The sequence below is a fragment of the Rhinolophus sinicus genome, chromosome 16 (genome assembly GCF_057876585.1).
Source record: "Rhinolophus sinicus isolate RSI-liver-muscle chromosome 16, RSI-T2T, whole genome shotgun sequence".
Lineage (NCBI taxonomy): Eukaryota > Metazoa > Chordata > Mammalia > Chiroptera > Rhinolophidae > Rhinolophus > Rhinolophus sinicus.
Window position 1 is genome coordinate 109,586,792 of NC_142516.1, and position 144,179 is coordinate 109,730,970.

A 144,179-nucleotide genomic window follows, 5' to 3' on the forward strand; every position below is an offset into this window, starting at 1 on the left:
AGTATCTAGTCCAATATAATGCCAAACATAGATGAGTATGTGTTTCTTTGCTGGAACAAAAACACAGCCTTGAATGACTTATATGGAGCTATCAATCTGGTAAATGCATTTCTCTCTCTTTTTTCCCCAATAAGCAGAGAATGCCAGAAGTTTGCTTTTACACTGAAGTATTTTGGCTATCTTGCCTCAGGGCATCAATGTTGTGTTTTCTGCTATAATTTAGGCAGCAGGAAGCCTAATTATATCACCACCCCATAAGATCTAGTTCTGATTTAGGACTTTGGTGACATCGTGTTGATAGAATTCTGTGAGCTGGGTAGCCTATTAACGTACACGTGTATCAGAGGGTCGGAGCTCTTTCCCACAAATTTCCGGGAACTGCCACTCCTGTGACATGTCTAGGGGTTCAGAACTCTGGGTCATGATAGTATCACTTTTAAAGTGAAAGGCATGTGGCATCCCCTTGTGCCCGCTACCACTGTGAAAGCGACTTTTCCCCTCAGTCCTCTTGGGTTTAGATGGCACTATATAACATATTTTGGTGCCCTGCTCCAATCTGAAGACTGAATAACACAATAATTCAAAGGTGGATAGCTTTGAATGTGGCCCAGAATAAAAGAAGATCCTTCGGTTTGTCCAGTTTGCTATGCAAGCCATTCTACCCGTGTCCTGGGAGATCCGCGGTGCTTCAAGACTCTGTGCTTGTTGGGCTGCTGTGTGGAGCCTGTGTTGGGTTCTGACAGGTGAATCCGAGGGAATACCCTCAGGGTTTAGAGCCGAGCCACGCTCTGTTCAGAAAATATACTCGTATGTTGAGAATGATTCTTGGCTCACCATCGGCTCTTGAAATGCCAGGTAACCATGAAACTTGAGAGGCATATTATAAAATAAGTTTTGTCTGCTCCTGTAAGCCTCAAATCATTACAGTTCTCCACTATTAAATTGAAGGGATTATATGGGATCAGACAAGCCCTAAATGAGCTAGTAAGCTCATTGCCATCCATTCCCTTTTCAGCCCACATCTGTGGCCTTCTATGGAGTTACCTGAGGAAGAAAACAATTCGAGTCTGATTTACAGATGGCTCTGCATGACATTCTCCATTAGAAGGAGTGACGTGCTCTAGTTTTATAGTACTCAGAGATGGCCTTTGAGATAGTCAAGAAGGAAGTGTCAGTGTGACCTGATATTTAAGTTGTATGTCTCATGATCTACTTTACCTGGAAAGAGAGATTGTAAGAGGTGTGGATCTACACTAATTCTTATTTATTTTTTTTTTTTAAGGAGGGCACAGCTCACAGTGGCCCATTGGGGATTGAACCGGCAACCTTGGTATTATTAGCACCAGGCTCTAACCAACTGAGCTAACCGGCCACCCCATATACTAATTCTTAAGGACTTGCTTCTAGTTTGTGTAGATGATCAGCACTTGGAGGAAGTAAAATTGGAGAATTGGTGACTAGTAAGTTCGGGAAACAGTATATGAAAGGATATCCAAGGATGGGTCCAGAATGTGAGGACATTAGTGAGTCAAGTAAATACTCACTAGAGGGCTGTCACTGAAGAGGAAGCTCTTAATAACCACGTGGAAAGATGACTTGCCCGGCAGGTGTTCAATGCTGTCTTTACCTTCTCCAGTTCTTGGGCTCAGGACTAAGTGGCCATGTTAGCAGGGATGACAGTTTTTCACGGGCTCAACCACAAAGATCCCCTTGCTCAGGACTAAGTGGCCATGTTAGCAGGGATGACAGTTTTTCACGGGCTCAACCACAAAGATCCCCTTGCTTGTAAAATTAGAGGTGGCTACTACCACTGCTGGGGACTCAGTCTGCCAGCAGCAATGATGGTTCCCAATATGGCATCTTATTTAGAATGGGACAGAAGGCCATCCTTTCACCTAGGGGTCCAGTGGTTATGTTGGATCACTTCTAATATGAAGAAAGCAGGGATTTCCATCACTGGAATGGATCTTTATTGTCAATATAGATTTGTGTTTCGGTGCTATCTGTGAGCTTTCTGAATGTCTCATTCATGGTATTAGTATCCTTTATAACACTGTTTATGAACAAGGAAATTATTTTGGGGCAAAAGAAGTACGGCCTATTTTTATGGAATCATTGCTCTTACCCCATTATCCAGATTAAGCTGGCCTTTAGAATGGTGGAATGGCTAATTTATAGCGCCACCTGAAATGTAACACCTTGCAAGTTGGTGGCACTTTCCAATAGGATGTAGTGTATACTTAGACCCAACAAGTAATGCTGTTTTCTCATTGCCATCTTCTGCATTTACACCTAATGATCCATTACCAATTTTTATCCCTCTCATTTGTGTTCTTATGACTCAGGCTAAGCTACTCTAAAGGTTTTACTTTCCAGGGGAGGAGTGCTATCCCCCAAGAGAAACAAAAAATGGTTCAGTTGAACTGAAAGTTGAAACAGCAGCCTGGGCCCTTTGAGATCCGGTCATTGGACACACAAGCTTAGAGGAGGTTCATATGGTTACAGATACTTGATGAAGTAAGCGAAGAATCCAAGGTCAAAGAGGTTAAGTGTCCATTGACTCTGGAGCCTTTGTTCAATTCACAAGTCACATGTAACACACAATATGTACAGTATCTTCAAAAAAAGTGGGAATTCCACAATGAGAGAGACTGGGTAATACCTTCCATACTTGCTTTCAGCATATTAAAATGTATTTGTATTTACTCAGTACTGTGTATTTATTTATTCTACATTTAACTAACCCTTTGTATCCATAACAATTGCCTGGGTTATGCTGCAAATACAAAGAATCCCAACATATCAGTGGCATAATAATACATTTATTTTTGTACTCATGATCCAAGAGGGTCTAAGAGGGTGGGTTTTGAAATCAGAGTCCCTGAGCGAGGCTGCTGCCAGCACATGCTGCCTAGGCAACACCAGCATATGCTTCTAGGATCCCTGAGCTGGAAAATAAATTTAAAAAAAAAAAAAAAAAGAAAAGAAAAAAAGAAAGAACATGGTGAGTCATGTTATGCCGGTCTTTCAGACCATCTTGAAGAGGGAAAATTATTTGTAACCTATATGCAGAGGACAATACAAACTCATCAGCTATTTTTTGGTTCCGAAACCCCCATGGACCTGTATTCTCTTTTCTCTGGATTGTGGTTGCTGTCGGGGATAAAGAACAAGTCTGTTTGCTCCTGGAGGAGACTTGTTTGTTCCTTTCTTGTCTGTTCCTGTTTGTTCTTTCTGGTGGCGTTTATCAACAAGCCAGTTATTTACCTTCACTAAGTTGGTCTTAACCACTACTCAGGATTAGTTTAGAAGAGAATTTCAGAACTGCCCTGCATAAGAAGGGACATCTTTTTAATACAGCAGCAAGAATGGAACGATGTGGAAGTGAGTGCAGCATGAGCCAGGTAGCCTGGGTATTTCAGGAAGCGACAGCAATATCAATAGCAAGAAGGAGAAAGGGGGGTGGTGTCATTGGGGTTCAGTTTAGTACCAGCCCCAGAAGATTAAGCCGAGTACAAGAGTTTATGCAAGACTGCTGTGGATAAACACAGCAGCAGAAACAGAAAATAAATTATAAATTAAGAATGGTTGTTAATAAGTGAGTGATTTATATACATATATTTTAATATATATACACACATAAAATTTAACCCCTTACAATAACATTTATCAACATCTTCTATGATGAGAGATTGGTTGTTAAGAATAAGCCCATTTATAATTTTTTAAATAATATTCAATCGAGTTGTTCAGTAAGTTCCACAAGTGAGTTTAAGTTATTCTCAAACAAATAGCGTTTTTGTTGCAAAGAAACACTTACTGAGCGAGGTTCTCACCAGTCTTTTGACCAAGGGGGTGGTTATTGGAGGCACTGGCAGAAATCGCGAAAGAAAACCAGCATTTCCGGTTTTCCACTAGATGGCACTATTGAGTTCAAGAGTCAACGTGCTGTATATTTTAATGCAGGAATTGACTAACTGTAGAAAACATATATTGTGTTACTTTTCCCCTTCTAATTTAATATTGAAAACAATATTCAGACCACTTTTACTCATTTTGGAAGTAAAATAATCTAAATTTGTAACCTCTGCAAATTTGAAAACACTGTTAACTTCTTCAGGAGCTGGTGTTACCTGATACTTTTTTTCGTAATTCATAGAAATGATTTTTTTCTTCATAAAACAGGTTTTTCGTTTGTTTGTTTTTGTCATTTTAACATGGTTGTAAGTTTTGATCATAGCTATTTTCCTTTTCAGGTGAAATAAAGATTTCATTTTCAGACCACTGAAAGAATAGGGGCTACAAATTTTCAAATTTTTTATCAGGCGAGAAAACATTTTAAGTGACTATGTTTGTGTGTAAAAATAGACCACCTTTCAGTACAGAGTTTCACTTCAATTTCTATGAGACATTATTAATAAAAACAAAATTTCTAAAAAAAGAACAATTTCAATTACTGGATGAAGAGTACTGTCATGCAGGGTGTCATGCAAGGTCTCAGCTCCCGCTGCCATGGAGCCATAGATAGGGGAGTCATACCACTCTATTCTCGCTGGTGGCTGGGTTGGAGACACAGAAGCAGGAGCCACATGATCCTCAACCCGCTGTCTGCTTTTCTGCCAACCAACCTCACTTGCCAACTGCAATCCGCCGTGCTAACTGCAATCCACGCCTCTCTGCAATCCGCGCTTGCTAGCTTAGCCACGGCAGTTATATCAGTGGCTAATGGCTAACTGGTTACAGCTGATGGCCATCCAATCACAGTTGATGGCCATTTGCTACCCGAGCCAGCATCTTTCCAGGTGAGGCCGAGAGCCTAGAAACTGCACTCCTGGCTCTGTCCCCACCGTACAATATGTACTGATTCTGTGACTGTGTTATTGCCAAGTAACAACAAACCCAACGACTCAGTCCGTTTCTCTTTTCTGTGAATTCACAGCTGGAAGAGATCCTAAAATGACCTAATCTGTCTTCATGATTTTACAAACAAAGAAACTGAGGACTGGACCACAGGGCAATTCCTATTATCTTTAATCACAATTGTAGTTAAAAAGCGGCAAGAAATGGTACCGGCACCAGAAGACACATGTTCCTAGTCTCAACTTGTATAGTGAAAAAGCACAGACTAGGTAGAGTGAACTGTGAAGTTCAGCTCCTTCACTTACAACCTGGGTACCTGGACAAGCCACTGCATCTCTCTGACATTCAGCTTATCTATAAAACGGAGTTGAAAATACCTACCTCGTGGACATAAGGTCATGAAACCTAAATGAAATAACATGGTAGGCTCTCAATAAATAGTTATCCCCTTACCTCATTAAGAAATGGTTTAAAAAATAAAGTTAAAAAAGCCCAATTTAAGGATGAATAAGCCATGTCTGATGTCATGGATCTGTCCATTTGGGGGCTAAGGTGTGTTTTGACCCTTCTAATGATCGATTCTGATGGATTTCTTGGTCCGAAATTTGCAAAGCTCGTTTGAGTGATGGCACAGACCTAGCCAGAGTTACACTGATGGAGACGCACAGGTTACTGAAATCAATAAGATGCAGGAAGCACAGTCCACAGCAGCACAGTATTTATAGAGATTATATAACTGCTCTGTGGCTGAACCCACCTTGATTGGATGGACTGTAACTAACAGCTCACATTTACACATGTACCCCCTCCCGTTACACCCGATTACCTTTTATTCCCGAGGATTTATACCAACATTGTTACATTACCGATTATAGACATTGACGGGTTCTAGAATGGCTGTCAGCATTTATGCACTTGGTTTTTACTTTTCATTTCTCTTATAATCCAGCAGATGTCAGTCATTCTCTTTAGTCTGTGTTTATTCTCACCTGCCAAGGACCAGCTGAGGAGAAATTACCTTTAGTTATTATGTCAAAGTGACATGTTTGTTGAACTGTAACAATAATAATCCTCCCCATTAGCCTACCAGGGACTCGGGGCATTTTGTATTCAAGCAATGATGAAATTTTAGTTTCTCATTTAATTTTTTTTTTTTAAATCTCCATCTCAGTTTCCAAAATGTATAACTGGGAAATAAATGGGGAAACAGGGAAGACATGCAGGGAATTTCAATTTGCATTTGTGGTAAAATAATTTGTACCTTCATGAGAGAGAACACGTCCCTCCTTGATGTCAATGTAAGGTTAGGACTTACTCTATAGTTTAGAGCAGAAATATGTCATGCCGCTTGTGGTGTATATTTGTGCGGATGTATGTGAAGCAATATGCTTTTTACTCATTCCTACTACAATAGCAGATAGTCTTTCTATCCAGCCACTGGTGCCGGCACAGGGCTTGTTGGCAAAGGGCAGATTTCATAAAACCAGCTTAATTTATACAAGGCAAATTTTCTTTTGTTTCTAAAAGTGAGGAAGTGCCTCTTTAAAAGAAAATATACTGCATGCAAAAGTCCGTGTATCCTTAGATGTTTCTAAAACTCTCTTTGTGTGTTAAATCTACTTTCTCCTTTTAATGGGGATTAGTAGTTTATCCTAAAGAGTGTGTTCATTAAAGGGAGCAATATTGTCCGTGTTTCTTTCTCAGCAAATCCTGAATTTATTACGGGAAAATTGATAATCTCTCTGCAAGCCTGTTCCTGACTCTTGTGCTTCAAATTAATTTGTTGAAACAGTTGGACTGAGTGCTGTATTTCAATACAGGTGTTTCTGTTTCTACCTGATGGCTTTTCCTGATGGAGAGCACAAGCTGGGGACCTCCCAGGGTAGCTCAGCCTGCTTCTGCCTCTTCTTAAGTCCTTGTCGTCTACAGGCCATTGGCAACCAGTAAAATGAAAATAGGCTAATTTCTCTTCATGTTGCATATTGAGGATCTTTTAGCTTCTGTTATAATTTATGAAGGTTTTAAATACAAAAACCCAGTTTTAAAGTGTCTATATTAAACAGTAGCTATTCATCAGGAAATGATCAGTGATGAAAAAGATACCCAGCTAATAAAATTAGGGAAAGAAAAACAAAGTTTGACACCAAACAACTATGTAATAGCTTTATGAAAAATAATAGTTTAATAGTTTGAGTAGGAACATATGCTATTATTAAAATTTGGAAATCGTGTATACAAAGAGTTTTGTGACCTAACAGTAGTATCTAGAGTAGATTTTAAACAACTTTCCTATGCTACATCTTTCCCTAAAAGACTCTGTGATACCCTAAGTGTTGTATTATTAATGCACATATCGGAATTTACAAGGTAAAAGAAGAGACCAAAGACAAGACAACACTCTTGCCCTTCCTTCACTCATATTTTGTCCACTTTAGAAGTGACCGAGCACTCAGTTCCCTAAATGACCAGGTACTCAATTTTCTAACCCTTAGGCCACGTGTGAAAGTGAGCAGATGACAACAAAGGGAGATACGTGCTCCTGGGAAGAGGCTGTACTAATGAGCTGCCCCATTTGAGAAATACTGATTGATGAGTTCCTTTGACAATTACTATACAGCAATATTCCCATTAAAAAGTCACAACAGTTATCATAGAATCAATGCACTGCTCTTTGTGTGAACTTGAATATTCAATGCCAGAGATGGGTACAATGCAGGTACATAAACTTCTCATTTCCATTTTCCCACACTCCTCCTTTTAAAGAGCTGTCAGGTATCAATCAGGTATCACTCATTGTCCTAGTCGAGACTTTGGGCCCCATAGTTTAGTATTTTTCAGCCACATTTTTGAAATGCAATAATTTAGAGATGTCTTGACTTATTCATGTACATTACAAATGCTAGTGACATGAAACTTTTGTTCAAATTAGTCCACACCATGAAATACAGGTTTTTAGTATATTGTATATAAATTTGAAATTTATATGTTATTTGAAATACAGCAGCGATTATTATTTAAAAACATAAAATTTTAAAAATTAATTTTTATATTAATACGCTTCCTCCAAATATTTTGCAAATATAGTTTATATTTTTGGTGACCACAAATGTAGGAAATTTGCTCAAAACAAGAATGGCTATCAAAAGTAGGGTCTCTTCCAGGTTCCACATTTGTTTCATTCCCTCTGTCACTCTCAAGGGCTGAGTTGCCAGGTGTTGGAGCAGTCGGTTAAGACAAGAAGCCAAATGAGAGTGACAGGCAAGCCTAGAGCCACTGTCTGACTGACGTAGTAGGGAAGAGAGCTCCAGGTTCCTCAGTGTCCCCCTTTCCGCACAGAAGAGCACTGGGCAGATCAGATGTGTCCTCACAGATGGGAACAAAAGGCTCCTGCCTGTTTATGGACCCGGAATGGGAGGGGCACCTGGAGAAGGAAGGTCTTGGGGTGGGAAGGTACTGAATACTGAGTCAAGGTGGGAAAAAAATGTCTCCAGCGTTTCTCCCCCCAAGATGCTGCCAGAGGAGGGCTTCAATGGAAGGCTGTGGACAAAGAGATGTCTCAGTGCAGGCGCCTGGGCTAGCCATGCAGATGCCCAGAAAGCAAGGCCGGCCATGGGCTGAGTCCCTTCCAAGGCTTCAGTGCCCTGCTGTGCCCTGATACTGGGGTGGGGAGGTTGGTTTTTCCTTGTGAGGCCACGAGGTAAAGCCTTTGTCATCGCCTGTGTTTGGGCCTGAGGGCACACTCAGGATTTGAGCTGGAAGCTGGATTCCTCACCACCATCCTATTTCAGGCCCACCTCACATCGTCTGGGGATATTGGAATTGCCCTTATCCGTGGTCTCTACTCCCTTCAAGATTTTTTTCATAACATAATCCCTTACACCATGATTGCCAGATGGTTTGTTCCTAAATCACTAGTTTTACCTCACTAGTCCACAGCGTGGGAATCTAGTACACATTGTTGTATGTCTCGAGGAGGAACCACTGAGGTTAGCACTCTGGCCCTTGACTTGGCTTCCGTGTCTTTATGCAATTCCAGATGTTACTGCTCTCCAGAATGTCTCCTCTGTTTTTCCAAGGCCTAAGATGCTTGTATATCTTTTGTACATGACTGTTCCTTCTCAGCTCTAGTCTTTCATTCATGCTTAGAACATCTTTGCCTGTCAACTCCATCAACCGACTTACTCCATTTCTTTTCAAACCCAGGTAGAGACATCTTCTCCACGAGGCTCTTGCTTCATTCTCACCTCATGGATTCTTCCTGTTGTTGCTGTTGCTCTATAAATTCTTCAATGCCTATTTGCAGCGTTTTTTTCTACCACCCTACTAAAATATAAACCCTTGTGTAACACACAGTTTTGAATTTTTCTCTAATTGTTCATTTATTTTTAAACGTTATATTAAATCCCTATTTAAACATCAGGTATTATATCCCCCTCGTTAGGTCTTATATATGACTATCTCTTAGGTGGCAGGCAGAGTGCTTGGTATGTCCATGAATTTAAGTTTGAAAAAGATCTGCAAGTCATGTGATTTTTGACATAATTATAGATAGGATAAGATGGAATCTCAGAAAGTTTACATAATTTTGTCATGTGTAAACGACTGGTAAATTGACCTTAGTGAGATCTTTCTTGCTCCAAAGTCCATGCATTTATTTCTTCTCCAGGATGCTGCCTCTATACTGGGAACCCAGTAGTGAAAAATGTATAAGATGTAATGCTAGTTTATGTTTATACATTCTCTGCCTTAAGAAAAAGTGTTTCTATTCAGCATCATTAATAACGTTATTCATTTTAAAGTTTTATCATTAAAAAAATGGATACTTAATGGAGATGTTAACATTAAAGACAGTGGGGCACAGAGGCATGGGCTTTGCATTTACTATCCAGTCTGAGGTATCATCTGAGCCGTGACCTTTGGGTGCAATACTCGTAAAGTTGTTGAAACCTTTGGGCCTCGGTTTCCTCAGTTGTCACATGAGAAGATCAGATGAGTGATTTCTGAAGTCCATTTTGGGAGTAAGATTCTATACTAGTCTTTATTACTGCAGTCTGACTTTGTCTTAAAAATGAGTACAATCCTCCCTCTCCAATATAACTTTGATATATCTATATCCCATCAGGCTGTTATCTGTTTGTTAAAGAGATTTTGATCTGGTAACTAGAATATGACATTTCCCCCCCTTTTTTCTATCATATGACTTAAAGTGCCATATCTTTGTCCTTGAATTTCTCTTAAAAGGTGCCATTAAAGTATTGGTATCTGTATTTACAAAGTTAACTTAAGCATGATCGTTTGTTTATTGATCATTCTTAAAGTCATAGCTGTCATAATTTGTGGAGTCAAATGAACAAGTTGGAAGAGTCTTCCCATCTCTTCAAGTTCTGGACATATTTTTAACTGTATCATGACTATCATTGCCATTGTTATTCAAAATATATTAAGACACTATCTTCATAGGAAATATGCACGGAGACTCAAGGATCTACATTCAGTAGAAGCAGAAATTAAAAAAAAAAAATCTATAGCTCTCTTGCCCTAGCCCTACAAAATGGGAAAAAGAAGCAGAAATTTACTATTGATGGTTACTTAATTATGTCATATAATTCTGTACTTGAACATGAGTTGTGTATGGATTTCAAAATATGTGCCAGGGGAAAGGCAAAGAAACATTAGTGAATTTATGTTAGTATATTTCCACTAGGTGTTCAGTGTATGTTTAAAAACATTGATTTTTCTCATTACTGTTTTTTATTTGTGAGAAAAGGGAAATGATGCAGGAGGAGATGGTGAGAAAAGTTAAAGGAAACAATAGTAATGAGTCACAATGTGAGTCTGGGTTTCATAGATTCCCATGTTTAGCAAAAGTGCTTGTTGAGGGAGATGTGAGGGGAAAAAAAAAAACAGCTGTTTTAAAAATATTATACTAGTCCAGAAGAAAGTTCAAATTTTAAAAAGCAAAATGAATGTCCACGTCATTACATACCGCCCCGTTTCCTTGAATTATGGCCGTGTGAACTTGATTTCTGTGTAGATTGGATTCACGGGCAGTTTCCTTTCCTACAAGGTCCCACAGTTCCTTTTCCTTTTTTTAAAGAGCCAAAGTACCCGTCCAATTTATTATAAATCATAATGTCCATCCTTATAACATGAACCGAACTGATATGGCCTGTGTTTGCTGAACAGAGGTGGGCTTTGGTGACCTCCCACTTTCATTTTTAGCTTGTCCATTTCTGATAAGAGAGACTGCCACTGCTTTGAAACAATGTAGCTTGCGTTTACACTGGCAAGTGACTTTTCCTCACTGGTGTGGTTCTCCACCAGGAATCTCTGAAATTGCAACCTGGTTAACAAGCATTTCTACTGATGTAAAGGGAAAACGTCCCTGTGCTACAAAATGAAAACAGGCTTCCTCCTTGGGAACCTGGGCCTTGGCAAAATAGATTCTCTGTGGCTAAACTTCTTTCCTTTCTACATATGGATCTCATTAGGAAAAAGCATAGCATTGGAGACATTTGTTTTCTAATAACTATGGTAGCCGTCATGCTAAAAAGTATAGTTTGAAAACATTATTTTTCTCATGTTAGTCATTTCACAGTGATTACAAAGATGAATGGGCAAGGCTGCCTATCTACATGGGTTAAATCTACCATCAAGAAGGATAGAGACAGGCCCAGCCATTTTCATAGTACTGCTTCACGTCTTTCTCTGTCTTACTAAAGTCCTTAATTCTTTTAAGAAGAGAGACATGACTTTCTCTTCTTTAGCTGTAGGCATATTATTGCTTGCCGGCCTGCCCTTGACATTAGCAGGGTAAATGTCTGGGGCAAAAGTACACAGGTAAGCCCAAAATATTTGGCTAATTATCTAGAAATTTTAAATCAAGCTAATGGCATGTAAATTCAAATATGTTCTATTTTCCTATCTTAGCAAATTTACCTTTCACGATGACTTGGACATGCAGGTTTGAACTTCAACTTCTCGGACCACTCCAAGCTCTGGGACGGAAAGCGATGGCAGGGTTTGCAGCTGGCTTCTGGCTTGTGACTTGGCCTTTTCTCTTCCCGTTCTCAGGTCTGTCTCCCCACGTGAGAGGCCTCCCATGAACAGGTGTGGACATTTTAGCCCAGATGCATTTCTAAGCTCCATCTGTACCTTCCCCATCCACCAAACAGATGCCTCTTGAGCAACCCCAAGGTCTAGGAGTGTAGATACTAATGGCACATTGACGCTTGTGGGCAAGAGGACCAAACAAACCTGCGAAGCAGGCTTGGGGCCATTAGGACAGGGTTTTGGAAATGGTGTATCTGGAGCATTGTCTTGAAGGGTTAGCGTGGGCTCAGTTGGAGGAGATGGTGTCCCCTGGGTCACATATACTCCTCAAGCCTTATTAGGGCACAGCTAGGGAAACCCAGCGTCCAGGACAAAGTACTGGTTACTGGAATCTTTGTTCAACAAATTGTATATTAAGAATAGTTGATGATATACAATGACCGTAAGATAAGGATACTGATTAAATTTATTTTGAATTTGGGGATCTAACTGGAATAGATAAGTAGCTATCCACATTGTTATATAAGAGCAAGATACCCTGTCCCAAATGACAATCCTATCTCTCTGACATATTCAGCTTTCTAATCAATACTATTTTTGAGGCTCTGGTATACAACGAAGAGAATCTTTTTAGATATTGCCTCTGTATCTATAATAACCATTTAGTCATTTGCTCAACACAATGATGGAACTTCTATATTGTGCAGACATTGTGCTTGGATGTGGGAGGGAAATCTAAGTACTACTGCCCACATGTCCATAATGAAACACGGACCCTGTTCTCAAGGGGCTCAGTATTTAAGTAGGATATTATGATGGCATGGGGTAAGGGCTAGTGTCGTGCAGGGTGCCAGGCGGGGTCTCTGCTCCCGCTCCCCTCATAAGAACGCAGGATATGGCCAGGCCCAAAAGGAACACCCACGGAGCCATAGATAGGGGAGTCATACTAGTATATTCTTGCTGGTGGCACTATACTCTCACTGGAGGCTGGATCCACACTGTCCGCAACCCGCCATCCTAACTGCAATCTGCTCTTGCTAGCTCAGCCACCATCTTCTTGCTAGCCCCCCATTTTCTGCTAGTGTGGCCATGGCAATTATATTAGTGGCCAATGGCTCACTGGTTACAGCTGACGGCCAACTACCCACAGCTGATGGCCATGCAATCACAGTTGATGGCCATTTACTACCTGAGCCAGCACCTTTCCATGTGAGGCCGGGAGCCTGGAAACTGCTTTCTGGGGCTCTGCCCCCACAGCTAGTAAAGACATGGTACCTATAAGGATTTCAATAATTCCTGGAGGCAGTGTAACGCAATGGATAAGTGCATAAGTTTTGGGTTTAAGGAGCTAAACCCAAAACAATCCCATTTAGAGATGGGATTGTTTAATTCCCATCTCTACCACTTACCAGCTTGTTAAGTTACTTATTATAAGCCTTAATTTATCTGTGAACTTGTATGAGAAATCACACGCACACATAGTCACAGACACACACACTCCCTACTATGTCACTAAGCACTTAGAATGTATCACAACAATCTTACGAGGTAGATACTATTATTATCATTTTGTAGAAGAAGAAACTGAAATATGGAGAGATTACTTAAGGTACCAAAGGTTACACAGCTAGTAAATACTGGAGCCATGATGACAACTCAAGTAGTTTGACTCCAGTCTCTTATTGTGATCCCAACCCTATTCTTCCTTCTAAGGAAAATATTTTCTGACACATGGTAAGAGCTTAGTCCATTAGATTATAATTATTGTTATTGACTATGCTTAGACAAAGGGGAGGCAGGAAAGGTTTTTACATCAAAAGTAATGGGTAAATTGAACTTGAAGGAGGCTTGGATAGACCAAGCAATTTCAAACCAAGGAAACTAAATAAATGCAAAGGGTCAGAGGAAGGAACAAGTAGTACTGAAAGGATACTGGGATCAGAGTGAATGTTGGAGCAGCGGGAAATGGAGGCTGAACTGTGGAGGACCATATATACTAAAGAATTTGGTCTTTATTGTGTAGGAGATGGAGGAAGGGATAGACTGACAAACTTTAAACAGGGAAATGATATTATCAAGTGACTTCCTGACTAATATGATAATTTTTCATTAATAATAATATATAATTTAAATGATCTGTAACTCGTGTATTGGGACCCATTTAATTCTAAAAGTTAAGTGTAGTGGTTGTAGTCCAGAAGCCAACCTTCCACTAGCGGCAAAGCAAAGACTCTAGCTGATGTGAAGATTGCACCTCCTTCGATCAACTGCCTATACAGAATGTGTGCCATGTTTTTCTGTCTGAGTAATTGCCTTCTGAATGCACTGCTTCTTTTTATAGGAGTCCCCCAATTCAAATGGTATCCTGAGGATGAATTTCCATGGTTAGGTCTATTTGGATTGATATCTTTTTTTCATATTAAAATACATCAAAATAAATTCCATATAATTCTCACAGTGGATTTACTCTAAGTATAACAAGAATGCAATTCTTGATATAATATCTTCCTCAAATATTTTTGAGGGGAGGGAAGTACAAGTTAGTGTGCTACATATTCTGGAGGGAAAAACATAAATATAAAAACCAGTAAATTAACTAAACATTTCATGTAATTACACCATCTTTATAATTCAAATTGGTCCTGTATATTGTATTTTCTCTTTAACTCAGGCTATTTCTTGTCGTAATAATCCTGAAAAATAATTTTCCAGTCTCTCCAAGTATCTATTACTTCCTCCATCTCCCATGTCGAATGTAAAGCTACGTTGTTTATTTAACAATTATGAGTGGATTCAATGGATTAGTTTAACGCTGTAAGGCTGGTCCAGCTAGTTCCCTAAGGATGTGTATCACAACATGAACATTTTGGCAGAGTGAGCGTAGTGCTACTGTTTTTACAGACCACGTTTTGATTTTTAGAATATTATATTTCAGAAATCTTGGTATATCATAGAACAATTTTTAAAGATTTCTACATGTTAGATTTCTCACTGAAATGAACTTAATTAAAAGTCTAAATTTATGTGCTGCAAATATTAAACATGTAATTCTAATACATATGTACACTATGCATTTACATGTGTGACTACAGTAGTACTGAGGTAGAAAAGTTGGTTTAACCATTTCGACTGTATTGTCCTGTTAAATAATTGGATTAGACTTCTTTGTATTATTCTTTTACTGAATTAATTGTACTGACTAATATTGTGGTGCTGTGAAAAACAGTTGCAGTATATTTTTGTATTTCATGTTCAGAGTAGAAACCATGAAAGCCCTGTTACAACCATCCTAACATCTAGGTGCTATTACCCTTCCATGACTTTCCATCTGCCAGACAGTCTTCTGAGTATCTTTATTCTTGTCAGTGCCCTATTTGGTCATTAGAGGATGTAATTTCTTAGTTCTTAGTAATCCCCTTAGTAATCTTATCTCCAACTTCGTAGGGTTTTGTTTTCAGGTACAGTTTACAAAGTCTTATGGGTATGTGACTTAACTAAGACCTAAGGAAGTCTTAACCCGTATAGAGCTTAGAAATATCCAGCGGTTGTAAAGTTAAATGCAGTTTATCATGCAGATGACTTCTTTCTGATGCTTTGGTAATAACGATGATACTACTATTACCATTACTATTATTTACTGAGAATGCATTTTACTCCAAGTACCATGAGGAAAATGAGGCCTACGGAGATTAAATGTCACGGTCAAGGTCACATAGCCAGTAAATGGCAGAATCAACATTCAAACCTATGACTGTTTTACAGAAGGGCAATTGCTCCTACCAATGAAGCTCAAATCCCATGCTTGTAATGTGATATATTTTTCTTGTGCCTCTGTCATTTGTTTTGGCTAACGTTTATAAAGCATTTATAAAAGCATTTTCTATATGCCAGGTAGGATCTTAACACTTTACAATATATTAACTCAAATCCTCATATCAATTTATAATCTAGATACAATTTTACGTAAAAGGAAACTTAGATACAGAGGGGATAATTAATTTGACTGATATTCACTTAGTCACATGAAAGATGCCCACATGCTATACTATCTCTGTTGTTTATAAGCCCCTGTGAAGGCAAATTGATTAATCATGACTCTAGAGACCTAATTTCACATTATTTCCACAGAGCAAAAATAAGCTATATCTTCACCTTGGATTCTGTAACATTGTATAAAACCCAAAGATCAAATGCAGATTACCTTAAGCATACATAAAAGGCAATGCATGGCTTACAGGGAGTCACATCTGAATTTTGATGATTTAATTGAAGAAGAAAAAGTGATAGTTTGATAAAAACCGTGCTGAAAACTGTTATTGCTGAGGCTTTAAAGGTTAGATTATATTTTGTTTTAAGCTGTTTACAAAATTCAGCAGTCTTGAGGTTTTATAATCCTCAAATCAGCTTTAATTAATTTATCAAATCCTTTTAGCAGAATTTGTTTTAGTGTTTTTGTGCACCTACTGAAAACACAGCCATATTAGTTTGCTGTAATCTTTAAATTAGGTTTGCTCATATGACCTAATACTTTGTATGAATAATCTAATTTACAGTACTCCTACCCAAAAGGGGAAATCCTCAATTCTTTATTTTAATTTCCAAAGTGATCTGTCCCTTCTGGAATAGTTATATTCATACACATTTTCTCCCATTGGAAAAACAAAAAAACAAACAAACAAAAATAATGATGCCATAGATTTATATGAATAACATAAGATATAACCTATAAATATGTCAACATTAAGATTTGATTGCTGTGCTTCACCTAAGGACATATTCAATGAACATTAATGAAAGCTGGCACTTTTGCTTTAAAATGGATTCTACTCAGTGTTTTAATTCTAATATCCCAGGTAGTTCACTCATCCAGGGGTGAGGGGTGAGGGGAGTAAGTTTCTTATCATGCCTTAAAAATTTCTCTGATTTTAGTACTGTATTATTCTGATCAACTTTTTCATTATAAGAATGGAGAATGCTAGACTACATTTACAATCAAATATGTTACATTACTCTTAAAAAATTCTCAAAAAAGATTAAAAGAAAGAAAGTAAAAAGGCAACACATATTTTATTTTAGCCTTTTCTTCTGACATATGAAATTCATTCACCAAATTTTAGTTAGAACTAAGCTTTTAAAAGCTTATAGTCACATAATACTTTTCATGACTTGGATAAACTTCAAAGATAAGCGGTGTTTGCCAAATGAAGAAGAAAGATATTTCATTCACATAAATAATATGATGACGTGTTTTTTGATCATGCCAAAAGACTGGCTCATTCAAGAGCTATTTGTGTGTATACTTGAAATAATGGGCTATGGTTTCTAGACTGAATAAAGAATGTTGAGAAGACTAGAAATGATCTCATGAGGGAACAGGGAAGCATGGAAGAGTTTAAGATCATGAGGTTCAAGAACAACTTTAGTGGGAGCAAGGGGTGCAAGAACTGAATTCTGTGATTAATTCTAACAGATTTCTTTTTGTGTGGAGTATTATTTGTTTTTCACATGCAAGATCATATCATCTGAAAACAGAGACACGTTTACTTCTTCCTCTCACATTTGAATGCCTTTTTATTTCTTTTTCTTGCCTAATTGTTCTGGCTAGGACTTCCAACACTATGTTGAATAGAATTGGTGAGAATGGGCATCTGTGTGTTGTTACTGACCTTAGAGGAAAAACTTTCAACTGTTCACGGTTCAGTATGTTAGCTGTAAGTTTGTCGTATATGGTCTTTATTGTGTTGAGGTATATTTCTTCTATACCTTATTTGTTGAGAGTTTTTTGTTTTTCAATCATGAAAGAATGCTGAATTTTTTCAAATACATTTTCTGTCTTGATTGAAAATAATCGTATGATTTTTATATTTCATTTTGTCAATGTGGTGTATCATATTTATTGATTTGCATATCTTGAACTGCCTTTGCATCCCAAGGATAAATCCCACTTGATCATGATGCATGATACACTTAATGTGCTGTTGAATTCGGTTTGCTAGTATTTTGTTGAGGTTTTTGCATCGATGTTTACCAGGGATATTGGCCTGTTATTTTCATTGCTTGTAGTGTCCTTTCCTAGCTTTGATATTGGGGTAATTCTTGTTTTGTAAAATGAGTTTGGTAGTATTCCCTCCTCTTTAATTTTTGGAAGATTAATTCTTCTTTAAATGTTTTGTAGAATTCATCCATGAAGCCAACTCTTCCTGGGCTTTTCTTTGCTGGGAGGTTTATGATTACTGATTCAATCTCTTTACTCATCATTAGTCTGTTCAGATGTTCTGTGTTTCATGATCTAGTCTTCGTAGGTTGCATGTTTCTAGGAATTTATCCATTTCTTCTAAGTTATCCAGTTTGTTGGCATGTGATTGTTTACAGTAGTGTCTTACGAGCCTTTATATATTTCTGTGGTTGATATCAGTTGTAATGTCTCCTCTTTCATTTATAATTTTATTGATTTGGGTCCTCTCTTTTTTTATTCTTGATTAGTCTAGCTATAGGTTTGTCAATTTTGTTTATCTTTTCATAAAACTAACTTTAGTTTCATTGATTTTTCTATTGTTTTCTATTGTCTATTTGATTTATTTCTGCTCTAATCTTTATTATTTTCTTCCTTCTGCTAACTTTGGGTTTACTTTACTTTTCCTTTCTCTAGTTCCTGGTGGTAGAATTGAAACAATATCTAAATAAAGTTTATGTATTACTTTAGTTTATTTATTTTTTAAATCTAGAATGATTTTCCCACACTTTTAAATTCCTTTATAACATTGATTTTGGGGAATATCAGGATTTTTGGGGGGCAAAATATCCTAAATTCGGAGTATATACGATTGGTTTTTCTAATTCTAGCATATTCTGTTAATTGGAAATTAGGTTTAAAAAACTCATTTATATTCAGGTTAAACATTTTTGACATATAGTGAATCATAACAACAAACACATAATTTAAGGATGTCCCACAATGCAAAGATTGACCTATTTGTTAAAATGCGACCCCTAGATTTCTCCTATATAAAGGTTATTTCCCCTTTTACAGTTAGTAAGTAATCTTTGGGTGACACTTAGCAAATATTCTGTTCCCTGACATTCTTCAACCTAGTGGTTTTAACATGCATTGTTTGAATAAACTATTTATTTATTTTTTACTATTTTTTTTAAATTATTTTTACAGTCTGAATATCATTTTAAAGTTGAGAGAACAACCCAATAAAATAAAAATCTAGCAGGTGTTTATGATTTCTTTCCATTAACCATTAACATTCTGATAGCCATCTCAAGTAGAATCTATCCCTATCTTTTTTTTGTTAAACTTAGCATTCAATAGGATAAGCCTTTAACTGTCTTGAGGATTTCGTCTTCTTGATTTGTCCAAGCCACAAGCTGACATTTGTCCTTGCCTATGTGCTTCATCCTCCTGCTGTTGTTCACATCTATTATGACCTTAATTTACTGAGAACAGCCTGTTGGAACTCATATATTTTTTCATTTACTTGTCACTTTTCTACTTCAATGGAATAATTAGTTATGTCTAGATAATTACACTTGTAGAATTTTCAAACTCTCTTAATCCATCTTAAGAAAGATCCAGAACATAGAATCAAATCCCTCCCCTGCCCTTATTTTATATTTGAGGTCTGCCTCAAGAATTATACATAGGAAGCTTTCTTCATTCCTTTGAAATGACTTACCTATTTTTTTTTCTCATGATAATTTTTCCATTGTAATGTATTTCTCCCTGTTGGTTGGAATTAATTCTGACGTGACAGTCTTCCCCTATACTTCTTCTAACTTCAGAACGATGACAATGTCAGCAAGGTCAGACCTTGACAGGTGTTCTACTTTGAGCTAATGAGTTACTGTCAGCAATCTGAATGGATGAAGTTTCCCATCATTGCTACATATTAATTCTGTGTCATCTTTATTGTCTGCTTCTCTCTTCTTTTTGCTTTACCCAAATATACTTGAATAATTTCTTTCTCCCCTAAGTTTATCACTTTCTAATGAGTATATAATTGTTCACATCATTTATCTTCTCTTAATGCAACTTATCTTTTTGTTAAAAAATTATTTACTCTTAAAACCATTCCTTAATGAATAGAGTACAAGTTTTGCTCAGCAGTTCAGTTCCCACTTCTTTTTTATCCACATTTCTCCCTAGCTCTGTTTGGAGTTTTGCAAATGAGGGCCTACAGAACTGAAGGAATATTCAAACCCATTTTATTTTCTAAAGAGGACAAGGGAAGTGACCTATCAGGACGTAGAATAGACAGTTAACCCTCTTCTGACATTATTATGTGTCCTTAATGACTACAATGCATACCATAGTTCTTCCTTGAAAAAGACCACTAAATGAGTCAGAGTAGGTAAATTTTGGACCATCTTAGGAGTACAAATTGCCATATAACTAGGATACAACACATTTTTCTGATTTTACTATAAATTTACTCCCACTATCATAGTTTCCTGTAGGTTGCCATGGGATTCCATGTGTCTGAATATGACACTGACATGACAAAGAGGAAAACCCACAGAGTTATGCCTGCTCCCCTAACAACGTTCTCTGCATGTCCTCACACAATTAGGACAGTCAAAGGATTCGACAGATTTCTCTTGATCTTGGTGTCATCTCCACCCTGCTAGCCTCAGCACTGCCCTAGGTATAAATGAAGAGAAATGGACTCTCATTACCTTGATTTCCAGCAATCTGTTTCTCTATTTTTTCTCAATCACCCACTTTTATGATCATACTGGAGAATTTATTACCAACGTCTCTGTCACCCGCCATAATTTTAACTTTAAGTTTCTCATTCTCTGAAAACTACATCTTATCTTCCCCTTTTATTTTCCAAACTTTCTAAGACACCAACAACTCACTGACCTCACAGGGAACTCTAATTCATTGACCCTACCACCTTCATAGTGTTTTCCCAGAAAACCCTCAGTCTTCCTTTAAATCTTACTCTGAATGTTCTGCTCTTGTAACTAGGAAGCTGACCAAGGCTGGAGAAAAGAACACAGTCATGACAACTTAAAAAAAAAAATTAATGACCATTAATCTTATGTGGACTCAGTGTTTGTCAGGAAATATATTTTCCTAATTCCTTCATTCTCCCATGATATTAGGCCATTATTTCATAACTTTTCCCAAACCTCCTCAATTTTTCTCAACTGATGATCTGGCTACCTATTTCCTTGAGGAATCTGAGGCAGTTAAAAGAGATCGTCTATATGTTCTCACCACCATATCTACCAACCTACCTCTATCTGTACCATATTACCTTTCTTCTTATTATCATCATAATTGTACTGTCTGTCATCTTGACTAAGTCAACCCTTCATCTTATGTACTGTACCCCATCCCTTACTATCTGCTCTAGGATCACTCTCTTGAAATCACACCCCTTGCTCCTGCATTAACATTTTTTTTCTGTACAACCATATTATAATAACTCCCATCTTGAAAGAAACTTTGCTTGATACCACAGTCCTTCCACCTACTACACTAATTCTCTGCTCTCTTTCCAACAAATCTCTTTAAAACTGTATATATATATATATATATATATATATATATATATATATATATATATATATATGGACTCTACTTCCTTTACTCGCCTTCTCTCCTAAACTAACTCGAGTCAGGTTCTTGCCTTTTTAGTAGATTGAAACAACTTGTATTAGGGTTAACAGAGACTTTTGAATTGCCAAACCAACGGTGAAATGTTTAGTTCTCATCCTACTCAAACTTTAAGCAGTATTTAAAATAGCTCATGCCCTTTTTAAAATATCTTCTTTACCTGGCTCCCAGAACATTGCTTTCTCTCACTTCTTCTCCTGCCTCCTTGACTGCTTCTTTTCAAGTTTTTTTTTTTTTTTTTTTTTCCTGACCTCAATATCTGTGGACTCCACAGGAGTTAAATCATATCTTTTCTCTAGCTACCTCTTCTTTCTAGATGAACTCATTTTCCGGGGACCTCTGCTGAACTCAAATCTCACATAATCAACTGCCTAACTGACATCTCCATCTGGATATGTAATAAGTTTCCAAAATTTAACATGTTCAAAATTGAACTCTTGATTTGCACACTCCCCACCCTACTAACCCAATACATTCCCATCTTCCCATCTTTTTGAAACGCGTATCATCTTCTAGTTTCTCAGGCCAAAATTCTGAGTTATTTTTGACTCTCCTCACTGATAGCCAAACCGTCAGTAAATTCTGACAGCTCTTCCTTTGATATTTGACTAGAACAAGCTCACCACCACATATAACTTCAGTTTCTTGTTATCCCTATATCTGACCTTGCCCGTTTGTAGTATATACTTCACACATGATCAAAAGATCTTTTTTTGAAACGTAAGTCAAACATAAGTTTGAAATTACTCTGCAAAGAGGGCTTTAAGGATCTCCATCACAAGCAGAGTGAATCTGTCCTCATTTCCTATCACTTGCTTCTGTGCTCTTTACTCCAGTATGTGGGCCTCTTGTCTGTGCCTTGAACCAGCTGAGCATACGAGATCTGACAATTACATTTGTGAACTCATCCTAGAAAAAGTGCTACATGCCTCATTGCTGAATATCACTACAGTCACCTTCGAAGTACTCCCCCTGGGAAGCTATGCACCGACGCCAGCGCCTAGTCCACCCTTCAAAGCAGTTTTAGAACTCTTTTTCTGGAATGGCCATCAGAGCTGTCATCGTATTACCCTTGATGTCCCTGAATGTCATCAAAATGTCTTCCTTTCAATATTTCCTTTATCTTCAGGTAAAGAAAGAAGTCACTGGGGGCCAGATCAGGTGATTGGGGAGGGTGTTCCAATGCAGTTATTTGTTTACTGGCTAAAAACTCCCTCACAGACAGTGTCATGTAAGCTGGTGCATTGTGATACACGAGCCATGAATTGTTGGCGGAACGTTCAGGTCATCTAACTTTTTCCCACAGCCTTTTCAGCACTTCCAAGTAGTAAACTTGGTTAACTGTTTGTCCGGTTGGTACAAATTTAAATGAATAATCCCTCTGATGTCAAAAAAGTTAAGCAACATCGCCACAACACATTGGCAACATTAAGTGTCTCATTTCCTACCACACTTTTATTTGTGCTGTTCTTTCTGCCTGGCCTCTCTGTCCTACATCCATTCATCAGTTTTTCCCTTCTTATCTTACATTGTTTTCCCCATAGTCCTTAGTAACACCTAGAAAATCATATAGTCATTTGTTTATTTGTTTTTCTTCCTCTCCCAACAAAATATAAGCTTCCTGGGGAAGAAGTTGTGTTTTGTTCATTGTTGAATCCCTATGGCCTAGAACTATACTTGGCACATGATAGTACTTCAAAATAATTTCTGAATTAATGTATGTAATTCATACAAATTAAATTATCCATACTTCAGGTCAGAAAATTAAGACATTATTGACTAATTTCCCTTGAATTTATTCTAAATTCTCACCCCAAATAATTATAAACACTTTATAAATTTCTTTTAATTATAGGTTCTGGTGGCTAAACCAAGGCCCACAGAATATTTGTGACTTTTTGAAGGTCAAGTAATTGGTCAAAGATGGTGAAAAGCCTTAAAGACTTTTCTTTAGTCAACCCAGTACAAAATTCTTAGAGATTTGATATTTGTGTTTAGTGATGATACTATCTCTACATAAAAAATATAACTCATCATGTTGACAGGCAAAATGCAAATAGGCATTGCATTTACGAAGGTATAAAATTAAATGTAATGCTTATTACTTTGAAATGTAAGTGTCAGCTACTAGTGTTTCAATTTTACAAGCTATGTAGAAGATACACAGATGTTCTATTACCTATTCCAGTTAATTTCCCCTGTTTTTGTTTAGACATCATTAGGTGCTGCTCAGAATTATAGCTTGTATTTTAGGAAAGAGAAGTGTAATAATTTTGACTGAAGGCTTTTCAATTACTTTCCCAAGGTGATTAAAATATTGAAAACATGAGCGTTAAATAATTTAAAGAGTTATTTTTAAGGAAAATATTCTCAAAGTATTAGAAATGTGAGGAGAACTTAACATGGTCTGATAAGATGGGTTCAAGATGAGAGTTTGTTATTGCTAGGTGTATGACCTTAGGAATACTTCTTAAACACTCAGTTTCCTTATCTATGAAGTTTGTAAAATTATACCATCTCACAGGGAAATATGAGGATAAAATAGGATAAGACACAAACACACTTTGCAATCTACAAAACACCATTACATATTTTATTAGTAATAGCTATTAAAATATCAACTATGGGGTGATGATCTCACTAAAATCCTTAGATGTTAAATCTGAAAGGGACTTCTCAACTCTCTCATTTTATAAATGAGGAAGTCAAGGCCCAGTGAGATAATCTCAGTCAGAAATAGAGGGAAGAGTTCAAACTCAGAGGTGTGGTTTGGTTTACTGAATGTTCTTTGCACTGTCCCAGGCCTGAAGCTTCTTTGTATGTAATCTGTTAGCTAAGAATAGCTATTCATTTTTAAATTAGAAAAAAATGTAGAAATAATATTTCATCATATGTGAAAATTGTTTGAAATTCAAATTTTAGTGTCCGTAAGCAAAATTTATTGGAAAACAGCTATACTCATTGGTGATATATTACCTGTGGCAGCTTTTGGGTGACCCTGGCAGAGGAGAGCTCTTGTGAGAGAGCACATATGGTCTCACAAAACTGAATGAGTTCCTGCATGTTCTTACTTGGGAAAACTATACTAACCTCTGTAGTACACCATTCAATCTTTACGTTGATATGTGCTAACCACTCCCAATCACTACTCTATTAACCAAAAAGTTTAAAATAAGAAGATGACACCAATAAGAAGTCTTGCACCAATCTTTTGAAATAAATGGTAATAATTAAATCTATTTCAGACCAAATCCTCAGCAGATTAAATTGTTTTGTTAGACTAAAAACTAAAACCAGAAATCATTAGTCTAAAGTTTTATTTACACTATTTCTTTCTTGCCCATTTATTTCCTTGCCTTTTCTCTGTATGTATGTACACACACACACACACACACACACACACACACACACACTCAGGAACCATAGTCTTAATTCTGACTACAATGTATCTAGCACAGTCTCAGCAAAAAAACAAAACAAAACAAAACAAAACTGGGACAAATATACAAAAAATGCTCTTTAACTTCAAAAGAAGAGAAAGGGAGAAACATCAGATTTTGTGCTGACATTGCCAGAAAATATTTGTTTCTGCCATAATTTTAGAAATGAATCAATCTAATGTTTCACAAGTTAAGTGTGATACTATAAAATTACTTTTAAAAAGTCTTTCCTCTATATGGTTCCCATGCAAAGGAATTTTTGCATGGGACTACATTGCATATGAATGCAATTGATTTAGTGCATTGAAATTGCTAATATTGTAAGGATGGTAAGGACATCATTTGTTTTTTTTGAAGACAGTGTTTCCCATAAACCAATTATTTTTAACTTTCCATATGTGCCTAGGTTATAACATTAGGGTGATAAGACAAAGTTTTCTCTATGAAAATCTCCATTGTTAAATTTCTTTTTTTTAAAACATTTTTACTTTCAGGTGCACAAAACAATGTAATAGTTAGACATTTATCATTTATATCCCTCACACAGTAACAACCCCCGCCCCCTCCCCCATCCACTACCCCTCTGACATCACACATAGCCATTACATTTTCACTGTCTCTATTCCTAATGCTGTACTCCGCTTCTTATAACTATAACTATAACAACTATAACTATAACTATAACTATAACTAACTATAACAACTATAACTATAACAACAACTATAAAACTATAACTATAACTATAACTAATGTATATATGTGTATATATATATATACACACACACACACACATATATATATATACAAGCCCCATGTATAAAATTGTAGTTGACATTCATTATTGTTCAGCTTCAGCTTCAGGTGTACACTGCAGTGATCAGGCATCTACGTCATCCCTGAGGTGGTCTCCCTATTGAGACAAGTGTTCATCGGATATTAAATTTCTTAATTTGCATTTCTCTAATGAATAGTGATGTTGAGCCTTTTTTCATGTCTGTTGGCCATCTGTATGTTCTCTTTAGAGAAATGTCTCTTCATGTCCTCTGCCCATTTTGTAATTGGGTTGTTTATTTTTTTGGTGACTATTACATTGTTTTGTACACCTGAAAGTAATAAAAAAAATTCATAAATTGTGGACGGAAATATGGAAGCACGTAGCACTAACACTGTTTGCTCTCTGATGGCCTATTATTGCAATTGAATGTAACTGGTATTTTTAAAGAACTGGTAAACAATTAATCCATGAAGTCTCTGACAGTTTTAAAGATTTGGAAATTAGAAATTGCGAGGCATTGCCCCCAAAGGAGCCAGCTTTAATACTTGTGGGCCTGCCATGTCAAGTTAGTGCTTGGAAGGGTCAGTCAGCATTCACAAGGCTACACAAAGAAACTCAACCCTTGAAATCCCAAATCAGCTTTTGAAATCCAAAAATGGATGTTTGCTGTTTGTGCAAGTGTTAAGTACAATAAAAGAATCTGTTTATCTGGTTAAATTTCCCATTTATGGTATGATTTATCAGCTATTCTCAGATAATGAATGCTGCCATTGTGGCCATAATACACGAAGTTGGCAAAAAAAGAGGAAAAAATTAAATTTATCTAAGACTTCTTTAGCAGTGCTCCAGATCATAGTGTGTCTGCTTGTTTTTCCTGAAATGGCCCTTACATTATTTTATATTTAGTGTTTTTTTGTACCTAACAACATTAAATGGTAACCCATTAAGATTGAATAATATTTTTCAGATCTGAAGTCTCTTTCTTCTGGTATTGTTTATCAGATGGATATACTATAATATCTAAGAGTAAATAAGAAATTCACGTTTAGCTAAACTTTGCTTTATTTTGAAATTATTTCTCTTGGTTTAACAATTAAAAGAGCTTGGTAAAGAGTGGCTTGTATACACATAACTGTTTTACTTGGTTTTTACTAAAAAACAAAGATTAAATCAAATATGTAGAAGGTTTATGTACTAGATGACAAATAATTTGCTTGATTGGGTATTTGGATAGAAATCTACTTGGAATGAAATAATACCAGAGCTTTTCCAGCATATGTAAACGTTTATAAGAATTTTCTAGCAATTTAAAAGTACTGTGATTATTGGCAACCTTGAAGAGTATGTAGTTAAAGATATTTTAGATGAGGTCTGTGAACATGCTATAAAGGAGTGGCCCTAAGACCTTAATTTTTTTTTTTAGAAATAATTTTTTTTTAACTTGCAAAAGTGATTTTCCAAACAATTTAAAGTGATTGGCTTATAGTGACATTTAATCTGAAAAATAAAGATGTGAAATTTAGCTATTCATCTATTTACGAAGAACTAGTTCTTCAAGATTTGAAGCTCTACTGGTGTTTTTCTCCTACTGGTGAAGGTTATACTCTTCAGTTACGACATTAGAGGTTGCATTCTATTTCCTCCAGAAGAAATTTTCTCTGGGACTGTATCAATAGTCATTAGCCATTTTTCCATTAGCCTGAAAAAAACTAAAAGAGTTAAAATAATCTATGTGGATAAAGGACAGGCAAATTGACAACCAAATTTAATGAATACTTCTGCTGATAGCCACTTACTGCGGAAATTTCAGAAGGTCTTTCCAAGAGATCCTGTTCTTTTTAGCTGTAGAGTAAGATTTCAGGGGAAGACAGTGAGTGTCAGCATATGATCTGTCAGTAAGACCAGTGGCATAAATAGGACCAGGTGTCTAATTACCACAGTTGATAAATATTTGTTGATTTAAGTGTCCTAAGAGTTTATTGAAAATTCCTTTTAATAGATAAGTTGTAGTCAAAGCAAGCTCTGCTTTTTCATGTCTTCCTGAAACAATCTTTTGAGGCTTTGAGTATTGAATGAAATATTTAAGTACTGATACAAATGGGCTGCTCCTTCTCCTGGAATATGTCAATCTTTTTCAAGAACAGAACTTTAATAGATTGTCCGTAGTGTAGAAATTGTCACAATTTAATTGAAGGAAGATCCAGGAGGGAGGAATGTCTAAGTGAAGAAAGTATTTTAGAATTTAGACATGGAAAAATTAATAATTAAAAAAAGCTTTTTCTTTTTAAGGTTTCTTCTCTTCTAAGTTGGGGAAGCTGAATAACTCAACTCTGCAATCTCTTTTAGGAAGCATAGAATTTTCCAAATTACATTTAATTTAGATTGGCAAAGCAGATATCAGGGCCTTAGATTGGATCTTCTTTGGTCAAGATGGTACACATTCAGTATTTATGCTCAAAAGGAACAGCAAAAATTAAAATAATGAACGATTAAAAACAACTACTAAAAGTGAGGCAATACATCATAGTAAAAACCAAACCAAACCAAAGGTTGGAAGATAGAAGCTTCCAGTCCTGGTCTTGTGACTCACCTTCTGATGACTCATTTTCTCAACTATAAAATGGGATTAAACCAAGAGCTTCACATTCTTCACACTGTTAAGTCAAAGAGGATTATTCCCCCTCCCCAAGTCCTTTCCAGCCTGTGGAATATGACAGGGTTTCCACGGTAAATTAATGAACTATTCTGTCTAGCTCAATTCCAACCTGCAAAATTTCTAGATGCCTTCCTCATACTTCTCCAAACTTGTCCAGGGAAATCTCCCAGGACTCGCACTCATCTTCCTATATGTCACCACTCTCCCATTCAGTCTTGTGATTGTGTGAGTCACTGATGACATCTACAGCTACTCCTGACAGATGCAGTGCCCAGGTGGGTGGCTGTAGAAACCTTTATAAACACAAACTTGGAAAGAGATGCCAACACTACAGCAAAACATTACCTACTGCTTCGTTTCTCTCTTCAACTCTCTTCCCATTATCAAAGATGACTTTTCAAGTCATCTTCCCTCTTTTGAAACCCTCTCCACCTCCTATTGTCTCATCGAATGGTCTCCTTTCATTCTTCCTTGGTGTTAGAAAACAGAAAGTGTTAGAAAGAGAAACATTTAGAAAACAGAAACCATCAGGCAGCAACTCCGTCTTCTTTCCTGCCACCAAATCTGCAAACCTTTCTGAAACAGAATCCTTCTTTTTCTTCCCTTCAATTAAAGGCATCAATCCCTCATATTAAAGACCAATCCTCCCACTTGTGTTCTACATTGTAGGCATTTCCACCTACAGGTGACCATGTTCTCTGTTCTTTCTCCTCACTGTATAATTAACTTGACTTTCTCTATTTGATCATTTCATGGATACAGATACATGCTTTCTTGGTTTCATATCCTTTTGTTTCCCCCATGACCAGCCCCGCTCCAACTGCCACACCATTTGTCTGCTCCCAGTTTATAACCACGTATCTTGAGATCTTCGTCTTTACCCACTAGTTCTACTTCTGCACCACTCCTTCACTCTGTTTAAATCTGAAGTTTAATCGATATAATCTGTGTGTGAAGTTTAAATAATTCTACAGAAGTGTAAGTTTTCTAATGAAAAACAGCAGTCCCCTGTTTCACTCCTAACCACTTCTAGTTCCACTCTCCAGAGAAAAGCACTTTAAAGTCTCTTAAACTGTTTCTTACTGTATTCTGCAGCACATGTGGCGAGCTATAAATGAGTTCTGAAACCATTTGGTCCCAGTGCCTTTTTCAATGGTAGGTCTTTAATCATGCTCCAATCTCTTCTTTGGTAATTAGTATTAACAGAGTATGCTAGTATTGGTATTAAAGCTTTGCATTTTTTGAAATCAATTCAGATAAATTACATTTTGTTAGCAATTCCCTCTGGGATTTTAAATTTGTGCCATATGCCTTCTATCAGTGACTCCCAAATTTCTATCTTTTATCTGTATAATTGACTACTTAACGTCTCCACTTCTTGGGTAGCAAATGGTCTTTCAGAATTAACATGCTCAAAACCCAACCCCTGATATCTATACCCAAACCCGTTCCTCCCACAGTGTTCCTCAACTCAATAAATGGCAATTCTGTCCTTCAATTGCTCAAGCCAAAGTCTTGGAGCCCACCTTTATTCACTCTTCTCTTTCTTTCATATCCCGTATCCCATTCTTCTAAAAACCCTCTTGGCAGTCCATTAACAATATATGCAGAATATGAACACTTCTTATCACCTCTACTGCTATAACATGATCTATGCAACAGTCATTTTTCATCTTCTCTTAGACCTTTTACCAAAAGCTGGAGCAGCCCCCCCCCCCCCCTTTTGCTGTTGCTTTGCGGTAGTTCATTCTCCCCATATAGCAGTGTATGTTGAAAATAGAAGTCAGGTTCTCAAACTAATTTATTTAAAACCGTTAATTACCTTCCTATCTCACTGAGATCTTATCATGGCTTAAAAGGCCTTTGGATTTTGGCTACCTAGTACTCAACCTTTGTACTCTTCTCTCTTTGGATTCCTGCCGCACAAGCCTGTTTGCTTCTCCTTGACCATGCCATGCCCACTCTTGCACTAGAGCCTTTGCTGCCTGGAATACTGTTCCTTTAGGATGTCCTGATCTTTTGCTTCCTTCGGACCTACTCAAATATCATGTCAAACAGTTACCTATTGCTATGATAATGCCTCATAGCAAATTACAAAACATCAGTGGCATTCTAATAGCAAAGATTTATTATTATGAGTTTCAGTGAGTCTGGGCCAGACTTAGCTGATCATACTTGGGTTCACCTATGTATCTGCCATCAGCCGCAGGTCAGCAAGGCGCCTCTAGCTGATTTTGGATGGGAAGGCTCATATGTCTGGGGGTTAGCTGGTTATACTGGCTGATCTAGCATGGCCTCAACTAGGAGGACTGAGACTACCATTTCTTTCATTGCAGGCTGGCTCCGGCATATTCTCATAGTTGTGACCAAGGGACAAGGGGCATGTGACAGGATTTTGTCACAGAATCTCCATGAGGTAGCTGCACTCCCTTATTCATTGCAGCATTATTCACAATAACCAGCAAGATATAGAAATAACCTCTGAGTGTTTGTCAATGGATGAATAGACAAGATGTAGTCTATATATGAAATATTATTCAACCATGAGAAAGAGGAAAATGCTACCATTTGTGACAACATGGATGAAACTTGAGGGTGTTATGGTAAGTGAGATAAGTCAGTCAGACGAATATAAATACTGTATGACACCATTTATATACGGAACCTAAAAATGCCAAACTCATAGAAACAAAAGGTAGTTATCAGGAGCAGGTATGAACTGGGGAGATGTTGGTCAAAAGACACAAAGTTTCAGTTATGCAGGATGAAAAAGTTCTGGGCATCTAATGCGCAGCATGGTGATTATATTAATAACACTCTTATATACTTGAAATTTGTTATGATAGTCTATTTTAAATGTTCTCATCACAAAAAAAGAAATGGCAATTATGTGACATGACAGAGGTGTTAGCTAATGCTATAGTGGTAATCATTTTGCAATATGTAAGAATTAAATCAACACACTTAACACCTTAAAGTTACACAGTATTATATATGTGAATTACAAGTTCTGACAATTAAGTTCACGAACTTGTTGCAACGATGTTGCTAACTTTTTTGATATTAGAGGGATTATTCATTATGAATTTGTAACCAATTGAACTAACAGTTAACCAAGTTTACTATTTAGAAGTGCTAAAAAGGCTGTGTGCAGGAGTTAGATGACCTGAACTTTTCGCCAACGATTCATGGCTCTTGCACCACAACAGTGCACCAGCTCACACAGCCCTGTCTGTGAGGGAGTTTTTAGCCAGTAAACAAATAACTGTATTATAACATGCTCCCTACTCACCTGATCTGGCCTCCAATGACTTCTTTCTTTATCTGAAGATAAAGGAAATATTGGAAGGCAGCTATGCTCACCACTATACCACCAACGCCTAATAAAGGAAATATTGAAAGGAAGACATTTTGATGACATTCAGTACATCAAGGGTAATAGGACAACAGCTCTAATGGCCATTCCAGAAGAAGAGTTCCAAAATTGCTTTGAAGAGTGGAGTAGGCACTGATGTCAGTGCATAGCTTTCCAAGGGGAGTACTTTGAAGGTGACCGCAGTGATATTCAGCAATCAGGTATGTAGCACTTTTTCAATGATGAGTTTGCAAACTTAATCAAGTGACCTTGTATATCTCAGTAAAGATAAGGGGAAAAAAGAACTTTCTCAAACTTCTGCTTTAGCCCTTCCTCTGTTAATATCTCAATTGTGAAAAAAAAAAAAGTCATAAAAACAGTCCAAATTCAATGGTTATAAAAATAGTTCCTGTCTTTAGTGAAAAATACTGCAAATTTCCATGGCAACAGCCTGGATAAGGGAGGGAAGAAGAATTTGACCATTGATACAATCAGTCAACCACATCATCTTATCAGTGAGCTTTTCCTGACCACTCTATATAAAATATCAACATCTTCCCCTCACACACATTCTCTGTCATTCCTCTCCAGTTTCGTTTTTATTGGTATCCGGCATCCTATGTGTATCAGTTATGGTTCAATCAGAGAAACAGAACCACTAGGAGATATACATTAAGACATGTATTGCAAAAATTTGGCTTATGTGATTGTGGGGGCTGGCTAGGCAAGGCAGAAACCCATAGGATAAGCAAGCAACAGGAGAGCAGGTTGGAACTCTTAGACAGGAGCTAAGGTTCACAGGGAGAATGTTTTTCCCCTCAGGGCCACCTCAGTGTTGCTCTTAAGGCCTTTTACTGATTGAGTCAAGTCCATGCAGATTACTTAGGTAACATCTCTTACCTGAAGTCAACTAACTGTGTACTTTTATCCACCTACAAAACACCTTTAGAGCAATACGCAGATTATTGTTTGATTTAATAATTTAGGACGGTAGCTTAGCCAAGTTGACACTTGGCCACCATGCTTTTAATTTTTGTTTATTTATTGCCTGTCTTCCCTCATAAGAAAGTTAACTCTATGTGGTCAGGGACTTTTCCTCTTTTATTTGCTATTCCAGGGTTTGGAATAGTGCACAGAAGTCGACCCTAAAGAAGTATATGTAAGGAAGTACTTAATTTAGTTCCTAAGTACTATGCTTAAACTACTGTTCCTTTTTAAAATCAACGCTAAACATCATGTTGGTTTTCTATTGTGGAAATGATATAGCCAACTCTCTGCCATGTGTACATTTTCTACCTCCTTTCATATTCTTATTTTAGTTATGGCCCAGTTTATATTTAGTGAATATTCCATTTTTACATTATCATGACTCTGTAAATAGTATTCATAACAGATTTATAGAGTATACTATGATCACATTTTTAATCATAATCGTATTTTCATATATATATGTGTATACATATATATACACACATATATATTTACACTTTAAAATTTTTTCTTCTGAAATTAGTTGCCTAATTTTTTCACATGTGAACTTTTCTATGTATCCCAAAATATTTTGAAATAAATTTCATTTAAATATGATCACATATATTGGGTTAGAGATCAGTTTCATGTTTTTTTGTTTTTTTTTCCCATGGAGCCACACTTCTCATAGCCTTCTTACTCAGTCTTGTCTGCTTATCTAAATCTGTGGCACCTTTATCACCTGGGACATTATTCCAGCATCATCCGGGCAATCCCCTCCTTTTCGCTTCTGGATTTGATTCCCTATTTCTTGAATACCAAATTTTCTTTTTATTGGTTTATCCCCACATTTGATTATATTACTATTGTGAGTTATAGCCTTTAACATTAAACTATGTACTTCCTCACTTGTTTAGTACTATATAACTTTTATTTGCATTCACCTGATATATTTTTGACTCTCCTTTTATTTTTAGCCTTTCTGAATCTGTTTTGAGGGTCTATTTTGTAACAACACAGGGCTGGAATTTGCATTGGTAGCTAATCTAAAATTCCTTTTCGTGTAGTAGATGGGTGAAAACCATGCCATTATTTATATAGCTGGTCAGATGATTGGGAAAATGATCATATAATCACAGTACTTATATGTGTGATCTTTGTTCTATACATTAGTTACAAAAACACACTTACATATAAAGTTTTTCACCATGAGGTTTGTTTTCTTTGGGCTTTCTCTTTTTTGTATTTATTTTGGAGTTTATGAAGGTTTCTATTTTTTTTCTAATGGTTACCTTAACACTAATACCTTTATATAATATCCCTTAGTCACACTTTTTTAAAAGATACTCTTTATTGGTTTCCTATAATGATCAATAGTGAAGTTAGTTAGTGACTTTTAGCCTTCATCTTTTTCTCTCTCCCAATATCTGATTTATACATGATTCTTAAACTTTATTTTTCATGTAGAACTCTCCTAGTTTTATTTTTGTTAGTTTTACCTTATGTACATTATTAAATCACGTACAATTTTGTAATAATTTGCTCTATTATGAGTCATATATATACATATATATATATATATATATATATATATATATATATATATATATATGTATATCTGTTCCCTTTGGCTTATGTCTTTGTATGATGAATCTTTTATAATTATTTATAACATGTCTGAGGCTTATTTTCTACAGATGTCTTCAGAAGACCATAAACAGCAATGATCCCTGAGTTCTTGTATATTTATAACTATTCGTATCTGTCATTTACATTTGAAGTTCAGTTAGATATATATGAAATCCTAGGCTCATATTTTTTTCCTTTGAGAATTTAAAAATGTTTACTGTCATTTGGCACAAAGTATTGATGTGAAGAATTCTGAGGCTATTCCGATTTTCTTTCTTTTACAGGTTATATGCTATTTTTGTTTGGATGGCCATAGAGGGTTTTTTTTTTTTTTTTTTTAATCTCTTTCTCTAAATTACAATTAATTTACTTGGATATGTCTTGGTGTTGACTATACTGAGTTGATCTCCCCAATACAGAGTCTCTTCCTTGTCTTATTGCACTGTTTTGTTTTTATTCTCCTAAGTTTCCATTTACACATATGTTGTATTTTCATGGCCTGTCTTCAATATTTACCCTTTTCCCACAAACACTTTTCTATATCTTTCCATATACTTTTGATTTTTTAAAAAATGTCCTCCTTTTTAACCTCCATTTTTCTTCCTGTATTCTCTGTAGTCTTTCTCTGTTTTTGTGTTTCTTCTACTTTAGTTTTTATTTCTAAGTTTTCCCTTTTCCTGATCTCTCTCTGCTATACTTTAACATCTTCCTGGTGTTGTCCAGACATGTAATTTTTAGAATTTTCTTTTTGTGATTTATACTGCTTATTCGTAATAACTTCTGTTATTTTCTTAATTCCCTTTAGCTAATTTTGAAATGTTGTTCATGTTTTCTAGTGTTAACTTTTTGAATATTTTTTTTCTTTCAGTCTCTTTGAATAGCAATCAATCACAGCCCTTTCCTGTTGCTCATATTTAAATGAGACAGTTTACCTATATTTTGGAAAAGAGGTTCCAGTGTGATGGCTGTGTGTGGGGCAGGATGGCATTTTACTTTCAGTGTTTGGTAGTTCCCTCATCTAGAGGTCCTGTGAAGTATGAAAAATAGTATCTGTCATTGCCATTACCTCAAAACAGCACTTTCTGATATCAGGTTCCTCAGCATCCCTCCTCACTAGTATGTGAACCTTCTCTCTTCCGTATCACCAGTGTTCTTGCCTGCTCAACTTGGATTCTATTTTCAGCAATAGTTCCTCAGAGTGGGTTCTGTCTTAATGAAAGGGCAGCTTTTTTTGTGTGCGTTTTTAGTTATTGAAAGTTTGGGCTGACTCATTATCCTCTGATTTCCTTGCAGCCTTTAGAGTTTGGGCAAATTTCTACCTTTTCACCATTTGTCCTCAGAACATGCTTGCTGACATTTCTACTCAGATTATGGTCCTCCTCTTTAAGAGAAGAATATTTTTATGCAATTTCTGAAATCTAATTCATAGGATCACCAGAACTCCTCTTTCTTTTATTTTTCCTACCTTGGCACAACTGCTGACCCCTGTCTACGTCTACGCCTATGTACATGTCTGTATCTAAACCAACATCCATGTCTATATTTATATCACACACAAGCCTGGGATCTGGTCCCATGTACTCAACTTCTGGTTTTGGGGGATATCTTGTCACGTAGTTTTGTGGAAGATATTGTCCCCTGAGATATTTTTTTTTCCCTATTTCATTTTCCCTCTCTGTAAGGGAATTTTGTGTTTCTTAAGAACTATGAACTAAACTGCTGCCATTATTTTATTGATTTGACATTCTTTAAACATGGCTGTAGACCAAGAAACTCATTTCTCATGAACTCTTTGTATGATTCATTTATTTTCAGCTGAAGTTAAATATGTCCATTTGACTACTGGTCAAAATCACTGGAAAATCCTCAAAACACTGTGCTTCTCTGTTCATCTGCTAATTGGGCTTGCTTTCCTTACAGTCTGTCAGCTCTTCACATCCGGTCCTTATATGGTTCCCATGGATTAGAATGGTTCTCTGTATGGTCCTCTCTGTAATACCTGCTTACCAGCTTGATTTTGAGAAATGCAGACTCCAACAATACAAAATGAGTGTGAGCAAAGGAGTCACAGAGTGGTATAAAAACATAGATGTATTTTCCCCCAAAGATATAAAGATATCCAATTGGATAGTCATATTCACTTCATTGTCATCTGCAGAAGGTTCTGTGCAGGCACAATTAAGATTTAAGGCAATGTTATGGAGGTAAACTGGAGAACTTTTGGTACTTCATATTTTCTTCCAAATAGAAAATATCAGTGGTAACAAGATTAAAAGAATTGAGAAAATAAATTAAGCAAGTGAAAAAAAGATAATGAGAATATTTATGTACTCTTACATAGACAAAAAACGAAAGGAAATAAAAATTATGATAACTTAGATTTTTCGACTCGTGTGTCTCAAAATTAAATAACCTATATATTTGGAAGTGATAAGGAAGTTTTGATATCCTTAGAATATCTTTATTACACTCATTAAAAATTGACCTGAACACACTCCTCCAGGATATAGTGGACAGACAGCAATGAAACCCAGTAGCTTGCAGGGAGTGACTTCCCAATCAAGAATCAGTATATTCAGAGTCAAGGAGTCCACAAATGTTAGGTCCCAAATTGAGATTGGTCCTTATTCATTGAAGAGAAAATATAGTCATCTTAATGGTAAACTGTTTTTATCTTAAAACATAAGGTCCTATTTCATACTTTGTGTTCTTTTGCTAGCTGTGGAAATGATAAACAAGCAATAATGAATTTTACACACATTGGAAAATATGTAGTGATACCATCAATTTTACTTATTATCCTGTAATAAACTCTAATAATAGAACATTTTAAACTTATTTCCTGAGATATATTTAACTTTTTTAGGCAAGTATGGAAACCTGTTCAAACATCTGTCAGGAAGTGAAGGGGAAGATGATTGTGTCTACAAAGGTTTCCTTGACCTACCCATTTTCCCCAAAAGTATGACCTAGCCAGACAATTGGCTCTAATGCGTCTTTTGGAGCAAAAATTAATATAAGACCCGGTATCATATCATATCATATCATATCATATCATATCATATCATATCATATCATATCATATCATATCATATCATACCTGGTTTTATACTATAGTAAAATAAGACTGGGTCTTATATTAATTGTTGATCCAAAAGATGCATTAGAGCTGATTGTCCGACTAGGTCTTATTTTCAGGGAAACATGGTAGCATGAGTTTCTGTGATGAGAGATTTCTAAGCATAAGTTATTGTTGCTGTAGTTTTTATGATAAAATGGAAAAAGTGTACCCAGTCAATGATTTTTTTTTTTTTTTTTTTTTTTTTTTTTTGGTTGTTTTGGTTTGAAAATTAGGTTGTTTTGGTTTGGACAGAATGGGAAACTGTAATTTGCTATTGCTTAATTTAGCAATATTTTAAAACTAGTGTTAAGTGAAAAAAAAACGTATACAAAGTACAGAGAATGTCTGCTTGATTGACAAAGTTACATGAAGATATACAACTGAACACGTAGTTCCTATTCAGTATTTTTTCAATGTAGTAACAATTAATTAAATTATAGCTAAATTTTTTTTCATTAATGATTTTTACTCTAAAAACTAGGATTTTGTGTTCCAATTTTTCCACTATTGCTAAAACCAGATTGGTCACTATTTTTATGTGTTCATATTATATTGATAAAAAAAACAACTTGCTATAAATAGTGAGTTGGTGGCAAATTATTTCTGAGCAACTAATACTATATTAAAATCACAAATGATGGTCTTTTAAAAAATTTTGGCCCAGATCAATTTAACAAAAAAATGAAGGTGAATAATTTTAAAATTATTGAATCCAAGCAGGCTAGTATATAATGTGTTGTTGAGATGGTATTTAATCATTATTTTAACTTCTGCTTTTAAATTATACTCCCATTTAATACTTCCAAGTTTCACTTAAGCAATAATTTTCATTTTAATTGAAAAATGTCATATATATTCATGATTAAGTTGTATAAAATAAAACAAATTTAATTCTATAGATCATTTTTCTTTGTTCTTAAAAGCTTGATGTCAGATGTATTATTTAAACAAAAAATAGCATATTTGCAAAGAACCTCATGCAGGAAGTTTTAGGTACTAGGAATAAAGGAGAAGACTCTTGCTTCAAAGGCAATGAGATTATAGACAAAGGAAAGAATCTGCTGCATGACATAAATATATGAAATAACAAGAATTAGAAGAGGTATAAAAAGTCAGAGGTAGGCTGGGTATAACACCTAAACTTTATAATGTTTTTGAGGTTCTTACCAGCAGTTTGTAACAGTAGTTTGTTCCTTTCAGTCATTGAATGGTTTTCCCTTGTGTGATGTACCACATTTCATTTATCCATTCACCAGTTAATCATACATTTGGAATCTTTCCAGTTTTTTCTCTGTTATGAATAATGCTCCAATCAATATTCACATGTTCAGTATTTATGTAGACATATGTTAGCATTTTTGCTGAATAAATAGGAGTAGAATTTCTGAGTCACGTGGCATAGGTGTAAAATTTTGAGCAACTGCCAAAACTCTTTTCCAAAGTGCCTGTACCTTTTTACATTCCTGACAGCAACCTGGAGAGGTTTCCAAATTCTCCACGTACTTGCCAACACTCGTTATTGTCCATCCTTTTCCATTCTAGAGAGAGTGTAGTGGCATGTAATTGTTGTTTTAATTTACGTTTCTCTGATGAATAAAGCTGCTGAGCATTTTTGTGTGTGTGCTTATTGGCCACTTGTACATGCTGTTTGATGGAATGTTCACATCTTTAGCCCATTTAAAATTTTTTTTTTGTCTTCTTATTATTGTTGTATTTTTGTATATCTTACATACTGGTCCCTTATCAGATATATAACTTGCAAATATTTTCTCCCAGTCTGAGGCTTACCTTTCTTACTAGTGTCATTGACACTATTTTGAGTGTCTTAAAAATTTTGATGAAGTCCAATTTATCAAGTTTTGTTTTAAAAAATGGTTGTGCTCTTGGTGTCTTGTCTAAGAACTCTTTGCTCAACCGAAGACCATAGAGATTTTCTCTTATGTTTTATTCTAGAAATTTTATATTTTCACTCTCACATTTAGGTGTATGATTCATTTAAAGGTAATTTTTGTGTATGGTGTGAGGGAACGACATAAGTCCTGTTTTTCTGTTGTTGTTGTTGATGTCACAAAGTTCTACTATTTTTCCTGAAGTTCATGGGTTTTGCAAGCAAAAATGCTTCTCTGATTGTTGTATGCCTTTGGTCAATTTCCAGAGTAGTGAAATACTTATTTTGTCAGTTTTGTCTAGCTTTATTGTTGCTTTTTTGAAGAAAGGATTTGCTTATCACCTTACTTGGCCATTTACTCGCACCTACTTTTAGTATGTAAGAAGAAAAAAGAAAAACTAATAGCCATTGAGATAATCCCATAAGCATTTAGTAGCATCTTCTTTCTTCAAGTCTTTGAAAAATTTTATGTGTGTGCATGTGTCTATTTTGTGTCTGTGTAACTAAAGAGTGATATAATTTTGTAGTAAGATATTTATTACTTTATTAAAATGAAATACCTGATGCTCTATCAGAATCTGCAATAGAATTCTGTTCTCACTTGGGTTCTTTAACACAAACCAACAAAAACATGGTCTGAATAAAAAATATGAGGTGGCTCTTATTGCTTTGCTTGTCCCTTATCAGATATGTTTCCCTCCCAGCATATCATAGACCTCATTTGTACACTTCAAATAATTGTTTATAAGATATATGTACACACACACACACACACACACACACACACACACACACACACACCATATACAGATGGACATTTATTACTTTATAAATTAGGATTCTGAACCCAATTTTAATGTGAGTGGCATGTGTCTATCGAGGGTTTCCCCATACCACCAAAGAATTCTCCACTATACCAGCTGAGTGTCCTGCCATTCAATTCAATTCTAACACTAGAGATAGTGTCAGATTCCACAGGTTAAGGGCTCAATCCTACAATACTGCCCCTCTCCCCACCTTTACCCCAACTTCACAGCCAATCAAAAGTCCAGCTTTTTATCCGTGCTACTGATTGACTGGCTTTAAATATGATGTTCCCACCACTACCTCCTCGGGTTTGATTAATTTGCTAGAGCAGTTCACAGAACTCTAAGAAATATTTTACTTATTGGATCACCAGTTTAGTATAAAAGTCTATAACCAAGGAACAGCCAGATGGAAGAGATGCATAGGACAAGGTATGAGGAAAGGACGAAGAGCTTTCATGTCCTCGCCAGTGTGCCACTTTCCCTGAATTTACACATGTTCACCAACTCAGATGCTCTCAGAGCCTAATCCTTTCGAGTTCTTATGAAGGCTTCAGTACAAAGGCATGACTGATGAAGTCACTTGCCATTGGCAATTGAACTCAATCTTTAGCCCCTCGCCCCTTCCTGGACATTGGGGTGGAGGAAGCTGGAAGTTTCAACCCTCTGATAACATGGCTGGCTCCACTGGCAACCAGCCCCATTCTTACCTGCTTTCTCAAAGTCATGTCATTAACACAACAAAAGACACCTTTATTACTCTCATCACAGGAAATTCCAAGGATTTTAGGAGGTCTGTGCCAGAAACAGGATACGAAAACCTAACATATATATTTTTTATTACAAATTGTAATGTTTGACATATATGTGTGCTTGAATATACAACTGGTAGATTGTTTGCAAAGATGAATGTGACAATTCCTCTCATCCCTGGATGAATACCCCTTTGCAATGTAATATTGCCTCTCCTCGGGGTCAAGAAGTAAAATCTGTTTCCCCATCGTTTGAATCTGTGCTGGCCTGTGACTTGCTCTGATCAAGAGAATGAAGCAGAAGTGGTTTTGTGTCACTTCCAAGTTTAGGCTTCAGGAGACCTTGTAACTTATATTCTTGCCCTCTTAGAATCCTGAGAAGAACCATATGAAGAAGCCTAGATTAGTTTTCTTGAGGGCGAGATACCGTGTGGAGTAATAGGCCCAGCTAACAGATACCATCAACCACCAGAAATGTAAAGGAGGCCATCTTAGACCCAGCTGAGCAGCCAGATCACAGCAGCTATAAGTGAGAACCTCGCTGAGACCAGCAGAAAAACTAAAAGAAGATATAATAATGACCAACAGGTACATGAAAAGATGCTCAACATCACAATTATTAGGGAAATACAAATCAAAACTACAATGAGCTATCACCTCATGCTTGTTAGAATGGGTAGCATCAAAATTACAAGCGATAAGTGTTGATGAGGATGTGGAAAAAAGGGAACACTTGTGCACTGTCAATGAAACTGAAAAGTGGTACAGCCACTGTAGAAAACAGTATGGAGTTTCCTCAAAAAATTAAAAATATGATTGAGCAATTCCACTTCTGGGAATATATCCGAAAGAAATGAAAACACTGTGTTGAAGAGATAGGTATACCCCATGTTCTTAACAGCATTGTTTACAATAGCCAAGACATGAAAACATCTTAAGTGTCCATAGATGTATAAATGGATAATGAAAATGTTAATACACAATGCAATATTATTTAGCTATAAATAAGGAGGAAGTTGTACCATTTATGACAACTTGGATGGTGGACTTTGAGGGCATTATGCTGTATGAAATAAGTCAGACCGAGAAAGAAAAAAACTATATAATCTAAGAGTTCTCATTATAAGGAAAAAATATTTTTTCTTTTTTCTTTTTGTATCTATATGAAATAATGGATGTTAACTAAATGTATGGTAGTAATCATTTCATGATATATGTAAGTGAAATCACTATGCTGAATACCTTAAACTTATACAATGCTAAATGTCAATTATATCCCAATAAGACTGGAAAAAAACAAACCCTGCCACATAATGCTGAGCAAATAAAGCAATTCTTGCTTTAAGTCACTTAATTTGTGGTGGTTTATTATGCAGCAATTATTAACTGAGACAATATATGATATGCGTGTTCATTTTATGTTTTCTTTCTATATAGTTATGTCTACACAGAACATCTTAAAAGAGACACTGGTAATTTTTAGTCAACTTTAAATTTTTTGGACATATCTGATATCAAAAGTATAGGTCTTTTGGTGAATATTTTGTATAGATATATATCTTTGTATATTTTTGTGCAGATTTTTCAAATTTGTGCTTATCAAGTTTGACATTTAGGTCAAAGTTAATGGAAACAGTATTGTTTTTATGGGGTTGAATGTGACTTTTAAAGCTGTTGGCTGTAAATATATCAGATTCATGTCTCAAGTTAGTCTACCAGTGGCATTCTTTGCCCTTGTTGCCTGCAGTATCTCTTTGCAATGAATGCTACTTTTTGAAAGGAGGGGGAAAATACTTTTTATTATGGATGTGTCAACCAACAGCAATCAACTATTTGCCTTTTATTACCACTTGCAAAAAAATGATTTTTAATTTCCCATTTCTGAAATGTCCTAATGTGATAGACTACTAATGACTTAATTGAAAAAGCAAATACCTTCTAATGTTTGCTCAGACATTAAGTTACATAGGAGTGATTACCAAATGTGTGTGGTTTTCTAGACACCAAATGCTAAATCTATTAGGATTTCCGGCTGTTCTTCTGAATTTTGAATATTGTTCAGTAAATTGAAAAGCCCCAATATATAGAGACATTTATGGTATTCACCATGTTAAAAATATAGACTTGATAATATAATGTAACAATAATAAATTTTTTCATAAAATGTATGCACAGTTTAAATCTGTAATGTCTTTTTACACCAAATATAATTTTTTGCTATAATTATTTAAATAAAAGTATTCCCATATAACTGTTAATAGAACATCAGATTTTTATCTTGTTTGAGGAAATAGACATATTTTGTTAATCCAAAATTAAAGTATTTAACTTCTTGCTTTACTATATAGCCACTTAGATTCTAGGAACCCAACACTGGCAGATATAAGCTTGAAGAAGATTTGACAATTGATTTTATGAACACAGTTAAAGAATAATGTAGCCTAATAGATATTATTTTGTATTTAAAATAATAAGAATCTGAAAATGCCATACAATGGAAAATGTTTGAATTAAATATTTCTTGGAAACAGCTATGGGGAAGGATCTATTTAGTTATAACTATGTATTATTTTAGCAAGTTCCATATGGGAGTAAATTTTTAATCTTGACAGATAATAGAATAGAAAAAATTCCTTTGTAGATAATGCAAATATTAGACACTTAGGAAAGGGGATACAGGAGTGTTCAGGCTCGAACTTTCTTCATAATACTCCTCCCAATAGACTATATAAATTTGAGGAGATTAAGTCTAAATCTGATGTGCAATCTTATTTTTCCTTCTCAAAGTTTTGATGGTTATATTTAACAGGCAGATATATACATACATATATATATATATATATATATATATATATATATATATATATATATATATATTTAATTTTTATTTTTCAATTACTGTTGCCATACAATATTATATTAGTTTCAGGTGTATAACATAGTAATTATAACTTACAAAGTAATCATGCCAGTAAATCTAGTACTCATATAACACCATACATAGTTTTTACAATATTATTGACTATATTCCCTATGCCATACTTTGCATCCCTATTTTGTAACTACCAATTTGTACTTCTTAATCCCTTGCTGTTTTTCCCCTATCCCCCAACTCCCCTCCCATCTGGCAATCATCAAAATGTTCTCTGTATCTGAGTGTTTCCGCTTTGTTCATTTATTTTGTTTTTAAGAGTCCACATATAAGTGAAATCATATGGTATTTGTCTTTCTCGGTCAGACTTATGTCACTTAGCATAATAACCTCTAGGTCTAGCCATGTTGTTGCAGATGGCAAGATTTAATTCTTTTTTATGGCTGAATAATATTCCATTGTATATATATGCTACCTCTTTATCCAATCATCTATAGATGGGCACTTTGGTTCTTCTATAACTTGACGATTGTAAATAATGCTGCGATAAACATATTAATGCACATATATCCCTTTGAAGTAATGTTTTGAATTTCTTCAGATAAATAGAAGTAGAATTACTGGGTTCTTTTTGTCACTTGTTATAGCCTTTATTTGAAGTCTATTTGTCTGGTATAAGTATTGCTATGCTATTTATTTTATTTTATTTTGTTTAAATTTCCATTTTCAGGAAATATCTTTTTCCATCCCTTTATTTTCAGTCTCTGTGTGTCTTTTAATCTGAACTGAGTCTCTTGTAGGCAGCATATGTAAGGGTTGTGTTTTCTTATACATTCAGCCAGCCTATGTCTTTTGATTGGAACATTTAATCTATTTACATTTAAAGTAATTGTTGATATGTAGTTATTGCCATTTTATTATTTGTAATTTTGATCTTTTTTAAAAAAATCTTCTTAAAGAAATCCCTTTAGCATTTCTTGTAATGTTGGTTTAGTGGTAATGAACTCCTTTATCTTTTTCTTGTCTGGAAAGCTCTTTATCTGTCCTTTGATTCCAAATGATAGCTTGGCAGTGTAGAGAAATCTTGGTTGTAAATGCTTACTTTTCATCACTTTGAATATTTCCTGTCACTCCCTTCTGGCCTGCAAAGTTTCTGTTGAGAAATAAGCTGACAGTCTTGTGGGGGCTTCTTGTAGGTAACTGACTGCTTTTCCTCTGCTGCTTAAGATTCTTTCTTTGTCTTTAACCTTTGGCATTTTAATTATGATGTGTCTTGGTGTGGGCCACTTTGGGTTCATTTTTTGGGGGACTCTCTGTGCTCCCTGGGCTTGTATGTCTATTTCCTTTGCCAGGTTAAGGAAGTTTTTCATTATTATTTTTTCAAATAGATTTTCAATTCCTTGCTCTCCCTCTTCTCCTTCTGGTAACCCTACGATGTGAATGGTGATACACTTGATATTGTTCCAGAGGCCCTTAAACTATCCTCACTTTTTTTTGGGGGGGATTCTTTTTGCTGTTGTGATTGGGTGTTTTTTTCTACCTTATCTCTTCAATCATTGATTTAAACCTCTGCTTCATCTCATTTACTGTTGATTCCTTCCAATATAGTCTTTATTTCAGTTATTGGATTCTTAATTTCTGACTGACTCTTTTTTATGTTTTCTATCTCAATGTTTATATTTCCTGTCTCTTTGTTGAAGTTCTCACTGAGATCATTGTGCAGCTTTATAACGAATGATTTGAACTCAGCATCTCCATTTTGTTTAGTTCTTCTTTTTCTGGAGCTTTGCTCTGTTCTTTCATTTGTGACATATTTTTTTGTCTACCCATTTTGGCTGCCTCCCAGTGTTTGATTTTATGTATTAGGTAGAGCTACTCTGTTTCCCAGTCTTGGAAGAGTGTCCTAATATAGTAGGTGTCCTGTAGGACCCAGTATTGCAGTCTCTTCAGTCACTTGAGCTCGGTGCTCCAGGTATGACACTTGTGTGGATTGTATGTGCACTTCAGTTGTAATCACGCCTTGGTTACTGTTGGCACCTCAATGGTAGAGTTTGACCCTCAGGCTGACTGGCTGTGAGGACTGGCTGTGACTACAGTGGAGGAGCTGTTTTGCAGGAGCTGACCCTAGGGATCAGGATTTGCTTTAATTGGACTCTGGTGTCTGCCCAGTCTGCCCTTTGGATGTGTCAATTGTGAAGGTGGTTGTGTAGTGCTCTTGTGTGGTCTGAAGCTGGCTACCAAGTATGCTGGTCCTGGGTCCTCTTGGAAGGGAGTGCTTTGCAGGCCAAGATCAGACACTGTCTGTATCCTGCCTGGGGCCACTGGTATGAGCTACAAAATTATTTGCAGATGGTTACCACTTCTGGGCTTGGAGGTGCCTGGGAAGGACTAAGCTGTAAACTGAAGCCAGCTGCCACTAGTTCCTGGCTTTGGGCTGCTTAGCAAGAGGTATGGGGCATGCTGAGGCCAGATGCTACTTGTTTGGTGTTTGTGAACCTTTGAGAGATTTTAGGAAAGTTCACAGCATGAGCCAAAACAAACCATTTGTATGGAAAAGCCACTGGAAGTGGCTTGGGTGGGCCCACAAGTTGGGTGGGGCAAGGTCTCATGGAATCACCAGGGTAGGGCAAATGGTGTTATCCAGGTTGATGAAGACTCAGATATGGCAGCCACCTGATTCTGCATACTGGGTGTGGAAAGAACTCAGAAAAGGAAAAATGGCTTCTTTCAGCACTTCTGTCTGGGAAATAGCTGCCCCTCCAGCTCTCACCTTGAAGCCAAACAATTCAGTTCCTTCCTGTATGTCCCTGGTGGCTCGGCAGACAATTTACTGGAAAGGTTGACTGTCACTTTATTTTAGTCCCAATTAGTGTGATTCTTCTTCTCCTTTTTTTCTTAATAAACATTTATTCACCTTTTAACAATCCCTTTGAAGTCAATCTAATTCCTCTTTTTCAATGGTTTTTCTGTGTTCAAGCTGTTATGAAGTTGTGCCTTTATAACTTGCTTCCCTGAGGTAAGGAACTGGAGATTTGAAGGAGACTTGTGAAAGAGGGGATAATTTCTCTTTCCATTCACCTACAACCTGTTCCTTAAAGTGTGTTTCACAGATCTGGACATCTGCATGATTTGGGAGCAGGCCGTACCCCTGCCTTACTGAATTCTGCATAATGACTAGATCCCCCATGTGATTCTTAGACTTGGTCAAATTTGACATGGACTGCCCTGGCAGAAAGCACTGTATAAAATCTGCCCGCCTTTCATCTCCAGTGGCCCTCAGAATGTTCTCCCCCTCTCTGGGTTACTCCTACAGAAAAAAGAAACAGGCGAGAAGCTCTGAAGATTTGTTTCCAATAGGTATGGCGTTGGGGAAATAGCTTAATTTCCAGGTTTCTGTTTGCTGTTTGTCAAATGATGTTCTAATATTTTGTCACAAATCTCTTGTGGTAACCCATGTTATCACTCATTCTTATCTGTTGACATTGAGACCAAATCATTACATAGGAAGAGAAAGTTTCCTTCTTCACACCTGAGACATATTTTTACTTCCCTAGCACATACTTATCCCAGCCTAACTCACCAACTAAATTAATTTAATGTGTTTCAATTTAAGCTACCATAAACTAGATTGATATGAATACAGTTGCCACTGAAATATATTCTTAGGTAAAACAATCAATCATTAATATATTAGTTGATTTACATATATTTTTTTCCAAAGGAAAAGTTATAGTGAACTAGTATTCATTTTAGTTAAAATATATTATGAGTTTAATGAGCTTTTAGAATACCACTTGAAATTATAATATACTATAAATTTATTTCTGCTGCAGATATATAAAAGTATACACACAAATTTATTTTTAAAACTCAAAGAAGAATGTTAAAAATAACTAAAATATACTTTGATTTACAATTTATGGAGCTCTACACTCACATGATTTCATTAAAATATGAAGAGTCTATGCAACTTTCAATATAAAAATGCTATGCATGGTGAACTAGATTTATACATTTTTTTGGAAATCCTTATTTTTAAGCATCATACAAGTGGGTTCATTGTCATTTATTACACTGTAGATATGTCTATGTTAATTGTTTCATGATTGCTACTGTATTTTGGTGTTCTAAAGGTTTAGGTTCAGGAAATTGCTATGTCTCCCTAGAATTCCTTCTTACCACATATGTTAAGTGTAATATGTTCAGCCTGAGTTGACAAAAGGTGTAGACAATGATGCACCAATTTCTGGGCCCAACAATACTTAAGGCTAATACTTTTATTTGATATCTCATTTTCAAGCTATATGGAAGCTTAGGCTTTAACATGTGAGAGCCAGATTAGCACTCATGTAACATGATTTTAAATATTTTAGTGGCCAAAGGTGATAAAGGATTGAGGCTAAGCATTGTAAAACCATTAAAAATGGTCCTGGAAATAATGCGAAAGGCATTTAGATACTATGAACTATCATTCCTTCAGAGTAAAATAAGAGAAAACAGAACATCATTTGAATCCTTTTATTTGATTGTGAGACACGTCAGCATTTTTTTTTCATAATCTCTGAGCACACCCATTTTTTCCCCTTCAAATACATGTTGATAGTTAAGAACCTACTGCAAGCAAAAGCTTAGTTGGTCATTATTAAACATTATTTTTAGTGATTGAGTTTTTAATAATCAATAAACCACTGAAATTAAAAAAATATATTTTTTCTAATAATATGCCCTTATTAAATGGAGTACATAAAAACCTTCACAGGTTTCTTTCTTTTCTTCTCTTTCTAATAAATATTTTTTGCATACCTATTATACGTCACATATTGTGTCAAGCTTTGAAAAGATGAGGACAAATAAAATGCAGTATATGCCACTGAAGATCCTACAGTGCAAGACAATTGAAGGGAAAAAACCCTTAGGAACTATGAATTTGTTGTTCAGTTGAAAATAGAGCTGGGTTATTAGTGAGAGTATCACATTATATTATAAGAAGTTGAAAGCATAGTGATGAATGTGGAATAATCATGATTCCACATGAAAGAATGTCAAATTTTTATTTTAAGGTCAAAATCCAATGAGATTTTTTTTTCCCCCCAAGAAATACATATGTTACTAAATGCTACACTCTGTGCTAAGTTTCAGGGATACAGGAGGAACAAGATAGAATTGGTTCCTGTTCTTATCGATCTTATATTCTAGTAATAGAGTCAGATTAAAATCAAGAAAATAGAAAAATAAACACAGTAATTACAGTTGGCAATAAGGATGAATACCGTCAACAAGGGGCCATAATATTGGAGTAAGTCTAGGAAAGATTCACTGAGGATTTGAAATTTTAGGTGGGATTTACTTTTTAAAAAATGTTTACTAGTTTCAGGTATACAAAAAACGTAATAGACATTTACACCCTTCACAAAGTGATAATGCCCCTCCCTCAGGTGGGATTTACTCTTAAGTTTACATTCCCCTCCTACCTGTGGACTAATTTTACGAGATCAGAAATGTGGTTGGGTCTCACTATTATCAACTGAACTGACTTTTTAATAAACATAGGAATCATGTTTGTTCTTTTCCTTATCTTACTCTTTGGAGGCAATGCTTTGTTCCTTACCAAACATTCTGTGTATAGATTCTTCATATATATATATATATATATATATATATATATATATATATATATAATATATATATGTGTGTATTATATATGTGTAAATATATATATATATATATATATATATATATATATATATATATATATATAATTTCCTACTGTGAGTGGCAGTGTTCCCATAAAGAGATAGTTCCTTCCTCTCTCATTTCATAACATGGGTATTATATATCACTATAATCTGTAGGCACTTAAAAATCTTCTAACTTGCACTATATGTGTGTGTGTATGTATATGTATATATATATGTGTGTATATATATATAAAACATATATACAATTAAGTCTGACAATTAACTTCACAAACTTGTTGCAACTGAATAGTACTGAAATCTATGTGGTAGCCCAGGAAATATTATGAAGCATTATCCTTGAATCTTTTTTATTACCCCTATGTCCAGCTAATCTAAAATTCTGTTGATTACATCTATCCTTAGCCTATTTTGAATGGGCCTGTTAATATCTCCCTTTATCAATACCTTACTTTAATTGAATCATTCTCTCTCTCCTAGCTGTTTCCTAAAGGGCTTCTCAGCCAAGACAAATCTTTCTTTATACTTCCTCGAGAAATACCTTTCTAAATGCAGATGTGGATATCCTTTACTATGTTCGTTCTTTCAGTAAGCTCATTGTCTTAAATACAAAGTTCAGACTCTCCCTTGGTAACATCCAAGGCTCTCAGCGATGTGGGTTCTTGATTTCCACTCCAGCATTGTCACCGCCCGTCCTCCAGCTTTGGTTCCCTCCCCCTACTCTACCTGAAGTTATAGCACACTTTCAACTCTATTCTTCTTACCCTTAGGCCTTCTCTAATCCTGTTACTTTCTTTGGAATGCTCCACTCCTTGCTCCCATTTACCCATCCCTTTCCCTAGAACTGGAACTAGATAACTTGTTTCTTTTATCGGAACTACCTATTTACTGTTAAGTTTACATCCCGCTTCTCAAAGGCTTATTTCATCCACACATGGGCTGTCTGAAGATTGTGCTCTGCCTTCTTCATCATTATATCCACAACACTTATCAGAAGGCTTGTTTGGTGAATGATTAGTTAATATTAGAAACCTCACTGCAGATGGATTTAGAATTCCTCCAATACACAAGTCCTGTGAAAACCAAGCAAAGTGTGTGTGTGTGTGTGTGTGTGTGTGTGTGTGAGGAGGGAGGCACTGTTGGTGCTGGGGAGGTAAAGTATATAAATTTGCAGTGAGGTAAGTGTCCTGACTTTCACACAGTCTGCTTTGCATCGAGATTGCTTGAGGACCTGGGTTGTTCTTGTTATTCTAGCTAACAGCAGTGATTATGTTTGAAGTTCTGTCTCATATTGTTGCACTTTTGTTGATATTTAATAAAAACTCAGAGAACAGCCTGCAAAAGGCAATACTCACTCCTGCTGAGAAAAAAACAAAAAAGAGAAACAAGTGAATCCTCTGCTAAGCAATTTCAAATGTTTCTGCTGGAACCTTAATAGAATAATTTTAACTTCTTGGCACTAGGTTAGGTCAACATTGGTGTGCTTTGTACTAAAGCATTATACTGGAAAATTGGATCCAGAGGTAAAGAGGAGTTTCCTTTTCTCAAAAGTTGTCTAGCCAAGATACACAATCCATGAACAAGAGTAATTTGGTGAGAACACTAGTGAAGTGTATACCTGGATAGTTACTCGCTTTCCCATGTTCTAAACTACCAAAACTTACTTCCTTTAGGTTCACATTTATGCTTACTATTATTTTTATTTCATATTATTTTCACATAATTTTAACTGCAGACTGGGCTAATTCATTTTACTGGAAAAAAATTAATCTCATTGGATTTTGATATTAAAATAAAGTTTTGCTATTGTTTTATGTGGAATCATGATCATTCCACATTCATCACTACGTTTTCAATTTCTTATAAATTAATGTGATATTCTCACTAATGAGGCAGTTCCATATTAGAATATTTAAGAATCGAGGAAGCACTATTTAAAACTAGTATTTCTTGCATGAATAAACTTTTTCAAAAATGACATTTGATTGTGATGAAATATGGGTGCATTTAAAGCTTCTAGCATCTAAAAAAACATGCTTAATGTCTAGCTTTAAGAAAGTCATGACAAGTGTTTCTTTTTCATACTTACAGATTTCCCAAGAGTCATTCAAGTCAATTGTTTGCTAATAATTGCATTAGCATTATGATAACTTGAAGCATAACTAAGGATAAACATGTTCAATATAGATTACTAATTATACTATTAGCAACTTAGGCAAATTGGTATAATGATAATCACTTTCAGATCATTCAATAAGAACTAATTCTCAATAAAGACAAGGATACATTTAAAGAAAAAATGGTACTAAAGAATGAAAGATCCAGTACTTACAGCAAATAGCTTTCAACTGAAATCCAAATATTAGCAACAGACTACTTTGAAAGGGATTCATTTGGGTAAACCCCTATAATTTAACATTATTTTTCTTTTGAATATTACCCAACACATGTTAATCTGTGGGGTATGTAGCCTGGGTTAGAAATCTCTCAGGAATCAGTTCCTTCATGATCGTTGTGGTATTTCCTGTTTGAGTCAGAATGGAAAAATCCCTACAGGCTCTGCTCTGTTTTAGGGGATTTAGCCGTGTGTTTCCACAACTAAGAGAACAAAGGGATAAAAGAAGCTGAAACAAGGAAAAGGCAGTCAAACCATGATTTTGATATTTCAGAACCTCCTGCTCCGTTTAAACTGAAAGATTTATGGATTATGGTCCTCAACCAGACATTATGTGTAAAACTGTATTTAGATACTTTCTTTGCCTACTAATGTAATGCATCACTGACTGTATATTCCATTACAAAGTCAAGGTTTAGAAGATTTAGATAGAAGCAAATCTGGAGCTTCTTTAACAGAACAAAGGTGACATAGCATCCCAATTACATGGGCTATAAACCTGTGAAGAGAAGATGAAGGTCAGCTGAGTGTGCCATGAAGAACTGACGATCAGGGGGTTGGGATCTAGGCATCGACCATAACGTCTTGTACCCCTTGGGCAAGATATTTCACTCCTCAGGGTGTTTCAAATTTATTTATTTTCTCCTCTCTTCCCTTTTTTTCCTTTTAATCAGTGGTCCTTTATATTTGTGATCTTAAGCAGAATTTCAATTTCAACAAATATCAATTTATTCTGTTATTCAACAAATATTTATTGAGTACCAGCTATGTGCTGGGCACTGTCGAAAGGGCTGGTGCATGAAACATAAAACAGATCAAAGTAGAGATGATACGGTGAAGACACTGCTGAGGACCGGGGACCTGTCTACTTGGACTAACCCTGAGCCTGGCACTGACCCAGAACATTCTCCTCACGATCCTGGTTTTACTAGAGCACAGCTAGAAATCTCCTTATCTCTTCAATAATCTATCATTCCACAAACAGAGGGTGCACGTTAATTATCCATTGTGGTTGCCATCACAAATGTACCCAGAATTGTCACAGTCGGGACCTTGGTGTATAGGATCATCTTATTACAACAGACACTTATTTGCTTTCTACATGGTACCCCACTTTACAAAGAAAGAGTCAAATGAATCACATTTTTATTTTAAAGAGATTTTTGCCTTTCTTGGTCTCAATATTTTTTTCTTGGTATTGAGGTATTTTTATTTCCCTGGAGAGGGCATTGATGGCCCAAGAGCCACCTTTATTTTGCACAACTGTTAAAAGAACTCAACCATTCATTGCAATTTTATTTAATAAGTAATGGTGCTGTGTCAAGGAGACATTATACATTCTATTTGATATCTGAGCAAGTTAAGCTGGAACTGAAATATATCCTAATTTCTCATCTTGGCTTAAAGAGAGGGAAGGAGAGAGAGGGAGAGAGAGAGAGAGACAGAGAGAGACAGAGAGAGACAGAGAGAGAGAGAGAGATGCAAGAGAGAGAGGGAGAGAGAGAGACAGAGAGATTGAGAGAGAGAGAGAGAGAGAGAGAGAGAGAGAGAGAGAGAGAGAGAGAGAGAATGAGAGAATACTAGAGAAGAGAGAAGACAGGGAGAAAAGAGCAATTGCCATTCAGGCTTTACGTGGAATAGTTACTTTTGACAGTTAAAATATACAACTACGTATCCCTGCTGCTAGTCAAAGATAGTTTCCTCTGGTTCTTATTATTTGAATTCACAAATAATGTACCAGGTGTTTTTCTTTCTCTTAAGGAAAAAAAAGAGAGTCTCTGAAATTATATGAAGTTTAAATGATTTAAGTCCTGGTTAAAAAATTTAGCTTGAAATCTAATGGTTAGCATCACCTTACATTTCAATAATATTTCATTTCCCACACCTGCCTTCTAGTGCCATTTCAATCATGGATAACAGTGGGGGAGAAACACGATAAACATTCTGTGTGCAGCAAAGGTCTGAGTAGTTATGAGCCTAGTTGGAAAGGAGAATAACTGTTACTATAGAGCTGAGCCTGGCAGGGAGTCTGGAGTTCAGCCTTGACAATACCCAGCTTCGCAACTTGTTTTTCTTTGGAGCTTTCAAGACTTGATCTTTCTAATATTACATTCTGAAAGGCAACTTAATAGGTACTCTATATTTCTGGAGAGCTTTGTAGCCAGAATTATAGAAAATTCTGTGGTTGAAATGGGTTTTGATGAAGGAACAAAATGCAACATAAATTTGGCTGATTTGCATGAAATTTGAATATTTACTGACAGTGATCCCTGGATGGAACCTTCTTTATGCTGTAGGAGAAGAGAAGTGTTATTGCTAACAGCTGGAGGCAGCTCAGGGATTCAAGATACTACTTGGGGTTTTGCCACTATACTTGGCATGAACCTGGGAAAGTGCCGAGTTTTGGTGAATGAGGTAGTCAGAACTAGCACTTTATCGTTGAAGCAGGTGTTGGCTTATGTGATATGAAGTGAGAAGTATAGCGAGACGTCACATCCCACGTTTCCATTGTCCTTCACATTATAGTCATTCCTCTGAGATAAGATCTTTTGTGTGCTCTTATTAAAATGAAAATAGGTTACCTGGGAAGCATATTAATCATTGCTTCCTTGGCAATAATCAGTTGTTCAGATAAACCAGGAGAAACTGGGATCTTGGATGAATGGTACTCACAGAGGTCAGTTTGGGTTGAGAGAACAAGATGGACCCAGGATGCAGACTAAGTTGGGAAGATCCAGTAGAAATAAGGACGTGAGCCTGGGTGAGGACCAGCTGGAGGATAGGAGGATGGATTCAGCTCTGATTCAGTCCCTGCTCCCCCAGCTCTGATTCACCCCTGCAGTGGTGAGTGTCTAAAACCATCTTGCCACCTGAGTGTTTCCGTCTCCTAAAAACTCCCCGAATATTAAACACATCCTGTTATCTTTGATTCTCCTTCAAATCACTACTTATATGCGATGTTTATCATAGAGTTGGGGGTGGAAAGTCTTCTTTCTTTACATCCCCAACATTCCTTCATCCCAACCTAATTCTCATTTTATTTTGCAGAAAAAAAAATCACCCCTCCTGCTTTTGATTCCAGTGCTACCTTTGTACGGCTGTGGGCTCATGAATTATCTGCTGCCCAAAGAGCTGTCAACCATAGTTTCTGCCTTTAGAGGCACAGAAGGTGGAGGATTTGAAAGTTAATTCTATTTTCTTTTCCCACGCAATTCAGGTAGTTGCTGAGAGGAGTCTAGCGACTTGTACCCCTAAAGGAATATTTCTTCCTCAGCAACCCCAACCAAAGCAGGCAGCCACTATGGTCAGCTGGGCCCTAAATAATCTCCTCATCCTCTTTGTTAAGAAGAGTGTTCTTTAACATGATTCACTTCATCAAATATGAGCCATCATGTGTTGTGGAGTGGCTGTGACAAGGGTCTCTGCTAGTAAGTGTTCCCTCAGGTTGAGCCCCTGCCTCTCATGAGCTTACAGCCAACCCAGAAAGGTTAGGGAGACCTATTAGAAACAAGGACACATACTCGTGTTAGCCACAGAAAGTAATGAAGTGTTGAATGCTAAGTGATGACTTATTGACAGACTATGGAGCTGTGCTTTCCTAGTATCCTGCAATTCTTCTTAGTCGGTATCACAGTTGTCAGGAAAGTAGTTATTCGTGTATTATTTGTTTAATGTCTTGATTTCACCTTATTTTCTTTCACGTTTCCCTTTACATGCCCTTGGTGCAAGGTCTTTGCTTGATTTTGTTTACTGATGTGTTCCCAGGGGAGGAGCATGGACCCAGAGAATCACACAGTGAGCAGTTGCTGTCAGTTATACCAATCACGAGCCATGCCATTAAAAGAAGGCTTCCCAGAGAGGCTTCAAATTAGCAGAAGGAAAGTCCAAAGATTGTTATGGATTAGTCATGTCATCCTAATCCTCTGTGTATACCACAAGACTATAAAGACATATTTCTTTATCTGGGAATCCCCGAGCTGTTAGTATCAGGAAGTAGTGGATGCCTCACATCCATGTGGCTTGGACAGACTGCCAATATAGCTGGCTTGACCCATTCCTATGCGTGGCCAAGATTAATTTACCACAGAAGCATATCCAGTGTCCATGGGTTTGGCATGATGGCGGCCTGGACTCTCAGGCAGCCCCCAAACCCTGGTTGTCATTGTTATTTCCGTTTTGAAATAAGCTCGGTGCAGCACCATTCCTCACTGAAACTCCTTACTGTCTTCAATGTAATAGTTCTCTGTCTTCCATTCTTGTTTCCAACTCTCCCAGGAGTCAAAAGAATATAAAAAAGGAAACTGCAGCCAAACTTTCTATGGGATTCATAACTACATGTGGGATGCAGTATGAATAGGAAGAGATCTTTCGACTAGAAACAGATTTTTTAAAACTTCTCTGCTGCTTCTGGTGAGGAAAGGCAGGCAGCTGGTAGAACATTACTGTGCTGTTCTCGATTAACTTTCCCTTGTTCCCCTCAGTGAGAAGAGAATGAGCCATCTCCATCCAACTGTGCTGTGACTAGAGTGCATTAAGATGCACAAATAACAGCCTCGCCTTGGAATCATTCTTTTCATATGTTTTTGTTCAGACAGCTTCAGTCCAAATAAGATTCTTATTCCTCCTGAGATAATTCCTAACGTCTCTAAATGGGTTTCAAGTATCACACCAAGTCCACCATCAGTAACGAGCACCACATTCCACAAATGGGCCACTTGATTGTGCCGACACATGTTTTATAACTGTATTTGGTTTCATTTGTAATATTTTTAGGAACTATGGAAAAGGAATGGCTTATTTAGAAATTGGGGCAGGGGATAAAAACAACCTTAAAATTATGATGTGAGGAAGGGGGATTAAGATAAACTAAAATAAAAACATCACTGCTCACAGCATTCTAGAGTTATTTCACCCTCCCTCCCCGTCTTGAAATAGTATGCATAATTGCTCCACTCAGATGATTTTGTGCTCCATTTTAAAAATCACTGTTAGAGTCTTTTGAATATTTTTTGTGGTGATAGAAATTTATTCTTTGAGGATAGGCTATAACTTACAGAGGGAACTGCCCCAAACACAGAACTAGCCCAATGAATAAGGTGGGTGATCATGGCAGGTGGGACCAATTTAGTTTAAAAAATAAAAGGAAATGGAAAAGATTTTCGCCGTATGATTTTTTTTACACTATAGCTTCTGTGGGCTAGTATTGTAGCCTTACCAAATGCCTCTCTTAAGAGGTTGACTCTAGACTAGTATATTTTTTTCTCTTCTCATACAGGTTTTATGGATTGTGGTTTCAGTTCCGCTCCAGTTTGCATGAAATTTATGGACCCAAACAATGCAGCTGGAGCTGGGTCTTACCAGCTTCCTGGAATTCCAGTCCACTTCAAACAAATATTTAATACATCAAGTTAAGATAATTAAATTGTGCCTTTGTTTTGCAGAATATTAAAAGCAAAATAGCCCCTATGTTAATAATAAAAAAAAACAACCACAACACTTAAAATGCTTTTGGAAATGTTAAATTATCTGTAGATGTGCAAACTAGATTGTAAATTCAAGCCCAGGTAGTACCTTACATTTTGGGGGTCTCTCCTAGAACATGGGTTCAGTTAAAGTTGCCTGATGGAAAAATCAACATATTGCAAATACGCAGGCAAAGTTTTCCTCTGCAGGACAGAAGAATTGCTCTGCCTCTTGGCCTCAGTCATTGCTTTGTTTTCACTTTTTTTTTTTTTTTTCCAGGTTCACACTTAAGGCACATTTTAATGCTTGTGTGACCACCACCTATTTCCTGTTATTGTGTTTCTTATTATAGGCTGCCCTCCTTAGAACTCTTATCTTTTCGTCATCTCCTAGTCCTTTTCTTTGAGATGAATTTGCCAGGGGCAGGGAAAGACTGAATGGACTCTGTTCATATCTGAAAGAGAACCACACCATAATCTATTAAAAGAAAGGATGAATGTCCAATGTGCTTACCACTTGTTTTGTGGTTTTATTATTGTTTGAACTGCAGGCCAGAATGGAACTTTTTAAAATTTCAAATACTTTTATTTCTTTTCTCCAAGTCTTTTTTTTTTTTTTTTTACTCTAAGTTTGGACCTTAATGTGTTGACAGGTCTCTTTTACATTATTTTTGGCTAAGGCTAGAAACAAAGTGTGTTGAAAAATATTATGAAAGCACCTCTCCTTCTAAGATTTCTACCCGAATATAGTAGACTCCAGAGGTTTGGATTATTGAGATAAGCCTTAGAAAAACATCCACTGTTTCAGATTATCTGCTTCACCAAATCCCAAAGCTGAACTGCTTGAGGTATTCTTATCTAGAATGCACTAACTGTATATTACCAAGTGACCTGACAGCATAGCCAAATGAGCTACTACTTATATACGAAGGGAATCTAAACCCCATGATTATGCTTTTAATAACATGGCTAAGGAAAAGTCATGTTCATGTACATTTCTAAGGCCCATATATATTTGGCAAGATGCCTATCTTTGACATAATTAAACATGAAATACAAGAGTGAATTAATTTGATTATTCCATAATAAAAGGCAAAAAACAAAAGATTTTTATCGAACTCTAGTCATTTTGTGACTAATTATAAAAAAAATTTATTTAACTAGTGAAAACTTGGATTCCTCTGTTTGGAGGAACAAACAAATTTTAAAGTTTCTCAGTTGATGAACGATGGTAGCAACTAATTCAATAAACACTTTCTGAGAATCTGCTCTGTACCTGGGGCTATGACTGGTACTGATGATAACGGGACAACAAGACAATATTCTGCCCTCCAAGAATCTTGTCTGATCAGAGAGACAGTCAAAGTAAACACACACTGTCAGTGTAACTGTGCTGTGAGCTTTAGCATAATTATGTAGAGGGCTCTGTGGGAACAGAGAGATTGGCACATCTAATGCTGCAGGTGACACCTTAGATAAACTACACCGCATTTGCAAGGTGTGCACTAAATCCTGAAAGTAAAGTATGAATTTCCTCCGTGGTGGGAGGGTTGAAGACATAGCGGCAATGAATTTTAGGAACTATATCATATGCCAGACGGTCAGTCAGAGGACCAGATGTTATCCTTTTATGTATTTTAACATTATCTTTTACCTATCTTCTACTCTTTGTTATCCTAAATGTGATAAACTCTCAGGGCCTTGGTTTTTCATGTGCAAAATTGGGATGATGATAGGCTTTTCTAAAGATTAAGTATATTAATATACATAAAGCACTTAGAACACTGCCTAGAATATTGTACTCTAATATATGTTAACTATTATTTGCTATTATTTTTGTGTTTGTCCATCCTTCCTGATAATGCCACATAGCAAAAGGCAGAGTGATTGGTCAATTCATTCATTTATGCCCAGATATTTATTAAGCACTTACTATGTGACAAGCATTGTCAACTCAAAAGTGAAAAGATTAAGTACCTGCTCTCATGGATCTTCAACGTCCAGTGTTGAGATAAAACAAGTAAATCACCAAACAAATAAGCAAATAATATCAATTCAGAGCTCCAAAAGCATCGAAAGTGCATGCCAATGCTTGGTAGTGTAGCGACATCTCACATATTGTCATCGTTGAAGCCTTCCTGGAAGAAGTGATAACTTAAATGTTAAAATGGAGTTGGCCCTGTAAAGAGCCGAGGAAGGAATAAGCCTGGGACATTCCAGAAATAGTCAGAAGACCACTGGATTTGGAACACAGGAAATGAGACGAAGGAAAATAGGTGAGCCTACAGAGACAGGGAGGGTAAGAATCTCAAATTTCATTCCAAGTGTTATGAGAAACCTCTTTAGAATAAGGCACAATCTGTCAGTGTTTCAAAAACTCCTCCTTCACTTTGCCACCAAACGCTCTGCTAAGCCTGACTCGCCTGAACTGTCGATGGGTCTTGCATGCTCTTCCATTCCTCTTCAAGGACAAAGCCATCCTGTTATCCAGAAACCATGGCGGATTTGGTCCTTACTCTTTCTTCTGAACCTGGTATGCCTTTCTACTTTGGTAATATCATTTAAGTATATTTCTCCTCATTTATCTTTAATACCACAGCCTTTTCCCACAATAACATAGGTAAAACTTGTCTTATGTTCTAGGCACTGAATCAGATTCCATGGCAAAAATGATGAAAAAGACACAATTCTTGTTCAAGAAGCTCATGGCCAAGAGGGGTAAACACATGTTAAGGGACATCAAGACATGGAGTGGTGAGGGCAGAGATTGGGATAAGCACAGAGTGCTGAGGCGCTCATGGTGATGTAGGTGACATTGGATCTGCCGGCAGCTTCTGAGTACGGGCCGGGATTGTGTCTCGTGAAGCTGAAGAATGTAAACACGGACCAGGGAGAGGCAAAAAGTTTTAAAAAGAGGATAGTTTATTAGAGGCAGGAGAAGAGGTTGCAGCTCCCGAGCGGAAAGGGGTCCCAAAGGGAGGTGCCCCACGACTGAGGCAAAAGCTCTTAACTTTTATACCTTCCCTTGTCTGCTTGGGGAAGGGGAGCTGTTTGAAGAAGGAAACTTGTTTGAAGAAGGGAACTGGCGCCTTCTAATGAAATTTGTCTACCAGGTTTGCTCTGCTTGCCCATCCTAAAGGAATTAGCAAAGTAACCCACTCTTTATCTATCAGATCAGCTCGGTTTGTCAGGCCAAAAGGAATGTTATGATTTACCTCAAGGCCTTGTTACATTATGTCCTGGAGCGAAGGAGTGATTTCAAAGCCTAAAGTTTTAGGATATGACTGTCTTAGTTTATACCACCAGGGACCTCCTTGTCTACCTAGGAACATGCTAGCTAACCTGTATCAATGGGAGAGCCACATTCCCAGAGCTCTTGTCCAGGCCTTCTAAAATAAGAAGTGAGAGTGGGTAATCAGGCAAAGAGAATGCATGAGAGAACGCAGGAATGTAGAAGAGGTTTTTCAGGCAGGATGAGCAATTCTAAAAGAATCCAGAGGCCCAAGAACGCAATGCTTTCCTGAGAAGGAAAGTAGTTCAGAGTGACTTGAAATGCTCCTCAGTGTAATTCAGGTTTTTCTGTTGCTTCTTCTGCTTAATTTTCTGTTGATCTTCCTTGCTTCAGGCTCCATGTTTCTATAATTGGCCACTACTGCTGTTGTTAACCTAGTCTTTAATAGCTGTGTGGCTTTTGGCAATCTATTGACCCTGAATATTGGTCTCCTCATATGTAAAATGGGGTAAAAATTCTTATGTCATGGTGAGGTTGTGAGAATTAAATCCGTACCTCATGGGGTGGATTCATAATTAATCCGTACCTCATGGGGATGGATATGGCAAGCAGAGCAACTGGCTTATAGAAAGTGACCAACAAATATTAGTCGAGTTCCATCCTTCAGTTGTTTTCAAAATAATGTACTGATTGCTCAGATTCCTCAAAACACTAATATTGCTTCCTATTGTATTACTTACTAAAGAGACTCTCATTCTTTCCTTAAGATCTCTGTACTAAATTGACACTCTTGTCCACATTTTGTGTAACCCCCTCAACCAATATCTACACCTCGACTCCCATCTGAAAGCACCTATACCCTGTATGTCAGCCTTCTCTCAGGCTTACAAAGTCTTATTCACCATATTTGTAAAGTCTTTTTCTTCCTTCAGTATCCTTTATAGGCAGTTTTCTATGATATATGATGAGACGAGAAATTGTGACTTCTCCTAGAACATAGCTTCTTTAAATCTGACACTTCATAAATCAACTCTGATAAATCTTCTCTTCTCTGAAAAACGAGATTGAGATATATTTATAATTTTTTCCGTTATCAAATTTTGAAGATTAAAATGAATAATACCCCCTAGAGATATTTTTCCTATTTTTGTTTTTCCCATCAAATCTTTGAGGAAATAAAAAATAAAATGCAATAACCTTGGGCCCAAATTTACTGAACACATACCTGTGAAGTGATTGTCATGTTCACATCCTACATGAAGCTTTGTGGTTGAGAGCTTGGTGTTGAATTTCCCGGTTTTCCAGAAAGCCAGAGGCAGTTAAGGTACAGCTGTAAGTCAGAATCATTCAAGGATCTATAGACTTGCAAACCCGCTAAAATAAGCTAGCTGGCTCCCATGTCATAGATTTAAACTAAGATATCAATAAGGTTAATAACACATCCCAAGCTAGGTATTCAATGCTCATTACCTCATTTCACCAGCTGTTTTTCCCTACCCTACTTAGCGCGAGGATTTTTAAAAACACATTTTGGTCCAGACCTTAAAGGATAACTGCCGGCAATAAGTCTCTCATTATAGAACTCTTTTGTCTCCTGAAGTAGGTGATCCATGTTCAGTTTTTTTACCTGCGAATGTGAATGGGAGATATTGGAATTTGGATATAAATGCCACACAGTCTTTTCCTCTACTTTACTCTCAGAAGGTGAGCTCATATTATACAAGAGGAGAAAACTAAAATTCTGCCAAACACACTAGTGAGCTGTGTTTAGCAGTAGCACACATCATATTTTACCCCTCCTATGGTTCTTTGAGATCTAAAGTCTCATTTTTACCTCATTTTAGGGAGCTGGTTTGGATTGAAGTCACATACAAAATGAACCGTCTCTAACATCTACATCAGGACGTAACTCTAGCTCAAGATAGAGGTCATTGGTGGGACAACAGACTTTTATTGCCTATTCTGGCTTCTCTTTCCTGTCCTGGAGATCATTTGGAAGAGCTACCAGTGATTTATCCTTTACTAGCTTTAAATATTGAAATAAAAGTTATTGCATGTTGATTAGTACTTCCCTTGATGAAGTACACAAGTGTCATGTAAAACATAGTGGACTCTGCTTGTGATAGAATGGATGGGCATTTCACTAGGGTGTCTTTGAGCCAAGACCACAATGCTTTGGATTCTAGTTGCTCATGGAAATTTCTAATCGATTGCTTTATACCACTTGCCAATTATGGCACTAAGGGACCATCCCTTGGACTAGAACTTAGTTTGGCTTATGCATTTCTGATGCCGAAATTTATTTAAACTGTATCATAGCTAAGATTTTACCCATTAAATTTATTTGGAAGCCTCATGGGCTATTTTATGGGCAATTATATTAGCGTAACATATGAAAATGTAATTCACCATCTTTAAAAATGATCATTTAACTATACCACTTGTAAGGTATTGGAACACAGTATTTCAAAAAGGTGTATTTCCCAGGTTTAGAATGTTTAAGTATCTTAAGTGAATTTTGAAAAATATCTGTTGATAGTTATAGTGATTTTAATATTAATAAAATCTGTAAGTAGTGCAGTTTATGTAGTTATCAAAATCCTTATTAAAATTATGTTTATGTCTTATGTGGTAATATGTTTAATTCTTCATATTTTGAAGGAAAAAATGGACAAATGAGCTTACATTGGCCAAAGATATTAGAAATCAATAATAATTTTTTATCTATTTTATTTTGCAAAAGGTTTGATCTACTGGCCATATCTGCCTGAAATTTCAAAGAAATGAATTCAAAACATTTGTATAAAATTAAAAATATCAACAGAAAAAATTGTAATAAATTAAGATACTAATGTAATTTCTTCTAGAGTCTAACTGAACAAAGGATTTAAAAAAAACATGAAATTCTACAAAATACTTTAAAATATCAGATAAGTAGTAACATTATTTATTTTTATCAGATTTATGTATAAACTATGATTATATAAATTGCTGAAATAAACATTATAGATATTTCAGTACTCAGAGTATTCTGAATATGTTTGTGAACATAGACTATGAGAAAATGTATTTTGTCTGTTTCTATATTCATTCACTGATTAAATAAAATTTTAAAATATGAATGAGACTGAAGAAATACATAGATGTTTAAACCAATGGATTACACAATGGGCATTCTAGAAAAACTCACAATTGTTTAAGCTGTGGTCCTTTTTTTCACTTTAAAACTAATTTAAAGATTTCCAGTCAAGATAGCGTAGTTGATAAATGCTGTGTTGCATTCTTTCATGACCACATTAAAATTACAACTGAATTATAGGGAAACCATCATTGAGAATCACCTCAAGTCAAGCTAAACAGAAGTCCTATAACTAGTGCTATACAGAAGAAGCCACTTTGAAACTGATAGGAGGGTTGGAGATGTGAAACAGGCTACTTCCACACCAGTGTGTGGTGGTTAAAAATCAGGAGGGATATTTCAGCTGCGGAAGTACCCCCTGAGGAGCGAGGAGCCCCAGCTCCACACCAAGTTCACCAGCCCAGAGTTCCAGTGCCAAGGAGAGAAGTCTCCACAACTTCTGGCTGTGAAAACCAACAGAGATTGTGGCTGAGTTAGACCAAGGGCTGCTGGACTCCTAGATGCTCCTCTTAAAGCTCCCACACAACGACTTACTTGCTGATGGACTCATTCACTCTGAACTGCAGCATGGGGGCAGCAACTCCAAAGATGCCAGAGACGTGTGGGGAGGAACTGAATTGCCTGGCTTCCAGGTGAGGGCTGTAGGGGCAGCTCTCTCCTAGACAGAAGTGTTAAAAAGAGCCATTTTTCCTTTGTTAAGCCCTTCCCTGCTCCCAGCATGCAGAAATAGGGGGGCACCATATCTGAGTCTCCATCAACCTGGTTAACACAATTTTCCCTGCCCTGGTGATTCCCTGAGACCATGTCCCTCCCAACATGGCGGCCCACCCAAGACACTTTCAGTGGCTGTTTTATACAAATGGCCTGTCTTTGCTCATGCTACAGACTTTCCTAAAACATCTCAAAAGTTCACAAACCCCAAACAAGCAGCACCTGACTCGGTGTGCCCGGTACCTCTTGCTGAGCAGTTCCAAGTCTGGCACTAGCGGTAGCCAGCCTCAGTTAGAGACTTAGCCTCTCCAGTTACCTCCAAACCCAACATGGATGGAAGATATCTGTGTATCAATTTGTGGCTCATGCCAAGTGTGCATTGGCAGGGCACAGGCAGCAGCTGAACTTGGCCAGCAGTAAGGCTCCTCCCAGGAGGCCCTAGGGCCTGAGCCTGCATGCTAGATGGGCAGCTTTGGACCATGCCTGAGCATTACCTGGCCACCTCCACAGACAACACACCCAAAATGCAGACTGAGTAGGCATCAGAGCCTTACTAAAGCAAATACTGCTTTGAAGGGTCAGCCCTGCATAACAGCTCCTCTAATGTAGTCACAGCCTGTCCTCACAACCAAGCAGCCTGAGGAACAATCCCTCCCACGGACATGAAAACAAAAATCAAGACTCAACTAAAATTGGAAGGTACACACAAACCACATAAGGGACACACCTGGAGTACCCAGTTCAGGTGACTAGGGAGACTGTGCCACTGGGTCCCAAAGGACACCAGCTGTATAAAGCCACTCTTTCAGGGATGGGGAGACATAGCAGCTCTATCTAATACATAAAAACAAACACAGGGATATATACCCAGGAGAGGGATTACTGGGTCATATGGAAATTCTATTCTTAATTTTTTGAGGAACCTCCACATTGCTTTCCATAGCAGCTGCACCAGTCTGCATTCCCACCAACAGTGTATGAGGGTTCCTTTTTCTCCACAGCCTCTCCAACACTTGTTGTTATTTACCTTGTTCGTGATAGCCATTCTAACTGGTGTGAGGTGATATTTCATTGTGTATTTTATTTGCATTTCTCTGATGATTAGTGATGTGAAGCATCTTTTCATATGTCTATTGGCCATCTGTATGTCCTCTTTGGAGAAATACACTTTAATTAAAAACAAACAACAAACAAACAAAAAACCCAGGGAGGCAGCTAAAATGGGGAGGAAAAAAACATGCCGCAAATGAAGGAATAGACCAAAGCTCCAGAAAAAGAACTAAATAAAATGGAGATAAGCAATCTGCCAGATGCAGAGATCAAATCACTGGTTATAAAGATGCTCAATGATCTCAGTGAGAACTTCAACAAAGAGACAAGAAATATAAAAATTGATATAAAAAACATAAAAAGAGAACTAGTCAGAATCAAGGAATACAATAACTGAAATGAAGAATACAATAGAGGGAATCAACAGTAGATTAGATGAAACAGAGGTTCAAGTCAGTGATTTAGAAGACAAGGTAGCAGAAAACACCAAATCAGAACAACAGGAAGAAAAAAAAAAAAAAAAAAAAAAGATTGTTTAAGAGGCCTCTGGTGCAACATCAAGTGTACCAACATATGCATCATAGGGGTACCAGAAGGAGAATAGAAAGCAAGGAATTGAAATCCTATTTGAAGAAATAATGACAGAAAACTTCCCTAACCTGCCGAAGTAAATAGACATGCAAGCCCGGGAAGTGCAGAGTCCCAAACAAGATGAACCCGAAGAGGCCCACACCAACACACATAATTAAAATGCCAAAGGTTAGGCGCCATTCCGGTGGCTCAGGCAATTAGAGCTCCGTGCTCCTAACTCCGAAGGCTGCTGGTTCGATTCCCACATGGGCCTGTGGGCTCAACCACAAGGTTGCCAGTTCAACTCCTCGAGTCCTGCAAGGCATGGTGAGCTCCGCCCCCTGCAACTAAGATTGAACATGGCACCTTGAGCTGAGCTGCCACTGAGCTCCCAGATGGCTCAGTTGGTTGGAGTGTGTTCTCTCAACCACAAGGTTGCCGGTTTGACTCCCGCAAGGGATGGTGGGCTGCACCCCCTGCAACTAGCAACAGCAACTGGACCTGGAGCTGAGCTGCGCCCTCCACAACTAAGACCGAAAGGACAACTTGAAGCTGAACAACACCCTCCACAACTAAGATTGAAAGGACAACTTGACTTGGGAAAAAAGTCCTGGAAGTACACATTGTTCCCCAATAAAGTCCTGTTCCCCTTTCCCAATAAAATCTTTAAAATAAATAAATAAATAAATAAATAAATAAATAAATAAATAAATAAATAAAATGCCAAAGGTTAAAGACAAACAGAGAATCTTAAAAGCAGCAAGAGAAAAACAGTTAGTTACCTACAAAGGAGCTCCCATAAGACTATCAGCTGATTTCTGAACAGAAACTTTGCAGGCCAGAAGGGATTGGCACAAAAATTCAAAGTGATGAAAAGCAAGGACATGCAACCAAGATTATTCTACCCAGCAAAACTATCATTTAGAATTGAAGGACAGATAGAGCTTCCCAGACAAGAAAAAAGGTAAAGGAGTTCATCACAACAAGAAATGTTAAAAGTACTTCTTGAAGAATGAGAATGAGAATGAGAATGAGAATGGAGGGGAGGAGGAGGAGGAGGAGAAGAAGAAGCAGAAGCAGAAGCAGAAGCAGAAGCAGAAGAAGAAGAAGAAGAAGAAGAAGAAGAAGAAGAAGAGGAAAACTCAAAATTATGAATAATAAAATGGAAATAACTACATATCCACCAACAATTACTTTCATTGTAAATGGATTAAATGCTCCAGTCAAAAGATATAGGATGGCTGAATGGATAAGAAAACAAGACTCTTATATATGCTGCCTATAAGAGACTCACTTCAGATCTGAAGACTGACTAAAAGTAAAGGGATGGAAAAACATATTTCATAAAAATAGATACCAAAAAAAAAAAAAAAAAAAAAAAAGGAAAAAACACCCCAGTGTAGCAATACTTACACCACACAAAATAGAATTTAAGACAAAGGCTATAACAAGATACAAAGAAGTTCCCAGTAATCCCACTTTTGGGTATTAATCCAAAAAAACCCAAAACACTAATCTAAAGGGACATGCACATCCATATGTTTATTGCAGCATTAATTATAATAGCCAAGATATGGATGCAACCTGGATGTCCATTAATGGATAAATGGATAAAGAAGAGGTGGTACATATATACAATGCAATATTACTTAGCCATAAAAAAAACCACAATGAAATCTTGCTATTTGCAACAACATGGATGAACATTGAGGGTATTGTGCTGAGTGGAGTAAGTCAGAGAAAAACAAATGACATATGATTTTACCTTTATGTGGAATCTAAAAAATAAAATAAATGAACAAACAAACTAGAAAGAAACTCATACATACAGAGAACATTTTGATGGTTGCCAGATGGGAGGGTGGTTGGGAGGATGGGTGTAAAGGGGGAAAGGATTAAGAAGTATAAATTGGTAGTTACAAAATAGTCATGAGGATGTAAAATATAGCATAAGGAATATAGTCAATGGTGTCGTAATAACTATGTATAGTGTCAGATGTGTACTAGATTTACCAGGGTGATCACTTCATAAGTTATATAAATGTCTAATTACTAAGTTGTACACCTGAAATAAATATTGTATGTCAACTGTAATTGAAAAATAAAAAAAAGATATTTAAGAAACTAATTTAATGAGTTTTTTTCTTAGAAATTTTTGTTGTTTATCATAGAAATTTAAAATTAATATATGTAAAGAAGAAAACCATAACAGTACCTTTCACTGCTCTCAACATTATGATAAATAGATTTTCAGTCTTTTTAGATGTGTGCATCTGTCTCTATTGTTCTTTATTATAACTTAAAGATTACTTCGCAGAGAGCTGGTTTCTTTGTCTAATTAGGTCTGACCTGTTATAGTAAACTGATTATGCATTACATTCCACAATTTTATTTATTTGTGTACTTTTTAACTTTTTGTCACTATAAAAACAATGCCATAAGAGTTAGAACTGTGTTTTTCTGTTCATTATTTTATTCCCAGTATCTTGCATAATAATTCACATAAATATGTTCATTTATATCATCCATATGAATTATCAAATTATTTTAATTGTAATAAAATGAAAACAACCCCCCCCCCCAAAAAAAAAAAACACCCACAAGTTGATATTTGATTAATACTGTATCACAATTCTAGAGTCATGGGGCCACCCTCACACTCTTGAATCTTCCCATGCATACACACGATCTGTCATTTTATTTACTTCATACATTTTTTGGTCCCTCCATAAAGTTAATTTTCTTAACTTAAATCCTACACACTTCTACTTAAGTATTTCATGTCTCTTGTTCATACTTTTATTGTAACTTTCTTATTTTTAAAACAAGTTTTCTATAAATTAGTATTAAGTTATTCATCTGTGTAAGTTTGCTGTTGGGCACTAATCTGTAGTTTATTCTGAAAGTTTAAGATTTTGTTGGTGATTTAAAGAAAATTTGATTATTTCATTGAAATATCTTTTCATTCCTGTAATACATTCTCCTCTCTCATTTTTATGATTAAAAACTATTTTAGTACATTCTATAGGCTGACATTTTGTATACACTTTTTGTATGTGTTTTCTTAAGGCTAACTGTCATGGAGGTATCTCTATGAGGATTCTCACAAGCATTATGCTGAGGCAGTAGATAACTTGCAATAAGAAGGAACCTCCTTAGCTGGTTTTCAGCATAGAAAACTCATTGAGGCACTCATAATTCTGCTGAATATTAAGGAATGAAAGAGAATTTGAAAATGCAGATTATTTGAATCAGAGGATGCCATAATTCTCACTTCTAAAATGTTAGCTGTACTCTGCTAATCTTCTCTGATCTTCTCAAATATTCAGCTAAATTCTATCACACACAGTGCGTTTGGATATTGCTTGGGGAAGTAAAGAGAAAAAAATTTTGTCCCTTCTTTGGGTCAGTTCAGTGGAAAAGATAATATAGATGGCAAGATGTGAGTTTGATCCAGAGTTCACCAAGAATAGAAAATTGGAACGAGAGGTGACTATAATAGCATGAAATCATTCTATGCTTCAATCCCCTGTACTATGCAAAGTGAGAAGGAATCATGCACCCTCAAGACAGACGCTATTTCCTTTGTTGCCATTTAATTCACTCTCAACCCAAGTATTATACACTTATATTTCTTTAAATTTCAGCTCCCAGATACTTGACAACCTCTTTTAAAAAACTCTCACTTGCTGCCTTTTGATCTTAATGGATTAAAAAACAACTTTCATATTCAGTTTAGCCTAAATCAATTACATTTAGTGTAGCCTAAATCAAATTTATAGAAACTTCTTTATCAATAAAGTAATAGACTCATATTAATAAAATAAAGAATACAACAAGGATCTAAGAACATTGAATAATTTTGTCTGAATGTGTTAAGTATAATCAAGATTGGATTCATGTCTGTCATTTATTAGCTCTGAGACTTTGGGCAAATTACTTAACCTCTCTGTGCCTTAGTTTGCTTATTTGGAAAATGATACAAACAGTGTCTAGAGATAGATGTGCTGTGAGGTTTAAGTGAGATAAAGTATGTAAAGCAGGTAGTAGAGTACATGACACATGGTAATTACTCAAAAATTAGTTCTTGTTACTATATATCCAGACTAAATATAGTTGCCTTTTTTTTTTTTTTTAATATATCAGTATGAAGTAAAACGGGACTGGTAGAGACAAAAATATATATACTGTGATATTCAAAGTTATGAAGCCTAGTATTTAATTAAGAGCAAACTGTGGGCAGAAAACGGAGTTATAAATAGAACATTAAGATATGAGCTCAAATTATTTACATTTAAATAATCAATGTCAAATTTCCCACTCAAATGTATCATGCATATAATATTGCATGTTGAAATATAAATTTAGTATTTCTGAGAAGTTTTGTTCTCATTTTTTTAGTTAAAGGAAACGAGGCACACAGATGACAGTTACATTTAACAATTCAAATTTTCATCCCCCGTCCCTGTCTTCTGCTGGAGCAGTTAATGCCAGTACCATACATTCTATATTACTCTCTTTTACTTCACTATTGCTATTTCTAAGGTTATAAACAAGCTTCTTTCTCCATAAGTCTTCAATATCTGCAAAGCATTTTAAAATCTCTATTTTTAATTTTTAACCTTAAGATTTTCATAAATGTAAGACACTCTCAAGTTGTATTATTTGTATTTTATTAAATGTAAATTTTAGTCTTGACACAAATTTTTAGGCTTTCCTGTCTACTGAATGTATTGGCATCAATCAATGCTAATATTTTCCTTATAATTATCTCTGAAGTTATAATTTCGACCAATAATATGGTCATGCTTATTCTTGATAAGTTAATGACATTAGGGAGTCAATATTGATATCACAGCCAGATACCAATATGTTCTATTTAGATAAATGATACGCAAGGTCTTAGAAAAGAAAATTTTCATGACTTTCATTTGGACAAATAGATTTAAAAACTTAAAAATTACTAAAATACTTCTTTAATAAAGTGAAAACAATCATAAATTTCCAGAATTAAAACCAATAGCTATTTGCTCACATGTTCATAATAATACAGATCAATATATTTTTATATTTAATCTGGAACTTTCTCCCCAAGGCTCTATGTTTTTCAATTTTTATTTTGCTTGAAATATTTTTGATGTCAAAGAGTTTTCATATACAACAAAATGAACCAAGGCTTTTACAAAGATTACTAAGATGAAAGACTAAGATGCTTAATTCTCTTTGCAGAGCCGTTTGCCAATTAATTCCTGTTCCCTAATTGCATATATTTGAAAAATCTGGCCCAACAAAAACCCTGTGTCCACTACCTCTCCATCGGTAATAATGATTCTTATAAATGAAGTAACTTTTTCCAAATGGGTGGTTGTTCGTTCTTTCCTTCATTTAGTGTTATTTAATATTTTTGTAAGGCCTGGGACTTACGACCTTTCTCTGGCCACTTTTCATTTTCAAAGGTTTGGAATTGAGTGAGGCTTCATAGAAAACTGAATACAAAGGCTCTCCTATTATCTTCTGATCAAAGCGTCATCGGGAAGTTAACCACTATTGAATTGCAAACAAAAATATAGAAAAAAGAAATAGATCTGCTATTATCATTATTATCTAAAAGTGGAAAGCCTTTACAACTGACACAAACTGGACAACTGAAAACTAAGTTCTTTTTCTGTACTGCCTACTACTTGCTCTCTTTTGGAAACATACCTTATACCCTTTATTTTGCCACATGAAGTTTACTTTCGAAAGAATTCTTTTTTCTTCATTAATCGCTCACATGGATTAGATTCCCCAGCTGCTTCCCCCTCCCATCCTGGTGTCTTTCTGTACCACAGAGTAATGAACTTGGATCATTTATAAATAGCCACATAGGAAAAAAAATGCATCAAATGTAAACTTTTTACTTTAGCTCCACACGTTATCTACATAGCTTATTCCCGTAGGTGACTCACATTATGCTGACCCAATTCCACGGCTTTAGGGTAGATCCATCAGAATGCTGTTTTAACAAAGACTATTTCTGTTTCGGGTACACCTGCACAAATGTGTGTGAAGTCCACCGTTGATCAATGTTCTGATTCATTTAGCTAAAATTTTAATTCACATGAAATATTTCTAAGTAAGTAGTTCCAACGTGTTGATTTTGATTTGGTGGTTCTGCCCAATTTAACAGAAAGAGAGAGGACAGAATAGTAAATCCTACTGAATCCGTCAGCAGTAGAGAGGATAGTAGGCTCTCCGTTTCATTTATGCTGTCAGCTTGATGGATTAGCTTATATTACATGTGGGTTATGTGCCAAATGATGTCTTTAGATTTTAATTGCAAGGAAAACAGTAGGAATGTCTTTCTATCAAAGAGCCAGAGTTATTATTTCTGGCTCTTTGATAGAAATAAGGGGAGACTCATAGCTAAAGACCATTTAAGTGTCAAAATCAGCTACACATGTAGTTTACTCATCTGAAGAGACATCATGTGAAGACTTACAGCTGGTTGTGACTCAGTGGAGTTTGACCAAGTTTCTCTGTGTTCCATTAGCTAAAAGTTTCCCTTCTCTGTGTCTCAGGTTCTGGGAATGTCTCTGCCATCAGGTCTGAGGTCAGCAATCACAGAGTCTCAGGCACCGTTACATAGGGTGGGAAAGCAGACGAGCAATCCTGAACACCCAAGAAGTACACAGAGATAGCTGATGTGGGGGCAGAGTCCCAGAGAGCAGTTTCCAGGCCCTTGTCCTCACATGGAAAGGTGCTGGTTCAGGTAGTAGATGACCATTAGCTGTTACCGATTAGTCATTAGCCACTAATATAACTGCCGTGGCTACCCTAGGGAGGTTGGTTGGTTGGCAGAAAAGCTGACGGCGGATTGTGGATCTTGTGGCTCCTGCTTCCTGTGTCTCCAACCCAGCGGCCAGCGAGACTATAGTGGTATGACTCCCCTATCTATGGCTCTGTGGGTGTTCCTTTTTGGCCTCACCATATCCTGCGTTCTTATGCAGGGATCAGGAGCTGAGACCCTGCATGATAGCTGAGCAGACTGAGGGGCTGGCATAGAGGCCGAGGAGCACACTGAACATGGATCTAACAACTGGATGCCATGTAGGTATGTCAGTATCAGCAGGAGAAGCAGCAAGGGGGTCAGTGCTCAAAGCCATAGGGACAGTCTGCAGGGGCCAGTGAGTGCATGATGAGACAGCTCAGGGGCCCAGATCACGCCCAGGGAGAAGAGAATTAGAGGTGTGAGGAGGAAAGTTTTCTGAATTGACAAAGAGAGATACTCCAGAGTGATTAATCCGACTTAATAAAATGGTTTGAATATGTAAGAATAAGGTATTTCACTACCAAGCAGCCTTGGAGTCTCATAAGCTAAGTTTAATTAATTACAAATAAATAAAGTTACATTTTTGTACACTTGGGTGTCTGACAATGTAAAATGTTAATATCATACTTCAGAATGTGCTATACGTGCAGAAGGGAATTTTTTCATTTCATAGTAAATGACAGAAATCATTAACCTAATTGTACTCATATACCAGTCTGTAAGTTTATAATGAGAAAGGTTTCTGTTATTTATTATTATTATTTTTTATTATAATATTTACAACACGAATCTTTTTCTGTTTGTGTTTTCATTCCACTGTTATTTAGCAAGATTTGAATGAAAGGGAGGTATCAAATAAATATATTAACTACATTTTTGAATATATTATTTCATGGTATAATCCTAACTTTCCTTGGTGATATTGATATGAAGGTCCGATTTGCTGAGGGGTAACATTTAATCTTTGAAACATCACCCAAAAGTGTAAGTAAGGTCTTTGTCCACTAATGCGCGTTCTTTCGTGTGACTGGTTTTGTAAAGCCTTGTATTGTGAATGGACCGTCAATCAACTCACAGCTGCACTGAGGCCTTCAGATGACCGTATCCATGGCGACATGCCAAAAATGGCGACACAAATTAATCCATTTGTGTGAAATGCTCAGTGAGAGTCCACTTTCTTCTTCCAGAGACTACTGTTAGGAAGCCTGATGGTAATGTAAAATACTGAGCAAAAGTGAAATAGTGATGGACTAGCCACAGGCTCTTCTTCTTGTAAACAGTGGGGCTTCTTTTCCTTTTTATCTGCTAGAGGTGATAGAGAACAGTTGGGGATTTGATATTGCCACCATAATGTTCTTTTAATAAAAGTTACATTAATTTAATGCTCACATGTAGCTTCCTTTTTCACCTTCTCTTACCAACACCATTTACTCAGCCTTGAAAATAAGTACAGTGATTTACACAGTGGTACAAAATTAAAAAGTAATCTTTTATCTTGCTGTTTTATTGCTAATGGTATTCATATAACAGCACATGAGAGATACCTCCAACTTCAGATCTGATGGTTAGCTTACTCTGCTGTGAATAGATGAATATAAGTCTGTTTTTTTTTTTTTTTTTTTTTTTTTTTTTAAGAAAAGCTAAAAAGAATATCACTGAGTTTCTTCTCTGCCTTGTTAGAACCTTATATTAGTCCAGACTCTAGAAACGACTGGTCCTCAATTACATCTTTAAAAAAACCCATATTATTTTGTCTGGTATTGAGATGAATTTGTAGAAACTCAAATTACAAATTACATTGTCAACATTATTTGGTGAACTAGTAAAGCAAGGTAACTTTTCCCAAACTGAACAGATATGAAAAATACTGCCTTTTAATTTGGAATTTATATTCACCGTCCAAGGATAGTAAAATGAAAGCAGAAAATGATGCATTTTGTGTTTTCTAGTTACTCCTAGCTTGGGGGAACTGAGTTGTATTTTTACATAAAGAAATAAAAGGAATTATTTTCTGTCCTGTAGTCCTTAGGTTTTTTTCAAGTCATAGCAACTCTTTGAGAATCTAATAAAAGCTTTAGACCCCTATGAAAAGTACACATATGTATGCTGCACAAATTCACAGCATTTTTAGGTGATTCACAGACCACAGGTTGAGATGTTGGTCAAATCAGTTATTTAAAATTTCCTCTTAAGCATTCCATGGAGATCCCCTGTTTCAGTTCCAATGTTAGGAGAGCTTGGAAGTTATTATTTCCATACTTACAAGAAAACAGTGAACAAATTGAAAAGCAGTGTAGACAGTCACAGCTGACATCACTTACCTCAAGCAGAAGCAGCTAGAGCTATACACTGACAGGAACACTTAAATGGTACTTCTGATGAGTTGCTGGAGGCTAAAACAACAGGAGCTTGAGTCTGAAAATCACTTTGAGGGTGCAATCTCAGTAGGTTCCCAAACTTTCCTAGGTTTATTTCAGAGACGTCATCAGGTTCTCGCGGTCAAGATCCAAAAACGTTGTCCTCTTGGCTTTTGCAAGAGGAGGGGAAAACTAATCATTGTGAAATCCCCCCAAAGGGTTCTCCACAACAAATGCCTACTCTACATGGGAAAAGATTTTACCAGAGCCATTTTCCAGCCAAAAAAAGACACTTTTCCTACTCTGTTTTCAAGGCTGCGTAGATGGTATAGGTAAGAGAAGGTGAAAAAGGAGGCTACATGTGAGCATTAAATTAATATAACTTTTATTAAAAGAACACTATTGTGGCAATATCAAATCCCCAACTGTTATTTATCATCTCTAGCAAATAAAAAGGAAAAGAAGCCCCACTGTTTATAGGAAGAAGATCCTGTTGCTAGTTCATCACTGTATCTTCTAAGATTTGCCCAAATGATTTGAAAACTTATGTATTCATAAAAATCTGCATGCAAATATTTATGGCAGTTTAATTCAGAATTGGCAAAATCTGGAAAACAACATATGTCTTAAAAGACGAATGGATAAACAAATTGTGGTACACCCATACAATGGACTATTATTCAGCAATAAAAAGAAATGAGTTATTAATCCATGAAAAGACATGGATAAACCTTAAATGTGTATTGAAAAAAGTGAGTCTGAAAAGGCAACAGATTGTATGATTCTAATTAGATAACATTCTGTAAAAGGAAAAACTATACAGATAATATAAAGATCAGTCATGGCCAGAAGTTAGTGGGGAAGTGGGTGAGGGTTCAATAGCTGAAGCACAGGGGTTGGGTTTTTTCATTTGTTTTGTGTTGTTTGTTTCTGTTTTGTATGGTAACGATTCTGTATGATTCTTTAATGGGTACATGACACTATGCATTTGGCAAAACTCATAGAACTTTATAGTACAGAGAGTGAACCATAATATACGTAAATTTTACAAGGTCCTTTTGGAAGGTGGGGAATCTCAGGATGAGATGCAGAATGTGACAAAATAATCTAACCATATTACAAATGTATGGAACCACCATAATGAAGAGTCGGGTCAAAAGGTACTGACCTGTTACTTGGGAAATGAATGGAATCTGTAAGACTGAAGGCAAAAGCAACGGCACACAGGCACTTGGGTTGATAAGTTGGTTCCCATGGTGGTTGGGGCTTACCAATTCAGATATTGTTACACATGTATACTGGAAATGAACAATTAAGTAAATGGGTGGAGAATTACATGTGTTGTCATCACCTTTGGCCAAGTGATCATCATTCTCACCCAGATTCCTGCATTGTTCTCCAACAAATATTTTCCTGAGTCATTTAAGACATTCATAAAATTAAATGCTTAATTTTAGAGTCCCAAATCCTCACCATATCAACCATGTTAAAATACTCCTCCCACATTAAAAACAATATTTTGCTTTGGAAATAGTTTTTAAAAGATATTAATGAAATTGTTTGGTGATAAGATTTTATTTAACATATAGTGAATGAAGATTTTTGAGAAATTATCATATCCATAGTTCTTAGAAATTATCATATCCATAAGACTTCTTAAAAGTGTGAAGAATCTAGGTCTCAAATGGTTTTTATTTTAACATATTTATGAATTTTATATTTTAAAATACATAATTATAGCATATTTTTTTATAGACATTCAACTAAACACTTGTCACATTTGTTGTAGCATTCTTTTTCAATAGCCTTATGAGATTAGCATTTTCAAATGAGAAAAACAAAACACATAATTCTCTTTAGGTAGTACAGCTACGGTACATCAGAGCCAGAATTTGAAACCAGGAAATCTGGTTCCATATCTCTATTGTTAGTCATTACCCTACTCCGAATACTCCAGAAATATTGTCCTCTTGGTGTTGGGATAATTGTCCTGGTTCATGCCCCTTATGAATATGTTTGTTAACCTGGTGATTCAGCCCAATGTTATTACACGGAAGACCAAAGAACTCAGCCAATACACACAGCATCTTAGCTACATGATATCTCACGTAACCTTTAGATAGATAAAATAGACAGTATTACTATTAATGACAGCCTATTTTTTTATTTCTATTTTTTTTATTAGTTTCAGGTACACAGGACAAAGTAATACTTAGACATTTATCATTTATATCCCTCACACTGTGTGAACCCCCTCCCCCCATCCACTATCCCTCTGACATCGCATAGAGCCATTATATTTCCACTGTCTCTATTCCTAATGCTGTACTCCGCTTCTTGTAAGTATATATATATATATATATATATATATATATATATATATATATATATAAATATAATTATAGTTGGCATTCATTATTGTTCAGCTTCAGGTGTACAGTGCAGTGATCAGGCATCTACATCATCCCTGAGGTGGTCTCCCAAATGGGACACGTGTCCATCGGATACCCTACAAAATCTTTACAACATTATTGATTACGTTCCCCAAATTAATTTTCAAAACCCCGTGGCCATCTTGTGGTTACTGACTGTTTTCTAATCCCCTCACCTTCCACCTTATCCCCGCCCCCCCTCCCACTAGCAACCATCAGTTTTTCCTCTATGTCTCCAAAACTGTTTCTGATTAGTTCATTCACTTATTCTTTTTTTCAGATTCCGCATATAAGTGAGATCATATGGTATTTGTCTTTCTCTGTCTGACTTATTTCACTTAACATAATGTTCTCTAGGTCCATCCATGTTGTTGCAAATGGTAAGATTTCTTTCTTCTTTATGGCTGTATAATACTCCATTGTATAAATGTACCAGAGTTTCTTAATCCAGTCATCTACCGATGGGTATTTTGATTGTTTCCATGTCTTGGCTATTGTGTATAGTGCTGTAATAAACATAGGAGTGCATAAAGTTTTTTGAATTAGAGTTTTGGATTTCTCCGAATAGATACCTAGGAGTGGAATTGCTGGATCACAAGGTAGTTCCATTTTCAGATTTTTGAGATACCTCCATACTGTTTTCCATAGTGGCTGCACCAATCTGCAATCCCACCAACAGTGCACAAGCGTTCCCTTTTCTCCACATCCACGAATGGCAGCCTATTTTGATGGAAGGAGAACTGACTCTGGGTGGCGATCTCACAACATGATATATAGAGGATGTATTACAGAACTGTACACCTGAAACCTATGTAACTTTTCTAATAATTGTCTCCCTAACAAACTGTAATTAAAAAAAAAAAGACATTTAAGAATTACTATACTTGCAAAACTAGTTTCTAAATTGTGAATCAGCATAATCTGTGTACCAGACATGTTCTTTAAAAGTTATTTTTCCCCCCTCACTGTTATTGGTATAAAACATGATATTGCAGATGAGAAGATGCTTGAGTGTAAGCCATTCGTCAGTGCTGTTGCTCTATTTGGTGAAATGTGTTTTTTTCTTCTTTAATAACAAGTGCTCCAGGTTTTGTGTTACTTTATGCTTTGACTCTGGTGGAAAATTTTACCCTGGGATGAATGCCAGTGACCATACACTGGTTCGTACAACATAGATGCTATTTTCACTACTGCTGGCCCACACAGTGATAATCTTTGGCTTTTGAGGTCATGGCATGGCATTCTTCTTGCCTGTTACATTTTTAACATCCCCCTTTCAAGAAAGAATGTTCATTAGCAAGGCATCGGTCATGTTCCGATAAGGCTGCTTTACAATGAATTCCTGAGAGCTGCAAAATGTGGCCAAAATATCTTCACACAGTCAGGTAATCAGTGAGAATTAATAAGGCTCTTATATACTTATTTTTCCTAATTGTTATATTATTGTCAAATTTAAAGCAGCAATTCTGAAACTTTCCTAAATTTGCTAAATTCTAAATATTTAAGTAGTTTAAATATAAAGGTAGATTATATGTCTATGAAGCCTCTGATAATATGGACAGGAAGGAAAAATACCATTATTCTTGTGAAGTCAAATATAAAATTGTAGTTCTTAACTAGCTTTTACCTGTTCTTCTATCCCTTATTGTTCTCATTGCTAAAGAGATAAATTCTCTGTCAAATATGTCTTAAGTAACTGAAGACATGTTTACTAGAGAATTTTAACAGAAAATTAAAACAGCACTTTTTAATTTTCATGAAGGGTGGTCAGGAGAAATGGTTTTATGGCAGAAATATGTACAGAAATCAACCATTTAAGTTATATCCAAAAGTGATTTGGTAAAAACTATAGCTGTTGGAATATGTATTGCTGTATGTTTTGCTTTGGTAGTAGTCTTAAAACTCACTGAATATGGAAGATAAGAAGTTACCTAATTCTTACTCAATAATATGTCCAACTTATCTTTATAAATTCATAACTCTTAATGAGAATTTGGAGAAACTAGAACAAATAACCCTTATTAGATTAAAACTGTAATAATATAATGAAATAAATTTTAATTATCTGCAAATCACAGAGTATTTTTATACTGGCACTTCTCTATGATTTTATTTTTTACATTTACTACCTTCATATAATAAACAAATGCATGTTATAGTTTTATAAAGAAAGCAACTTCCGTGACATATTGTAGGAAGGAAAATATAGATTAAACTCAGTTGCCTGTATCTCCTAAATTTAGTGTATTCTATAATAAAGATAAATACATTGCATTTCATTTGTTTTTGAATGTCTACTATTTTCTAGACAAGTCCTTTCTAAACTAGAAAGGAAGTGATGGGTAATATTTGTCTTCCCTCTGTACAGTGACACACAAATAGGTGGTGTACGTACCCAATATTATGTGCGACCAGAGACAAAAGGAATTGCTGGCCACCTGAACAAAGATTGTAGAAAAATTATATTATCAGAGGAAATCAGGGAAAGTATTACAGAGGACTTAGATTTGAGCTTATGAGCAAGAGCTTTGAAAGATGAGTAGGAAATATAGAAATAGGAATGATTTTGTTTGTTTGTTTAAAGGAAGGCCTTGGGGAAAAAACCCTAGATCTTAAAAGGTTCAATGTGCTTAGGAACTGTGACAGGAGCTGAAAGTGGAGAAAGCTGGAGCAGAAAATCATCCTAGAAGGTTAGTTCTGTGCTGCTATGACCTGATGTAATAATATGGAAGGAAAGGCCTTTTTTTTTCGGTTTGGTTGTTTTCACAGTTTTACACAGTGCTTTTAACATTTTTAACATTTGAAAATGGGCTCCAATAACCCCAATACAGCAGAGAAAAATATTTTATTTCTTTCCAGTCCTTCTTTGATGATTTATTTTTCTCTTTTCTTTTAAAATCGGAGTTACAAGCTGAGATGCATATGAGGAGCAGACAGGTAATGAAAACAATGAAGTGGGCCAGGTGAAATATTTAGCTTTTCTCTTTGGTATAAGAAAAAAGACAAGTGTGATAGGTGGTGACAACTGGCCCTCTGCAGAGGTTTCAGAGTGGGCAATGCTGTGGGCAGTTACTGGGCTGCTCCCCAGTTTGAAGAAGCCAGCAGCCACTCAGCTCCACTATTCATCTTGCCCTGTGTGTTGCCAGCTCGCCTGATTTCGTGAAGCCAGATATCAGGATTTTTTTTGGTGATATCTCCCAATTTTTAAATGTTGGCAAATCCTTTACATGTTTTCATACACTCTGTGAGCCAACTTTATGGCACAGCCAAGCAAAACAGGGCTGAAGCCCTTATCAGCTTGTGGACTGCCAATTTTCCATTACTGGTTTATGTTGCTACCTCTAAGTTTCTCAAGAGTTTTCACTAGAAGTGGGACTTCTTTGTCAGAGGGGGGTGTGTGTCTTCAAATTTACTGCATGCAAATTTTAAAGCTGTAGTTAATAATATTAAAAATTGACTTCCCAAAGTAGTTGCATCAAATCACACTCACCAGATGCCTGTCAGTTGCTTTCTTCCCTTTCTTTGCCAGATTTTAGTGTTTTCTAAAGTGTGTTCACCAATTTGATGACTGAAAAGTAAAATATTAATGTGATTTTACTTTAAATTTATCCAAAGACTAGTGAGTTTGATCATCTTTTATATGTTTATGGGCCATTTGTGTTTCCTCTTCTATGACTTTGGCTGTTTCTTTTCTTTTGTATTGATATTTTAAAATTGAACTCTAGAATTCTTCACAATCCTAGCTATAAATCTGTTGTCAGCTACACATATTGCAATTAAAAGACATTTATCAGTCCTTTTTTTTGTTTAGGCTGTTGTATCTTTTTTAATAAATCTTTACCTGAGAGCAGGACAATATTCTCCTATATTTTATTTTGAAGATTTAAAGTTTTGTTTTCCACATTTAAGTTTTTAATCTCCCTGGAATTTATTTTGTGTGTGGTGTCATGTAGGGATTTGAGTTGTTTTCCCTCACTAATAGTCAACTGTTTCAGCCCTATTTCTTGCCTAATCCCATCTCTCATCCTGCCAGTGGCTCCCTTTCTAGAATATTTATTGTCTCTCTTTTCAATCTACCTTCCACGCGAAGAAGAATACAAACTTAAAAGCAGACAGTACTCAACATGTAGAGTTTAAAGGAGTCCCGTTCAGGGCATTTGTTAATGTTAGCTCACGGATACCTGGAATTCTGACAAGTGGTCACGAAAGTACCACAATATGAAAAGGAAAAAAAGAAAAACCTTCAGTGGAACAATCCTTAAGACATAATAGAGGGACAACAGTTAAATGTTTAGGCCAATTAAACTTTTGTTTCAGCTATTTGATCCTAGGTACTAAAATCTAAAATTTATTACGTTGGTGCAAAAGTAAGTGCAGTTTTGCAATTATTTTTACCCTTTTAAACTGCAGTTACTTTTGCACCAACCTAATATTATTATTTCCATTGATAAAAGGGGGAAAGAGTTTTTATCTGTTTATTCTATGCAGAGAACTCCACAATATGTCAAATCTGTGCTATGAAAAAAACTCAGGTAAAAAAATTTTATTGATTACAATTGCTGTATTCGTTGCCTCTTCTACAATAGCTTTGTGGAAAAATGAAAAATGTTCATGCTTATAGTTCTTGCCTCAGACCATGTAAGATTGCCCCATACAAAGCTACACGTAAAGGTAGGAGAGCCCTTCATTAAACACAGTTTAAAATTGGTTTAAAATCAGTGAAAAAGCAAAAACATTATCTCTATCTTTAGAGCTCTTAACTGAGGAAGTCTCTCAATTATGAAATACTGCAATGCAGTTATATCTCTTTCCCCAAATCCTGAAAATGTCAGTATTCCTTATTCCATTTCAGGCATGTTTCACCTTCACTGACTTGTGAATCCATCTGTCGTGGTCCACGACACCTGATGACCACGCTTGTCTTTCATCATCTCAGAGAAATGATCGATTTCAGACCAGTCTTCAAGTAGATTATTTTCCCATTCTTTCCAGTTATTGAAGCCCATATAAAGCCAACAGAACTCTGCTCAGCTGAATTCAGATTTCCCTCTTCTCAGTCAACGTAAGATCTGATACGTCCATTCTTTTGTGCTTTGACTGATTTGATCAATAAAGTGAAAAGCGTTTAAATGTTTTAATTAACACATCCTCCAAGGAAGCTTAATGTCAGTCTGCATGAAGACTGTTAATATAAGTCAAAACTTACATTAAAAACTTTACTTTGGTATTAACAAAATATGTCTTCAAGATGCAGTCCCTTCAGTGTGGGTGGGTGTGCTTTCTCTCCTTAAATTTAACTTCTCGCTTCCTTTAGGCAACAGCCTAGGGGTATTTTTCAGAAATGATTTTCCACTTGAGGTCACTGAAAATTTCTGCATCCTTTCTTTCTAGGTCCTGCTCAGCTTCTCTAAGCTGTGAGCTTCACAGTGATAAATACTTGGGGCGAGCTTACAGTTCTTTGAGGGGTATATTCAATTCAGGAAACTGATGGGATGGCCTGCATTGTGGGCAGGAGACCTTGAGACGTGGCTGGGAGGAAATCAGAGAGCAAACTGCCGGTGGTATTTGCCAAACTCGCGTGCGGCCCATGGGTTTTCAGCATGGCTCTGTTGGCAGCGCCTTTAGTGCAGTGTAACTTCCTTTTTGCCTCTAGTCCTGCCAAGGGTCATTATTACCTCAGCTTGGGTGGATGGTTTGAAATCTTAGGCTGGGTGAGATTTTGACCTTGGCAAACAACAGCAGCTTATGACAGCTTTGTCCACAGGAAAGTTGCTGTTTTTATAAAGACAGGAGATCAGAAATCAAACCTTCATGGAACAGAGGCTTAGTGTTTAGTTTAAATGACTAGTGCCATGCTTAGATGAGCAGGGCAGATCAGCTATAACAAAATCTATCCTGCATGTGGGGGTAAGGAGGGAGCTGTGAAAAAGAAAACCCTGGCTTCGAGTGGCTATAGAGTGACTCTAGAGGCAGGCCCACCGTTTGCTCTCAAACTGAATATAAACAGTGAATTGCACACAAGGGAGGAGTCATCTCTCAGACAGGTGTCTTAGGCCTGAGCCAAAACAACAAGAGGCAGGGCAAACAGCCATGTGGTACAATTCGGAAACATACTGAGACCAGAGTGGGGATGCTGACATCACTGGGGTGCCAGAAACACTGGCCTCAGAGGGAAATGGAAATTAAGCAATTTTCAACGTAATGGCTAGAAAAGAAAGTCTCCTAGAATAAAATTGGCGACTGCCTCTTTTGTAAATTTCTAAACTTCTCAAGAAGGCAGCAATGGCTTCCTTTCCTCTGAGAGAGAAGGCAGTCAACCCATGTAGATTTTAACCCCAAAAATGGTAAGGGTAGAGGGTCAAAATGCACTTTTTGTTCAGAGAGTCCTTCCAATAAAGTTAAAGTTCACAGACCATGGATTCTGGGTGGCTGACCTAGAAGGACTGACCTCCTGGAAGAGCTAAAGAGCTAAAGCTGAGGCTTTCTCCATCTCCCTTTATACAGATCCAAGAGCGGTTTTGACTATAAGCCTTGTCCATATTAAATGCGGGATTCTGCTATGCTGTTGATCAACAAAACCTCCTGGGTTCTGGGAGTATGATTTTTTTCTTGGATAATTGTTTTTGAGACTGATGATTATTTTATGTCCTAAATTTATTGAGTCTGAAGCAATGGCTATGATAATCTTATGGATAATCGTGTGAGTCCAGTAACATCTGGAGTCTTTACAAGTGGGTCTCAAGAGAGTCTTGGAACTGAATTAATATGACAATTTCTGAAGCCCACAAGGAATACCCTTCATTCTGGTCAGAGGCATCCTAGGCTGTATTTGCTGAAGAAATGCTGGATTCATTGAGAATCCCTCTGGCTGAGACAGAACAGAATGAAATGTTGGGAGTGATACATTTTTTATTTTAATTTTCTTGAACTTTGACTCATGAGGTTAAAAAATTGATTTCAGGTCTTTTTTCCCCTATGTACTTCCTGTGTATCTTGAAAAGTAATTTTATTTTTTGATTTAAATTTTTCCTTAGAATTTGATGGTTGGGAGGGAGTGTATATTCAAATTCCACGCATGTCCAGGTGACTGCCATTAATTACATTGCAGAAGGTAACCAACGTTCACTTTATCTGGACTTTCAAATGTATGTATAAGTCTGCATAATAACTTTTTATAATTAAAAAAATCTGTTATATATCTTATTTATTTCATTATATTTTTCCTTTTCTTTCCTTTTTTGTTTATATATCTTGCTAAAGATTTATTGTAATCTTTTTAAAAATCAAGACTTTTGTTTTGGCAATATTTTGTAGATATTTCTATTTCATTCCTTGTTGCTTTCTCTTCTTACCCCTTTCCTTCAATCTCTTCTTTCTTGAACCTCAGATGCAAAAATTAAGTTAATCATATTTCTGGGGTCAATGCACTTATGAGCATTGAGCCACAAGAGTGTCCTTTGCTTATCTGCCTGTCTGAGCCATGCTCTCCAGAAAAAGGTTTGAGGAAAAGACATTTGCTCTGAAATGTTATTAGGATATGCAATCTGAGGGGACAGAAGTGAGGATAAAGGCGAATAAGGTGGGGGTGGGGGTTAGGAGGAGGAAGAGCTGATATGAGGCATCAAAGAAGTTGATCTTATGGACTATATCTTCCAAGAGGCTGTAAAAATGATTGTTTCTCAGAACATTCCATGTGGAGAAGAATGGAAAGAACAGATCTGCTGGCTTACATTTCCTACCAGTCAAAGCAAGTGGTGTAACATTTTGTACAATGCTGGAACATTTTATAAAGTGCTGGAACATTTTGTACAGCTATGTGTTAATAGGGCAGCTCTCCGCCAGGAGCGGAAGGTGTGCATAGTGGACATGACATTAAGTGCCACCGGGCTGTGTCTGTGTGAGGTTGGTCAGTTTCACACAGTTGGACTCCAGCAGCACCTGGGGCAGAGCAAGTGGCCCAAAGCCTCTAACAGGTAAGTCGGAGAGAAACTGAAGTGGACTGAAGAGGTGACCGAAACCCTCTTTCTCTCTCATCTATCTACCATGTTTCTATACTTGTGCAGTCACAGTCTCCACCCAACTCATGGCAACATGTTTGCTATATGCTACTGAATATATGTGTTATAATGAAATTGTGTTTGTGCATGTGTATGTGTGGATTTTAATTTACGACGATGATGGCTACAAGCCTTTCTCTATTTTTCACTTTTAAAATATTTACTTTTTTCCATTCAGCACTATGTTTTTTAATGTTGCTTAGTATACATCTAATTCTATAACAGACCAAGTCTATTATCCCTCCAGTAATTATCATGTTTGCTGAAGTCTTTGGTTTATTGTTGTATCATTTATGGTTCTCTGTGGCAGACCATAGATGCTCTTCTAGCCAATTTAAGCAGAAAAGGGTTTAGTAGAACCTATTATCTACCAGACAGTTAGGTACCTGGGCTTACATACTGCATAATCATGCATTGAACCACAGCATTGTTCCAGGGCAAACACACCATTGATGCTGCCTGCCATGCGGCACCCAGGTCTTTGGGGACCAGATGCTCTGACCTGCCTCGGCTTCCCCAGAAGACCCAGACCTCCACTCCACAAGCCAGTCCCTTCACCACTTTACCTCAGGTCTTATGTAAATAGGTCTGTTCAGCGAAGCCAGGTCCTACCCAGAACTGTAATAAAAGTACAGAAAATGCAGTTGTTAGCTTTCTGACCTTATTTCAATGGATGTTCAGTGAATTTACAGTATTTACCACAAGTTCAGAACTGTCGATATCAGCAAATGTATTCCATTCTTAATTTGGTAAAGAGCTTTAAAATTTTTTTTAATGTCTATAGAGAGTTATCAAATGCTTTTTATACACTACAGCCTCCAGGTTTACTGTATGTCTTTGTTATTTCCTGAGTCTTTAGGCAAGAAAGAATAAGTATGGGTGCAAAAAGCAGAGCTTGCATTAGACCCTACTTTAGCTCCTCAATTGCCTTACTAAGCATGTAGTTTAGGCCCCAAAGAGAGGGGAAGCGCTAGACAGTCCATTTTTTTGTAGGCACATTAAGTCACAAGGCAAGTTAACCAGAATGAAATGTTTAAACATTTTGAAATATTCTGTCAAAGTAATGTGGTTATTCTCCAAAATGGTGAGTTACACTGAGAGGATTTCTGATATTGAGGCATTTCTGGGCAAACACTATTCAATCATTTTCTGTGTGTGTGTATGTGTGTGTGTGTTCGTGTGTGTGTGTGTGTTCGTGTGTGTGTGTGTGTGATATTTTCTAACAGTTTCATTGTTTTCTTTTTAAGTAATAGTTAATGTCTACTGTTTTTTTTCCATGTGTTTATGATGTATTCATATACATCATTGTAAATTGTTACATTTTGATTATTTCTATTTTTTTACTTTTTAAAATTAAATTTATTGGGTTGACAATGGTTAGTAAAATTACATTCTGAGTTTCAAATGTACAATTCTATAATACATTGTCTATATATCACATTGTGTGCTCACCACCACAGAGTCAGTTCTCCTTCCATCACCATATATTTGAACCCCTTTATGCTGTTCTAATTTTAACATTTGTTTTTTATAAATAACACTTGAATATATATAATATATATGCACATATATATATTATATGTTATATATGTAGATATTATGTATGTAACCAAAAGTAACCTATTGAATGCCAAATGTTTTTTGAAAGAGTTGTACTAAACTATTCCCACCACTAGTGTGAGAGTGTGACTATTTTGCTGCACTCTTTATAGCATTGGGTATTTCATTAAATATATGAACAATAAATCCTTACAATTTAAAGGCAAAAATAGTTGCTTGCATTTTCACTTTGTTTATTAATGAGATTAGAGATTTTTCCACATGTTGGAAAGCCAGTATTATTTCTTTTTTCCTTTTTTTAAACAAAATTTTATTAAAATCTCACATACATACAGAGAAATGCTCAAACTTAATATATAGCTATATATAGAACACTACACTTAATGACAACAGAATGCACATTCTTTTCAAGTGCACATGAAACATTTTCCAGGATCAGTAGTATGTTATGTCATAAAACAAGTCTCAAAAGTTTAGAGTATTATACTTGGAAACCACATTTATATTATTTATTCTTTAAAATTGATATATTTATCCACTGTGCACTTAGTCGAATTATAGAAATGAGTTTCTTCCTACTGCAAAAATACCTCTATCTTATTTTAAAGCCAAAATGCTGGTTTAATGACCATGTCACCTAGCTGAGGATAATAAAATTCACTTTGTTTCTTTGGGACTGATTTTATTAGCTGATTTTTGTTAAGAGCAGTCAGGGGTCATTTTAAATGTTATTTCCTCTTTAACATACAACTTTTCACTAAGTGAGACCAAATGTAAATTCTGAAATCTATATTATCTTAGTATTTAGGAACTGTTTAGGGAAAGTCCTTGTCTTGTATTCTGAGTATCTGTGAATGCCATCCTATTTAGAAGGCACACCTACAACCAGAAACAATCAAATGACTGCTTTCCCCCAAACTCACTGTGACTAACAGGGGTTGTTTTCATCTTCACAATAAGAGGAAGTCTCATTTCTTTGGAAAAGATTCTCAGTGTTATCTCTACTCACGTTGTTTAACGAGAAATTATAATAGGAAATTTTGTTTTGAAATTAGGGATGATTTGATGTTATAAAGAATTGTCTTTTTTTTTAATGCCTCTTATATAATGTTAAGAGCAGATTTACTTTAAACAGCAGTGTGACCAGCAAAGCTTGAAAAGTTCTCAGCAATGTGTCCAAGGAGTGTTTATAAAGTCAATTTGAAGTCTCAGCTTCAGGCCCCACTGCAGTTATCATTTGAGACTAATTACTTTCACTATCTGAAATCACTGACATGGATTTCCTTTCCTTTTTTTTTTCAGATTCAAAAAAGTGATTACTTTTCCCTTTTTCAAGATTCAAAAGATAAAGTATGCTCAGATGCTGGATGCTCTCTAAATAGGATATTTTCTGGTAATGAACTGAATTAAAAGTTTTGTGAAATTATGATAACAGAGAAGAAATTTCTCACTTGGGTGACTTTTATGTCAAAATGATAATACCTAACAATTTCCTCTAAATAACGTGGTTTTCTTTTCAAAATGGTTCACAGACAGACATCAATTATTGACATATTCCTACATAAATAAATATTTTTGTTTGATTTTGCCATAGTGAAATTTATCAAATAAGAGAAATTCTATTTATTATAAAGTCATAATAATAACCTTATTATTATAGAAATTTAAACAGAAAGAAATTATGCAGACAAGCAAAGTATAGTCTACCCCAGAAAGAGTATATAATGAAAGAAGTAATGCAACATTTTAAAGTAATGATAGATTATTATGTATACGATAAACTAGAGAGAAATACATGGAGAACACAAGTAAACTCAGTGGTTAGTTTGAGTAGAAATAACAAGACATTTGTTTGTGTTATATGAATAACAATTGAAATATTTACTTTGAAGAAGTTGTGCTAATATTGCTAAAACAGACTACCTCTTGCACTTATGCTTGATTTAAAAAAATATTGGGCCCAGATAAACCTACACTTCATACTTTTTTCTCCCTCTTTTTAAAGCCTTTTCCTCCCTTTTAGTTTCCTTATTTCATGAATTCTACAAACAAGGGAAACACCTAAATGGGTGTACCTTAGAACCTTAGAAAACGGATGAGAGAGTACAATATCTTTTAAAGAATTTCCCACAGTACTAAATTTCCATCTTCAATTTTATTATAAACTTTTTTGTTCTTCTATTCTTCTACAACTTCCAAACTCAAAGGAAAGAGGCAAAACAATCGAGACCTCTTTGCTAGTTCCTCCTAAACAGGTTTAGTAATGCCACACATAGCAGTAGAGTGATGCATTGGTGGCCCATGGAATTGTTTTTCCCAATTAAAAAGCCTGCTGAAAACAATATATCTTTCTGTCTTATCTGGAAATGCTCAGAAGCTTATTTAATTTTTATTTTCCGGATAGCTATTTATGCAAACATTTTATAAAAGGCAGCGCAGTTTTAATGGGGAGTTTGGGAATACTGACGCCTGTCAGTACATCTGAGTACATCTGAGTACTGACGCTGGTTCTCCTCCTGGGCATCTGCTAGACTTGGGTGAATCCAGATGCCTACCAGGAACCATTCCATCTGAATGGAGGTAAGACAGCCAGGCCTGCTGACCTCACAGGATTTTGGTGGGAACAAATTCGGTAATATCTGTTTGAGCATATGCTTGGAAAACTGACACTATAAAACTTTGTTTTCTAAATCGTTCTTTCTTGTTTTACATTTACCTTGAAGATGTCCCAAGATCAATATTGCTATGAAGTTTAGTGGTTGCATGTATAAATCATTGACTTTGTCAAATCCAGTGAGATAAAGACTTAATTTTTAAAAAAAGGCACGATAATCTCAATATCCATGCATGTTGTCACAAATGGCAGTATTTCATTTCTTTTTGTGGCTGAGTAATATTCCATTGTATACATGTACATGCTAAGCAAAATAAGTTAGACAGAAAAAGTTGAGAACCATATGACTTTACTCATCTGTAGGATATAAAACTGAAAGTAACACAGGAACAAGACAAACAAACAAAAAATTGTAGACACAGACAACAGTTTAGTGGTTACCAGAGGGTAAGGGGTGAGGGGCTGGTAGAAGAGGGTATAAAGGATCAAATATATGGTGATGGAAGGAGAACTGACTCTGGGTGGTGAACACACAATGTGATATATAGATGATGTATTACAGAATTGTACACTTGAAACCTGTGCAATTTTATTAACCAATGTTACCCCAATAAATTTAATAAAAAAAATTAAAAAAAGAAAGAAAAAAGCTTACTGCATAAAAGCAACAGTAAATTGTAACTCTCCAGCAGGCCAATCTATCTCTTTTTACCTTCCTTCTGGTTATTTAACTGAAGGTATCTATTGTGAATTCTTAGAAATAACAAAAAACAAAAATGATTATTATCATTATCATTTATTCAATGCTCTTTTTGTGCCAGGTATTTTCTATGTGCTTTACATGCATTATCTCATTTAATTCTCACAACAGTACCATGAAGTAGTTACTCTGTTATCACCTCCAGTTCCTAGAAGGTGATGAGCTTCTACCTATGGCAGAAGTACTTGCCAATGCCTCAAATTAACAAGCATAAAACTTGAAAATTTTAGACACTCTAAGAGATTATTCATTGTTTTTTATTTATTTACTCTATTTCCTTTTTAAATTTTCCATGTGTTCTCTTCATGAATGGGAGGGTTATACATCAGCCCTTGATCTCCAACACAAAACCCTGCTTCTGTAGGCATGATCCAACTCAAACTTACGAAACAACTCATATGGTTGTTACTTATACTCATTAACAATTAAGGAATAATATTCAGTTACCTAATAGAGCTAGTTTAGCTAAAAATAATTTTCCTTACAGAAAATAACTGGTAAGTATAGGAATTTAAAAAATATAACCTTGATTTATCTTGTGTGCAAATTTATTTATTAATGGCAATCCTACAACTAATACAGATATAACTAGTGTAAAGTAAAATAAAATAAAATACTATCAACATTTTTAGAGTTTATAAATAGATATATTTGCAACACTTTTTTCCTGCAAGAAGTATCAGAAAATTTTACTCACTTCATGTAAGGTCTAATAACACTGAAATAAAAAATCTTTAAACCTAAACGTAGATGTTCTCCAAGAATATTGATGGCACAATAATTTTAAAGCTTGACATTTTACAAGTGCATAGATTGAAATGACACACATTCTGGAGTAACTATATCAGAAATATTAGGGAAAATATTTTTCAGGGTCATTAGTATTCAAAAATGAAAATTAAAAATTTTAAAATAAACAATTTTAATAGCAATGTTTGCACCATGAAGTATTTTTTACAGAACATTCTATTTACATAATTACAAATTTTTGTTCCTGAACTAAAATAGTTTTAAGTATGTATCTCTAACTTTACTATATTGAAATCTTTGTAGTATTTTTTTCCTTTGAAAGTTTAAAATGTTTTTCACTCTTCTCCAAAGTAGGAAGGAGAAATCTTTTGATTTTTTTTTTTTTTACTTTGTTTTCCAGCCAATATTCTTTGGAATTGCTCGTGGAATATTTAGCATAAATTAAGCATTTCTCACATGAGAAATATGGCTATTATGCAAAATTGTCCTATTTTTTTTCGAGAGAAAATCGTATTTATGGCATTAAATATAGATAAATCACACCATAATATAGTTAGTAACCTTCATCAGTGCTTGAAGGACCAGAAAATGAAGCAACTCAGTGCAGGTTGGGTTTGGGCTTTAGGATATTATTAATGTTGGAGAGCAAGGTTCTTGTATTCGGTTGGAAAGAGATGAGACCCCAGGCACTGCTCCTTCTCATTTGTTATAGTAACATTATGCAATTCCTTCCTCCTACCATTCTATTAGATTGCTGGGGAGGACTCTGAATTCGAGGTGCAAAGGAGGAATCAGCACTTTGATTGCCATCTGCAGGTGAACCCGAGGTAGGGAGTCATGTATTGTGCATTGCGTGAGAACAGTTATTCTGCCAGACATCAGACTCAAGGTTCTAAGATTTGGAATGAAGGGAATTGGTGCAGCATGGGTCACACCAAGCAGAAATAAGCCTTTTAGAACTCTCATTGTGTAAGGTTGGCTGCTTACCTGACTGTTGTCTATTCTGGGCTTTAGAAGTTTGATCATAATTTTCAGTTGAGATCCAAATATCTATCTTTAAATATATCAGGAGAGGCTCTTTAATTCAGCCCCCTATAAGGATAGCAAGAATTAATAGGCTTGGATTCTAGTTCTAGCTCTGTTACAAATTACCTTTTTACTTTGTGCACGTCCCTTGACCATTCTCTTTCTCTATTTCCCATTTCACGAGACCTTATTCTAATGAACAGCAGCTACGCGCTCATCATTACCTGCCATCAGATTGAACCCACTGTATGCTTCCTTCAGAGTCCATTAAAGTATAGAGCTGTGGACAGACTGTGGGGCTAGCAATCACTCTTACGTGGACAGCTGTGGAAACATAGGCTTCATTTTTCTAGGTCTTAATTTCTTAATCTGTAAAATGAAGTGATCACATGGGTTGGTATTTCTCGTCTTTCTAAAATGCCAGTGCTAATTTATATAATCCATCAATTGATGCACACATAATACTCATTAGAACAATTGTAGGATCTTTAAATCTATTTTTTTTAAGATGCCAGGAAATCAGACATTTACTTATTTTTGGAGTAGAAACAGTGTTGGAACTTTCTATTCTTAGCATTTGAAAATCATCCCCCTTACCCTTCATGGAGAATAGCCAAATCTCTAATAGCCTTTAGTTAAGGCAGGGCCCCTTGTGGGAGGTCATGGAGACCTCAGGGTGGAGGCTGGGGCAAAGGGAGTTAGTTTTGAATGGGAGGGTAGATTACATTGTTTTGAGATTAACTAGATCCCCTGGCTCAGTAGACTTCCATCTCTTAGACCTTGGAATGGAGATAAAAGTATGGGGATCACAGGCTTTGATAAAATGAATGGTATAAAATTCTCAGTCACAGCCCTTGAGGAGCAATCCCACCATGGCCAGAGGTACTGAAACAATAAAGGATATAGTGTGGGCTGTGGACCAACCACTCTTTTGTCTTTGGTTCCTTGGACCACAAGCATTCAATAATCAAGTCCCTTATTTCTGACCTTTGTGAAATAAGTAGTAAGATAAAAAGTCATCTTTTGAAAACACTACTTCTGACAGCATAGAGTGTAGCATTTGCCACCTTAATTCCATAATTTCAAATTCTACTTATGAATTGGAGTCAGCCAAAAATATCCCAAATTGTCAGTCCCTCATTGGGATTTTGGTGTACTGATTGTTTAATGAGGCATTTCAGTGTGGGTGGGTTGGCCCAGTTGGGAAGGACACGGTGCTAATGAGACCCAGTTGGTGCCTCCATGTGGGGCAGTGGATGGTGCTTTTAGTTCCAGAGCCACAGGCTGCAGATCAGCTCAGTGGTTGTTTCCCAGGTGCTTTGGCCCACAAAGGAATGAGGTGAGAAAGTGTGGACTAATCGTGAAACCCCATCATCACTCCTGGGAAAGTAGTCAGAATTCCTAGTATGGATCAAGGCATGTATATGACCAACAATGCGTTTGAAATTCCAAACCTGGGGGTACTTTAAGTTCACTGTATTCAAAGTTGCTGATGGAGTCCAGAGTCTGTTAACACATAAAAAGCATGTGGTTTGTATTTTAAAGACAGAAGACAGTGTACTTAGCCTGCAAAGTTGATTTTTTTTTTCCCCTTAGAGATTTTCCTATTAAATGGGACTTTTGCAATAGTAGAACAGCATGTGCAGGCAAGGTACATAAGGAACTTCATTTTTCTGAATTAGCTATAACAAAGCATGCAAATCTTTCAAGGTCTTCCTGCGTGGTTCCTTCCAAGTTTTAGGTCTGAAAAAGGATAAATTACACATGAAGGCTATCATCATCTTATCTAATTTAGTTCAGTAAAAAATTCGGTAACTTTGGTGTTCCGTATACTGAGTAGACACTGTGGAAAATGGGAAGACAAATAAGACACAACTCATGATTTCCAGAGGTTTCCATTGTAGTGAGGAAGGTGGACATGGATGAATTAAAGATAGTAGAAAGCAGACCCTGATAACAATAGAATAGAGGTACAGGGAGATGAGCTTGCAGGGGAAGACGTGATCAATTCCAATTGGGAAACCGTAGAGGGCTTCCTAGAGAAGGTGTACAACTTTTAAAGAATGGGTGAATTTAAATATTTTTCTTTTCTTTTCTCTTTTTCCCTCTCTCCTTCTCTTCTTCCTTCCCTCTTTACTCCTTTGCTTCCTTCCTTCTTTTCTTCCTTCTTTCCTTCCTTCCTTCCTTCCTTCCTTCCTTCCTTCCTTCCTTCCTTCCTTCTTGCCTCTATTAATTTATTCAACAAATATTTCAGAATTCCTACTATGCACCAGTTATGGTGCCACCCTAATGGAGCATATGATCTTGTGGTAGAAACAGATTTTAAGCAAATTATCACATTATTTAATATGAACTGATATAAGAGTTCTGAGAAAAATAATTGGACACGTGAACTGTAATGGAGGAAACAGACTTAGACTAGGGTTTCAGGGAGTGCTTGAGCTGAAATTTACAAAATGGGTATGTGTTGACTAGTGATAAAGACAAGTGAGGGACACATTTCAGATGTAGGGAATAGCATACATGATGAGTCTATGTTGCAAACTAGTGAGAATACTAATTTTTTAAGAGACAATTTGCTACATAGAGAGATAGAATATAGTTGTTAAAAGTACATACTCTGGAGCCAGATTGCCTATATTCGCATTATAGCTCCACTATCTCCCAACTATGTGATCTTAGGTATTTTGCTTATTATGTCTGGTCCTCATTTCCCTCTCTGTAAACAAGGACAATCATAGCACTTACCTTACTATAAGGATTAAATATATATAAAAACATAGTACATATTATAAATGAATTAAATAAATATATTAATATATAATGTTCATATAATAATATTAGGGATTAATATATATATTATTTTAATCCATAAAATTACCAAGGAGGTAAGTCCTATTATACATATGCATAATATAAATATATTAGAATATAATTAGAAATAGATATTATAAATGTATAGTAGAATACATATATCAGAATCTAATATATACAAAAGAATAATATGTGGTACATTATTATTATTATTATTATTATTATTATTATTTCCTTGAGTCCAAATTGAAAACTTAAATTCTCTAATTTAAGAAATCAGCATTTGGTCATATATTCCTGTCCCTTATATGACATCTTTTCAATTCTGAGAATGATTAGAATCTCTGAGTTTTCTTTAAGCTTTTTCTCCTAAAAGAAATAATTTATGGGATAAATCTCATCTCCATTATTCAAACTAAATTGCTGAAATATGATATTCTTACTCAGTGGAAACAATGGGGTTATTTTAGGGAAGCAACATCCTTTCGGTGTGTTTATGAGAGTGGGTTATAGGATAGTTAAAATAATGCAGCCCTCCATGTTTTCTTTTCTTCAATTATTTTTGAGCTGAATCTTTAAGCTCTTATCTTTTATTTTTTCAGATTTGCCCTTCACAAGATCAGTAACATATGATTTTGCTGTACCCATAATTTTACTCTTACCTGTTGATATATGAAAATTTATTTTTGTGTCATGTTCTTGATTCCAGGAACTGCTGTTCTATTTGTTTTGATCTAGGTATGCTATTTCTTATAATTTTGAACAATAGAACATCTTATTTAATGCTTCATAGTTTCAGTACTCATAACTCACTTTTCTACTATTTAGATTTCCTGCAGATTTAATTTAACTCCTGTCCATTGAACCTCTGTTCAAGCCCACCATTAACATTAATTTACGTTACAACACCACACATGGTCCTGAACACATAAACATGTAGAGAACAGAATCCTGCAAAATATATATGCTGTCTTTTCAAATAGATAATAAACCTTTGAGGGCAGAGGCATAACATAACTTTTTTTGTATCCTTCCAGAGTATACAGCTCTGGGCTCAGCACAAAGCAGTTGCTCAGGAAATCCTAGTTGAATTGAACTGAGATACATCTGTAGCAAAAGTTTGCAGAACTTATTTTGGGCCAGCTTTCTCAGCTTGTAAGTATAAATAGGAGCATAAATGACTGTGAAAGACATTGTCCTAAATTTTGTTCAATGGTTTTTAAGGAAAAAAAATAAACTTGCCCATCCTCAACTTCTGTGATTCAAAAATATATATGAATAAAATAATGAGATTTCTTGGTATTATATTATATATTTTGAATGAAATTCAGTTACTTGAGTTTTGAGAATGGTATAAATGGGCAAGAAATATATAAAATGGTGAGCTGCTGACCTTTTATAGCCACTAAGTTGAGTGCATGACTATGGTTATAAAAATATACCATGTGAAAGTATCAATCTGCCACATCATTCTCTTGATAGAATTTGTGCGATAGTCTTCCAACCTAAAGCCACTATTCAATGATAAAAGCTTGAGACTGAAAACTCTCAGGTCAGTGATTTGGACTTCAAATACCTCAGTCTAGTAGTTTACTGAAAATTACTACCGGGAAAGCCCAATTATCTCCTATGAGTGACATATTTATACTTAACTTGGCACACTGATTTGTGATATTATGGTGTGAATTTAATTATCTACCTACATTTCCAGTTGGTAAAAAAGACTAAAGTTTTATACCTGAAACAAAATCACTTGGTTTATATACTTCCAGCTACCAAATTCTTCTGATTAATTAAAACCATATGAAAAAATGTGCTAACATCAAATTAAATCCCTTTAAGTTTTCCTGTTTGGTTTCTAACTTAAGTACTTGCTAATCCTTTCACCACATGCATTTCTACTTCCTAATTAGTTGTCCTTTTACTCCACTCTTTTTTTTCATTCGGGAAAGACATCTTCTTCTTGGTGGAATTCACACAGATTTTGAGTGTGGGAGGTAGAAGCCAGTCCCAACATGGAAGAAAAATTACACACTATGGAGGTTTCAGAGTGTTCTGTATGTCTGGGGTGGGGCGAATATATTGAGAAGTGTTGGTGAGAAGAAACATAGGCTGATATGCTATGGTAAGGAGAACAGACTTCATCTTGTAGGCAACTGGGAAACAAAGAAGTATGAATAACTTTTCATTAACCTAAAAATTTTTTGCTAATGTGTACATCATTAAATGTACGCATTCTGGCTATGTGTTTGATATTTTCAATTTGAGTCTAATAAAACTGTAATTTTAAAATTACGTTTCAGGCTGCATTTCTCCCTTCTTCTAGTTTTTGAAAAAGCAAAGAGTGTAAATCTTTTATTTCCTGCAATTTATAGGTAAGTATTTTCCAAAATATTATGATTTGTTGGAATATGCCATAATATAAAAGAAACAACTTTCTGTCTAAATAACATAAACAACTCAAACTGTGGTCTTCCTGAAACCTAGAACAGCACAGAAAATTAGTATCAAATGAAGCTTAATGAGTAAAAACGACCGTTCGTTCTATCTTGCTGCAGTAATTTGTTTTGCCAGGTGCTGTGGTAGGTAAATGAATATACCTTTCCTTGATTGTGCCTGCAAAACAAATGATACAAAGATTTCTCACCAGATTTTATCTCAAAATGAGATAATAAATTGTTGACGGAAAGCCAGAAAGTCAATCAGGCTAATCTTAATACCAGGCCTGAAATAATTAAATCTCTCCATTGTAGAGGAGCTCATATTTGGCTGATGAATTGATTTTAATCTTTTGCATACTTTATTTATATTATGCCCTTGATTATGGCTATCTGGGAAATAATAAATGGCTTCGTTAAACAAGTAGCTAATTAAATAACTACCTAGATACCAATAAACAGGTGAACATAGAAACCAAAGATGTTTAACACAATTTAAATAAAGGCACAGTTGAGCATCATTGTTTCCAGTTTCTTGCCAAACATTAATTACCTCTTTCATATAAACAACTGAGATTATAGTACAGCTATTTTAAAACTGGGGAAAAATTAACAGAAGTGTTGAATGGTCAATTTATTGTGGCAAAGCTTTCAGAGGTGACTGGCATTTACATAGACTATCCTGAAACCATCTTTTAATTTCTTCTTTAACTTGAGTGATATCTCACTTTTTGGAATTAACCCATAAATTCTCAATTGCATCCTCTGGGCTACTGTTACTAACATATTGCTTACTATGTTCTAAACAGACACTTATAGTGTCTGTTTCTAATTGCGGTCTCAAGGCTAAATCCTTAGCTTGGTTTCTGCCTCAAATAGGATGCACATTTACTAATTCACTTATATACTCATTCACTTAGTAATTAAATGAATCCACAAATACATGGTAGTGGGGGAAGGAGTTACAGATTAATAACTCCATGTCCTCAAAGAGCTTCTGAGTTGTGGGAAGCCATTAATAATGAAAAAGCAACATAAGTACCATGGTAGCAATGTGTTTAAACTCAGATCTTAGGTCTAAGCTCAATTTAACGGGACATTGTTGTAGGTCTATGTCTCAGAAAAAGTAGCACCTAAGATGTACTTTAATAGGAGTTAGTACTCAGTCTAGGGAGCGTGTGTGGGACAGGACACCATTACTGATGCTGGAGAGGTGAGAAGAAATCAGATCATGAAAGGATTTTTCACGCTGACTGCCTGTGGGTAAATTTTATCCTGAAAATTAGTTCAGAGATTGGGAGGATTAATCAAATAGATTTTCAATAACAGCATGATCAGGTTTGAGTTTTAGAATGATTTGAAAACCTGTTAAGTGAATGTTAGTTGATTAATTCTAAGGTTGATTGATTGATTGATTTGACAACTCACAGATCCTTTGACCGCACCCTAGCTCTACCATTCTGTTTAGCTACATTCTATTATTGTCTCATGTCAAGGATTTCACTCTCCCAGCACCACCTCTTGTGTTTCTGGGTCACCACTTCAAGGACCTGAACCCTAGTGATTCTTTTATTTCATCAGGATCTGTAATCTATTGATTCTACCAGCTTTTTATTGTCCCTCACCTCACCAATCTTCTTACTTCTCTCCTTGCCCAGTTTTCATAATACAATATAGCCATTCCCTCCCATCTCCTGCATCTGTAATAATTCCAAACCTGCTTAGAACCCACCTTTCTGTTGCTGTTGAAAACCAAGCAGATTTGCTGGCTAGTCTCATTTTATATCGATGATCCTTTAATGCTGCCTGGCAATTTTATTTTCCTTACTTTCTCTTTTACTGCAAAAATAAAAACAATTAGAAAAGAACTTTGATGAATTCACCCACATCTACTAACCTACTTGCCTCTACAGCCATCTACCTTCACTCCTATTTTGATGGGTAAGCTGTCTCCCTAGATCTAAGCCCATTCCCTTCCTTGTGCACTGCATTCCAGCACTTTCTTCAAAATCGGTCCTTGCTCCAGAAATTCCCTCCCACCCTCTTCACATAATTAGGTGTTCCCTCTGCAGAATCATTTGCATCAGCACACAAACATCCTATACTATTCTTCATGGTAAAAAAAAATAATAATAATAACTTTGTTGATCTTGACTTTCGCTGTCTTTTCAATTTCTGTTTTCCTTTTACTGAAAGATTATCCCCCAAAGTTGTCTGCAGTTGTTGTCTCCTTTTTCTTTCCTCCCATGCTCCCTTGAATTGATTCCAATTAATATTTTATCACTTTCTGATGCCATTAAAAGAGCTCTTATCTGTAACCTCTAGATTGTTTGGCCCAATGATCACATCTTCACCCTCACCTACTCAGATCATGCTCCTCTTTTAGGGTCACACCTTCTCTTTTGAAACACGTAAGTTATTAGAGAGGTTGGGTATGGGATGGAGGAGGTAAGGGGAATAGTTTTGCTTTAAATCTGTTTGCTAGGTAAAAATACCATAGATACACAATATTTTATTATTTGCTAAAGTCACCTAGAGACTACAGGATGTGTTCTTGAATAATCAAAGTCAATTTTGACTTGTATTTTCACCCCTTCTGTGGACAAGGTAAAGACCTGTGGTGTCTTTGATTTCATTTAACTCTTTCCAAATTATACACTTTTATTTTTTACTGTATTTTAATGGTGTATTGTTTAAAAACCCTATAACACATTGCATTGATTATTTTATACAATTAATATTCAGTTGGATTTACCACATAATTGTACTCTGCAGTGTTCTGTATTTCTTCTTGAATGTTCTTGTTTGCAACTGTGGACTATTCTTTGGATTAACACCCTTTAGAATTTTTTTAGTGTACTCTGCTTGTGGTAAATTTTCTGTTTTTATTTATCCAAATGTGTCTTTATTGAAGGATATCTTTACTGACCAAATTATAAATTGAAATAATGTATTTTCAGCACTACCTTTTCCTCTGGCTTCCATTGTGTCTTCTGAGAAATCAGCTCTTAGTTCAACTCTTGTTCCTTTGAAGGTAAATTGCCTTTTTCTCTGTAGATGCTTTTAATGTTTTATCTTTATATTTGTTTTTCAAAAATGTTAGTATGATATTCCTATGTGTACGTTTAAATATATTTATCCTACATGTGTAAACTGCTTCAATTTACTTTTATGTTTCAACAGTTTTGGAATTCTTAGCCATTTTATTTTCAAATTTTCTTCTGTGTTATTCTCTCTCTTTTCCCAATAGAATTACCATATCTGTTTGTTAGACTTAATCACTGTATTCTCTATGTCTGCTACCTTCACTTCCATATTTCCAGCCTTTTCTGTTTTTGTATTACCTTCTGGATTGTTTCATGTAACCTGTCCTTTAGTCCACTAATTCTACCCCTGAGTAATCTGTTATTAAAGCCAGCTATTGGTTTCTTAGTTTTGCTAATATTAGTCTCTTTTCAACTCTACTTTATCTTATTTTTACATTTTCCACTTATCTGTCCATTTTCTCAAACCTGTCTTTTATTTACCCACACATAAGAAGAACAATTATTTTAATTTCAATGTCACAGCCCCTGTGAATCTGTTTCTAGTGTCATTTAATTATGCTCTTAAAAAAAGGTGTTGTCTTCTCACGTGCCAGGGTAATTTTTATTGTGTGCCTAATATGGTTTTAAATAAGTATAGCAATAAATTGAGAACACTCCTAGAAATTGAAAAGATTCCCTGTGGGAGATTCATCATAACTCTTGGAATATAGCTCATTGGCGCACAAAAGTAAGAACATAAGGTTCACCTTAACCCCTCTGCCACCTGAAGGGCCTGGACCCCAGTGTGTGTCTCATTAGGCTTTTAAAGCCTCTGAGAGTTTTAGTTGGCTTCCCAACTTCTCAGCTACCTTCTCAGCAAATCCCCATGGTAAAAGATCTCAGATCCTAGGCACATCATTTGGAGTTTTTCTTTTCCCCGATCAGGGTTCAATAATTTTTTGGGGAAAAAAATAGTCCAAAAATTCAAATTAGAGAGAGGAGTACAATGAGACTGCAAGTATCTGTGCAGATTAAACAATCACCACTCTTCCTTTTAGCTTTATGCTCCTTTCAGAAGATATAGTTACCTGTTGTTTAGCTTTTAGAGTTTTTTTCTCGAAGGATGGGTTAGCCTAATTGATCTACTTAGACTGACATCACTGAAATTGGAGGCTCCTTATGCTTTGGAACACTTACTTCTATGTGAATCCAGAATAACATTTGCATTTTTTAAAGCCTCTTCCTTAGGCTCCGTTCTTTCCCTCTCCTTTGCTGCTTCTCCTTATATTTCTAGCCTATAAATGATTAAGTGTCCCGTGTTCCTTCCCCAGCCTCCTTCTCTATACACACTTACTCCTTAAAGGTATTAGCATTCAGTCTTATGGATGCAAAGAGCTTCTGTGAGCTGGCAACTTCCAAATGTGCACGCCCAGTTTGGTTTTCTCTCCTGACCTTCCGATTTATGAACCTAATTGACTACTCAGCATATTTATTTGGATGTCAAATAAACATTTCATATTTAATATGCCCCTAAGTGATTAATAGTTCTCCACACCAAACTAGTTACTTCCCTAATCATTCCTACCTGGGTAACTGGCAACTCCATTCTTCTAGTTGATTGAGTTAAAGAACATGGTGTCATCATCCTTGACTGATCATTTCTCCTTAAATTCTACATCCAAACCATCAGTAATTATTTTGGTATTACCTTCAAACGACATCAGAATACTCAGGCCATGTCTGCAAACATCTGTTATAACATTCTGGATTATTGTAACAAACTCTTAACTATTTTCCTTGTTTCCATATCACACCCTGTCCACTCCCCCAACTTATTCCACAGTCAGCAGCCAGAATGATCATTTCAAAAGTGAATAATATAACTGGTATCTTTTTTTTTCAGCACTTATAGGCACTTTTCTAAGTACTCTAAACATGTTGACTTTATAAACCTTTACAAAGCCCTATCAAGAGGTATCATTAAATCTCCTCATGTTAAGGAGGAGGACATTTAAGTACAGAGATTAAGGAACTTTCCCAGGTTCTACACCTGGCAGTAGCAGAGCTGGGATTTGAACCTGACAATCTACCTTCCCATCTCAGAGTAAATCAATATCCCCACCGTATCTCTGTGGTCTGTATTATTTGCTTCTGGCCCCTCTCCAGTGCCATCTCCTAACACTCCCTTCTTGAGTCACTGTGTTCCAGCCATTATCAGCTCTTTACTAGTTCTTAGACAAGCCTAGCACACTCCCATCTCAGGCAATTTACTTGCTGTTTCCTATGCCTGGAATGCTTTTCTCTCAGATATCAAGATGGATTACACAGCCTCACAACCCCTTCATGACTCCCAGTCTCCCTTTATGGATTTAAATTTCTCTATAGCACTGATCACCACCTGAGCTACTTTATATGTCCTCAACAATGGCAGAGATGTAGTCTGGTTTGCTCATTACTGTATCTCCTGAACCTACAACAAAGATGCTGTTCAAATATTGCTGAATGTATAAATGAGTGGATAACCACTTTACTTAGCTACTTAGTGGTGGGTTTCTTGAGTAGCACAGAGCAGAAGGTATAGCGCATCTTTACTGACTACTTTCTGTGGTGGAGCGAGTGGGAGCGGGGACAGGTCAGAAGCAGCATTGCGGTGAAATGAGGTCTAGCCCAGGCTCTGTCATCAGTGAGCTGTATCATCTTGGCTGATTGAATTCATCACTTTGGATCTCCATTTCCTTATCTTTAAAATGATCTATTGAAAGAAAGGCTTATTTAGGGTCAAAATAAATTATAAAATATGTCAGAATTTATGTGATTTCTACCACTGGTAGAAATCAACTTAGTATATAGTATTAAGTTCTCAACTAGGGGTAATTTTGTATCCTACACCACCAGGGGAACTTTGGCATATCTGGAGACATTTTTGGTTGCACAACTGGACGTTGGGGATGAGCTACTGGCATTTAGTGGGTAGAAGCCAGGGATCCTGCTAAAGATCTTAAAATGCACAGCACATCCACCACTATCCCCAACAAAGAAACCAGCTCAAAATGGCAAAACTGCCACAGTTGAGGAACTCTAGGATAGAGCAAATAGAGCTGCTTAGGTGGTAGGATGAAGCCAGGGAGAAAAGCAGAGATAAAGCAGGATGTGAAGATAGGGGCTACCAATATAAAGGAGAAATACGTCTTACTCCCATACTGGAACAAGATTATCTTCAGGAATACTAACAGGAATATCAACACAGAGGAGGGTGGCATCAAGTGTGAACTTTAAAGACAATGACTACAGATGGACACAGCTTATCTGAGTGTGTCTCACACTAGTTTCCAAGGGCGTTTAGTGATTACGCACATCCCGGCCCATTTGTTTCTAATTGCAGTAATGACCAGCCTCTGTTATATCGCTAAGATGAATGTCATCAAGTTTTAGAGGAAATAAATTCACAAGATGCTCCATAAAAGTAATCTCTACTTTTTGGCATCCAAGTCTATCAAGCATTGATGAGGCAAGCAGGAAATCTAATGAAAATAATACAAGGAAATCTTTTCATCAACACCCATCCCTAATGTCTCAGCTATCAGGTCATTGTTTTTACTTCTCTAGGTGGAAGCTGCATCCGCAGCCAACATAGGAAGTTCTGATTTTAAACAAGGCTAAGTAGTAATTTTGACCACATGACCAACCCACTTAAATGGTGCCAACCCCGCCTCAATTAAGAGGTAGTTGTTTTTAAGTGTATTTATATTATAGCTTCTCTCTCTCTCATGCACAAGCACACACAAAAATACAAATTTAGAGACACTAGAATAAGGTTTTCAGTGTTTGTTGGCCATCTATGTTTTTTCCAAAGGAACATACACAAAAAATTATTAGGGTTTAAATATCTGTGCTTTGTTGGCAAGGATAGCAAAGAATTAATTTAATGTTTTGTAATGACTCCCCCTTAACTTGGGTAAAAATGGTCATTTTGTAACATTGTAATTGTCTAATTTTATCTGCAAAGAGAGTTAAAGATAAGACTGACTTTCTACTATGCCCTCTAAAATGTCTAGGTGAAGAAGTTAATAAACCCTATGGTAAAGGATTAGTCTCAGGGACCTGAATCCCATCAGGGTGTGTTTAGTGAGGTAAGCAGGGTGTGGTGTGTGATAGGCATGTGAAGGCAGGGATGGGGGACAGGGAGGGGACAGGATATCCTCTTCATTAAGCATACATTGCTTTCCTCATCATTATCGTAGCAGAGTTAACACAAATTGTCCTGGCTCAAACACTTAGAGGACCAGAAACTGAACTCACCCTTCCATCAGCTTCAAAGTGAATTGATCACCCAAGGAAACTTGTAATGTCCTGTCTGAAAAATGTGGCCCGATAATGAGGATTTTGAAAGTGGCCTGGTGGCACTGTGAATAGAGTAAACTACTTTTGCAAGGTGCAAAGGAAACATAAAAAATCCAAATGCTGGAAGAAAACAAAGCTTATTAGCAGGATTGTTTGTATTAGAATAGGCTCATTCCTTTCTAACACTCAGGTGACATTTCCATCTTGAAAAGCAAGAGTAAGCAGAGATAACCTCAGTATATGAGCAGGCATTTTATTGGTGCTATGGTGTGTGGTAGGAGTTCAATAAATAATAATTCTTAAAAATCACTGAGTAGGCACCTATTTTATTCTAGGCACTGACTAGGAGACATAAATAAGGACATGGTTTCTGAACTCCAGGAATTTTAAATGGAGTTGTAGGTGAGAGATCAACTAACATAGTTTACAGTGGATTGGAAAATCATGGCCCATGGGCCAAATCTGACCCACTGCTTATTTTTGTAAATAAAGTTTTATTGGAAAACAGCTATGCCCATTCACTTACATATTATTTATGGCTGCTTTCACACTACACCAACAGGATTAAATAGTGCAACATAGACCATATGGTTGTCAAAGTCTAAAATATATACTCTGCTCCTATATGTAAAAAAGTGTGCTGAACCCTGGCTTATGATGCCATATACATGAAAATAAACACTTTATAAACATTATCACAGTTCATTCCCACTGTTGTCTATTGAGGTAACTACCATATTGTCCACATTTTGTAGACAATAAGACTATCGCTTAAAAGATTAAATATTTTAATGTCTCAGTGTTACACAAGCAGTAAGTTACTGATCTCGGATTTGAAAGCTCTGATCGTATAGCTTGTGTTCTTAACTGATATACAATAGAGAAAGCTATACACATTCAATAGGAGCAGGTATACCTTTCTCAATATTCATATCAAAGTGTCTAAGAAATTAATTTTCTTTGTGTTTTTTTCTATAATTGAATTACATTTCTCACTTGTACTTCCTTTTTCTTCTTGGCAAGGTTTTATTCAATTTTAGGCAATTCAGAATTTGCCTAAATTTTGATGGTTTGATCTTGGTTATGAGAGATTGATAGCAATATGGTTCTAATTCCTCACCTTTGCTCTATCCCTGCCATTCGTCATATAACTTTGCAGTGTGTTCCCAAATATGATGGGGTGTCATCCTCCCCCGTCTCAGTCCTGTGATTTGTTTTGATCAATGGGGTGTTAGCAGAGATGATAGACAGAGATCAATAGAGGCTCCTCAAGTGTCTGGGCCTACTTTCTCTTGTGTCTCTGATGTTGCTATGAGAACCTGACTGAGCTGGCATACTTGAGGATGAGAGATCTGTGAGACAGAGCCATGTCACCCCAGGTGCCTCAACAGACAATCAGCTGATTTCAAGACAAGTGAGAAAGTCCAGGAAAAAGTAAACACTAAATGTTTGTTGTATTCTACTGAGGGCTTATGGTTATGCACTTTGCAACATTATTTGGCAATAGGGGACTATGTAACATAAAGACAATGAACAGAGAGCAAAACACTATGTGAATCTGGTCCTCTGTTATCATTGTGTTTCTAATCTTCCGAGAAGTATATCATCTGATCTGGGCCTTAGTCATCCACTATCCTTCCACACTATAATTCAGAAATATGTGAGTGGGGAGTCATATTATGCAAAAACACCAAAGAAAGATCATGAAAATAAAATTTTAACTTTAGAGCTGGATATACTAAATAGATATGACTGAGGTGTGAGTTAATGAGCTAGAAGATTAAGCCTAGGTAGGTTTCTAAAAAACAAATTACATAAAAATAATTTACCATTTGTGACAACATGGATGGATCTTGAGATTATAATGCTAAGCGAAATAAGTCAGACAGAAAATGTAGAGAACCATATGATTTCACTGATATGTGGTATATAAACCAAAAACAAGAAAAGAACAAGACAAGCAAATGAGAAACAAAAACTCATAGACACAGACAATAGTTTAGTGGTTACCAGAGGGTAAGGGGGAGGGGGATGGTAGACGAGGGTAAGCGGGACCAAATATATGGTGATGGAAGGAGAACTGACTCTGGGTGGTGAAGACACAAAGTGATTTATAGATGATGTAATACAGAATTGTATACCTAAAATTTATGTAACTTTACTAACAACTGTCACCCCAATAAATTTTAATAAAAATAAATAAATAAATACATAAATACATAAATAAATAAACAAAAATAATTTAAAAAGAGATACAGAAAATAAGACAGAGGATAATGAGATTTGAAAACAGGTACAAAAGTTATAAGACCTAACTATCAGGACTACCAGAAGAAGAGAAAAAAGACAAATCCATTTCATAATTGAAGTAAGAAAGAAATTTTCAAATGGAAAGGACTCACATAGTGCCAAAAAACGTGAATACTTTTAAGAAGCTAAATAATCTCAAATATGATAAGCAGATAAAAAAACATCAAGTCACATCATAATAAAAAAGTGTAAAACTAGGAAGATGAGAAAGACTTAAAGAAGTCAGAAAAAAAATAGACAGACATGTTATCTACGGGGAAGTAAAGATAAAAATGACCACAGAGTGTTAAGAGAAATAGTGGAAGCCAGCATCCAATGAAATAATCGTTTTAAGTTCTGAAATGAAAAGATTCAAATCTAGAGTTCTATATCTGATAAAAATCTTCTAGAAATGAAGGAGAAATAAATGATTTTTATACAAAAAGTTGAGAGCATTTGCAGTCTGTAAATGTGTAATACAAGAAATATTGAAGGATTTCTCTCATGTGAAAGGAAAATGATAACAAATGGAAACTTGGAAGACCACCATAAAAAGTAAATATGTGGGTAAATATTTAAATGTCTTTAAAAGATCACCCATTGTTTGAATTTTTAAAAATTATGTTGAATTTTATAACATGTGTAGAAGCAAAAGCACGACAATACTAGCACAAAGGCTAGAATATGGCAATGGGAAGTATATTATTATAAAGCTTTTTATTATTATACACGAAGTGGTGTGATATTATTTGAATGTAGGCAGTTGTATGTTAAAAATGGTTATTGTACACTCTGGAGCAACCACTAAAAAAGTTAGAACAGCTAATAAATAATTCTACCAGTGGAGAAAAAGTGTAATATCCAAAAATACTGAATCAAAGAAAAAATTTAAGGCAGAAGAAGAGAAACAAATGAAAAGAATGACAAATAAAAATTAATTAGCAATATGGTAGACTTCAGTCTAACCACACTGATAATTAATTAAATTTAAATGACCAAAATAGTACAATCAGAAGGCAGGTATGGAGTTGCCTCAGGCTCTTATCTCCCAGAGCATCCAAGAGTCATATTCACTTTGTTTTCCTCACTTTTCACTTATGTCATTGAGGTGCTATAGTTTAATCTAGATTGAATTTATTTGGAGGAGATAGAGCTGCAGTTGGAGGAACAAGCAAGAAGCAATCTGGCTTGAGAGAACTGTAGAAACGATGAGAAAAAAGTGCCTCTGCAAGAAATCCACTGCGAGGAGGCCTGCAAGGCCCACCTGCTCTCCCTGGCACCACCAGCACCACAGAGACAGGGCAGAAAAGGATGGAGGACAATGACACTGGCAAGGAGGACCTGCAGGATGTTGCACGTTTACAGGATATGGATGGGATGAATAACGCTGAGTTTCTGTGATGGAGAAGGCATGAAGTGGACACGGGAGGCTACAAACCAGACCAGGACCAGGGAATAATATAAGCCAGGGGTCAGCAAAGTGGGTTCCATGGGCTAAATCCAGCCCATAAAATCTAAAATATTTACTACCTGACCCTTCACATAAAATGTGTGGCTTACTGGTCTAGGGCGATCAGGCTGAAGATGAGTCAAGGAGACCCCTGACCAGCTCCACACTTCCCTGCACCCCCTGCAGAACTGTTGGTGGCCCTGTGTCCAAAGTCACACACTGAGCCCCTCCTGAGCTGTTGCAAAGTGCTGACCTTGACCCTTCTTACACCATCACCCCTGGAGCCTGACCCCCCTTCCTGGACAGTAGTTTGCCCTTGATTACCAGGTCTGACCCCTTCCTATTCCTCTTTAATAAAGACATGGTACTGACTGAAAGAAAATGCAGAAGTTGTCACACTGGAGGAAAAAAACAACTTCATGTTAATACATTTGACAACTTCAAAGACATGGACAAATTCTTTGAAAGATAAAAAGCACCAAAGTTGTGGCAGGAAGAAACGAAAAAATCAGAAGAGGACTGTATCTATTAAAAGAAGTTGAATTCATAAATAAAAACATTTCTGCAATGAAGCCTCAGGTCAGGATGGTTTCATTGGTGAATTCTATCAACATGTTAGGAAAAAACAATACCCATCTGACATAAGCTCTTAGACAAAATAGAGGAAAAGAGAATGTTTCCTAATTCATTTAATGAAGCCAGCCTAACTTTGATATCAAAACCTGACTAAGACATTATAAGAAAAAGACCAATATTCTTCATAAACATAGATGCAAACATCCTTAACAAAAAATAAATTGAATCCTAGTCTGATGTTGATTATGTAATATATTGATATTGATTACATAATATACATTTAAAAAAAATCTCATCTGGATACGTACACCATCAAAATTTATTTATTTTTTAATTCTACACTGCTTGGAAATAAAATGGATATCTGACACACAGAAATTCTATCCATGGAGCATAATGATACACACCATCTCACAGTGAAATAAGTTTAACCCATGAGATTATATGAGGACAGCAGGTAAACTTTTGACCAACTATTCAATTATTTTCCACCACACATTTGATCAACTCTTCTCTGCCTCTCTTCTTCTCTGTCTAGTGCTTGAGTTGAAATAATGTGTCTTTATATAATGATAAATTACATCTATGTAACATAGTGCTATAGTTTCAATCACAGTGTATATCATATCAGCAAAACAATTTCCCTAAATAAACTTTTGAAGAAAAAGGACTGAAAGTAAACACAATTGAAATGAAGACTAAAAATAGGCAATATTGAATATGAATAGTAAGAAGACTTGGCTTTCTGCAGGATTAAATTTATGTGAGTTGATTATTAAATTAATTCAAAAGGTACATGATTGAGCTAGGAGCCTGGGTTGTCCTAACTCTGTGTTCTCATCACGATGGAGATTAAAAACATTCTTTTGTTAGCATGAGAGTGATAACAGAGGGCTGACCTCTGTATCCCAAGAGAAATAGTCATTATCATCTAATATTCATGCCTATCACAGTTTAAAACATAAATATTTTTAAACATGTTGGAAGGGAGTTGAGATTACCTAAATTTTTTACTTAGTCTATTTTCTCCATTTTTTCAAAGGATGATAATATTAGTAACCACTTTAATAGTTGCTTAACTGTTGCTTTTGATTTTCAATAAAAGCACATTGTTTTAATCGCCTGATCCCTATACGACCATAAGCTCATGGGTTGACCACACACAGGCAGAAGGGGTGAAAGGTGAAATGTACTCCTTCCTGCCATCCTGTCACCTATCAGCCTGACACAGAGCTGTAATCCTTCCATTAGCCCAGCCTTAGAGGCCCACAGCGTCGTCTTCAGAAGACCAGATAAAAAGCAAATGTAGAACTTGAGAGATGAAACATTAAGCCACAATCATCTAAAGTTCTGTGAACACAGAGTTATAATTTTCTCAGAGGAAAAAAGAGGAAAATGATTGCACCTTAATTGTGGTCCCTGAACAACTTGGTGGGTTTGTGCTGGCATATGTGGGGTTTAGAAAAAGTCTGGAGTGGAGAAAGAGATGGTGAAAGCTGGGGACACACTTACTTCAGAGCTTTCCTGCACTCAAAAGTTTCCTACCACTAGAAATCGTGTCCAATACATTTTTGCCATTCTTGTCTGGAGCCATGTGACATTTACCTTTTCCAAAAAATGTTCTTTGATTCAAGATTTCTTAACCTTTTTTTGTTTTCAATGGTGCTTATGGACTTAGTTCTCTGTGATTTGATCTCTGTAGAAGGAATTGCTTCCTTCTACAGCTTGCCTCTAGATTAGGAATTTCCTGAGTGTATGAATCATGGTAACTTTTTTATTGAATTCCAAATACCATCAATCATGAATTCTATATACAAATATAAAATGCAAAATATAATACCTAGATCAATCAAAACACCAGACATTTTCCTTTATCATTTTTTCTTTACATATATTTATATTCCTTTTATCTGTATTCCTCAGAAGGGAATATTTGAGGAAATGTGTCCTGCATCCTGCTTCTCCTCTTTTCCTGGTCTGTCCCAGTTTGAGGGCTGAGGCCACATTGACCATTATTCCTAGTTTTCCTCCATTCAAGACACAGGGAAGGAAGAGACGGAAAGCAGGATCAGCCTAGACTTAGTATAGGCAACAAAAGGACATACGCTGGGAAAAGCAAATGCTGTTCTATCGCCAAAAATAAGGGTGGTTGATGGGGGAATCAAATCAGAAGAAAGCAGAATTTTCATTGAGAGTCTCCGTGTGTGTGTGTACTTGTACATGCTATAAATTAGCTTCAGAGTTTGTCTGTAGCACACTGTTAATTCCAGGGAACTTTCTATAAATTCCAGTGATAAATTCTCCCTCACATTCATAAGGAACTGGTTTAGCATCCCCAACTAGCCTCCTTATAGGTGTAGATTAAAAGGCTGGCAACCATAAAACCTACGTGGACACCCACTTTTTACATTCTGGCTGCCTTAGACAGGATAAACATTTAAAATGAAAATAGAGTAAGTGTGACTGCTTGGGGATCAATTCCTTCATTCTAGTCTTGTTCAACATTGTTATGTTCAGGGAGATACAAATCAAAATCGTAGGTACCATTTCACACCCACTGGGATGGCTGTAATCAGAAAGTTAGATAATCACCAGTGTTGGTGAAGATGTGGAGAAATCAGAGTCCTCATACACTGCTGGTGGCAGTGTAATATGCTGTAGCCTCTTTGGAAAACACTTTGGCAATTACTCAAAAAGTTAAACAGAACTACTGTATGATCCAGCAATTCCACTCTTAGGTGTATACCCAGAAGAACTGAAAACGGGTACTGAAACGGATGCTTGTATGTAAGTGCTCATTGCAGCAATATGCACAATAGTCAAAAGATAGAAACAACTCAAATGGTCATCCACAGATGAGTGGATAAACAAAATGTGCCATATCCTTACAATGGTATATTATTTAAACTTAAAAAGAAATGAAGTGTTGACACATGCTACAATGGGGATCAACCTTGAAAACCTAAGTGAAATAAACAGTCACAAAAAAAGCATGATTTCATTTATATGGAAGTCTACAATAGGCAAAGATATAGAGATAAAAAATAGATGAGTGGCTGCTTAGAGTTGGGATGTGTGAGACTTGGGGATATGACAGATAAAGGGTGCAAGGTTTCTTTTAGAGATGATAGAATGTTCTAAAGTTGATTGGGGTGATGATCGCATAAGTCTGTAAATACTTGTATATTGAAAACCATTGAATTGTTCACTTTAAATAGGGGAAAAGAACTCCCAGCACTCTGCTTCTGTAACAGCACAAACCCTACTTGCTAGTTTCTGCTGGTCAGCGAATGTCCACCCGTGGAGATGTGATGTCATACAAACCCACTGTCTCTGGATAAGTCTGTTAAAGTTCCCCTTATATGGAAAAGGGAGGCAAACATGCAGCATTTCCACTACTCATCTGGTAATTCTCTTCCTCACTTCAGATCCAATTCTTATATAGAGACTAGAGATAGGTAATGATACCTGCCCTACACGTAGGGCATAGAGTATGTAACTTTTGGCTCTTTTTAAGAAAACCTAAGACATGCCTAGTAGTCTGTAAGATTATGTATAAACTTGATGCCTGTGTTCTTCAGCTTCAATTCTAAGACAGGAAAATTCTCATTTAATACCCAATTACATTAATTCTTTGTAGGGCATGTTTTCTCAGCTTGTTTGCATTAAAAGCTGGCCTTCTTCAAAAAATAATCATGATAGTATGTAGAAATTGGTTGATTCTATCTATCGGCAAAAGAATGTTTACAGCTTAATTTGAGCTTTTTGTCATTCCCTCTTTTACTCTGAAAACTACATAACGTATGAACACCATGGGCTCAACATAAATTCTGTACATGTTTTAATATCTCTACAAGAATCATGATTGAGAAGAGGAATTCCCTTAACGATCTGACAACAGGTTTTGTGTTAAAAAAAAAAAAAGAACATTTCTGTTTTCTCCACTCATGATCTTATATTAATTATTAGAAATGTTGCTTGGATTTTTGACATATATGTTCTTGCCACAGAGAACAGGCAGTTATGTTGTCCATTATTTTAGCATCACAAACCTAGATAGATCATAAAATAAAATTGATACCAGTATTTAAATATTATCAAAGAAAAATATTTGAGTATTATTTTATAACTTTAAAACCTTCTCTCTCAACCACTCTCCAAAATTGAATTGGTTTATATCATGGCATTTTTCAACAACTGCCTTTGGTAATAGCAATAAAGAAAATAGTGGTGAACAGAATAAATATTTCAGTCTTTACAGATCTTTCATTTCAGAAAGAAAAGAATAAGAAATAAACATAGAGTATTACCACAACATGGATATAAATAGAATGAATATTAATGTGTTGATGTTAAAGTACATAATAGAAAACTTAAATTAGTTAGTGGAAGGGAGTGCATAATGACATAACAGGAAAGATGTTACTAGAAGATATTTAATTTGGAGGTTTTAAAATTACTAATTTATTACTTTCATTTGAATTCTCTGTTACTGAAAATCACTGTTTAATCATTTTGTAGCTCAAAATAATTTTGACTATCTTGCGTGTTGGAGAATTTAGGAGATTCTATAGCACCCCCCCCTTTTTTTTTCATGCATTGTTGTGTTTTTGTACTATTTCCTGGGGAAATTTCTGACTTTGCTTTCAGACATGCATGTGCCTATGTTAATATGGAAGATTGTTCTTTCCACTATGCCATGCTGAAATTTGGGAAGCTATAAAGTTTATAGTTGAGCCCACCAATTTTTCTTTCTGTATGGGCCTAAGCATAACAATAATTTAGACATCTCAATAGCTAAAATGTATTGAGCACTTACTATGCTCCAAGAGCAACTGCTTTAAATATTGGCTCATTTAATTGTCACAACAAAGATATGAGGTAAGCACTGGCATTATTTTCATTTTTACAAATGAGGAAACTGAGGTACCAAGATGTTATGTAACTTGCTAAAGGTCACTCAAATTGTGATTGGAATCACACCCTTGTGACTTGACACTCTTAACTTCTCTCTTGTACTGATTTACAGAACTAAGGGGCAGATTGGCTCAGCTAGGAATTGAATTTAATTACCTTGCTTTTTTCCACAGCTCCTCAGCTTGAAGAGTCTATTGCCATTTTAACAAGACTATATTGTCTTAAATGATAATCATATGACATTAAAAATCAAGGGAGCCAGAAATTAAATCAAGAGATTTATTCTTAGAGAGCACCAAACATGGAATCATCAGCAGCATTTAGATTCATGTTATTTTATTTGAAATTCTATTTTACGTGGTAGGGAGTAAAAATGAAATATGATGATGAAATGGATCTACTAAAAATCTGTCCTAACATCACCAAAACTTTCCCTAAAAACAGTCTCTCAGTCTAGATTTTATTACCTCAGAGAAACCACAGTTTGACTTCCCAGTTGTTGCTGTGAGGAGAATAATAAAGAATCTTAATACAATATAGCTTTTTAACATCTGTGTTGTCGTAATTATTATTTAATGTTTATTACATCTCCAGGCTGTTCAGCCTGCTTTGGATGATTCATCCTTCATAGGGTTTATTTTCCCATAAGGAAAGTCATGCAGAGTCTTGGTTACTTTTCTGTACTTGGTTCACTTTTTCTACTTTTCTCATGTGGGATAGGAGCTCTGAAGCTTGACATGAAATGTCTGCCTTGCATTCTGAAATAGTTCTACTAGCTTTGTGTAGATCAGCTGAGGGATAAATTTCAAATCCCATGGATTATATGTGAGTTGTCATTTTATCTTTAAAATAAGTTGGTTAGAACTGGCAAAAAATTAACAGAAAATGAGGTATGCACAGCGGATAACACCATTATTTGTAACAGCAAAATACAAAAAACAAACCAAACATCCATCGTTATGAGATTATGGGGATGGTTGAATACATTATGATACAGCCACACAGTGGTGTGTATGTTGCTGTAAAATGGAATAAAGAGTATCTTTATATACTGCTATGTGTAATCCCAGGGTGTATTATTAACTGAAAAAGCAGGATTCAGAATAGTGTATATAATACAATCAATGAGAGAGAGAGAGAGAGAGAGAGAGAGAGAGAGAGAGAGAGAGAGAGAAAGAGAGAGAGAGAGAGAGAGAGAGAGAGAGTGTGTGTGTGTGTGTGTGTATTTGCTTATATTCCCAGGAAGAAATAATGGAAAGTTAATCCAAAAACTAATAAAAATATTCACCTATATGGAAAGGGAGGATACAGAGAGGCAGAGGCAGGGATGGAAGCTGAACTTCTAAGAACATTTTTATTTCTTACTTCAACTTTGGAACTGTGCAACATCCCACACAATAATAAATCAAAAAAAAAAAAAAAAAAAAAAGCAAATGAACTGATCTCCCACCCCAAGAAAATCTAAAACTAACAAAAAATGTTGTTTGGTTGAAAATAATTCTTAACAGTAAAATGGCAATAAAATGCTAAACAATGCAAACAGTTAGATAGATGAGTCAATTTATTTTTATTGAGAAGAACTACCAGGAGAAAAAAGTTAGCCTTTCTCTATACATCATTAGATTCTAAATAAATTACTGAGGTTTTGATGTTTGCCATGAACAAGATATAATATTGCAAAATGTCTTCTTGTCCTCTGGGTATAGAAAGAAACCAAATAAAATATGAAAATTAGACCAAAATATTCACAGGATGATCAAAGTGGAGAAGGGAGGGAATTTTGTTCCTGTTTGCCTCCCTTCAACTGCCTTCTCAGGTTCCTTGCTTGTAAGGGTTATAAAATCTGTTATGTCATCAGATTTCATGGGCTTGTAACAAGGCTGACCCCAGAGGCTTTCTCCTTTGTCTGATGGCCCATCCATTTGTTCACAGCTGTCACACACTAGTAGGTGGAGGTCCTTCCTGTTCACTCCCAGATATACTGATAAGTATTCCTTGGCTTCCCGGTCCTCCTGGGATTTGGAGGGTCATTCCCAATTCTCCAAAGTTTTCTTATAGATTTTGCCAGCCTTGTAGAAATAATTATCAGCACACATATTTTTCAATGGTTTTGCCATTTTATACAGTACTACAAATTGTTCAACTGAGTGGCAAAACAAAAAATAGTGAAATAATTTAGTAGAAAAAGAACAAAGGACAATTATGATGTTATAAATTATATGGATTAGATAATTGGTGAACAACTGAAGAATTGTGGGTAATTTAATGGACGTGAACTACACTGAAGAAAGTTGTCTGAAACAAACATTGTATGTAAACTGATCTGCCAGGAGTTTGCAACTTAGAGAATCACTCACCTTCTTGTATAAACATAGGCTTCTTTTACTTGTTTCATCAACATGGAATAAAGTGCCAGAAAGTTTCTTGGAAGATTTCTGAATGAAATTGACTAGAAATTGGACTGTTCATTATGAAAATAAAACTGCTGCCATGTTTTAAGCATTTTTACTTGATTTTTCCCCAAGACAAACAGCAACTGTTTTTTGACACATTATCTTCTCTATAATGAAGGAATTTTGATCCTAGTTATACTGAGAAAATGGCCACAAACATTGAAATACCATACTGCTGCTCTTTTCCATAACCATGGAAACTTTTACAATTTTGTTTAAAAAAGTCAAAAGTGAAAGAATTGCCAAGTTTTAACGTTTCTTTCGTCTTGGAACAGTGGAAATAAATAAAAGGACATTTGGAACAAAAAGAATACTGATAGTGTTTGTTATTTTAAAATGCTTCATGACACCCCTGAAAAAAAGTTTGATATTTGAAACTTCTGGTCCCTCCCAAAATGTTTACCCGTTTTGTCGTCAGTGGATCGAATCACATACACTTCAAATCAAATTTGATTCCTCAAACACCCAATATCCAACTCCATTTTTTAATATTATATAAGTAATCAAGGAAAAAGAGATAAAATTTTATGAAATACAATAAGCATCTGATTCCTCATGTACTTTATCGGTGATACTCTGCTTTTCATGTACAATAATTCAAAAACTTTTTATATCATGTTATTACTTCTAGTATCAATTATCTTCCTTTGAATGTGGGAATTCAGAATGCTTCCCATTTCCCACAAATCACTTAATCCATTTCTAATCCCAGAGATTTACCCATAAGGACTAAATAGCATTTTGGTAAATATTCCATCCCTCTTATCATCCAAATGAAATGGACGAAGATAGCAACACTTGCATTCTAAGAGCACTTAATACAGTGAGAGAGGACTCTCTAATCCTTTTGTTGATTTTTTATTATCGCAGAACAGGAAGACCTAATATGTAACACATTAAAAAACAAACAAACAAAAAACCCCCAAAAACCACAACTCCCCCCAAAACAAAACAAAAAACCCAACCCTGAAAAACAACCTAAATCAGTTCAAAGAGATTAGATGTTGATGACCGTTGCAAATACAAACAGAACACAGATACTTAGGACCAAGTGGGAGGTCCCAGACTATGCATCAAGCTTGCACACATGCAATAGATGACAGGGCTGACTTCAGTCACAGAGAAAGATGCAGGTCTCTGTGACCCTCACACACGGAAAGGCTAACTTGTGGCACTGGAGCTCACAAAAATGTAAGAATCATACTGGAAGGTTTGCTATGAAGAATAAATAGAAAACACAATCTGTTGAGCGTTACTTCTATTGGCAGTGTAGTCCAGAGACTAGGATCACAGCCAGGCTCTGAAGCCAGCCCTCCTGGGTGGGGGTTTCTTCTCACCTGCTTTATGACCTATAGAAAGTAAACTTGCCCCTCAGTTCCTTCTTTTCCTCGCCTGTAAACTGGGCACAATAATAATGCTTCTTTCCCAGGTGTATTGCGAGGATTTAGCGCCTTAATCATGGGTGGTGCACTTAAAACAATGCCTGGGATTTTGTAAACTTTCAAAAAATAGTATTTAATACTCCTTTTTCAAGAGAGGGGCATATTACCAAAAGTTACAAAATATAAGTTTGTGAGAAAGGTGACCTTTGTTACCATTTTATAAATATGCTTCATAAGGGATGAGGAGAAACACAATAATCTCTAAGATTTATAAATAAAGAATTGTTACTCTTTCTATTGATGAAGATTGGAAAATATTGGTTTTATTTTACGGGCTTACAAAGATAACAAAAAGGGCTTAAATTAGAGTGGTGTTCCAATTAAGAGTGCTAATGTGAGATAACTTTCCCAAAGGCTGGTTTTCCTGTTGCAGCAGGAGCAGCATGGGTGCTTCTGTTCCCATCCCTGGGCAATCACCTTCCCTCCTCACCCCCAGCTGTCTTTCTTACCAGAGTCTCCTGGAAATCCCTGCCCCAGGGCTTTTTCTGGTATGCCTAGGGGTGACAAGTTGATGCCCTTGGTGCTGTCTCTCAGTGATGATGGATGGGAATTGGGGAATAAATAACCCAGCTTCCTCATCTCTGAAATAGAAGCACTTCTGTGCATTTCTACATGGTCTCCCAGAAGTCTTAAGCAGTATTCTGCTCATTAACACACCCTATATTAACACCTTTCTCTTTTCCATCTCCCTTCGCCATGCCTTACCTTTCCTTCCTGAGATCATTTCCCAAGTCAATAACTTTCCCTTTAATCCTTATCTCAGCATCTGTTTCCAGCAGAACCCTCACCCCGTAGTCAAGAACTCTAAGAAAATTATACATAACAATGATTTTTTTTTTTTAGAAATTTTATTGGGGAAGGGGAACAGGACTTTATTGGGGAACAGTGTGTACTTCCAGGCCTTTTTTCCAAGTCAAGTTGTTGTCCTTTCAATCTTAGTTGTGGAGGGTGCCGTTCAGCTTCAAGTTGTTGTCCTTTCAGTCTTAGTTGTGGAGGGCGCAGCTCAGCTCCAGGTCCAGTTGCCATTGCTAGTTGCAGGGGGCGCAGCCCAGGAGTCAAACCGGCAACCTTGTGGTTGAGAGGACATGCTCCAACCAACTGAGCCATCTGGGAGCTCAGTGGCAGCTCAGCTCAAGGTGCCATGTTCAATCTTTAGAGTTTCAGGGGGCGCTGCCCACCATCCCTTGGGGGACTTGAGGAATCGAACTGGCAACCTTGTGGTTGAGAGCCCACTGGCCCATGTGGGAATCGAACCGGCAGCCTTTGGAGCTAGGAGCTCCAACCGCCTGAGCCACCGGGCCGGACCATAACAATGATTTTTTTAAATGACTGAAGGAGTGCTCTCTCAGAGGAAGGAAGATAGACTGCATGGTATTTAAAAGTTACCTTAAATTACGTCATTCTATTTCCAAATATATGACAATATTTTTTTGCACACATTTTAATGGGATTTATCTCTCTCGTTAGATGTGATTCCAAGGCAAAACAATAAAAATGTATGGTTAGAATCCTGAACCTTTGCTTCTCCATCAGCTATCCCCTGTTGTTCCCAGTGCAGAAAGAAGATATGGAGAAGAGATACTACAAAAAAAAAAAAATGATACTGTTAATTATTTTAAGTCTTTGGCCTCAAATCCTCAGTGTTGAGAACTCAGCTCTTGCAAGCTGAGCTGTGCTGGCTTCTGGGAGAAGGGAACCTGTCTTTCTCTCCACTCTCATCTTTCTCCCCAGGAAGAAAGGCAGGTTTTGAATTGTTCAGATTCCAGGGCACTCATTGAAGCCACTTTTGCTAGTGGTAGTGACTTACAAGGTCAGACAATTAAGTTTGCAAACTCATCGTAGAAAAAGTGCTACATGCCTCATTGCTGAATATCACTATGGTCACCTTCGAAGTCCTCCCCTTAGGAAGTTATGCACTGATGCCAGTGGCCTAGTCCATCCTTCAAAGCAATTTTGGAACTGTTTTTCTGGAATGGCCATCAGAGCTGTCGTCATATTACACTTGATGTTCTCAATGTCATCAAAATGTCTTCCTTTCAATATTTCCTTTACCTTTAGGCAAAGAAAGAAGTCATTGGGGGCCAGATCAGGTGAGTAGGGAGGGTGTTCCAATACAGTTATTTGTTTATTGGCTAAAAACTCCCTCACAGACAGTGCTGTATGAGCTGGTGCATTGTCGTGATGCAAGAGCCATGAATTGCTGGTGAAAAGTTCAGGTCATCTAAATTTTTCACACAGGTTTTTCAGCGTTTCCAAGTAGTAAACTTGGTTAACTGTTTGTCCATTTGGTACAAATTCATAATGAATAATCCCTCTGATATCAAGAGGTTAGCAACATCATTGCAACAATTTCGTGAACTTAATTATCAGATATTGTATATGTGAAAGAAACCTGGTAGGGTTCTGCATTTCATGGTTATAATGAGTTCTGAGACTCTGGTGTGAGATTTGGGAGAAAAAGAGCAGACATTATAGCCTTCTTGATTCAGGAATATTTAGACCTAACTAGCACAGGAAAAATAAAATACTTCCACATGATTCAACCTAAGTCACTGGGGTTCTACTTTGGCAGAAAATCCTAGCTAATAAGAAAGTACTATATTTTCTATTTTACCACAATTGTGCATACAGGGCCTTTTGAGGAGGAAATGTGGCCAGCCAAGGCAGGAATCAGGGGACTTGAATATTCTTGGAGTCCTGTCTTAATGCAGTCTCTGGATAAGATCAACCTCTCATTTGCTGGAAACAAAAGAGCCAGGGTGACTTCATTTGTATAGACTAGACAGAGTAAGGGGGCATAGGCTAAAAATAGGCTTTATTTACTCCTTCCTTTTCATGCACATACATACCTTGGCCACTAATAGGCCAATCAGATCACAAGAGGCGAAGGGAAATAAACCTAACACACTTCACCATGGGAAAGAGTTTATTTTATATTCTAAAATCCAGAGAATTGCAGGTGTCGGCCAGGATAGTCCATCCCTATGTACCTACGCACGCTCCACAGGAAGATTGCTCAGAGTAGTCTTTGCCATTCAGTCTACATATATTTATTGAGCACCTACTGAACACTAGAAATATCACCGTGAAAAAATTATTAAAGAAAGTACCTGTTTTAATAGAATTTACCCCAACCTAGCCTCATGGTAGTAACAGAATGGAGAATCCAGAGGGAAAAAAGAGAGAATCCCTACTCCAGAGTGTTGTCTCAAATACCAAAGATTACTTTGAAGCAGAATTCACAATTATTAATGCACATTAAAGGATTTAACTCATTCACATGGCAAAAACACATGCAGAAAGTCTGCCTAGAGGCTTCTTTCTGCTCAAGTTCTTGAGCTAAGGAGAGCCAATCTTTCTCCTTGTAACCTGCACTGCTTGCTACTTCCTAGGGCCTTGAGGTGACATAGCCTTAGGATGAATCCAGCCCTGGGCAAAGCAGAGAGAAGAATCAAGTCATCTGAGGCCTGGTTGACATCCCTGCTTTAAGAGATTAGATGATTCTGAAGCCTATACTCCTTATAGATCCACTTTTATGTGAGATCCTATCATAGTTGCTTAAGCATTGTAGGGGTTTCTGCTTTTTCCAGACACAAATATTTTAATGGACTTAGAAATTGATGTCAGCAAGGGTTGCAGTCAGAAGCTCCTGGAGAACTGCAAGGTAGTTTGAAATGGGTTCTTTAATCATTTGAGATTTAAGGCAGTGTTATCTATGTAGTATCAAAGTACGGAAATGTTCCTTCCATGGTATGCAGTGGTAAACAGCTAAGTCAAGTATCATCAGAGGTACCCATCAAAAGCAGGGATGTGAGGGGCTGAGCTGTCACTGCCAAAGAATGGCATTTCTGCCCTGCTTTTACTGGCATGGAAAAGATTAAAGATTAAAGAAAGAAAATGATGGGCTCAAATGTTTAAATTCTTGACTCAAAGTCTAGACTAAATCTCAGTGACACCGTATGACTGCTAAATAAATCTCTCATCTTTCACTAGCAGAACTGAACTAGCTAAAAAGCAAATGTTCTGTATGTTTCTGCAGGTTGTGGATTTCCGAGCCAGTTGACTTTACAACCTTAGCAAAAGTCTTAGGAGACCATTAGGTCAATGGTTGGTAATGATGGAACTCATAACATGGGAATGGGCATATCGAGGATGACTTAGAAGACTAAAGGAATCGAGGTGTCTAACTCCAATAAACTTTTTAGATTAGCTGAAGTTACCCCTTTCCACTCTCTACGCTTATCCCACTTGCTTAAAGATGCAGAATCTCACTGGCTGGCAGGAATTCGATTTCAGTGGGAACCTAGTTAACCTCATCACAACCATGTATTTTATTTAATTTACAACTAAATTAGATCCATCCCATCACATGGAGGCCAGGGAGGGTATTACAGAGTCAAGACCAGTAGGATGTGACTTACCCACAAAAAGAATTGGAACAATTTTCCAATTCATATCAGGAAAAATCTGGGGACTATGTCTGTGCTTGTTTGAGCAAAGATGGGAAACATAATTTTAGATTGGGCTGAATTTATCTATATGAGTGCCAGAATTCCAGATTCAGTGTGACATCAACAGCTGGAAGTAAAGATAATTGGTTGAGTAACTAAAATGAAGTCTTAGGTGGCTCTTGCTAAATCAAACTGAGAGGGCAGAGCATTTTTAGAATAATATCAGTAAAGAAATCAAAAGATATTGGGAGATAAAATATATTGCAGTAAATTTAATCCATGTGGCTGGCTTCTCCCCACCTCACTTTGTCCCAGGAAGGGCTCTGAGGACACAGCATTCATCAATGTTTGACAGCGGGTCTGCTGAGAGGAGTGCCAGCATGTTGGAGATTTTTCCTAGCTGTTTATAGCCTAGAACTGCTGGAGGAAGATGCTGCGATTGAAAAGATGCCCTGATTTCAATGGATAAGGGAAGTCCCTGGCCTGACAGAAGCCACGCGGTCACACTTAATCCCTAAAAGCAAGATGGATGTGATTACTAAAATAGGCATCAGGCACTGTGTGATAATCAGAGTGGCCTGGTCTCGTCTGCACCATCAATGGCCGTGGCTAGATAACTTCGGATTCCTAGGATGATCACAGATGGTGAGCCCATTAAGGTCCTACTTGATTTGTATATTTGAGCGAGGACAGCTCAGGGGAACAAAGGTCGGCCTTAGACACAATAATAATGGCAACCCCTCATTTGATTCCCACATTCAGAGCCTTTGATCGAGGAGGAAGCCAGCCAGGAATTAATAAGAAAAGCTGTGCAAGAACAACCCAATAATATCCTTTGATTCTCCCTATTAGCATGCTTCAAAGGACTCTGTGGGTATTTGAAGAATAGCCATAAAAAAGGAAAAGGTAAATACACAGATCTTTATGGTCAAAAGGTAAGTTTTAACCTTACACCGATTCCGTTCAGGCTAGCTTCCTGCAAACGTCCCTGGAAATTGCTCTAGCCACATGTTTACAGCAATCAAAGGTTGTAGAGTCCTGAGATAGTGGACTCAGGCTACAGGTTACACCAGGGGAGGTACTTGGAGGCCAAGGATCTGCCTGTTCTATCACCGTAACTATAAGGCTTGAACACCAGCCTTTGATCAGGCCAGGGTAAAGGCTGGGGCTTCTCTAATCGTGGAGATTAAAAGTCCCAAAGACTCCAAACTGGGGTACTTATCTCAGTGTCAAATGTTGGGTCTTATAAGTTTCATCTGTGCTTTCAGAATTCAAAGGGCCATGAAAGGTCACACACTCACTATTGCTTTTATGCCCTGTGAGTTTCTCCAACGAATGCTATCTCAGAAGACCTAGTACGCACAGTCTTAGATCCTTCACCCTTATTTGTTTGACAAGGGTATTATCCAACAATTGCTCTTAACTAATTCCTGAGGCCAGTGATAACAACTTATTAAGAATTGGACCAATTTGTTCAGATGATAATAGAATTTTAACGAGAGGACACAACCCAGCCCATGATTGTTGCCCCAATTACTGAATGCAAAATTGAAATACAGTTGGTCCTCTTTATCTAGGGATTCATATTTGTAAATTTGCCTACTCACTAAAATTTATTTGTAACTCCACAATTAATACTAGCAGAGCTTTTGCAGTCATTCACAGACATTCAGAGCAATAAAAATGTATAGCTACCCACTGCACATGTTACCAACCGAGGTTCATCAAGGTGACACTAACTTCTTATTTCAGCTGTCATGCAGACATGACCAGAGGATGAGGGTGGCAGGGGGCAGTGCAGTGCAAGAAGCTCCAGTTCTGAGGCTGGTTTGATGAGGCTTGAAACTCAGCTCTGCAACCTGCACTGGCAAGTCAGTTAACACCTTTGAAACTTATTTCTACTTTTGTAAAAAAGACTATGGAATATACCAGTCTGAGTTGTCTTTTAGGATTTAAGATTGTAATCTGTGATCTATTTATTATCATCTGTATCTATCTATCATCTATTATCCATTTATCTATCTGTCTATCTACCTATCTATCTATTGTCTGTCTAAATTTCTCCTAGGAGCAGCAGTTCAGTATTCACTAATTCAGTATTGGCTAGTACATATTAACAAGAGTTGATGGTAGATGTTTCCATCAACAGAAACTACATTGGCTCCTTAACCTATTATAATTCCTACTGTAAAGTTGGATGATAATACCATGTACCTCTTAGGGTTGTTATGAGGTTAGATGAACTAATATATGTAAAGTTTTCAAAACAGTGTCTGCATAGTAGTAAAAACCATATACATTTTTGTTGTTATCACTGTTAGGAATGGCTAACTGGAAGCTTCTGGAATTTTTCTTACCCACAATAGGAATAAATCAAAGGAAATACCACAGACGTGTTAAAATTACAAAAATTTGCTATGTCATTAAAGGATTGAAAGATGTAGGAGTGGAGAATGTCATCACTCCCATAGTTAGCTGTCCAGTTTGGCTAGTGAAAAAGATAAATTGATCACAGAGAATGACAATAGATTATAGAAGTTTAATCAAGTGGGCATTCAATATTGCAATTTTGTGTAAGATGTGGTCTCTTTTTTGGAACAAATCAATATAGCTCATCCTAAGCACCGATTGATTTGACAAATGCTTTTTTCTCTATTTCCAAATGCAGTAAATAGCAAACATTTGTTTTCATGTGACAGAGATAGCCATATATTTTCATTGTCTTGCCATAGGGTTACATCAACTTTCCAGGTCTGTTTCTCAAGCCATCCTGCAGGGACAAGTAATTACCTCATCGGTGCTCAGGACATCACACTGGCCACCATCCTACTGACATCATGTAGACAGAAAACATAGCAGGGTTCCTATTACTTTGGTAAGATACATGAGTGCCACAACCTGAAAAATAAATGCCACAGAAGTACAGGGATCCTCCACTTCCATGAGGCTTATGAGAGTCCTATAGTCTAAGGCATCTACTCTCCAAAAAAAAAAGAGAAAGAAAAAAAGAACCACTTTAGTGTTGAAAGAAAAATAAATTACATATCTGTGAGCTTCCTGACCTGTATACAGTGGCCCTAAATAATTGCCAGTTTGACCCAAAGAACATGAATGTTCTCCCTCTGGTGTGGGCTGCAATGCAAGCACCTCTGGCCCTGGTGGCTCAGCGGATGGATCGTATGACTATCATCTAAATACTCAATTTTGTCCTAAACTTTTGCTGCTCTCCCAAAAGAGAAAATTGGCTTTAAAAGAGGCACTCTGGTCTTCATATTTGATTTTCAATTACATATTAAATGCTACCAACTTTACATTAGGCAGGACGTTGCTGTGACTTAATGACAATCGACCAATTCGTCTGTTCTTCTGCACACTATTTCCAGTACTTCTTAGATGCACCAGTTCCCCAGCCACCATCAGTGACTCTTTACCAATTGGGCTGCCCTCTTGTGCCAGGGATTATTCACGACTCACATACAGCTTGGGATGGTGTCCTTATTCCCAAATGGGTGGTCTGTGACCCAGCACTGGAACTGCATCTTTCCTGCGGGCTTTCTTGGAGTCAGCTGGATTCTCTGGGAAGCAGACACTAGGATAGAGCTTCAAAAAACTTTTGTGGAAGGAAAATGGAGGAAAAGGATTGTGAACCTTGATGCTGATCTGGTGAAATCTCTGTCAGGCCCAGGGGGAGCCTTGACCTGTTAGAGCTTTCGAGTTGGGCAGAAACAGCTAGGAATTTATACCTCAGCCTTGCTCCGTCATTGTCTGGGATCATTCTGAAAAGTGTGACTTTTGTTCAAAAGTGGTCAGCTAACCACCCTCCTCAAACTGATTCCAGTATGAAAGGATCTGAGGGACCCAGTCCCACTTCTGTACACGTTTGCAATGAATTCAGGTAATTAAATAATGATGAGTTTGATCTGCAGGTTCTTTAATGGAACCAGGACATTTCTTGCCCAGCAGGAGAGCATTCCAAGACAAGTAGCTTTAAAATAAGAGTTCATTTTAGAATAAGTATTTTCTTGAGGGACGAAGAACAATATGAGTCCACGTTACAATAAAACGCCAGATAGTTGTTTCATTTAATGATGTCTCTACATTATCCAATTGAGATCAAATGACAGGTCTAATCTTGAAGGTATTTGGAGTAACATTGAAAATTATGATGCTGCTTTTCATGTGTACTTTTAAAAATGCTTATATACACATTATCTCATTTGGTCCACAGAATGACCCTATCAGGTGGGCAGAACAGTCCCCAAAATTTTCTTGGTCAATTTTTATTGAGATCTCATAACTTCTAAAGATATTTTCATGATACCAGAAAATAAAAAGATTACCATATGACCATACATGCCCTTAGCTTCTATAGAAGTAATCCAAGAACCACTAATTTAAAAACTGAAATGCCAGAGTTGTCTTAGTGAAATTATTCTCATTTGTTTCAGTTTTTGTCATGGCTGTAAGTTTATATGAATTTGATGAATTTTGAAGGTAAGTTATATTACTTGTTTGCCTTTGAGTTTTAACACTGACATAAAATACTGAACATTAGAAAATTTGATAAGACATAAAATCCACCAATTGCAACACAAATTTTAATTTCCTACTATCTTCCAATCTTTATTAATGTACATTTTTACATTACTGTATTTGTCATATATAATTTTCTACTTTGCCTTTTTAAATAGTAACATCATTCTAATGAATTTCCGAGACCCATAATTACATAGTCAATATTACTATAATTTTAAAAGACTGTCTAATGCTATATCTAGTGTTTAAAATGTTTTAAGCATGGTTTGAATGGGCATTTTGAAAATAAATCTCATGGGAGATAGACATTTGGGGATGTATAAAGTAAAAAAGACATTTTAAAATAGTATTATAATAAATACTATAAATAAAATAAATAATAAAAATAAATAGTAAAAATTCAAATTTTCAAAAACATATGGTTAAAATCATTTATAATGTAGTTCTTCCTTGTGAGACTTTAGCATTCTCATTGACCTTTCTGAATACAAAAATAGAAGACTTTATCACAGCTTTAGCCGAGATCTATTTTTAGATATTTTTAGGTGTCATGACCCAAACTTAATAAAAATCAAACACAAAGAGATGAAAGTGGGAAACTTTTTTGCAGAAATTCCTTTGGGGCTATATCCTGCCTTAATTCTACTAGAATTCCCACAGAAATCAATAGGAGATTAAAATAAATATCAATGACAGGATACAAATTATAAATGAAAACTTTAAACTTGACAGGTTAATTGTTTTTCAGAATGATTGGAATTTAGGGGTAGTATTTTTGTGAGGGAAAACCAACATTTTGGCTGTAGATAAACTAGTACACAGCATTTTGTATACCCGGACCTTTTCTATGGGAGTTATGTCTATCTATTGTTTTATGACATGGGTTGCTGCCATTTTAAAGGGAAGTTTCCAGGCCTGGCATCCTGATTTTCAATTAGTGGGTCAAGTTTCTAATATGCTTTTACTTAAAGTAGGACAAACAACACGTAACGTGAAAAAAAAATGTGTTTCTGAAACTTCTTGCTTAGACACATTATTCAAAACTATTAAGAAAAAATTATAATACTATCACAAATGAAAGATTCAAAGGTGAGATTGGGTGATGAGTGACTTGAAGCCCATTGGCTACAAAATGTTACAAGTAGTACAAATGTATACATAGTGGTGTTCAGGTTGCAGAAACTTATTATCTAGAACACTGGAATAGAGGTTTCTATAAACGTTTTGCATTAATTATTAAACTTTGCCAGTACGGCCCATAGCAAATGCACAGGCTTAGAAACCTTAGCCTCTCTGAGCTACTTTTTCCTTTTTTGAGAAAAAATGATGACAGTGCCTTTCTGTGAAATGAGGGTGAGATACAAAAAAGAGCAACATAAACATTTAAGGGTTTAGTTTCCTAACATCTAGAAGTCAGAAGTTAGGCAACCATGGCCAGTGATTCAGTATTCCAGTTATGGCAGGGCTGGTTACCCTGAGAGACTTGTCTCCTTTCCTCACCATTGCAAGGTGGCTGCCGCACCTCCAGATCATAACTTTGTTTAAGGCAAAGGAATGAGGTAAAGGAATGAAATCATTGATGCCTGTCCCTTTAATTTAAGTAAATAAATAATAAATAAGTAAATAATAAATAAATAAGAGATTTTCCAGATGCTCTCTCACAACTATCAACTTATGTCTCCTGTCTAGAACTGTATGATATGACTAATCCTAGCTACAAAGGAGGCTGGGAAATGGAGTGGAATATTTTTAGCAGAAGCACAATTGCATAGCTCCTTATCTAATTTCTTTTAATTATCTTAAAGGTACTTATCAAAATTGCAACAGTATTTTGGAGAAAGACGAGCACAGAGTAGATGTCCACTCACGTCCATGAGGTCAGTAACCACGCTTGTTTTGTTTACTTCTCTAACTCCCCTGTTAGAGCACTTGCTATATAGGACTATTGTTATATGGCAGAGTGGCTGCCACATAATATGTGACCAAGAAATATAAGTGGCCAAATCAATAGTATTTATTTCAAAGATGGTATTCAATTCAATTAACATTTTTAAAAGTGTGTTTTATGTTCAAATTATGTGTTAGGGGCTATAAGAAATATAGTGATTCTAACAATGCCCATATGCAAAAGGGGACTATAATGTGATGGCAGATGAACTTGATTCCAACCAACAATAATACTAAGTGATATGGGTCAGGAGCATAGTTAGAGATTTAAATAAAGTACTCTAGAAATATAAAGCAATGGCAATTATTTTTCACTGGAAATTAGTTGGAGATTAACTGGAAGACAGAAGAATACAGGTAGGGTAGAGTCTAAGAAGAAAGGATCAATATCTACAGTGGTAAAGGTTAAAATGAGAGTGACAATACTTTACAAAGTAATTCATATCTATTTGAAAGTGGAGGAACAGACTTGTGAGTAAATCTTCTGGGAACGGTGACAGAGTGGTGAGTTTTGATTATTTAACAATTATAAGGAAAGTACATAAAAGGACTTTTTTTATGAAGTTGAAAGATTCTGGAAATTAAAATGAGATGTCCGGTCTACAGGGAATAAAGAATAGTTGGTTGAAATGGAAAGAATTTTTTTTTTCCAATCCAAGATCTTGAACAGTAAAATGTTTTAAAATGTTAGTATTAGTGAGAAAATGATATTGTCTCTGATTGACTTTAAAAGCTGAGCATAGATTAAATTTGTTATCAAGGAGGTTGTTAAGAGATGTCCGAATACATCACTGGTTCCAAATTTACCTTAGATCGAATGGTCCGGTTGAAAATATTTTCCATATTGTGTAGAATGTAAACCTCTATCTAAAGCATGTTAGTATTGCTACATTAGTTTCTTTAAATACCAATATCAGCAAATATTTTAAGATGATTGAGGCATGAAAATCTATCTGAGATTAAAAACCTGCTGTTAGCCCAAGCATGTAATAGTAAATGAAATGTCAGGAAGAATTCAATGTACATGTTTGAACTTGTAGAACAATTGCGTTCTAAGGAAATTAAGCTGAGAAGAAAATTCTGTTTCGACGTAGCCAATAGATGACTAAATTTGATAGCTTGCAAAACGTCTTGTTCAGTGTCTACATCATGAACTTTATTAAATAAGTATGCATTCCCTTTCTTTGAAGCTAAGAGCTCATGTTTATTGAGTGTTTATTATATACCAGCTATTGTGCTAATGGCATTACACTTTTTCTCATTTAATTTTCATCACAACCTAATGACATAGAAACTATTTTTAATTTTCTTTTAGTAATGAGAAAACTAAGAAGTAATCTATGGTCAAACAATTATTAAGCAGAAATGCAAGACTGGGCCCAGGACGCTTTCTCACCCTTAACCATCCTTTCATACACTGTCCCTGATGTCTGATTTCACCAGCTGTGTTTGAAAAAACAAAAACAAAACAAAAAACTTGAAACATTGACACACCCTTGATATTAATTTCCACAACTATATCTGAGTCTAGTTATAAATTTGAGCTAAAGTGCCAGTATTCTCAGATCGGTAAAGAAAAGCTTCCTTCACACATTTGACATAATTGTAGCCAGCTCCCATCAATGGATAACTATCTCTGGCAATGACTCATTCTCAATGTTTGAAAAAATTTTGTTAATTTTGCTAGGGAAATATTAAATCTGTTCCGTGCTATAGTAAGTGAAAGAGTTTAAGTAATGTATTAAGACTATAGTGCTCAGGTATGTTTCCTTTCATATATTCTCTTTAATGTTTAATGAGGAAATCTTTCTTTGATTTTTCTTTTTTAAAAGGAATGTTCATTTCCTAAGCTTATAAATTTAAATATTGTTATATTCCGTGTAAAAACAGTTTTTGAAAAAACAAAACAAAACAAAAAACACTACAAAAGCACTACTCCAGTAAAATGGTATCTATGTTCAAATACCATTATTTGTCATTTTAAATCGCATTATTTTAAGATTACATTGATAGAAATACAACCTTCTTTCATGAAATAGCTGCTTGTGGGTTTTCTATAAGTAACCCCTCCTACACGTTGAGTGTGGTCCTGGGGTGGTCTGTAAAATGTTCTAGTCCTGGGAGTGATTTGTGTTTCTGGAGGATTTGCGGCACAGAACAAAGGGAAAGAGATATCTGAGGGAAGAAGGAGAGCAAGCTGGAAGCTAAGAAGTGTCTGAAAATTTAAGTTTATAAAATCAGACAGTGAAAACACAGAAGCCCAAGTAAAGTATCTTATGAAGTATCTATGAGCCAATTTGGAAAGTTGAGCCTAAAAGATTCCCCTTGGGCACAAGATACAAGGTAAGGCTTTTTTTATAGCTTGGCAGCAGTAGATCTGTACTGGGAAAGAGATCAATTTTAGACATTTAAAGTTATTAAAGTCTCATTTTCACAACTGAGTCTCTTAACGCTGGATAGTTCAGCTAATGGGATAATTTAACCAAGAAAGAAATTTATCCAAAATTCCTTAAGGACTGATATAAGAAACTTTTTACTAAGGCAACAAAACCAGAATTTATTAAATTCTCCCATGGACGTCCTACAAGTAAATCTAATATTAAAAGTATTAAAAAGATGTTTTACTGCACTATCCACAGGGTGTTCTTTTCCTTGACCTCACTTTTCTCCTAGATCCAAAATTCATACAAATTAAGTAGTGAAAACTGACAAAAATGCTTGCATTACCTTAAGATGACACATTATGAATTTAAAGTAGGAAGAAAGAAGATGACCCAACATTTGCCTGAAGTAACATAATCACTAATTGCAAGCTTAACAGAAAAATTTTTGGTGAGAATGAAAATATCTTAAGGACATTACAATTTCAGGAAATTTCCTTCGATGTAAAAAGCCTCCGGGTGAAAAAACAAAAAAACAAAACAAAAAACGGTATGAGAATTTGCACCTAATGAATTATATACAGTAAAATAAAATAGACTTTAGGGTCTAATAATAGATCTCCCACATACTGGGTACTCACTGCATGTCACATACGTGCTTGTGCTGGACTCGCATGCATCATCTCATTTGATCCTTGCATGAACTCTCCAGAGTAGCTGCTACTTCTTATTCTACAGATGCAGATGAAGACACAGAAAGAAACAAGTCCTCAGTGATTTGAGGGTAAATGATTTGCCAGCTCTGGGATTAGACATATGTGCCTTGTTCTAAAATTCAACCTTTGAACACAGGATAGACATGTTACGTCTATTAATTATACCTTTCCCATGTTATCTGTTGTTGCATAAATAAGGAAAGTATGTATTCCAAGGGGGCATCCTAAGAACACTTGAATCACATATTAGATTGATTGGGAGAAAAATGTATAATTAAAAGGAAATTTTGCATCATTGCTTTTGAATACTTCAGGCTAAATCTTTTCAGTTACTTGAATTTTGATGGAAGTGTTGGTGTCCCTGGTGGGGATATAACCCCCTTCTTCCTTGTCCACGTTCAAAACAAATTGAGAAATAAGATGAAGAGTAAAGTACTGTATTATCCCACAGTTTCTGTAGTTCAGAAATCTGGGAACACTCTTTCTAGTGGGTGCTGGTCAGAGGCTCTCCTGAGGGTGCATTCCTGCTGTCGTCCAGGGCTGTCAGCATCATTTCTGAACATTTAAGATTCATTTCCAAATTCACTTATGTGGTAGTAAGCCACCTACAGCTTCTCACCAGCCGTTGGCCAAACACATCATTTTCTTTCCATGTGAACCTCTGCGTAGGCAGCCTGAGTGTCCCCAGAATGTGGCAGTGGGTTTCCATCAGAGCCAGTGACCTGAGAGCCAGAAAGCGATAGAGTGACATCATGCAATCATTTATGTACTAGTTTCTGAGTCATACACCATGTCTTCTATTTCTTAGAAATGAGTCATTAAGTCCAGTAATACCGCTGACAGAGAGAATTACATAAGGGTTTAAATACTAGGAGGCAGGGAACATTGAGTGCTATCTGGGGGACTGGCTCCCAAAAAAGGTGATGAGAAAAAAGAATCTTAATTTTTATTCTCACCAAGATGCCACCAGTCAGTTGATACAAATTAAGTAGAATCTATGACTTGTTAATTTAAATTTAATAGGGATAAATGTCCAGCAAAAGGGTTTAGTACAATATAGCTCCCATTTCTGGGAAAGAAAGCTGCCCACACATAGCTTCTTAATTTTCATTTCCTCTTTTTAAACTCTGTGTTCTTGGCACTTCAGTGGTATACAGACAATGAGCTTTCCTGGTCCTATAGCTACCATGTAGCTAGTGAAAAGACATTTTTAATCCTGTGCTGCAGCAGTTACTGCCTTTGCCTCTTGTTATGGAAGCGGCCCAAGAACTTTGTTTCTTTAGGATCACGAAATTTGTTTCTTAGTGATAGTTTTCATCTTGTTTCTATATTTATTTCAACCAGAAAAACATTTGCAATGTTTTCCTGAAATGAAACCACTGTGGATGCTTCTGAAGCCTGTGCCCCTTGGACTCTGGTGAGGGCCTAGATCTCTGCCATATGCTCTTCAAGACACCATTTTTCCTCCACTTGTGGATTCCTTCAGTGCCTCAGTCAAGTTCCCTCATAAGATAGTGAAACCATTGAAAGCATCGTATCACCTACAATAATTGTATCACCATGAAACCTCTTCTGTAATTCTTTGAGTAATTTCCGTTTGAGCCGATGGACAATCCTTATGAATTTCTTGGCCTTGAAGAGAGAAGATAATTTGAGGCAGTTGGTTGTTGATGATCTTGGCACCATCAATTTAAGATACCTTAGAAATTCTGCAGAGCACACATGAAACTCAGCTGACTTGTAGTTCAAAAGAAATTATATCAGGGTCTACAAATTTACAGAAAAACTCCAATTCTTTGTATAACTTAATTCTTGCCTCAGCCACCCTTGAGCGCTACCAGCCACAGGCACCTGTTGTGGCTTTTGTTGTCTATGTATCATGTGCAAGTGTATTTCAAGGTCAAGCGGCATCGACTTTAGCTCTAAGCTTCTGGTACCTGCTGAAGTTTTCACTGCCCCAAGCATCTTCTAGACTTACCTCCATAGGAAGTTGCTTTCTCATAGGGAAATACACAATCTACCATATACCCAGATTAAAATTCTATGTGTCCCAAACCTTAAAGGTACTGGCCCGTGCCACAGCAGTTAAAAGTTGGTCCAACTTCATGGACTGTGTAGATGCCTGACCACTGCGCTATACACCTGAAACTGAAACTGAATAATATTTAATGTCAACTATAATTAAATACACACACACACACACACACACACACACACAACGTCGGACAATTAAGTTTTAGAACTTGTCCCAACGATGTTGCTAACCTTTTTTGATATCAGAGGGATTATTCATTATGAATTTGCATCAACTGAACAAACAGTTACCCAAGTTTACTATTTGGAAGTGCTGAAAAGATTGCATAAAAAAGTTAGATGAAAATGACCTGAACTTTACGACAACAATTCATGGCTCTTGCATCACAAAAATGCACCAGCTCACACAGCACTGTCTGTGAGGCAGTTTTTAGCCAGTAAACAAATAACTGTATTGGAATACCCTCCCTACTCACCTGATCTGGCCCCCAGTGACTTCTTTCTTTACCCAAAGATAAAGGAAATATTGAAAGGAAGACATTTTGATGACATTCACGACATCAAGGGTAATACGACAACAGCTGTGATGGCCATTCCAGAAAAAGAGTTCCAAAACTACTTGGAAGGGTGGACTAGGCACTGGCATCAGTACATAGCTTCCCAAGGGGAGTACTTCGAAGGTGACTACAGTGATATTCAGGAATGAGGTATGTAGCATTTTTTCTAGGATGAGATCGCAAACTTAATTGTCAGAACTTGTGTGTGTGTGTGTGTGTGTGTGTGTGTGTGTGTGTGTGTGTATAGTCACTGGATGTGGAGTACAGCAAAGAGAATACAGTCAATGGACCTCTAACAGCTATATATGATGTCAGAGGGATAGTAGACTGGGGAGGGTATCACTTTGTGAAGGGTGTTAATGTCTAACGATTACATTGTTTTGTACACCTGAAAACAATAAGAAAGCAAGAAAGAACGAAAGAAAGAAAGAAAGGAAGGAAGAAGAAAAGAACTCACACTCACAGTGCTCACTCTGGCTGGGTCCCAGGAAGTGGCCAGCAGCCATTAGGAAGCCAGGCAGAGAAATCACTGGGATTAAGTCACTGTGTCGACAATCTAAAGTTGTATAATTAAATTCACTCAGGGGTGTTTTTTTTTTTTTTTTTTTTTTTAAAGTTGGTCCAATATAAGCCCTTACAAACTTCAAAGTATTCACTGCAAAACTTATGGTGGAGACTCTAAACCATACGTCTTAGCCCCGGTGAAAAGGCTCTCTGTGCGTTTATTTTCTTTTTCTGCTCAGTTTGCCCCTTGCATCTCATTTCTCAATGTTTCCAGCCAAAACGCCCAGTAGTGAGCATTGGTGTCCCTCAATACTGCAGGCTCCCCGTCATGCTAGAAGACTTGCCTGGAAATAAGCAGCTGTGGCTGTGCTTTTTTCTTGCCCAGAGATAAATGGAAAGGAGCTGAGCATGCCCAGTTTCTGTTCCCACATTTACCTACTATATAAAATACTTCACATTGGTTGTATTTTCATGAATAAATGGGCAGAAACAAGCTACGAATACATCACACTAATCGAATGTCCTCCAGAGGAAAAAAAAAAGTCAGGCGTGAAGAGGAAACTTTCTCTTTTAACAAAACGATTGAGAGTATCTCTTAGAATTATAGCACAGACAAAAGGAGTAAAAACCATCTCTTGCCCTAGGAGTATGTTGAGTATTCTTGTAAAAGTGTCACTGCTGCCTTATAACACTGTAGCATCCCAGTGATCTGGTGTCAGACGGCTTCCTATTCCCCGAGCCATCCTCAGATGTCAGCAGTAGTCTCCCGAATGCCAAATCCAACAAACATTCCTCAGTTCTCCTCCAACATGATCCCCCGTTGATATCTGAGACTATGCTTTCTGAAAATGGTGTGTTTTATTTTTCAGTATCTCTTTTTCAAAACTCTCTTCTGCCTTGGTTCCCTTACCCTGAATTCTCCAGATTCTTTAATCAGATCTCTGAAAGTGCCTTCCCTTTCTCCTATGGTCCTTTGTCCATTCCTTAAAGGAAGTGATTCTACAGGTGTCTGCCCTGCTCTGGTGCCTTCTAACCATGTGCTCTGTGGTGGTGTCTGCCACAACCGCCATGACAGTAACTCAGAGCACTGTGTCATTAGCCCTAAACTTCCATGTATTTTCTACATTTCAAGGCAAAAATGTCCAACACACACACACACACACACACACACACACACACACACACACACTTTTATTTCATCTTCTTCTTCTTTTTTTTTTTTAAACCAGGGCTCTCCTTCATATATTTTTTACCTCAGTCAACTGTATCCACATTCTTAAAGTCACTCAGGTCAGAAAAAACATGGTCATCCTTTGTTTATGCTTTTCCCTTATTTCCCATGGTCATCTAGGCAGGTTGGAGGGTGTTTATTGTAGGCATTTGTCATGGTCTGGAATTAGCCAGACCTGGTTTCAGTCCCAGCTCTACCCTTTCCTAGCTATGTGATCTTGTGCAAGCCACTTAACTTTGCTAATCCTCAATTCCCATATCTGTAAAACAGGCGTAATAAACAGAACGCGCCTCACAGGGCTGTTAGGAAGATGTAATGAGACAAAGGGCATGGAGTCCTTCCTACAGTAATGGACACAGAGAAATCAGACCCTATGACTATAATGCGCTACTCTTAATGTGTTGGCTCTAACTCTGGACTGTCTTGATTGTGTGGCCTTCTTTCATTTCTGCTGCCCCTGCCTTCATTTATTTCCTTTTCTTTTCTCATGTGGATTATTGCATCTGACTGGCCTCCTTGTTTATAGTTTCTCACCCTTTAAATCCATCATTCATACTGTCACAAGCTTTCTCTTACTAAAGCCCAGGCCTATTCATGCCACACTCTGCTGCTTTAATGCTCCAGTGGCTCCCTGTCGTCTACAGGATAATGTTCAATGCCTACATGGCATCCGGGCTCTCAGTAATCTACTTACAACGTGCTTTTCTCATCACACACTTAGGCTCAGTCACACCGGACTCTGCTGTTCCTGCATGCATTTTCATGAACCCAGGACATTTAAAAAGAAAAAAAAAATCCCTCAGCCTCAAATTCTCTATGGTGTTCATGCTTCAGATATGAACTTAAAATTTCTTTCCTTTCTGCTCTATTAAAAGATTTTCTTCTTATTATTCGCACCATTTTTTAACCTCATCATAGTGGCTTATATGTTCATTTCTAGGGACCGTGTCTAATTCTTTGGACACAGTCTTAACAGCTAGCACGAACATGGCAGATGATTAGAAAACACTTATGTAAATGCATTTACAACTCTAATAAACATTCGAAGGTAGGATTTTAAAATCTTCAGTTCTATACTTTCACCAAATTAATTTGTTTCTGTTTGATAATAATTTGCCTCTCTACTGCTTCGATGGTACTGTGCAAGGAAACACATGGCGTATCAGCAGCAGCATGTCATGTGAGCTCGCCTGTGAAGAACAGAGGGAAAATGGGAGTCAGTACATTCACAGTAGCATAATTAAGACGTTACAATTTAAATCTGAGATATAATTGCTAGCTATAATAAGTAAACAAATCAACACAAAATTTTTAATTAAAATAGCAAGAATCCAGATGGAAGGTGTTTTCTTAAATAACTATCGGTTTCTCACACCCTGAGAATTGTCAGTTCTAACTTCACTTAGAAACAGGAACAGTTAAAAGAAATTCTACTTTATTTAGAACTACCTGGTCGACAGATACCTTTTCAGTGTTCATGCAGTTTTTCTTCACAGTCTCATTTATTTCTTGGCTTTATTGAAGTTCTAGGCCAAATGTGAGCCCTGTGGAGTTAATGAACAAAAGCATCCCTTTCTACTTCTACTAAAACTTAACTATAGGCTATTCCACAGTGAACACACCTCAATTCTTAAACAAGGTGCCAATATGCCATGTACTACTTATAGAGAAAATTAAGAAAGGCACCTTAATGTCATGTATCGAAATCATTCCAGGTCCCTGAATGCCTGTGAATATAGTCTTTTCATTTTCAAAATAAATGAAAACTCCATTCACTTGGTTGAAGCACAATTTGTCTGTTTAAGCCTCTGCTTTCAAACATTTATTGCACCCCATAATTCCCACTGTGATTCTGGTGTTCTAATTGCAAGACCGACCTCTGAATATAAATGCTAGTAAACATAAGAAATTCTTTCTTGTCTCTATTTCAACTGAAATTTAATTTTCCAAACATTAAATCCATATGCATTATAGGAAAATAAAAAAGAGGAAAATTTATTTTACCATCCAAATATATGCACTCTTTGTATTGTAACATTTTAGATGTTTTCCTATGTGTTTTACAACATTTCATATAGTTATGATCTGCTAGAGTCCTTTAGAGTTGTGTCTTCATTTTGTCATTTAACATGATAACAGATTTTCCAAGTTTATATAACTATTTGTATATAAAACTGAATGTTTATGTGAATATACCATCATGTATTAACCATTTTCTTATTATTGGGTATTTCAGTGCATTTTAAGGTTTTAGCTATTATAATTAATGATGCCCTAAACAGTTTTGTATCACAATTTTTCTTCAGGTGGGATAGATAGAACATATATTGGTTTTGCAGTTCACAAGTCTTCCCACTCCATAGAAACAGAAATCCATTTCCTGTGGGGAATCCATTGTAGTGTCTCTTTGAAATCAATGTCAGTCATGGAATGAGCACACATGGATTTGGACATGAACATGAATTTTGGAACCCAACCTCATTTTCCTGGAAACCGTGATTGGTTCAGGGAAAGGCATATGATATAGATCAGGACAACCAGAGACTTTTCTTAGTCTTTGTGCTTTGCTTTTTATTCAACCTCTTAAACTGATAGGCAACTTTGCATGTTATTAGGAGTGAATATACCTGAATGATGGAGAAAAAAAATAGAGCTTTGAACTATATCATTTAAGCCTTGCCTTATTTGAAAGGCTATATACCACTAGTTATCACTTATTTGCACCAGTTATGCAGTTATTTTAGCTTAAGCTAGTATCAGTTTGAATACTATCACAAGCCTGAAATAACCCTGCCTAATGAAAATTGGACTTTGCAGGAAGTTAGCAAGATGGCTGAATAAGAAGCCCCAGACTCTTCCTTCCACAGAGACACCAATTCAACAATACCACCATTTCCTTTGTGAGAAATCCCCAAACTAGCTGCAAGACAGACAGAAAGCAATTAACAAAATGGCAATAGTAAGTCCTTCCCTATCAATAATTCCTTTAAATGTAAACGGATTAAACTCCCCAATCAAAAGATACAGAATGGCTGAATTATAAAATTTTTTTATTGTTTTAAATCTGAATCTCTATAAGCTCAAAAAGTCAGAGTCTCAGTCATTAGAATGCTTCCTTCCTAATTTTCTCTCCTTTCTACTAATAGAGTAGTTAGACATTCTTGGAAACAATGCGTGTTTGAAGTCTATGTTTGATTCTCTTAACTTTTCGGGAAGAGCAACATGGCATAATGCTGACCCATCACAGCACCACTTTAAGAAGACTGGAAGATGCTAACGAGTCCACAAACGCAAGAGATACTGTTATCTGTATTCCTAGTTGGCCTGTTCTTCAGAGGAGAGGTTTATGATATAAAGTTTGTCATAGCTACCTCAATGATTCCCTTGTATTCTGACAGGGACTAGGGCTTACAAGTTTCTTGAAGGTAAGAATTTTGTCTTTCTTAGTCAACAGTACATCTCAAGTACCCTGTGTAGTGCTTTACACAGAGTAGATGCTCAATAACATTTTGTTGAATACAAACAAACGAATTTTAAAAAGAGACATGAATAATGTTAGTATGGCAAGAGATTCTTCCTAGCCCATATCACTTTTAAGTAATAAGGAAGATGATGTAGAACCTTTTTCCAAGACTTAGTACTTTTCTACAGTACCGAAGTTTGGAGCTGCAAGGAACCTTGGAAATATCTAGTCCAACTCCTTGACTTACATATAAGAATACTGAGGTATACTTGTTAAAGGACCTGCTGGAGTCTAGCTTTCCTGGTTTAACTATTATGCTTTCCTTTAAAGGAAAACCACTTTGCACACAGATGATCATCAGCTCTTGAATTTGATCCCTGGAAAAGAAATAATAATTTATCGAATTTTTTCACATGTCAGAACAATGGTTAAGCTTACAAATGAGTAAACTTCTTTTGTTTATAGCTTTTCCCTTTGATTATTAATTTTGTTCCAGCGAGCTGAAATTTCCTTGGTCTGTAAAAGCTTTTAAGTCAGAATTAATAATTACTAATAGCTGCAAACCATATTATGGTTAGACTCTTCTAAAATTAAATAGCCAAAAAATGCAATGAACTTTCATGGTATATTGGATAATATTCTGCTTTTTAGTTTTTATTTTTCAATTACAGTTGACATTCAATATTATATTAGTATCAGGTGTACAGCACAGTGGTTAAATATTTATATAACTTGTGAAGTGATTTCCCCCGATAAGTCTAGTACTCACCTGGTATCATACACAGTTATTACAATATTACTAACTAAATATTAATGATTGAAAATTTGTTATACAAACCTATGGGAAACTTAAAAGTTTTCTGTTTTTGCTTTTGTTTTTCTAATAAAAAGTTATTTAGCATGAACCCACCAAAAAATGGGTTATACTAATTCAGTGTCTAAATATGAATGAATAAAAATAATATATTTTGGATGGAGTAAGTGGTATCATGCTAGTACTTCTACCATAAACAACTCTAAAATGGGAAAAATATGAGGAGCAAATGTTTCCAGGTAGGTCAACAGGCAGTGCAAATCTGTACACATTGACAGAAGGGAATCTCTCAAAGTGCTTTCATGCTTTCACACTTTTCTGCCTGACAACAAATTTCTTGACTATGCTGCAAAAACATTAAGATTGAGGAAAGAAGGATGGTCCTCAGATAAAATGGGTCCTCAGTGACCGAAGTTTAGGGCATCTGAAACAGCTTAAATTTATGGAGTGGGGCATGAGAGACAAGAGAGATGAGCAGAAAAGCAACTCCAAAAGATTGTGTGGAGCAATGCCATAAGCCTATAAATAGAGGATAGGTTGTGCAAGCACAGGGAAAGAACACATGGTACTCACCAGATTGAAGGTACTATGGACTGAATAGTAGAACAGAGATATTAGAAAATGAGCAGTGGTGGAGAAGAGTGGCACTTTGCAGTGATATTGATATTTACCTCCTTATACCCTCGGCATTCAACTGAGACCACAGAAACAATTCCCTAGCACCAGTCAGATACCATTAAAAATACACTTTAGGTTTAAGAACCAAGCCCTCAAGTAATATTGTAGACCTGCCTTAACAAAGCCTAAAATCAAGTCTCAGAAAGATCTACAAATATTAATAAAACAGTTTTGAGATTGACTCCTACTATAATAATTTACAGGGATTGAAGGAATATCTTGGGCTCTATGCAAATCTACATTAACAAAGCAAAACCTCAAGTCCGCACATATTCTTTTGTAATCAGATTTATAACACATGTAGAAGTAAAAGATAAAGAAAGATGAAAAAAGGCAGGGGCAAGCAAATAGAATTATACTGTTGTAGAGTGATTACATTTATGTAGGAAACAGGAATAAGAAGTAGGAAGTGAGAAGTAGGAATTGAGAAGTTTGTGTTGAATTTTATGAGGGACAATGAAGAAGGAGGAACTGTAAAGTTCAAAGTGTGAGCTTTATGTGACTCTAAATACACTGACAAGATGAATATTCTTAAATATGGGGAAATAATTAAAATGGTACATACTATTAGTCCTAGAACAACAACTAAAAAATAATGAAAAGATATGTAGCTAAGAAGCCAGTAGAGGAAATAAAATAGATACGGATAAAAAATTGTAGTATAGCCACATAATTGAATATTAATTCAACAATAAAAAAAAAGAAATGCAACAATATGGTTGTCTTCAAAATGATTATGCTGAACAAAACGGCCAGAATAAAAAGTGTACATATTCTATGATTCCATTTACATGATATTCTAGAACAGTAAAACTAATCTATACAGATAAATCAGAAAGGTTGCTGCCTGGGGAGGGAGATGGAGTAGATTTATTGTAGAAGGGAGAGAGGGAACTTCTGGTGATGATGGAAATGTTCTATATCTTGAATGAAGTAGATACGGTTATTTGTTAAAAGTTGTCAAGCTGTATAGTTATAACGTGAATTTTATTGTGTATAATTTATGCCACAGTAAAGTTTATTTAAAAATTTTAAAACATATTAAATGATTTGTGTTGAATTTATAAGATATATTTTGAAATTTTTAATAATATCAAAGAAAGATGTGAAAGTTTTGTGTTTGTTGAAAGAGTTGTAGAGCAAAAGATCGAAAAACAATGCTTTAGATAAAGACAATTTAAGAAAGGCCGTGTTTTATTCATTTTGGTAGACTCCTAATTCTAGCATGTTGACCAACTGAAAATTATTGCTCAATCAATTTTTATTGAATTTAATTCATATTAGTTTTCAGAAAATAAATTACCTGAAAATATCAAATGACTATCTTTCAGATTTGAATAAGTCCTTGTTTATCTCTAAATTAAAGACATAGATTTCTCAAGTAAAGATCTTTATTTTTAATAGATAATGAATTGTTATTCTTGTCAAGTGCTATGCAATGACATGGGTCAGAGTTTCCAACACCTCAAGCATATTGGCTTTTGATCCATCTTTTCCTTTAATCCAAGTTCTGTTAAGAATTTGGTTCAAAATCATACTATGTGAGATATAGATAAAAACAATTGTCTGTCAGAGAGATCTGTTAAACCTTATGATTGATTTTGTAGAAGGCTATACTTTATCATGTGTGAATGTCTTTCCCATCCCCAGTTTTATTGAGATATAACTGACATATAACACTGTGCAAGTATAAGGTGTACAACATGATGATTTGATGCATGCATACAAGTATATTGCTAAACAATTACCACAATAAGGTTAACTAAACATTCATCACATCATATAATTACAGTTTCTGTGTGTGTGTGTGTGTGTGTGCGCACGTATTAAGAACATTTAAGATCCACTGTCTTAGCATCGTTCAAATATATAATACAGTGGATGTCTTTAAAAAAGTGGATATATATACCTGGCTCAAAGATAATTTCTCTCTAAAAATGAGATCAGGACAAAGAACAGGAATTTAGGATTACATGGGAAATTTTTGGTTTGGGTTAGGCTGGAACATACCATTATAATACCGTGTGTGATTGGAAACTGTCAAGCTTGTGAATTGCCAAATGATCTTTCGAATGAGGAGCTGCATACAGATTTTGAATCTGAGCCATTTACTGTCATATAAATGAGAAGGCCAATTTCCTTAAAGGATATAGATTCTCTTTAACTCTAGAGTATCATAAGATCACTGATAAATTTTAACTGTTATCTTGTACGAAATATCTGTTTGAAAGTTTAGCTCTTCTGTCTTTTCTTAGGAATGCATTCTTGAAGCTTATTATGTCCCTGCATATAATTTATCATGGATAAAAAATGGTCTCCCATTCAGTTTTGATTATGAAGCTCTTTGGGGTTATTTTGCTTCAGTCTGGTTTAATTGATTTGCTGCTTTTCATACTTACTGACAGATATGTGTGTGTGTGTGTGTGCGTGTGTGTGTGCGCGCGTGCGCGCGCACGCACTTTAAAAATAAATGAATAATGGAACTAATTTGGGAGTGATGTTTAGTGATATGGCCTATCTATTTCACAGTAAACATTATTTAACAAGCTTAGGAGGAATACTTTTAAGTATTTTATTCATTGTTGCAACATTATCCTATATAAATAACTCTCCATAAATGACAAGTTACGTACCAGGTAGCCCTTAGTGAAACCTATAATAAATCCTGATTTGATTAAGGTTCTTCAC